This window comes from Hyperolius riggenbachi, chromosome 4, assembly GCF_040937935.1.
Source record: "Hyperolius riggenbachi isolate aHypRig1 chromosome 4, aHypRig1.pri, whole genome shotgun sequence".
NCBI lineage: Eukaryota > Metazoa > Chordata > Amphibia > Anura > Hyperoliidae > Hyperolius > Hyperolius riggenbachi.
Genome location: NC_090649.1, coordinates 399,221,487 through 399,356,017, shown reverse-complemented (window position 1 = coordinate 399,356,017; position 134,531 = coordinate 399,221,487). Strand labels below are relative to the sequence as shown.

The following is a 134,531-nucleotide window of genomic DNA, read 5'->3' as shown; positions in this document are numbered from 1 at the left end:
ACACTGAGCCACCTGGACCCCCTGTGCTAGCTAATAAACTCCCACCCGAGTGAGCAGAGTGTGGCAGAGGAAGGAGCATACATTACCTGTCAGCACAGTGAGTAACATGTCCTCTTCACTCCTCTCTTCAGTTGCACAGTACAAGTCTAGCTCATTGCGGATCCCGTCTCTACATGTCATGTGATATGCATCAGACGCCACAAGAAGTTACACTTACACTGCCATGCTCTGCAGCTGGGCCCCCTAGCTACTGTTCCTGCTGTGAAAGCTGGGATTGCAGGGGCTATTGTTATGCCCCAGGGTCAATGGACAAGAGAAAACACATTTTTTAAGAAATTTCTAATTTTTGCAAAAATGCGTGCCTTGTGGAAATTCATTATGCTTTCACAAAATAATGACTCAGTGTAACGTTTTGTGCGCAGCCTGTTGAGGGGGATTTAAGCTTCAGGAATCAAACCTTCACTGTTGTGAAATGTTCCTTCTTTCACCCAAGGAACATTACAAGGATTAAACACCTCATACCTCCAATGGATCTTCCAACCCTAGTTCATGCCTTCATCAAGGCTGGACTACTGCAATGTTCTCTATATAGGTCTTCCAAATAAAGACCTGCACTGCCTGCAATTAGTATAGAATGCTGCTGCAAGGATGTTAACAAGCCAACACTGCCACACAACACCAACCCTCCGCTTACTCCACTGGCTACTGTTAAAATTGAGAATTCTGTTTAAGACTGGCTTCTTGACATTCAAATATTTGTGCAATCTTGGCCCTGGATACCTGACGGACTTGTTGCAACTGCATCGCCCCCCCCCCCCCCCCCCCCACAATCCTAGATCAAAAGGATGTAAAAACTTGGTCAGCCCCAGAGTCAACCTCAAAACCATTGGAGACAGTGTCGGACTGGGAGGTGGGAAGGCTGAGGAAAACCACTTGCTGGCCATGCTGCAGTAATCAGGTGTTGCTGCTCATAGAGATGGCCCGAACCTCTGATTTTAGGTTCACGAACCGGGTTCGCGAACCTCCCGCGAAAGTTCGATTTGCGCAAGCTTTCGAGAACCGCAATAGACTTCAATGGGGAGGCGAACTTTGAAAACTAGAAACATTTATGCTGGCCACAAAAGTGATGGAAAAGATGTTTCAAGGGGTCTAACACCTGGAGGGGGCCATGGCGGAGTGGGATACACGCCAAACGTCCCAGGGAAAAATCTGGATTGGACGCAAAGCAGCGTTTTAAGGGCAGAAATCACACTGAATGCTAAATTGCAAGCCTAAAGTGCTTTCAAACATCTTGCATGTGTATACATCAATCAGGGATTGTAATTAGAGTACTGCTTCACACTGACACACCAAACTCACTGTGTAACGCACAGCAAACAGCTGTTTGCGTAGTGATGGCTGTGCTGGACTGGTGCACACCATGGCCAGAGTGCAGGCTGTGGCGGTTTTCAAGCCCATATGGTCGCCGGGCTGTGGTAGCTCAATGATAGAACAACTGTGGCTGTCCAGCTGATCAAATTTGGTCTATCCACAATGAAGCACCGACCTTATTATCTTTGGTGTGCCACCCCCCGAGACACTCATATAGCCGGCGATCATTGCTTCATTGTGATACGCAAGCCCCTTCACCGCGGCAAGGTAATGATCATGAAGGGGAATGGGCACATGTACTGTACATGCCTTTTGTTTTGTTGTTGCAGCCGCAGTGCAGGCAGAAAAATTAGGCAGGCATGTACACGCACAGCACCTGAAATCCTAAATGAACAACAGAGTACCCTCTATATGAGGGGACTGTTAATAAAACTTAACTGTTAATAATGATTTATAAAATTCACTAACTAACTGCTTTCATAACAAATACATACTCTATGTAAATAACTGAGCTAGGGGTACATTATAAGTACAACAATGTGATCGCAATCACACCCCTTCAGCTCAGTGATATCATAAAGTATATTACACAATACCCCCCACCAAAAATAAACTCTAGGTCCTGCACCCTGTTGGTGGCGGAGAAGGCAGTCAAGCAGCCTGCAGGCAGAGGTGCTGTGTGGGGAGCGACTTAGTCTTGGGGCAGGCAGTCACACGGCGTGCAGGCAGAGATGCTGTCTTCGGGTGGGCAGTAGCCCTCCGGTATCCATGCCTCATTCATTTTGATAAAGGTGAGGTACTTTTTTGACTTAGGCGACTTCTCTTCTCAGTGAAAATGCCTCCAGCTGCGCTGAAGGTCCTTTCTGACAGGAAGTTTGAGGCAGGGCAAGACAGAAGTTGGATGGCAAATTGGGACAGCTCTGACCACAGGTCAAGCCTGCGCACCCAGTAGTCCAAGGGTTCATCGCTGCTCACAGTGTCTACATACACACTTAAGGCCAGGTAGTCGGCTACCTGCCGGTCCAGGCGTTGGTGGAGGGTGGATCCAGAAGCGCTAAGTCGAGGTGTTGGACTAAAGAATGCCCGCATGTCTGACATCACCATGAGATCGCTGGAGCGTCCTGTCCTTGCCTGCGTGGACATGGGAGGAGGATTACTGGCAGTGGTACCTTTATTGCGTTGTGCTGTGACATCACCATTAAACGCATAGTAAAGCATAGTTGCCAGCTTGTTCTGCATGTGCTGCATCCTTTCTGCCTTCTGGTGAGTTGGTAACATGTCCGTCACTTTGTGCCTATACCGAGGGTCTAGTAACGTGGCCACCCAGTACAGCTCATTCCCCTTGAGTTTTTTTACACGGGGGTCCCTCAACAGGCTGGACAGCATGAAAGACGCCACCTGCACAAAGTTGGATCCAGACGTACTATCCATCTCCTCTTGCTCTTCCTCAGTGACGTCAGGTAAGTCCTCCTCTTCCCCCCAGCCATGAACAATACCACAGGAACGTCGAGCAGCACAACCCCCTGCGACGTCTGTTGCGGTTGTTCTTCTGCTGCCGCCTCCTCCTCCAAAGAAACACCTTCCTCATCATCCGAGTCTGAGTCCTCTTCCCCAAATGACTCTTTCTCATCCTCCCCGCTCTGTGCTGCCGCAGGTGTTGAGGAAACATCTGATTCTGATGAAAATTGCTCCCACAACTGTTCCTGCCGTAACTGTTCCTCTTCACCCTCCACCACAGCTTGATTCACTACTCTGCGTACGGCACGTTTGAGGAAGTAAGCGTACGGGATCAAGTCGCTGATGGTGCCTTCACTGCGACTCACCAGGTTGGTCACCTCCTCAAACGGCCGCATGAGGCTGCATGCATTTCACATCAGTGTCCAGTTCGGGGGCCAGAACATCCCTATCTCCCCAGATCGTGTCCTTCTACTGAAATTGTAGAGGTACTGGGTGACGGCTTTCTCCTGTTCTAGCAGGCGAGAGAACATGACCACATCAACACGACCTCGCACAGACCTGCCGGGTGGCCTTCCTCTGGGTCTGCCTCTACCTCTGCCTTTTGTAACAAACATGGAAAAGACAGCTGCGGTGAACAGCGATTCCACCGCAGCTGCCTCCATCTCCCTGCCTAGCGATCTATCCGTGCCTCGGGCGTCTAGTAGTGTTGGGCGAACAGTGTTCGCCACTGTTCGGGTTCTGCAGAACATCACCCTGTTCGGGTGATGTTCGAGTTCGGCCGAACACCTGATGGTGTTCGGCCTTTTAAGTTCGGGTTCGCCCCGAACTACTAATTGGCCGCCGAACAGGGCCCTGTTCGGCCGAATACTGCCCCCCTATGGGGTCGCAGGCATAAGGGGGGAGCATGCCCCGATCGCGGGGGGGGGTCGGAAATTCCCCCCACCCCCTCCGCTAGCGCTCCCCCCTCTGCCCGCTTCCCCATACAAAAGTTTCAGGAAGTACCGGTCCGGTGGTAGTGGGTGGCTGGCAGTGGGCGGCACTGTGAAGTGAGTGACTGAGGAGGAGGAGTCCGGAGAGTGACGCGTTGAGGGAGGCCGGGCAGCGGGCGGTTCAGCAGTAGTACCGTACTACTGTAGGCATGTGGGTGACACTGCGTGCGCTCAAGTAGGTATGTGGGTGCACTGTGAACAACAGGTAGATAGGTATATGCAGTAATGGGTATTACAATGTGCACCTGTCACACACACAGGTAGTCACTGAATGTGCTGGGCCTGGCGGTGGCACACACACAGTATGAATTATCAAGGGTGTCTATGCAACACAAGTGTCAGTGGGATCACAAGAACAAAATTAGCTCTCAAAAGAGCTGTTGTGGGGTGCTATTTTAGCAATAAGAATCAGCAAGGAGCAAGCTAAGAAGCCTACAAGAGCCTAACTAATCTTTCCCTATGAGAGTCTGCAGCAGCAGCTGTCCCTTCTCTATTTACTGCAGGCACACGAGTGAGTATAATGACCGGCGGTGCTTGCCTTTTATAAGGGGGGAGTGGCTCCAGGAGGAAGTGTAGCCTGATTGGCTACAATGTGCCTGCTGACTGTGATGTAGAGGGTCAAAGTTGACCCTAATGGTGCATTATGGGGGCGAACCGAACTTCCGGAAAAGTTTGCGGTTCTCCGCGATCGCGAACCACCGGAAGTTCGCTGGGAACCGCTCGGGCCATCTCTAGCTGCTCACAGTGAAGACTTGCTGCAGTCTTCTATTTAGAGTGATAACCCAGGGTTACTGCTGCTTGGCCAGCAGTTGGATTTCCTCAGTTTTTCCACCTCCCAGTCCAACACTGTTTGAAGACAGAGCCTTCTGTCATGCTGCCCCTACACTTTGGAACTCCCTGTCTCACCCAATCAGGATGTCTCCATCCCTGGAAGCATTTAAATCCAAACTGAAAATCCATCTGTTTAGCATAGCATTTACAAACACCTGACTATTTCCTCTGTAACACAGTCCAGCCTGTAACCCTGTATTGTTTTGAGACATATTTATTATTTATTTTTAGTATTTATATAGCACTGACAGTGCGGTACAGAGTATATTGTCTTATCACTAACTGTCCCTCAGAGGGGTTTACAATCTAGTCCCTACCATAGTTATATGTCTATGTATGTATTGTGTAGTACATGTATCGTAGTCTAGGGCCAATTTTTAGGGGGAAGCCTGGAGGAAACCCACCCAGACACAGGGTGAACATACAAACTCCTTGCAGATGGTGACCTGGCTGGGATTCAAACCAAGGACCCAGCACTGCAAGGTGAGAGCACTAACCACTACACCACCATGCTGTCCCATATCTATGCGCTTTGAGTCCTATGGGAGAAAAGCGCTTCACAAATGTTATTGTATTATATTATTGTAAAATTAGGCATCATAATTATGATCACACGAAAAATGAATTTCACGTTACAGTTTCACATTGTTTGAAGCTTTCACTAGTAATTAGGGTCCTCTCCTGACAGTGAATCTCCAAGATCAGTAAACAGAACTATTTGTATTATTCATCAGTCTCTGTGAAGAGTGCTTTGAAAGTTAACATACACTCCAAAGTTCTACAGAACGCTGATCATTCTAAAGAGTTCAGAAAACCGACGCCAGCCCTGTATCTTTCAGGATTTCTTTTCTTTTATGAATGTTTTAGAAATGGGCAGAGAAAGGAATATTTGTAGCTGAATATCAAGAGTTTGATTAATAGTTCTTTGTAGTGTTTTTCATTTTATTATATGACATCTCATACATATTAAAGACATCTTTCTCCATCTATTTAGCTCCATCAAATTTTCCCCGGCGCATAATAAACAACGTAGCGAAATATGCTGTGCATTCAGATTTTAAAGTTAGAATCAGCTTCATGGCTTTATAGGGTGTTTTCAGTGAAGCATAAAATGACTGCTATTGTTCATTAGGGATGGAAACATTTGCCCACAAAAAGGAAACAATCATATGTGAGTGTATGTGGTATGGAGCAATCCACCCATTCTGATGAAATTCATTCAGCTAATAGGCTTATTCATCAAGATTTATTGTGAAGGAGACATGTGCCGAAAAACTGGAAATAAGAATGTATATTACTCAGCTTTGCTTAAAAGAATGGCCTGGAGGAAAAGCTTCTGTTATTGCTACTTGTGTTGTAGGTGTTCTTTTTAAATCAAACACTGCAGAATCCTAAGTAATGCTTCTGAATTCTAAACAGACTCTCCTTTCATCATTCTTGTACTTCAAGGGGGGAAGAAAAGAATGCAGCTTGAACTAGACACCTAAAAGATATTTTATCATTCTTATTTAACATCTTCTTCAGTTCTAATGGGGAGAAAGAAATAGCCAAATGGTTATATGATGTAAAGGTAATGTGCTTACTCCAGCCAATAAATAGTTAAGCTAATTGACACTAATTATACCAGTGTGAATTGTTTAAAGGGGCACTATGGTGAAAATTATGCTCTTCCATTATCCCCATCATCAGTTATTTAATATGGACAGCACACATTTCTCCATAGAGCTTGTGTTAAAAAAATAGCTCCTAACTCCAATTCTATTCTGCTACACTGCTGATCTAAGTGAGTAAATCAGCTGTTCCTGTGCTGATGCAACAGATAGCAGGTTCCATGCTAACTGCTAGCAGCCTTCTTTTTCTCTCTGCCACAGCTGATTTATAATGTGGCTCACACATTCTTGAGCTGTGTTGTTGCTTCTCACATGTAACTATAATGTAACTAGCTAAGTAAGTAGCTAGTAGCAGCCTGTTTATTTAGTTACATTATAACTTACAGTAGGTGGTAAAATATGACAGATTTGACAGGCTTAGGACTAATCTTTGGAAACAAACTAACACACACACACAATAGTGTCCCTCTGTGTTCCATCCCTGTGTGCGTTGTGCCCCTGTGTCCCATCCCTATTGGTGGTGTCTCCCTTGTGTCCCAGTCCCTGTGTGCGGTGTCCCCATGTCCCTATCCCTGCGTCCGGCATCCCCCTGTGTCCTTCATACCTTTTTAAACAGAAGATGAACTACAAAAAACTTATGAGATAAAGTTAAAGAGAACCCGAGGTGTGTTTAAAGAATGTTATCTGCATACAGAGGCTGGATCTGCCTATACAGCCCAGCCTCTGTTGCTATCCCAAACCCCACTAATGTCCCCCTGCACTCTGCAATCCCTCATAAATCACAGCCGTGCTGTGAGGCTCTGTTTACATCTGTAGTGTCAGTCTCAGCTGCTCCCCCGCCCCCTGCATAGCTCCGGTCCCTGCCCCCGTCCTTTCCCTCCAATCAGCAGGGAGGGAAGGGATGCAGGCGGGGACTGGAGTTCTGCAGGAGGCAGGGAGAGCAGCAGACTGACACTATAGAGATAAACACAGCCAGCTCTGACAAGCTGTTTGTCAGCAGCATGGCTGTGATTTATGAGGGATTGCAGAGTGCAGGGGGACCTTAGGGGGGTTTGGGATAGCAACAGAGGCTGGGCTGTATAGGCAGATCCAGCCTCTGTATGCAGATAATATTCTTCAAACCCACCTCGGGTTCTCTTTAATTAAATAGGGGTCATATGCAATTCACTTTTTTCATACGTTTTCTAATGGAAAATGTTTAATCTTCTGTTTAAAACAACTTTTTAGCACTCTGCAATTGAAAAAGTACTAAAAAGTAGGTGAAAAAGTACCGTCAAAATTATTCTGAGTATGTTCTTGCTGGTGGCTTAAATGGCAAAGATGTGAAAATATCACCTAGGTGAAAACTTAGGAGAAAAAGTGAATTGCATATGGCCCCTGATGTCTCACAAGAGGAGTGAGTGATACTGAAAGGAGAAATGGAGGAACCTTTCTGTAGTGATCCAGGAAACGGTAGGTGGGTACACATATTTCTCTCCTATTGAGGCCTCTTTCCCAGTGCAATGTTAAAGTCACACGTTATAAAATGTTTCAATGCAGACTAACGCACAGCAATAGTAAGTCTGCACGACATTCACAGTGCATACGTTGCATTTGTGTGTAACGTGTAGCATTATTAGAAAGTACTGCATGCAGTGCGTTATACGCGTTATTAGCTGTGTTGGACTGTTTGCAGGGGCATAGCAATAGGGATTGCAGAGGTAGCGACCGCGTCGGGGCCCTTGGGCCAGAGGGGCCCCGAAGGGCCCTCCCTCAACTACAGTATTAGCTCTCTATTGGTCCTGTGCTCATAATAATCACTTCTATAGATTCTTTGAATAGTGGTAATCCTTAACAAACTGTTTCCCATCCTTTTCTTGCACCTCTGAAACTGTAGTTGCCCTTGGCAGGTTTTGGTTCGCTGTATCAATTGTTACGTATAGAGTGCTTGGGGGGGCCCCATTGTAAAACTTGCATCGGGGCCCACTGCTCCTTAGCTACGCCACTGACTGTTTGCACATGCTCAGTAATGACTTGGAAGCATACTTTTCATTGCCTGTATGCTCTACTGTATGCGATGATAATGGTGCATGAAGTTGCGTTGCGACTTTTTTGGGGCGTTGCGTTGTAATTTGCATTGCAACTTTAACGCCGCATCAAACCGCAACGTCCTACTGTGAAAGAGGCCTGAAGGTTCGTCCAGAGTTACATCTTACCACCACTTGCAGCACAAAGAAAGATGAAGTGCATTTAATGGCAACTGTGTTTCTTTTTGTGGGGGTGGGATGTAGTAATGCAAACATGTTGTCCAACGATTCATCCTACTCCTACATATCATTGTAAAAAATATGTACAAATCCATCCTCAGAGTAGAGAGTGGTGTTAAAATAAAACAATGTTCCATATGGCCTATTCAGCAGCAAGCAACGTATCCCCATAGTATGTCAGCGTAGTCTTAGCTAGACTGGCACTATGGCGGGATATTTCTGTGCCACGTGTTGTTCCGTAACACTGCATCCTCTACAACATGTGCCTCTGTACTTTTCCATCAACTCTTTATATTGGCTAAGGATCATTTTAATTTCCCAATTCTAAATTGTGTGTTGTCGGAGCACTAAAAACGTGTGAGTCAATCTGTCAGTGACTTTCTCTATGTTTAGGAATTAGCACGTCTTTGTGTATGAGTGGTTGTCTTTGTTATTGCAAATAACTGCTCTTCACCAATCACTATGGCAACTGTTTCTAAAATCCTGTGCTATATAACTAAGCTTTAAAGGTTACATGTTCTACAAAACTGAAACAGCCTGATTTCTCTTAGAACAGGGAATTAAAAGTAATGCTAACAAAGAGTCCTACAGAAAGTGCAGAATCCACAGCAACCAATCAGAATTCATCTTTCAGTGATCTGACCACTCACTGCATTGTCCATGTCAGGATTTTCAAATGAGGCTTTAAATGCTCTGTTTGCAACAGTCAGTGTGGATTGATAAACTGACATTTATTAATAATGGTGACGGTGGTCTAAACATTTTTGCTGACTAAATCTAGCATTACACAAAAGGGACCAGCATGGATTATCCAATTCTCTGGCCTAGAGATAGTTCTGCCCTGTAAAAGTAAAAGTGCACAACAATTACGCACGTAGCATACCCAGATAACAGATGTGTTACCTAGGTAAGTGGTTGCGCTAATTGCGCAATTTGTGCTATGTACCTGTCAGTAGTACCTGTAAAATTGCCATTTACTCCCTGTGCACAGACACTTTACAGCTACATAATGAATATACCCCATTTGTCACCAAATTTACAGAATATGTCAGGGCCACTTGTGGGACCATCCCACAAATTTGTTTGTGTCTCGTGTCTTTTTTTGTAAAAGTTGATATTAACATTTTTGCTGCAAAACATGTCTTTTAGCCGGGATTAAAAATATGTCATTGTAGAGGGAAGGGCAGTCCCAAAGAGTAATCACTACACTCACTTGATCTGAAAAAAATCTTGGAGGGGGATACCAGACAGAAGGAAGAAGAAGAAAGGTCCACAAATAAGTAAACCTTACTAACATACACCAAAATGAGTTACAAACTCCTTTTCAAAGCGTTCAAATATGCTCTATTATTCCAATATTTGCAGGCATGGCATCTTCCACATTCCTGAGATATATAGAAATGATTTCAAAAAAGAAATTCATACAGGATCTTCAAAATACAAAAATATCAAAAAACTTTATTGACACAAAATTCAAGAAAAAGTTCCATTAAAATTCTCCATGAGAAATTCCTTGCAGGTGCTTCCAATACAGGATATATAGCACGGACATATACTTCGTTCATAGACTTAATGCAATATAGATAGAGGCAACGACACACTCGTTTCGGGTCCAGAAAGACCCTTCATCAGGCCGAGTTGCAAAAAGTGCTGTCTGTCAATCCTGTATGCAGTGCACGGTTAGGACACCAAGAAGGCAAGGAGACATCTGAGCCAACCAGATGTATATTACACAACCCCAATGGCTGTCTTGACACAAACGAGGTCTGACATGCTGCAAACATGGACCCGAAACGAGCGTGTCGTTGCCTCTATCTATACTGCATTAAGTCTATGAACGAAGTATATGTCCGTGCTATATATTCTGTATTGGAAGCACCTGCAAGGAATTTCTCATGGAGAATTTTAATGGAACTTTTTCTTGAATTTTGTGTCAATAAAGTTTTTTTGATATTTTTGTATTTTGAAGATCCTGTATGAATTTCTTTTTTGAAATCCTTTCTATATATCTCAAGTTTGTGGAGGGGTGCAGTGAATGACCCCAAAAAGGATTTATAGGTTTTTTTTTCTTTTTCTTTTTCCCTTTGTAAAAAGCTCAGCACTCCCAATTATATTCAATCTTCCACACTCCTGGCACATTAAAGGTAGCTGCAAAAACTGCCTTTCTCTGCCGCTCCTGTGGGCCGCACTGGCCCGTTTCCTTTTCTCTGGGTCACAACGCTGGAAGGAGAGAGATCTCTCTCTTACAGCAGTGTGCAGGGAGGCGGGGGAGTGGCAGGTGATGCGGCCAGGGAAAGAGAGCTGCCCAATGGCAGCTCTAGAAAGCCTGCAGGAACGCCCCTAGTGGGCATTTTGAGCATGGAATCCCTCTCCTCTATTTACCCTCCGAGGCTGGGACAGATATTGTTGTTAACCTGGGGGGGGGGGGGGCTATAGAGCGGCGTTGGTGGGGGAGGGGCAGGAGAGGTGGTGTGGGGACACAGAGGCATGTTATGAGGCAGAGAGCATGCCTCTGTGTTCTGTCAGCCCTCCAAGGAACTGCCTTGGATTCTCTTTTTACATTTACCCTGTATTATGTACATTTGTAAGCATAACACATCGCAATGTCTAACAGCTGGTGTCATCACCATTGTACATCAATTTTTATTTATATTAGAAAAATGCAGCTTATGAGGCTTTTTTGAAAATGGGGGTTTAGGACTTTTTTTGGTGCATGTTAATAAAGTTTACTTTTTTTGAATGAACCTTTTTCTTTGCCCTTCTGTCTGAGTATCCCCCTTGAAGAATTTTTTTTTAGAGGCTGGATTGCAACAGTTTCGGGCTCAATAGAATACGTATGCTTTCCACATATTTAGCACTCGCCATTGTCCTTCCTTACTATGCCGATAAACTCCCTTAGCATGGAGTTTACAAGCAATAGCAAGTCCTCATTTAGGCATCTACATCACCACAAAACTAGGGCTAGTGTTAGTAAAAGCAAAGGGGTTTTGACACAAATGAAAGGTCCCACCCACAACCAGGGCAGTGAGTGGCATGCTCTGACAAGTGACCCTGAGATACATTGTTAATTTGGTTACAATATCATATTTGGGAGCTTTATAGCTAATTTGTAAAATCTGTGCCATAGACTTCAATGCAAAATACCCATAATTGACTAAACTCAGTATTAATCCTGAAAAAGCAGCAGCTTTTTTTACTCTGAAGGCCCAGCCCTAGGATTAGAAACAATCTAAAAAACATAACTGCCAATAGATTGGTAGCTGATAATCTACAGATATATATATATATATATATATATATATATATATATATATATATATATAGGCGATGGCATCATATTTCACACGCCACTTAGGTTACATTTTTCAATGCAATTTTAAAATGTTCATATGTATTCAAAAATATGTTGAATGATGTCGCCATCAGGATTTTAAACCATACACCTATTACCTAGGCCTAGGATGAGATCTGTTAAGCCAGGATGGGGCCAAGGGCCAAATGCGGTGAAAACAGCGCAGAAGATTTGGGCACAGCTGGTGCCACCATAGACTGTAATAGGAATTACGGCGATAGTAGCGCTCACTGCGTGATTTATTTTGGCACCATCAAAAGACGGAGCACAAATCAGTGTAATTCGGAAGCCAGCAATAGCTGGAAACTGAATTATATCTTAACCCGACTATCCATGGCGGCCTGCAGGGGGAATAGTAATTAACGCTGCTGGGACTTGTGCAGAAGCAGGGTAAGCCATTTACCCTGCTTACCTGTACCCAAATCTCCCGGCGGATGATTCATACGCACACCAAAGGACACCCTCCATGTGGCTTAGATAACACCACCTTTAATACTGTTATAAATGAGAAAAGATGACAGTCCTGATAGCCCTATTTAGCAAATTATTTTATTTACCAAATAGGATATAATGATTCCCTAATTTCCATCAATCTGAATTTAACTTGATTTTTTCCTATGTCTCCCATTGGAGCAAAGGGCCCCAATAAATGCTTTCCACCGTGTCTTCTTGAGGGATCTTGCCTGTCTCAGTCCATGAAGTCTTTGCAGTCTTTATTTCCTCCTCCACACTTCTTCTACCAGTTGCATTTGTTCTCCCTCTTTTTCTTCTACCTTGGCAATTTCACCTTTCTCACTGGTGTTGTTCTTGTAAAGAGTATGGCCAATCCATCTCCCTTTTGTTCGTTTGATCTGTAAATCCACAAGTTCATCTTTGGCTCTCTCCAACAACTCTTTGTTTGAAATTATATTTGGCCACCAGAAATTAAGTATCCTTCTAAGGCAGAAATGAATAAAAGTCTGCAAGGCTTCATGTCACCTTTCTCACAGCCATACAGGAGGATGGCCTTCATGCTGCTCTGGAACATTTTGAGTTTAGTTTTTAAGGCAATATCATAGGGTCTCAACATTGGATACAATTGTTCAAAGGCTGCATTTACCTTCCTGAAGCATCTTTTGACGTCAGAACTGACACCACCATCCACTGTGACCAGGCTGCCTAGATACTGAAACTCAGTCACCATTTCAGGGTGTTTCCCATATACTTGAAACTTAATTTTAGGATCTGTGTTGCTGTTTAATCACATGTTTGTTTTTTTGTTGTTTTTTTTTAACAATGTATTATCAGTTTCATCTTACTTCTTACTTCTTTCCTCTAGTAGGTGGGTTAATTATTCCATATTTGGGAAATATTTGGGAAAGTAAACAGATATCGTCCAAAAAAAAAATTAAAGTTCCCTTGTAGTCTGGTTCTATTTCCAAAGCTTCTGTTTCTCTATGGCAAAATCCTTCACTGTAAGGATGATTGTGGGAGAAAAGGTGCATCCCTGTTTGACTCCTGAGCGTCTGTTGTGTCACTTAGCATCCCATACCTGGAATAAGTGTCAGTTTATTAGTGGGTGAGAGACACAGTGAAAATTTATTGGCACACTCTTCAATCTGTGAAGACCCCAGAGAGATTCAAAGAACTAGGGCAGTTGTTTTGAGCTGTACTGAAAAAAAATATTAATATACATGATGACAAGAATCCAGAAACCCCTCAGAGATGTATAAAGGCGCCCCATAGAAGATTGCATCGATACAAAGGAATGCATGGCCTCTTTACAAGCCACTATATTAAATAAATTGTACTCCTTTTATCATCCCTAGGGAATGATTGTCCTCTAGAGCGGCTGTATAGTGTAATGGTTAAAAGATACCCGAAGTGACATGTGAAATGATGAGATAGACATGGGTATGTACAGTGGCTAGCATACAAATAACTATGCTGTGTTCCTTTTTTTCTTTCTCTGTCTGAAAGAGTTAAATATCAGGTATGTAAGTGGCTGACAGGAAGTAACTACAGTGTGACCCTTAGAGATGTCGCGAACCTCCGATTTTCGGTTCGTGAACCCTGTTCGCGAACCTCCGCGAAAGGTTCGGTTCGCGAAAAAGTTCGCGAACCGCAATAGACTTCAATGGGGAGGCGAACTTTGAAAATTTTAAAAAATTCTCCTGGCTAGAAAAATGATAGAAAACATGTTTCAAGAGCTCTAATACCTGGAGGCACACCTGATTGAGTGAAATACACATCACTGCTGGAGGACCCACCCTCCCTCCTCCAAGCAAGGTCCATATATCATTTGACTCCCTACACTAATTAGTTATGGGACAGCTGCTACACACTCTGCTAGGGAGATTTTAATTAGCCTCTTGTGGGTCTCCCTCCTCCCACCTCCCCTTCTACCTATTCCCTCCTACCGGAGGGAGAAGGGTATCTTCTGCCATGGAATTATACTATTTTAAAAACCAGTATACATCATACCATGGCTGGGAATCGAACCCAGCTCTCACTGTTCCCTGCTGAGCTATTTGCCTGCAGTAGTGTCTGAATCACATCAGAAACAAGCATGCAGCTAATCTGGTCAGATCTGACAATAATGTCAGAAACACCTGAGCTGCTGCATGCTTGTTCAGGGTCTATGGCTAAATGTATTAGAGGCAGAGAATCCGCAGGTTAGCCAAGCTGGTATTACTTAAAAGGAAATAAATAGGGCAGCCTCCATACACCTCTCACTACAGTTCTCCTTTAAGGTTCCCTGTAAGCAACCTGTTTCTATTGCATTGAGCATAAATGGTAATTTTTAGGCCAGCTTCACTTACTACTGTAGTGGTACAGTGGTTAGGGTGACTTGCCCACCACACCGTGAGAGCTGGGTTCGATTCCCAGCCATGATATGATGTATACTGGTTTTTAAAATAGTATAATTCCCTGGCAGAAGAGACCCTCCTCCCTCCAGTAGGAGGGAGGAGGGAGACCCACAAGAGGCTAATTAAAATCTCCCTAGCAGAGTGTGTAGCAGCTGTCCCATAACTAAATAGTGTAGGCAGAAAACTGATTAAAATGGACCTTGCTTGGAGGAGGGAGGGTGGGCGGGTCTCCAGCAGTGAGAGAAGTGTGTTTCGCAATAATATGTCTGCTGACAGTGATATGGAGGGTCAAAGTTTTGCTTAATAGAGCATTATGGGGCGAATCGAACATCCGCAAAAGTTTGCCTGATGCAGGTGAACGCGAACCCCCAAAGTTCGCCTGGAACCGTTCGCAGGCGAACTGTTCGCGACATCTCTAGTGACCCTCACTGATAAGAAATTCAAACTATAAAACACTTTCCTAGCAGAAAATGGCTTCTGAAAGCAGGAAAGAGACAAAAAGGGTAATTTCTTATCGGTGAGGGTCACACTGTAGTCACTTCCTGTCTGAGTCAGGACTGAGTCAGCCACTTACATACCTGATACTTAACGTTTTGAGGCAGAGAAATAAAAAAAGGAACACAGCATAGTTATTTGTGTGCTTGGCACTGTACATACACATGTCTATCTCATCATGTCACATGTCACTTTGGGTATCCTTTAAGGGCTCTGCCTCTGACACAGGCGACCTGGGTTTGAATCTCGACTCTGCCTGTTCAGTAAGCCAGCACCTATTCAGTAGGAGACCTTGGGCAAGACTCCATAACATGTCCTAGTGGCTGCAGCTCTGGCGCTTTAAGTCCGCCAGGAGAAAAGCACAATATAATTGTTCTGCGTCTGTCTGTGTCTAGAGGAAAACACAGTAACCAAGCAGCTCAGGATGACCCAAACTACTAGGAATGTGTACAAAGCCTTAAGGTGTCCATACATCAGACTATATATGGGCAGATCGTCCTAGAGACAGCTCTCTCTCTAATTGAATCTGATCTGAGAAAAATCTGGTACCTGCCAATACACACAATATACAGACTGATTCCTGAACAATTTTAGCATGAAATCTCTCAGAAATCGGCCTTGTGATGTAATGTAAAATGTGCCCCACATGTGACCATGCAGTACACTTTATCTGTCGATGTCTGCTGATAGCTCTGGGCTCCATCCTCATACAAGCACCCCACGTCATTGCCGGCATAACGTGGGCATATGTGTGACATCACAACAACCACGTGGGACGCATGTTTGTAGATGGAGGACGGAGCCCGGAGCCAGCAGCGGACACCAAAAGGTGAAGTATACTGCATGGGGCACATTCTACACTGGGGGTGGGAGGACAGCGCCAGGAGTTCCATAGCTCATCCCAATATCGCATGTTGTTACTACCACGTGTCTGATCGAGGATGTCGGCCCTACATCTTCCAGCATTTCCAACCGATACATGCGCCCAATGTTTGACCTGAAATGGGTCGCATCGTTGATTAGGCATGCTCTTGAAAGCACCAATTTTCCTCCAATTCAATTATAATAATCGAATTATATGGTCGATTGACCGCCAAGTCGCCTGATGTGTGACCTTTATTTACAGGTAAGCCACAGATTGTCCAGGATGCCATGACATTTAGGATCTTTGCAAACTCAGAAAGACACCGATAACATCAGCTATATATCAAGCAAACATGTCATTATGTTTGCTTGATATACAGCAAACAACTGTTATCATGGACATGTCTGAATTGATTGACCAATATTCATGTCAAATTTCACTTCAACCTGGATCCTAACAGCAAAACTACTAGTAGTTTGTGGTAAATCATTTTTAGCATTTATTAGTCAGGTATGTATTACAAGCCTCCCAACTTTTGAATGGGAATGATATACACTTTTTATAGACATTTAGGCAAAGGCTATGCCTAATAAAACCATGAAGAACTTACACACAAAGGTATAGTTCTTTACATGCCTATGCCACCAGCTAAAAAGTTTACCAGAAAAACATTTCCAACAAGTTACAGACAGTAAGATACTTCAGCACCAGTGTTGTTCATTGTCGTGTTGTTTATTGTGTCTAAACGTTACACTTTGGCCAGCAGTGTGAGGAGTCTCTAAGGGGTGTCCAAAAGCTCCCATGCCACCAGGGGCAGTATGTTGCAAAGAGGGGAAAGATTTGTAAGGCACGCCATCTTCATGAATGATATATTATTTGAGCATCCAAGGGGATTTTGTTTATATTTTGTGTTTCCTGTTAATCCTGTTTATTATTATTACGGTATTTAGTATTTATATCGTGCTGACATCTTCTCCAGTGCTGTACATATTATATATTGTCTTGCCACTTACCTGTCTATCTGAAGGGCTCACAATCAAATCCCTACCATAGGCATATGTCTATATTGCATAGTAATGTATTGTAGTCTAGTGCCAATTTACAGAGAAGCCAATTAACTTATCTGTATGTTTTTGGGAGGTGGGAGGAAACCAGAGTGCCCAGAGGAAACCCGTGTTTACGGGGAGAACATACAAACTCATCCCAGTGCTGCAAGGTAAGAGTTCTAACCATTATGCCATCCAAATATGCTGTAAATAGACTGCACAGTACAAATAAAGAAAAATAAAAATGTTCCCAAAAAAATATCTGCATCAGCTAAATTATGCTGCAACTGTAAAAACAAAAAATTCTATTTCAGAAGTTGGACTCAATGGTGCAGTAAAGATAAGAATGTCAATGGTTTTATCTGCATATTCTAGGCCTATTTTGTGGCACCAAAATGTATATAATAATTACTAAGATAAAAACACGTTACAGTAATGTTCTCCAGTAAGCAACAGGAAAGAAGCTGTACACAAGACAATCACTTAGGAACAAAATGTAATTTTACAAAGTATTCAGTTATTATCTCACGTATGATGATTTTTCGGAAAGTAGTTTAAGGCGCAGACTTCAAAGGAATATCACTTTCACAGCTTATTTTATTGTTATGGTGTCATTTACTGTATAATAAGGGAGAAAATAAAGCTGGGAGGACATTTACATAATTGCATTTTCAGCAAGGGTGCTGTTTATTTTATACAACCGGCTTTTACCAAGAATCAACTCATTAACCACTCCAAGTGGATTTTTTTTTAATTGGCCATGACACAGTAAAACACTGTAGTAGAATGAACACATAAAGCAAAAAGGAGCAATAAATCAGAGTGGTACATTAATTTAATTACTATAAAGTAAAACCCGTGGTATTGATGACAATGCACAAATCAAGCAGGGAAAGCTTTCCTGTAACCTATTGTCCAGACAGGTTACAGATGACTAAAACCATGAAACCAGTTCAAAGAACAGTTACCATGGGACAAAAAGGAAACAGTTAATCTGGCTGGCCAAGACTAGAGTGCTAGTTCTAAGGACTAAAGAGCATGACCCTTATGTAATTCCCATTTTCTCCTGGATGATATTTTTAATATTTTTAAACCCTATCAATAATGTGCCTTTTAAGCTATTAGCATGCAAGAAAATATTCAGAATTATTTTGGTAGTACTTTTTCAACTACTTTTTGGTACTTTTTTAATTGCAGAATACTGAAAAGTTATTTTAAACAGAAGATGAAAAATGATCTCCCAGGAGAAAAAGTGGATTGAATAAGGGTCTATATGAAATAACAAAACTTTACATATATCAGTAGAGTATGCATCATGGTGGCCCCACACAATGAAATATAAAGATTTTTTTTTCAATTTTTTTTTTGAGTGACTGATATGATTCAAGTTTCATTTTTTCCCCTATATAAGTCAATAGGAAGTGGTGGTAAATTCAGATTTCAGAAAATAGAAGGTTAGGTTGTAGGTTAGATTGTTATTTTTTTTTTAAAAAAATTGGGGTTGGGGAGGAAATTAAATATATCAGCCTCTGTATCTCTCTCAGTTAAGATGTGCTTGAAATATAAATGACATTTACAGTCCTCCAGCAAGTAGGTAGAGCTTTTCTGGATGAGATAAGATGTTTGGTAATGGAAATAAAATCAAGACTAAGCAACAAGGAAAAATTATGTAAAATTATATAATAATAATAATAATTGCAGTAATTGTATAGCGCCTTACTCCTGTCGGACTCAAAGCGCTTGCGAGGCAGCCACTAGAGCGCACTCAGTAGGCAGTAGCAGTGTTAAAGGGATACTGTAGGAGGGTCAGGGGAAAATGAGTTGAACTTACCCGGGGCTTCTAACGGTCCCCCGCAGACATCCTGTGTTGGCGCAGCCACTCACCGATGCTCCGGCCCTGCCTCCGGTTCACTTCTGGAATTTCAGACTTTAAAGTCTGAAAACCACTGCGCCTGAGTTGCAGTGTCCTCGATCCCGCTGATGTCATCAAGAGCGCACAGCGCAGGCCCAGTATGGTCTGTGTCTGCGCAGTACACTCCTGGTGACATTAGTGGGAGTGAGGACACGGGCGTGCAGGCGCAGTGGTTTTCTGACTTTAAAGTCAGAAATTCCAGAAGTGAACTGGATGCGGGGCCGGGGCATTGGTGCGTGGCTGCGCCAACACAGGATGTCTGCGGGGGACCATTAGAAGCCCCGGGTAAGTTCAGCTCATTTTCCCCCGACCCCCTACAGTATTCCTTTAAGGAGACTTCCCAAGAAACTCCTTACTAAATAGGTGCTGGCTTACTGAACAGGCAGAGCTCCCAATGAGCAGCAAAAAAGCTGCTGTATTACTACATAATAGAGATGGCCCGAAACCGCCGAGTGGGAGTGGGATACGTGCCAAAAGTCTTGGGGAAAAATCTGGATTTGAAGCAAAGCAGCGTTTTAAGGGCAGAAACCACATTGAATGCTAAATTGCAGACCTAAAGTGCTTTAAAACATCTTGCATGTGTATACATCAATCAGGGAGTGTAATTAGAGTACTGCTTCACACTGACACACCAAAACTCACTGTGTAACGCACCGCAAGAGGCTGTTTGTGTAGTGACGGCCATGCTGGACTGGTGCGCACCATGGCGAGAGTGCAGGTCGTGGCTGTTTTCAAGCCCATATGGGTGCACTCAACACAACAGGTAGGTATATGCAGTGATGAGGTGGGTGCACTCAACACAACAGGTAGGTATATGCAGTGATAAGGTGGGTTCACTGAACACAACAGGTAGGTATATGCAGTAATGAGGTGGATTCACTGAACACACCAGGTAAGTATATGCAGTGATGAGGTGGGTGCACTGAACACAACAGGTAGGTATATTCAGTACTGGGTATTACAATGTGCACCTGTCACACACACAGGTAGTCACTGAATGTGCTGGGCCTGGCTGGCAGTGGCACACACAGTATGGATTATCAAGGCTGTCAATGTAACACAAGTGTCAGTGGGACACACACACACACACAAAAAAATAGATCACAAGAACAAGATCAGCTCTCAAAAGAGCTGTTGTGGGGTGCTATTTTAGCAATAAGAATCAGCAAGGAGCAAGCTAAGAAGCCTACGAGAGCCTAACTAATATTTCCCTATGAGAGTCTGCCAGCAGCTGTCCCTTCTCTAATTAATGCAGGCACATGAGTGAGTGTAATGGCTGGCGGGGCCTGCCTTTTATAAGGAGGGAATGGCTCCAGGAGAGAGTGTAGCCTGATTGGCTACAATGTGCCTGCTGACTGTGATGTAGAGGGTCAAAGTTGACCCTAATGGTGCACTATGGGGACGAACCGAACTTCCGGAAAAGTTTGCCCTACATGGCGAACGCGAACCACCGGAAGTTCGCCGGGAACCGTTCGCCGGCTAACCGTTCGAGCCATCTCTACTACATAAAATTGAAAACAATATATAAAATATTGAGATGTTAATGCATACTGATAATATTATGCTCAGGAAACAGATCTTCCACATTTACAAGCATTAAAAATTCATGTTGTAAAGCAGATTTGTTCCCAAAGTTGTTCTAAACAAGAATTAACTGTGTATCACTCCACATATTTTTTATCCATAGCAGAAAAGGGGACTTTTTGTTAGTGATTTATTTACAATTAGACCGTCCCTATTGATTAATGTATGGTATATTGTTTTTGATATTGGTCTCGTTTAATACATGATTAATGTCCATCCCTAGACACAGACCTAAAATACCATCTAGTAGCTTTGTAATCAAAGTGCTCAGAGGTTACCCTTTTAAGATGAAATGACGCTTCTGCGGCTATAAATTAAATCTAAACTGTGGTTTTGAGGCAGTATAATTACACTCTGCGGGAGGACAGCTCCCATTCTAGGAGTATAAATATACGCTTCCCGCCACAATCGCTCCTGCGAGCTCCAGTGTGCGTTCCCGCACGTGATCTTGTTGCCGCTGGACAGATCAGTGAATGAGAGCTCAGTTCCCATTCACCGATCTAAGTGTCTGTGACTGTGATTCATAACCACCAGCATCAATGAGATGCCGTTGTCATTGATAAAATGTATGTAACACATACACGTGTTACTTCCTGTAACTTCCTGTAGCATACTAACAGTGCTCACAGGAAGATTCAGTGGACATCTAGTAGCCAAATAGTAAAATTACTCTTACATACATTACACATATACATTACAATAAAAAATATATATAAAGTACACTGTTAATTAACCCCTTACCTCCCCTCCCATAGTTAAAGAAAACCTGTAGTGAGAAAAATGGCCCCGTGGGGTACTCACCTCGGGAGGGGGAAGCCACCGGATCCTATCGAGGCTTCCACCGTCCTCCTGTGCCCCACGGGGGTCCCGCTGTACCCCTCTGAACATCGGCGATGTAAATATTTACCTTTCCGGCTCCAGAGCAGGCGCAGTAGCGGCGCTGCGCTCCGAAGTAGGCGGAAATACCCGATCTCAGTCAGGTCTGTTCTACTGCGCAGGTGCAAGTGGCGCCTGTGCAGTAGAACGGACCCGACTGAGATCGGGTATTTTCATCTACTTCGGAGCCGAAAGCCAAAACAGCGCCCCTGCTGGAGCCTGGAAAGGTAAATATTGAACAGGCTGACGGATTTGTCAGGCCGGCTTTGAAGGGTTGCAGCGAGACCCCCGAGGGACAGAGGAGGGCGGGGGAAGCCTCATTAGGATCCGGAGGCTTCCCCCTCCCGAGGTGAATACCCCCAGGGGCCGTTTTTCTAGTTACAGTGTCTCTTTAACAAAATAAAATCATTTTTATAAAAAAAAATTACATAAATAGTTACCTTAGGGACTCAACTTTTTTTTAATATGCATGTCAAGAGGATATATTACTGTTATATTTGCTTGATATTAGTGGCGGACGCAAAAGGGAAAAAATACACCTGTATTTCCAAATAAAATATTGTTACCATACATTGTACTAGGGACATACTTTAACCCCCTTGCCATTCCAATTCTGACGGCAAGGGGGCAGCGCAGCACTTTTTAATTTTTTTTTTTTTTAAATCATGTAGCGAGCTGTCAAGCGGCATCCCCCTACCCGCTCCGATCACCTTCGGCGATCAGAGTAAGCAGGAAATCCCGTTCAGAACGGGATTTCCTGCTGGGCTTCCCCGGTCACCATGGCGGGATGACGTCACGGACGTTATGGACGTTGGGACGTCAGAGACCATCCCGATCCACCCTTCAGCGCTGCCTGGCACTGATTGGCCAGGCTGTGCAAGGGGTCTGGAGGGGGGGTGCGGCGCGGCGGGTAGCAGCGAATCGGCGGCGATCGGAATATGCACGCAGCTAGCAAAGTGCTAGCTGCATGCAGTAAAAAAAATATTTTTTAAATCGGCCCAGCAGGGCCGGAGAATTCCTTCTGTGCAGGTTACCCCGAGTTGAGCTCGGAATAACCGGCAAGAAGGTTAAACTATGGACTGGACAAATGGGCAAATAAAATGTGTGGGTTTTATCCATAGTATCATGTTTCATTTTAAAACTATAATGGCCAAAATCTGCAAAATAATGATTTTTTTTTTTCAATTTTTTACGTATTATTCCCGTTAAAATGCATTTAAAATAAAATAATCCTTGGCAAAAAGTACCACCCAAAGAAAGCCTTATTAGTGGCGAAAAAAACAAGAAATACTGTAGATCGTTTCGTTGTGATAAGTATTGATAGAGTTATTGGCAAATGAATGTGAGGAGCGCTGAAAGGTGAAAACTGCTCTGGTCCATAAGGTTAACCACTTGAGGACCGCGGGCTTTACCCCCCTTAAAGAGACTCCGTAACAAAAATTGCATCCTGTTTTTTTATCATCCTACAAGTTCCAAAAGCTATTCTAATGTGTTCTGGCTTACTGCAGCACTTTGTACTATCACAGTCTCTGTAATAAATCAACTTATCTATCTCTTGTCAGACTTGTCAGCCTGTGTCTGGAAGGCTGCCAAGTTCTTCAGTGTTGTGGTTCTGCTATGAACTCCGCCTTCCAGGCCCCTCTATGCACACTGCCTGTGTGTTATTTAGATTAGAGCAGCTTCTCTTTTCTCTCTTATCTTTTACAAGCTGGATAAATCGTCCTCTGAGCTGGCTGGGCTTTCACATAGTGAGGAATTACAGACAAGGGCAAAGCTGTTTGCAGGAAGAAAAGAGCAGCCTGAAACTTCAGTGCATGAGAGATGCAGGGGGAAAGAAACACACAAATGATCTCTTGAGATTCAAAAGGAAGGCTGTATACAGCCTGCTTGTGTATGAATATATTTTCTATGTGTGGACATACTGTACATCAACCTACTTCCTGTTTTGGTAGCCATTTTGTTTGTTTATAAACAAACTTTTTAAAACTGTTTTTAACCACTTTTAATGCGGCGGGGAGCAGCGAAATTGTGACAGAGGGGAATAGGAGATGTCCCTTAACGCACTGGTATGTTTACTTTTGTGTGATTTTAACAATACAGATTCTCTTTAAGGACCGGCCACTTTTTTTCCATTCAGACCACTGCAGCTTTCACGGTTTATTGCTCGCTCATACAACCTACCACCTAAATTAATTTTGGCTCCTTTTCTTGTCACTAATAAAGCTTTCTTTTGGTGCTATTTGATTGCTCCTGCGATTTTTACTTTTTATTATATTCATCAAAAAAGACATGAATTTTGGCAAAAAAAAATGATTTTTTTTAACTTTCTGTGCTGACATTTTTCAAATAAAGTAAAATTTCTGTATACATGCAGCGCGAAAAATGTGGACAAACATGTTTTTGATTAAAAAAAATGTATTTCTTTTTAAACTACGTAAATTGCCTGGTTGTCCTTTACCACTTTCAGTCATATACCCTGAACAACCATGCAGATCAGATGTTTGACTGAAGTTTGACTGGATTTGCTGCATGCTCGTTTCAGGTACATGATTCAGGTGTTGATCCAGGGGTTTTAATTGATTGTCACCTGGAGTCAAGAAGGATTTTTTTTCCCTTTTGGGGCTAACTGGACCATGCATTGTGAAGGATTTTTACTTCCTCTGGATCAACAGGGATATGGGAGGGTGTAGGCTAAGACTAGTGTTGTACCTTATTACCTTATTTCTGGTTGAACTTAATGGATGTATGTCTTTTATAACCTAAATAACTACCTTATATACACGTATACTGTATAAGCCTAGTTTTTCAGCACAAAAAATCCCCCCTCGGCTTATATGCGAGTCAGTAGAGCAAAACGGATGGTGGAGCAGGTTTTGTTACTTGCAGAGGAGCGTAAGGATCATGCACTAGTGATCCTGCTCTTGTCAGCTGACTCCCTGCAGTGTCCGTGCCCCCTATCCCCAGCAACATGGTGTGCAGAGTGCGCTACTCAAGAGTCAAGACTACCTGTGTCCCCTGGCTTGTGGAGCACAGTGTGCAAGCAACGTGTCAGCTGTGCAATGATCAGGGATTCTTCTTGTGTGACAATTGCTGTATCTCAAATCTATTATGCCCTCTAGTGGTGTCTTGAGACACAGCTGTATCATCCTTGGGGCACATCTGGCTACTGTGGAGGGGGCTATACTGCGGAGGGAGCTTATATGTGAGTCAATCACTTTTTCCTGGTTTCTGATGGAAAAGTGGGTACCTCAGCTTATATGTGGGTCGGTTTATATGCAAGTGTATATGGTATACAACTATGTAACTATGATGTATGAAAGATCAGCAGGACTGCCAGGCAACCTGTATCGTTGAAAAGGAAATAAATATGGCAGCCTCCATATGTCTCTCACTTTAGGTGACCTTTAATATTTTAATCAGCTGTCATGAAGCAGCTTTGTTAGTGAGATTATTTTCAAGCTCTGTGGATGGGACTGCTCCTTCTTCGACTGCTTCATCATAATGTTCAGGGGAAGAAACTGAGTGAATCTCTGTGGGAAGACTGCAGCCTACAACAATGATAATCTGGTGTGCAGGAAGTGGCTAGTTTCTAAGCAACTGATCAGCAACTTTGAAAGTGACTTATTTCACATTTGCTAATCCAGTAGCTTCTACGCAATAAAGCATTGCACATATGAGTACCTACAGAGTGCTAGAAAAACATTTGTATCTTAAGTGGGTCTTTAAAGCATACCTGAAGCAAAAAATAACTTATGAAATAATTAATTGTATGTGTAGTACGGATCATGAATAGAGCATAAGAAGCACAGAAAAGAGTCTTATATTTTTAGTTTCAGTTATATAGCTTTTTTTATAACATTTATTTATTGATTGTATTGATTGTATTTATAAAGTGCCCACATATTACGCATCATACTGTCACAGTTGCAGTTTAAAAAACACCACAATAATGACCCTTTGAACTTTCCTGCAGTAATACCTTATCTCAAGCTGCCTCTCACTGTTTCTTTGCTGTTTAAGTGCATCAGAAAATAGGATTGTATTCAACCAGTGGGTTGAATAACTCAGAGACGTTCTTTTCTTTTGCATAGATAACAGCTACGTTTTTTTAACTCTTCCTGTACTGGAAAACAATATGAGACTTTTCTTTGCTACTAATGTTTTATTTCTTAGCAGTACTACATATACAATTCATGATCTCATACGTTTATGTTTGCTTCAGGTTTGATTTAATGGATACGTATACAGTTCATTTTTCCTTTGTAAATTACTACAGGTGTCTACTAAAAAACCCATTGGGTTCTTGTCAGCTTCCTTATCAAAATTTGTACAAATTTTGTATGTTTGGGGGATACCATAACGCAACTGTTATCCTAGTAAAACATTGTCCTGTATATAAATCTCTTGAGTGCAAAAAGGAGTACAGACAGAAAGTCTGTTATCTGCGACTAATGCCCAGAAGACCTGCAGCATTTTTTTTAATTAGCTTTGGCTCTAATAAACATCATAAGAAAGCCCTGGGCCCATATGCAATTCATTTTTTTTCTAAGTTTTCTCCTAGGAGTTAATTAAATAAATGTAATAGAATAATAAAATAAGTTAATAGAAAATAACTTTTCAGCATTCTGCAATTGAAATAATACCAAAAGTAGATGAAAAAGTCCTGTCCAAATTATTCTGAGTATTTTCTTGCTTACTGGGGGCTTAAAAAGGCAGAAAACTCAGGAGAAAAAAGTGAATTGCATATGGGCCCTGGGCCTTTTTCCACTGCACAGCTGAATCGCAAAATTGCAAATCGCTAGTGATTTTTTAAATCGCTAGGGTTGCTACTTTATCATAGAAATCATGAGTAGTATTTTCCTCTACAGTGATTCGATTTGTAAATTGCAAATCGCAATCGCTTTCTGGAGCGATTTTAAGAGAGATAGTGCAATGCAAATGAAAAATCCCAATCACATAACAAAATTAATGAAAAATCGCAATTGCAGGCGTTTGTGATTTGTGATTGCGATTGCTAGTGGAAAAGGGCCCGAAAGGAGACTCTGGCCCGTATTCAATTTCCTTTTTCTCCTTACTTTTCTCCTGAGTGATATTTTCACAAAAATGCTTTTTAAACCCCCCAGTAAGAAAGAAAATCAAAATATTAATGTGATAGAACTTTTCTACTGTTTTTCGTACTCTTTTAATTGCAAAGTGCTGAAAGGTAATTTTAAAGAAAAGATAAAAAATGATCACCAATGAGATGTCGTAGGAGAAAAAGTTAATTGCATATGGCCCTATGACTTCTTTAAACTGACCGCTGTATTTGTGATCAGAGTATTTCCCAAAATAATAGTATTTTTTATGCTTTGTGATTATAGATTTTATTTTTATTTACAAAGACTTATCATTATCAGATCTTCCATCACCCAAAATGATTTTCTGATCCTGCAAATAAAAAAGATGTTACCTTTTCTACCATCCATTGATCTGTCATGTTGCCACGCTGGGAAGCTCTACCCTGAAGATGTTTGTCAGGCTCTATGAGTAGTGAAAAGTGATCAATGACTGCATTAGGCAGAGCAGCAGCATATGCTTTTTGGAGTCCAGCCAGTGACAGCTGATGAGGAGCATGTGTTGCATATTGAGTACCAGATTTATCAGAAAAGGAGCAATGCCATTGATTATATTATCTCCCTTAGCTTTATAGAATGCATACATTACATTGCATAGCAAGATCAACACCAAGAGGTATTATTAGTATTTCATATTTATATAACGCCAACATCTTCCACAGTGTTGTACAGAGTATATTGTCTTGTCACTTAACTGCCCCTTAGAGGAGTATGTATAGGTACGACGCCAGTGAGATGGGCACAGGGTGAGTCGAATGATGGCTCACCGTGCTGCTGCTCAAATTCCCGGCAACGCTAAGGGGATCCTTAAAGAGAAACTGTAACCAAGAATTGAACTTCATCCCAATCAGTAGCTGATAGCCTGATACCCCCTTTCCCATGAGAAATCTATTCCTTTTCTCAAACAGATCATCATCAGGGGGCTCTGTATGGCTGATTTTGTGGTGTAACCCTCCCACAGTGTGATGTCAGCACCTCACAGCTCTGAGGCACTGACATCACACTGTGGGAGCCTTGTTGCATTGTGGGAAATAACAGCTGTTTCCAACTGCCAAAAAAGCAAACAGCATCTCCTTCCAGTGACATCAACTGTCAGTAGTAAAAATGTCTGAATGTAAATCAGGGAGAGGAAAGATTCTACAATGCGCAAACACTGACTAAATCAGTTATACATAATTACTGTAAAAATTAAGCACTTTTTTTTTACATTCTTTTCACTGGAGTTTGCTCACCTGGGGTTTCTACCAGCCCCTCGCAGCTGTTCTGTGCCCTCGCAGTCATGATTGGATCCTCTTGTCCTCCGACGCCAGCTACCTTCATTTTCAGCCGTCAGGCTTACTGTGCCTGCCCAGGCCTGGCCACGCGTCTCTTTCTACATGTTCTCGTCTGCAATAGCGCCTTGTGCAGGACGCTGTTGAAGGGAACACGTAGAAGGCTACGCATGGCCAGGTCTGTCAGGCCTGTTGGCGAAGTGAAAGTAGCTGGCGGTGGGGGACAGGTGGATCCAATCGTGACTGCGAGGGCACAGGACAGCTGCAGGGGGCTGGTAGAAGCCCCAGGTTAGTAAAACTCTCCAAGTTGTCAGTGTTGTATAGAGTGGCTGAAACTTCCATCTTGTGTATATGGTTTGTGCCCCAACCATGAAAGATTCTCCTTATATCCTATCTCATTGCAGACAGGAAGGAAGTTAGAAAAATCTCCTGAAAGGCTGCAGAAGGCCTCTTTCTCTCAGTGGTCACCAGTGCTCTACTGGAAGACTTATTTTCGGTTTCAATAATTTTTATTAAAGAATTTCAGAGTATACATAAACAGTCACATTATGACATTGAATGTTTGATAATGCAGTTGACAGTATAACATATAAAGTTTACAGTTAAAGTTTACAGTACAAATGAGTAAAGGTACATAAGGTACAATATACAGTGTAGCAGGATAAGTAAATTGTGTATTATACAATCAACAGAGTATTTACAGTAATATTGGTAAGGTTGTTGTATGTAATTCTTTGATTTATTCCTGATAGAGTGTTGTTCATATATAAATCACTTCTGTTATGCTGGAATGGGTTGTAGCTTATGTCCTCCAGATTCTAGATTAGGTAGTTGAGGTAGTTGAGTCTTCAAAGCTTGTACCCTGAACCTAATAATTATTAAATTAGATCTTGAGTTGAACTTGGCTGTCTGAAAAATGGGGGAGTGAACCGCCCTACAGAGATTTCAGACAGTCCACTGTTCTGATTGGTGGGAAAAGGTAGGTATGGCACAAGCTCTAAAATAATCTGATCCAAAGTCAGAGTCTGGAGAGATCACAGACAGGTTTCCAGTGTTGACCTCTGTATTTGGTCAAGAAAATTATAAAGTAGTATGATGTATTATGAATTACTTAATATCCTATTGTTTATTATGAGTAGTAATTACTTTGTTGCATTATATTTGTTTGTTTTGTTTGTATATTGTTAATACAAGATGCCCTTCTGTCTGGGATAGGGAGTAAATATCCCTATGTTCCCAAAAAGAGGGCACCCACGTATATCAATGTAATCTAATAAGATATCTTATTGTTGGGGGTTGTATGTATTTGTGACCTTCAATCCTAGTGGAACTACATCTTTATTAACATAGCAGCTATTAAGTAATAACCGAACTAGACTAAATTAGCTAAATTAGTAGCTAAATATGCCAGTCAATAACAACAAAAACACAAATTAAACGAATAACCATGTACAATGTACAGTAACATTCCCAGGAATCATATGTATGATCTATTGAATTCTCAGGTAAGTAAGATAAATATCCACAGGTTATCAGTCATATGTCTCAAGACGTGTATTTCAGTTTAATTATAGTATTCCCATTTATTTGATATCTCTGTTATACTTTGTATTCCTTAGTAAGAGGACTGCATAGATTCTCCAGGGTATAGATAGGGCATCTTAGAACTCGCTCAGGGTTGACTCAGGGTATATAATGGGCCATAAACCTGCTCTTCCCAAGAACGACTGAACATTGCCATTCCTAATGGCCCGTGACTTTTCAGCCAATAAGTTAGCTTCAACAATTTTAATAGTTTGTCAATCTGGGGTACATATGTAGATTTCCAATTACTGGCAATTAAGTGTCTAGTAGTGATAAAAATGTGATTCATTATTAGTCGTTGGAAGACTTATTTTCAACACCCTGTTCTGGAGATTGTGAATAAACAATATGCAGAGCAACATAATATTTTGAAATGTACTGCTTTGTCTAATAACTCTGGATATGACAATCATTAAAGGGACTCCGAGCAACTCTTATGGACATACCTTTAAGACTCCGACCAGTACTGCAAAGTACTTAAAGAAAACCTGAACTGAAAATTAAAAGTCAAAATAAACATACACAAGTCATAATTACCTCCCATGTAGTCTACTCCTCAATCTTTCTCCTTTCCCGCGTCCTGTTTGTCCACTGTGATCAAGGGAATACTCTGTCCTCCATTTTGAAAATGGCCATTACCCCATAACAGCTTTCTGGTCAGTACACTGTTAAACTGTAACATCGCCCACTTGAGCCATAGGGAAACATAGACATTACTTGGCATATCAGTTGTCCCCTCAGCTGTAACTGACAGCAACTGATATATTTCAGTTCTGACAAAATGTTGTCAGAACTGGAAGGGATCATTGTCAGAAGAAAATGGTGAACTTCTGAGAGGAGCTGATGGCAAGGTAACTATGTAATGTTCATTTGAAGTTACCTCATGTGTTTATTTCAAATAATTTTACTCAGTACAGGTTCCCTTTAAAGATGCATACCGTTCTGTAGCTTGTGATCTCCTCTTTCATTTGAAAGAATCGCCATTCTACACCAAATAGTTTTCGTTCGATTTCAATTTAAAAATCACAGCTGCCATCTTAGCTATGTTATAACTTCCGAGTCACCCCTGTCTTCTCTGTTAGAGAAGTGCATCACTGAATGAAGCAGGAAGAGGAAGTGACACGCATGGCCATTGCAAGAGGCTCCTCCAAAGGGGTCATAGCACGACTTTGTTGGAAGTCATCTGTCTTAATTAAAGGCATGTCCATAAGAGGTGCTCGGAGTCCCTTTAATGGCTGTTTTACAATACTGCTGGATAGATCGACTAAAACCAACACTATGGCTCTACTGACTCCTAAGTCCCCTTCACCTTTCTAACGTATGCAGTATTTTCCTACTTGCATTGCTGATGCTGCAACAGTTAATAGAATTTAACAAAAATAAATCAATCAATACAATAATAAAGCTATATGTCTTTAGTACTGATTTCCATACTGCAGATACTACCTTTGAAAATGACTATTTCTGCTTCACCATTAGCTGCTCTGCCTCCCCGCTGAATCCTAAGAGCAGCACATTTTTCACATTGGCTCATCTTTAGTCAGCGACTGTTCCTGATTTGCCAGGCCAGTCCATTAGTTCTGAAAGCTGTCACTGGAAAATTGCATCCTTGGAAATATCCCACCTTGATTTCCGTTACTGACAGTTCTTTCACGAGATCCATATTCTGCCAGATGGAGGATTCAGTTCTCATCTTTTGTTAAAGCAAACCTCAAGCGAAAAAAAAGTATGATATAATGAATTGTATGTGTAGTACAGACAATGAATAGAATATTAGTAGCAGAGTCTCATATTTTTTATTTTCAGTTATCTAGCTTTTTATATATATATATATATATGACATTGAAACATTTTGTCATATTTGCAGTTTACAAACCACACTCTGTATTTTAAGCTTTAAAACAGAGCAAAGCTAATGACTCTTAAAACTTTCCTGCAGTAAAACTTTATCTCAAGCTGTTTCTCTCACTAGTTCTTGGCTGTTTTAGTGCTTCAGAAAACAGGACTGTATTCGATCCTAAGTTGGGTTGAATAGCTCAGAGAAGCTTTTCTGCATAGATAACAACTAAAGTTTTTTAACCATTCCTGTACTGGAAAACAATACAAGACTCATTTTTTGCTACTAATGTTCTGTTTCTTAGCTGTACTACACATACAATTCATTAGCTCATAAGTTTATTTTTGCTTCAGGTGTGCTTTAAGCTATAAAATCGGTATAACTGAGAATTATTTAAAAATTCGGAATACTGGTGTTGAGAATTTTTTATGAGTTTTGATTCTATTATTTATTTCTCATTTTAGGATCCTCAATTACTAGGTATGTGTGTTTAAATTATTTTACAGTCAAAGTTTATTGAGTTTTTAAACAACATTAATACAACACTGGTGAGCCACCAGAACATAAAACAATCCCAGCAACCCTGACCCTCCCATCCCCCCCTTCCCCGGTGCATCGTGCAGTCAAAAGGAGAAGATCAGCATAGCAAGGGGTAAACCCTCATGTTGAGTACATTATGATAGAAAGTTTAAACAGCAATATCAGGTGTGTGAGAGGACATATATTCAGACCATTGAAGCCACATTTTGTCAAATATCAACGGGCACTTCCTATTCAGATATGTTAATTTATACCAAACCATGGCTCTATTGACTCTCTTGAACCAGGACTGCTTAGTGGGAGGTCGATCTGAGAGCCACTTAAAGGACAGTTCCCTTCGAGCATACAGGCACAGTATCTTAACCAGTATGATTTGGTAATTGGAGAGAGTGGCCTCGGTATACAGGTCAAGGAGGAGGGATTTGGGGTCCAGTACAACTCTTTTGCCCATGACCTCTGTTAACACTTTAGCTACTATGCACCAGTAATTTTGTAGTATATCACAGGACCACATCATATGAAAGAAGTCACCCACCTCCCTCTGACACTTGGGGCACAGATTGGACTTTTATGGGAAGATAGCGTGTAGCTGCAGAGGTGTGCGGTATGTTCTATAAACAAGCGTAAGATGCATAAATTTGTCAGTGGCCGAGGTCGTAACACCCTCCATACCAGTGGTGTAGCTAAGGAGCTGTGGGCCCCGATGCAAGTTTTACAATGGGGCCCCCCAAGTACTCTATACATAACAATTGATACGGCGCACCAAAACCTGCCAATGGCATTGGCAGTGTCAGAGGGGCAAGAAGGGGATGGGGAACAGTTTGTTAATGATTACTACTATTCAAAGCATCTATAGAAGTGATTATTATGAGCACAGGACCAATAGAGAGCTAATACTGTCGTTGAGGGAGGGCCCTTCGGGGCCCCTCTGGCCCAAGGGCCCCGATGCAGTGGCTGCTACCTCTGCACCCCCTATTGCTACACCCCTGCTCCATACTAGACAGGACATCACCCCATTCACTATCAGTTAAAGGTCCCACATCCGCTTCCCATTTGATTCTGGCTGGGGAATTAGTCTGGTATACACTTCAGAAAGGGGTCTCTCCAGTCATTGCCTCATAAGTGGTCCCTCTACGCCGTCTGACTTCCAGGTCCAGTGGCCTGGGAATTAGTTCTGCCAGGCATACCTGACCTGAAAGTAGCGGGAAAGCATATTATTTGGTAACCCACACCTGGTTTTCAGCTGGGCAAAGGAGAGTAGAGTACCTGAAGGAGCAAGTTGCATCAGTTGCTTAATTCCCCTACTAGCCCGTAACTGAGAATCAGGAATGGAGGTGAAGTGGGGAAGTTTGGGGTTGCCCCAGAGTGGAATGTAGGGGGAGAGAGTGCTCGGTCTCTGCAGGCAAGCCCTGCTCACCTCCCAGGCTTTGATGGTGGTTTTCATAGGGAACGTAATAAAGGAGTATTTGTTGACACCTGTAAAAGGGAGATTCACCAGCGCCTCAGGTGAGCCGACAACAGCTGCCTCTAATACGACCGCTGTGCTGCGTTTATCCTGAGAAAACCACCAGCTGATGCTAAGGAGCATAGAGGCTGTTAGGATTCCTCCTGTGATGTGTTCTGTCCATTGCAGGTGGAGCCGCAAGTGGACAGTTCTGGTTTGTCAGTCTGCATTCGGTTGTGCATTTGCAGTGAGTCACTTTGTCATTTGCAATTGCTCTGCAGTTCTGGACAGCTGAGCTGCAGCCAGATAGCCCTGGATTTCCTGCATGCATGTTTTTGCATAGCACTGCATGCATTTGTAATGATGGTTTTTCAGCTAGCAAATGGTATTCAAGCCAGCTCAGGATTGAATGATTACCATTCAGCTGTGTGGAGATTTGTTTCTCTGCTCTCATTGGATGACCTCAGTATAAAGGTTTGCTTCCTGCAAGCGTGCTCCGCCCGTCATAGTTTCAGCTCTGTCTAGGCTGTTACTGGGTCCCTTGATATTGTAAAATATATTCCTTGTCTTAGTTCAGTTAATCCTGTGGAGCTACGTTATATATTTCCCATGGGGACATATATACGTACTCCTTCTAGTATAGAGATTTTGTATTACTTAGCCTTGTTCGCTGTATTCCTCCTGATCCTAGCCAGTGTTCCTTGCTTATGTTATTTATTGGTTCATCGCCGATATATACATATGTTAGTCAGTCGTTGTAGTTTCATTGATAGCTGTAAATTGTAATATGCTAGGATATCATATCTATTGTATATTTGTCTATGTATTACATTTGCCTGCCTTTTGATTCTGCTATTTCCTGACTATTCTTTCCTGTCCTTGCAAGGCAGCCATTGCTGCGGTTGCTATTGGCTATCTCACTCTTGTCTTTGTGAATGCTTGCTGTCACTGAGATCGTGATTAGTTTAGCAAGCATTCATTCTGTCTTCCTAGCCCTGTCCTTGCAGGTAGCCATTGCTGTGGTTGCTATTGGCTACCTCACATTAGTCTGTCTTGTATCTGTCTTAATGTTTGCTATCGCAAGAACAGCGCAACATCGCACTGCGCTGCCATTGCGTCTTATCAGAAGCCCAGAGCTGCAGTTGCTCTGGGCAGCCAGGGTAGCATCTTCCATAATTCAGCTCTCAGCCTTGTTGTGCTGGCTGGTCAGAAAGTATGGCCCCCCAGCATTACAGAGGCCAAGAAATATTTGCGCAAATTCGGAAGGACGAGTCCTCCTCCATCAATAGGAAGCATATTCAATGGAGGAAGCTGTATTTGATTCATCAGACGTATAAGCAGTGATGATAGAAAGAAGTAGAGTATTTTTTCATTGGCTTCTTTTTTTCCATTCTCTTTTAACTCTCCCACAAGTCTGGCAGTAATTTTGTACTTCCGCGCACCTGTCTCTGTGATTCGTGTTCTAGGAAACCTGACAGAGAAAGGTGTTCAGCTGAATAGCTACTGAAAGGCAACTGGGTTTGACAGAACAAAGAGAGAAGTACACAGGCACAGTGTGCAGGAGACAGGCAGTACCATTCAGGAAATATAGCATAAAGCACTGAAGGCCTGGCACTTGACAGCTACATATGGCAATGTGCATCTGTCAGATATATGATAAACACAATGATATCTGAGAAGCATAAAATAAACTGTCAGCCAGCTGACATAGCTAATTAACTTATCCAAGGGGCCGATTCACTTAAAGTGGACTCATCACTCACTTTTCAAGCCATTTATATATTATTGTCAGTTTACAATACAAATTAATTATTTTACTAATGAAAAGTATGTTTCTGTAATACAGCAAAATGTAGGAAAGGAAGGTTAGCCGTGTAACATCCCAATAATAGAGACTAATAGCCAATAGATCAAATGTGAAGGTATTGCTTTATTATATCGAAAACCAGGTAAAATCAAATTAGTTAAAATCGCATGAGTTGGCCATCCCACCAAACATCCACAACCATACAGACACATATATACACACAAGCTGCTGAGGGTGAAAAGAGGCTATAGCAAGCTTCAGGTGACGGTACTTCATGCATAAGTCAATGACAAAAAGGCACGGCCCCATCTTGGATAAAAGCGATGCAGAAGATTAGTGTAAGCAGGAAAGCCAGCGTGTAATCTGCCATGAGTAGTTAAAGTTCAAAATAGCAATTATAGCCCAGCACACTCTATAGATAACACTGTAATCATGAATGCATGACCCACTGGTCATCAATGCACAGTCTCACCACTGGTCCACAGAAGAAGGTCCATGCCGGGCTAAAGGGGTGCAGGTAATCCCCTGAACAGCATCCAATCTGGCACGCATGAGTCTTAGAGTCCCACTCCCAACCAGACCCGGATTTACCTCACAGGAGCCTATAGGCACAGATGTCCTGGCACCTTAGACTCTGCCCTCCATGAACCCACTGAACTGCACTGCAAGTGTGCTGGCTGTCCCAGCTGTCACTTCTCCCTTACTTCCCTTGCTCATCATAAGTAGCTTCAGGTGCCCTTTAGTATTAGGTAGCCAGAAGTACCCTCTATAATAAGTATTTAGAGGCACCCTCAAATATTAGTTAGCTAGAAGAACCTCAGTATTAAGTAGCTGGAGGTACCCCTGACTGAAGGGAGATCTCGTCAGTGGAATGCAGAGAGCAGGGTGAGTAACCTCTCATTTACAGGGAAGCTGCCTTTCCATCATCAAGCGCCTGTAGGCATGTGCCTAGAGTGCCTTATGATAAATCGGACCCTGGTACCAACGGGTGACAATGAACATGACGGTGCACTATTGGCAAGTCATGTGCACCATGGAGGCCAGTGTGAGAATAGCCTGTGTAGCGCAACATATACTGGCGGCTCAGATGGAACTATTGGTGGCAGGAACCTAGAGTGGTGTGTTGGTTGGACAGTGACTAATGATAGTGCTGGCAGCAGACCCAAGGGGGCTCCGTGTAAAGTGTCAGTGTGGTGGTGCAGCGTCTCATGTGAGAGCAGCAGCCTCTACATGTTTTGCTGGACTTTCAGCTTTGCCGGGAGGCGTGTCCTCCATTCAAACATGCACTCATGCAAATGTGTGTAAGGAGCCAAAGACCGACAGGCGGGTGTTTATATAATATTGGCAGACCTATAGAATAACTAAGGTAGAGAGAGAGGCTTATGATCCCTGTCAAGGATTAGTATGTGAGACTTGCATGCAATATAAAACAAGTGTTTTATTTGTGTTAATAGTATTGGTTCATATACAATTTCAAAACTAATCTTCAGGCATAATTCAAATAAATATTGGTGTCCTAATTTATAAATATACAAAGGCACAAATCAGTGCATCGCATGATCCTCATAAGGTTGCAACAGTTGTTAACTATTACTTTGGCAGCCTGGAGCCTGTATAGCAACAACAGTGACGACACTCTTTACAATAACTCTTCATTCACGTTAGAATAAAATACACAAAGGGAATACAGAAGCAATGGTTAAAGAGTAGTGAGCCAAACATATAAAACAAGTCAGGATGATTCCCACTGAGATGGAGACTGTGCCTTATGCCACCATAATTGTATATGGGCCCTCATTCAATTCACTTTTTTTCTCCTAAGTTTTCTCCTAGGTGAAATTTTCAAAACTTGTAAATAAAATGCCGTTTACACCACCAGAAAACAAACAAATACTCAAAATAATTTGGTCAGTACTTTTTCACCTACTTTGTGGTACTTTTTCCATTGCAAAGTTCTAAAAAGTTAATCTAAATCGAAGATGAAAAATTATCTCCCAGGAAAAAACTCAGGAGAAAAAGTGAATTGCATTTGGCCCCTTATGAATAAGATGCCTTTTAAGCCACCGGCTGGGGGGCCCAGGCAGGCTCCTGAATGGGGGCATACCGTAAATAAAACTCTATGGTGTTTTACAAGTCATTTTATGTAAGTGCAATACCCTTTTATATCATTAAATAGTTTTACAGTATTACGCTATTAGAGGTTTTATTTGAGGTTATAACAAGAATGGGATATTGAAGGTGGAATAGGAAGTGGGTTGTATGTGATCGTGGAGGTCGGGGGTGACCTGGGGAGACCCCGGTGATCATCGCATCTGGTGAGTAGCTTCTGATTGGCTGTGGTGGAGGTGTACTGTGATATGCAAGAAGAGGGACCTTAAAACATTTTCAGAGGAGGAAAAATACTTCTAATAACTGTAATAACTTTATTGTTATTACATTTGAATTTTAATGGCTCCTGTATTGAGTATCAAACTGTAGTATTGTTAAGTGATTACAAGCATGTTAAAAAATACCAGTTACAAAAATTTACATATTTTACATTAGGTCCTAAAAATGCGTAGATCAAAAAAAGGATGCCCGGAAATTTGGGCGTCCAGAAAAGATGATAGTAAAACATCAGTAAAGTGAAAAGGATGATAGTAAAATATTAGTAAGAAATACCGATATTTTGCTAAAGCTAAACATAACCCTATTCTCACGCTGAATATTCCATTTACTGATGCCTAAACGACTTACCTTAACCATCCTCCAGAGCTAACCCACTTTAACTGTTCCTCCTGCTGCAAATTCGCCAAAATCTCCCTTCCCTCGCCTCCCCCTTCCCAACCAACACACACACAAATTTCCGGGTCGCCTAAACTTTCCCCTAGAAACCGCTTTCTAAGCCTATGCATACAAGTCAGGTTTGTAAGCTGCCTTCATTATATCTATCTCTGGTTACACGCTGGAACCTAATGAAGGCCATCATCAAGATTTAGAAACCCTCTTTTGTACATCTCTGGGAATTTTAAGCTGTACAGTAAATTCAAATCGGCCCACACAGTCAGATCAAGCAGAAATAATTACAGGTTGTTGATGTTTCAAAAAAAAAAGGTTGATTGACTTTTATTCAAAGATCATCTGATTAAATAGCTTTCTACTCCTACATGCAGCATGGTAGCAACCTGCAAAGCCTTCATTCTCCATTAAATGAAAAGGAACAAAAGCTTGTCTTAGCCTCAAGGTGAAAGCAAGAAGTCTATTGTTGGCCATAGAGGGTGAGTCACAGAGTACTACTGAAGGTTGATGCATTTAAATCTATTATCTGCTAGTACAATTTTATGACATATGATGGCTTGAAAACTAAATGTCAAGAATGGAAGGCAGATATGAAATAAAAACAAGTAAGCTTAACTTTGTGTAGCGCTTATCTCCTGTTGGACTAAGCTCTTAAAAGACTGATGCCACTTAAAGAGGAACTCCAGTGAAAATAATGTAATAAAAAAAGTGCTTCATTTTTACCATAATTATGTATAAATGATTTAGTCAGTGTTTGCCCATTGTAAAATCTTTCCTCTCCCAGATTCACATTCTGACATTTATTACATGGTGACATTGTTACTGTGGGCATGTTATGTATCTGTTTCTAGCTGTTCTGGCTGTTAGACAGTTGTAAACAGCCATTTCCTGTGTGTGAAGATTGTTACAGTTGCCAGGAGTACCGCGGTATTCAGAGCCTCTAGTGGGAGTGGTTTCAGCACAAAATCAGTCACACAGCGCCCCCTGATGGTCTGTTTGTGAAAATCATTCTATTTCTCATGTAAAAGGGGGTATCAGCTACTGATTGGGATAAAGTTCAATTCTTGGTTGGAGTTTCTCTTTAAGGCACACTCAGTAGGACACTTTTAGGATGTCTTGCTCAAAGACTCCATATTGCTTAGGTACTGGCTTCAGCTAGGATTCAAACCCTGGTCTCCTGCCTTAAAGGCGGTAGCCCTAACCACTACGCAAAGGAAACAAACGCTTAGATTCCACCATAGCACCACAGGTTACCCTCAAGAAATCCCCACACATACTTGTTCCTGGATGATGATGATGAATGTAAGCCCTCATCAATTGTCTATGACATGGACGGGGATTTGTGCTGTTAGAGTATTAAACACTGTATTCAAACTCTTTTAGCATGCGACAAGTGCGTTAACACGGGTATAATCATCAAAGCTTAAAAGTTTACCCTTTCTTGCCAAAACCCAGGTAGGGTTATAAATGATGTTTCAAGGAAATTAAAGTGCAAGGAGTTCCAAAGTAATGCACCCAATTCATTGTCTGTGTTCTAATTTAAGCTGGAAAGTTCGCCTATGTGGCCAAAGTCAGATTACATCACATCTGACAGAAGAACATGAGAAGCAGCAGAAACAGTTAAGGCATGGAGGGAGTTCAGCTCCACCTGTCCAGATGAGTACAGATGATGTCCATGGGATGATGATAGATGCCAGTATACCTGGGGCTTCCTCTAGCCCCCTTCAGACCTTTGGCACCCTCGCCGTCCTCCCGGACTGCCTTGATCCTCTGCCAGGGTCCTCTGAAATTTCTCCAGTCAGTGACAGTTGGTGCATGTGCATTCTGGAAGCACGCTCTCCCCATCGCGCTCCCGTCACTGCAAACATTCTTTGCTTGCTCCTGACAACAGCAGCGCAATGGGAGTACACAAGCGGATAAGCAGTGTGCGCAGTACGCTCCAACTGGAGTAATTTCAGAGGACCCTAGCAGAGGATAAAGGTGGCCCAGAAGGACCGCAAGGGAACTAAAGGTCTGAAGGGGGCTGGAAGAAGCCACAAGTATGTATGAATTTCTCAGCCCTACTCCCGTCTCAGGTTTCCTTTGTGTTCTATGTGTTTTATAAGGTCCACTTTGTCTACAAGTACATTTTGAAAATACCTGACTATTTGGAAATGTTAAATGGGAAACATATTTTTCACATCATTGTTCATCAATGTAATCAATTTACACATGTAATTAATTTCATCGTGTTATGTGATTTACAAACATTTGTTACATTGTATAAATGGGGGTAGGTTATCTTAGGAATCACTGTTTTTTTGTATCTTGTGTCATCTCCTTGTATCCAACCTGCTGATTAGGTCAGCATCACTGGCTGGTGGGTTCCACACATTCTCCTCTGCTCCACATCTGCAGCAGCTACCAGTGCATCCCAGTACATGGAATCATACTATAGCATGGGTGTAACTACAGGGGAGGGGAGAAGGCCCTGCAGCTGCAGGGGGCTGCGAGCTGTAAGGGGGCCCCAATTACTACTTTACTCCTTCTGATAAATGGGTCCATCCTTCAGATCACTAGATCAGGATTTTTTTGTGGCTACACTTGTTATGGGTGTAAAGATTAGAATGTCTACACTTGTTTTATGACCCTTTCAAGATGGGCCCTCGGGCTGTGAGGGTCACCAGGGGTAAGCAAAGAAAAGGGTTAAACATTGAGGGGCCACATCCAATTTTTACTGGGGGCCCCATAATTTGTATTTACTCCCCTGTATTATAGTGATGCACTCTGCAATGCAACACAGTCAAGTCAGTCTGTCATGTGTGCCATAAAAACGATAGTGTAAATTGTGTTTTCATGGGATTCTTCTTCTTTTCTTCTGTTTGATTTATTGTATACAGTTTTGAAGTGTGTATGCAGTAGAAGTGCAAAGCCTTTAACCGACTGACCTAAGACGTTATCGTTATTAAATCTATGACTCCAGGTCGACAAGCTTACCTCCCCATGTGGCCCTTTGCTCCTTCACTACCAATTTTCATGCTTTATTAGACCTTTGACAAATTGCCTGCTTAGTCTGGTTTATATTTAGTACTCATCAATTATATTGATGTACACTTTTTTATGACATCCCATGATGCAAAGTATTATGGATTGGATTATTATCCACAAAGATGCATACAGCGTTAAAACCATGCAAGATAATGCGCTAACCCTGGCAAGCTGACCGGTGTCCGTAGATGACTGTAGACTGTGCTCCTGAAAGCGAATCCTTTAAGAAACCACTATCAGTGCTAATAAAAAACAGTAATACATACATGACTCCAGTTGCATTTAACCATGGTAAGAGCCAATAATAGAACCGTGGAATGTGCATTGAGTGCTGTGTTATGTTGATCTAATATTTCTGGGCACTTCGGCCAAAAAGGTTAAAAGTTTTGGGATTCTGAACCCCACTGACATCGATTTTGTATTTGTTTTTATTGGTTTTAACTTGGACAACTACAGCAGCCAAATGAAAGGAAAAGCCACCGGAAGCTCAACATATTTCTAGGTAACATTGAGTCTTCTTCTACCTATTTCCCTATGTTTTTTAAATGGTGAGGGGGTAATCGAGAGCAGCAGAAAGAGGCCTTTTTATGTCACTTGGAGGGCAACACAAGGAAAACCGAATGTAAATCCTTTAAAAAACAGGGTTTTTTTGTGGCCCTAAGCTTGGTGCTAAGCATGATAATACTATTAAGGGTCATTTCTGGAATTCTCAGTAGTGAGACCATACCCAATAATTACATTTTTTAAAACTATCTTTATTTGTACACAACAGCAGCCCCCCAAAGACATTTGTTAAAGCAAACATGTGACATTACAAAAGGAAAAACTTAGATACTTACCTCAGCAGAGGGAAGCCGCTTAATCCTCAAGAGTCTTCTCCAGTTCTTCTGCAGCCCTCTGCTGGGACCCTCTCTTTCATTGCAGCCATGCTCCCATCTGTGAACGAACGCCACCGCACTGCACTGGCATACTGATGGCCCACACCTGCTAAGTAGCATTGAGCTGCTCATGTATGGAAAAAAAAGGCATATACAAAAGGCTCTGTGATACAATGTAGGTTGTGGGCCACCTTGCACCTGCGTAGTGTGCTCATTCACGGACATGAATGTGGCAGTACAAAATTATTCCACAAGTCCTCTGCATTATCTAAAGCACATGTGTCAAACTCTGGCCCACGGGCCAAATTTGGCCCGCAGCGCCATAAAACTTGGCCCTCTAGTGCTTTTCTGATTAACATTGATTTTGGCCCGCGGCCGCGCTCCCAGCTCCGCCCCCTCCTGCCCATCATTTTTTCTTGCCGCCCCTTGATGCTTGCGCTGCCCTCCCTCCTGTACTAGTGATAGTACAGTCCTGACATTAGACTATGACAGGATTATATACTATATAGTTGTCTTTAAAACAAGTCCAGTGGTGACAAGTGTTTGGGTGACAACTCTCAGAGGTATGACTTCTTCAAGGAGGACATTTCTGATTTAAGAGATGAATGGAATATTGCCGAAATGGATACAGACAGCAATAAAAACCTGACAGAGGCTTTGCCGAATCCCAACTCTATCATCACTCTATTTAAAAGTAAATAAAAAGCATTGGCTGGAGATCTGTTTTAACAAACATGCCTGGGGATCATGGAAAGGACAGTCCTGTGTTCAGTCCAAAAGACAGCTGGCACAGAAGGCAGCATAAACAGGGCCGGATTTGTACTCTTTACCGCCCTAGGCCACTGTCACCAGCCGCCCCCATTCAGTATAGGTAGTAGGGATGATCAGCGAGATGCACATTTTTCTGAAATTATACAAATTTGTATGCAAATGAATGCTGTTTGAAAATGGACCAATTAATTTAAACCCGAGTTTAAAATAATCGGTTCATTTTCAAGCTGCATATATTGGCTTAAAAATGTGCATGTTTGCATCTACTCTGAACTATTTGCATATCTGTGATCATCCCTAATAGGTAGCGAGATGACCCCTCCCCCCTTCCCTCCAGTGTAGGTAGCCAGATGATTCCCTTCATTGCTTCTTTTCCCACCCACCTGTCAGTATAGCTAGCCAGCTCACCTTCACACCACAGCAGCCACCAGTGTCACTCATTTTTCCACTCATCTCCAGTGAAGAAGCTTCCTCTTCCTTTCCATCTCCAATGCTGCCCAAGTCCATAGCCGCCAGCAACAATGTAACATGCACAGAGAGTAAGGCGGCTGCTGCACAGGCGGCTAGCAGCAAAGTACCGCGGTCAGGCGCTAGCCTGATCTCCCTTCATTGCAGCATTTGCAATCATGCAAATGCTGTGCCAGTTTAGCCTGCTGCCTTGGTGCCCTTGCTCCTGTGGTGCCCTAGGCCATGGCCTAGGCAGCCTTGGCCTAAATCTGGCCCTGAGCATAAAACCCTCCCAATTGTCTTGCAGCTAGGATAGCATAGTGGGATTAGCATGATGATGTCATAAGGACATTCAAAACTATTTTAGGGTATATTCATGATTTATTTTTAAAAATATTGTATGTGAATCTCTTAATATGAGAGACAGGAGTGTATATTTAGGGATCATCTAGAATCTCTAGTTGTTCTTCAAGCTTTCTTTAGCTCAGAGATAGAAAGATTATTGTGAAAAAAAAGTCGTTTTTCTAATGGAAACGTCTAAAACAAAAAAATTCTAAAAGGCACAGTAACTTCACCAGGGAAAAGGAATATAAAATCACCAAATAGCAATAGCCGAGTAGGTGCCCTATTCCCCTCCCACCACTGATGCCAATCTAATTGAAGTCTGAACTCTTATTTTTTTTCCTATGAGCTAAATACATTTTTCAAATTGGACAGACCTTAAGTTACACTTGTTGTCATATTTTAGATTGTAAGCTCACAAGGGCAGGGCTCTCACCCTTTTGTGTCTTGGAACTTGTTATATATTTTAGTCATCATGTTACTTTTGTTACTGTAATTACCAATTGTGTATTTTGTATATTAGTGTACACCATGGCGTACACCATGTGTTGTTTTGCACCTCATGTTTGTTTCTTACTTTGTACAGCGCCACATAATTTGTTGCCGGCTTGCCGCTTTGTAAATAAATAATAATAATAAGAAGAACATTTAAAGGACACCCAAGGTGAAAATAAACTAATGACATAAACAATGGTATATATCTTCCTTCTCCTAAAAAGGACTTTTTAAGATATTCCACAGTTTTATTTTATATTTAAATCTACTTTTTACATTTTTACTGTTTTATTGTTTTTGCTCAATGACACATTCATGGAAGCACACCAGATCGAAAATCTATGAACTATTGACTCTTTTTATCTCTTTCCTGCTCTCAGAAGCCATTTTCTGCTAGGAAAGTGTTTTATAGTTGTAATTTCTTATCAGTGAGGGTCACACTGTAGTCTGACCCAGTCCAGACTCAGCCAGGAACTGCCACTTACATACCTGATGTTTAACTCTTTCAGGCAGAGAAAGAAAAAAAGAAACACAACATAGTTATTTGTGTGCTGGGCACTGTACATACACATGCAGAGGCGCGCTTCGGCATACTCCTGCACGAAATCGAGGGTGCGCCCCCATGTCCCCGTGCTGTCCCCGGTAGCCCTGGGATCAGTGAACAGGAACATGGTTCCCGTTCACCGATCTAAGTTGCAGGCAGAAAAAACGACGGTTTCTTATGAGAGACCGCAGTTTTTCTAAAAAAAAAAATTCCCCCGTCCTCCTTGTGCTTACAGTAAGCGAGAAGCACAAGGAGAAAAAAAAACTCAAAGTGGCCATCTTGTGGCCAAATAGTAAAACTACATCTACATACATTTTTCATGCCAATTTACACATATTATAACATTAAAAATTAACTGTTTATTTGCCAACACCCAAAAAATTACCCAAATAAAATTTTAAATGAAAACAAAATTGCAATAAAAAACAAAAAAACAAACAAACATAAATAGTTACCTAAGGGCCTGAAATTTTTAAATATGCATGTGAAGGGGATATACTACGAACAATTTTTAAATTATAAGCTTGCAAATAGTGATGGTCCTGGCCGCAAAACTGAAAAAATGCACCTTTATTACCAAATAAAATATTGGCGCCATACATTGTTATAGGGACATAATTTAAATGGTGTAATAACCGAGATAAACGGGCAAATAAAATACATTTTAATTATGGTAGCATGTATTATTTTAAAGCTATAATAGCCGAAAACTGAGAAATAAATTTTTTTTTTCATTTTTTTCTTAATATTCCTGTTAAAATGTATTTATAAAAAAATTATTCTTAGCAAAATGTACCATCCAAAGAAAGCCTAATTAGTGACGGAAAAAACAAGATATAGATCAATAAATTGTGATAAGTAGTGATAAAGTTATTGGCGAATTAATGGAAGGTGAAAATTGCTCTGATGTATAAGGTGAAAAATCCCTGCGGGCTGAAATGTTTAAAGAAAACCTGTACTGAAAATAAAAGTCAAAATAAGCATACACAAGTCATACTTACCTTCCATGTAGGCTACTCCTCAGTGTCTTTCTCCTGTCCCGCGTCCTATTTGTTCACTATGATCAAGGGAATTTTCCGTCCTCCATTTTGAAAATAGCCATTACCCCATAACAGCTTTCTGGTCAGCACACAGTTAAACTGTAACATCGCCCACTTGAGCCATAGGGAAACATGAACATTACCTGGTACATCCGTTTTCCTCTCAGCTATAACTGACAGCAACTGATATTTTACTGACAGCAACTGATATATTTCAGATCTGACAAAATATTGTCAGAACTGTATGGGATTATTGTCAGAAGAAAATGGTGAGCTTCTGAGAGGAACTGATGGCAAGGTAACTCTGTAATGTTCATTTGAAGTTACCTCATGTGTTTATTTTAAATATTTTTACTCAGTACAGGTTCTCTTTAATCAAGTACTGCCAGCTGAGCCTCATCATTTTCTTGTTATATTTGAATTCATCTTATGTGTACTGTATTTGTATATCCATTTTCCGGAGTAATTTTAATTTGCGCTTTTTTTAATCAGTAGGGTTTTTGGTAGCAGGAATTGCAATCAATGTACCCGGCAGCCTTTGGTTAGTGGTTCTGAGAGTACTGTAAGAGAGGGAGATTTGTAATGTTTTTTTTAATGTTTTTAATATTCTGTCCCATTTTATATTTACTTATATTTATGATAACAATAGAGATGTATGAACAATACTTTTGGTGGTGCCAGTATTTATAAGAGGGAACTTGTTTCTTGGGCTGTATATTACTAAACAGGCAACTGTAGCTTGCTGACTGGGAAAATTGCAAAAATCTCTTATTTTCTACTCTCAATTCCTGCCCTCAGAGTGGAGCTACCGTAATTTACCATATTAGTTGTTGTTTTGGACCCAGGGGCGAAACTAGAGGGGGCAGCCCCTGTGATTGCAGGGGGCTTAGAGCTGTGTAGGGACCCAATTACTAACCTTCCCATCCTCCAATACGGGTGACTATACTTCAGATCACTTTTTGGATCATCACTGTTTAGAGTCTCCACAAGTTCTGAGCAGTAAAAATAAGGCATTTCATTTTCAATAGCTAAAATAATGTACAGTAATGTAAAGTCAGAAAGACCCCTCTCTTTCTAGGAGAAGATAAGTCCCCAAAGCTTCTGGTGGGGATAGGCCTAAAGAGTATTAGGAGTTTCCCCGTTCCAAGAGATACAGTAAAGTGACCTGATTTTTTTTTAAAGGGAGTGTGCAGCATAAGCGTTTTTAAAAAACAAACAAACAAATACTTACCTAAGGAGAGGGAAGGCTCCACGTCCTATAGAGCCTTCCTGTTCTCCATCTGGTCCCTGCGATCCCCAACAGGCTCCTCGGTTAGCAGTCTACGACCAACAGGTCGTAGACTGCTCTCTTCCACTTTGGTGGGGCTTTGGCCGTTTTTGAAAGCTGTTGGGCTAACTTTCAAGAGCTGTTTATTTTTTAAACCTCTTCCACTCCAACTCCCGCTCCATAACAGACTTATTTGCTCTCCACAGAAACCATCTTCATATTCACTTACCTCACTTATCCTCATCTTCCAATCAAGTGGACCTCCTGGTTCCCTTTTGCACCCTTTTGCACCCTTTCCCACAAGGCAATGCCTCCTTCCGTAGGGAACAACTGAGGTGTGGTTGTGTGGTAAGCCAGTAAGTTCACCCCTTCCCATAATCCCCCCCCCCCCCCCCACCAGCTCTGGGATGGTAACATAAAACCTTTCACCATGACCACACCACACTCATATAAACCAAAGGCAAGGAGTGTGTGTGTGTGTGTGTGTGTGTGTGTGTGTACGTGTGTGTGTCTGTAATTCCCTGGTTCTTCCAACAGAGAAAAGAGGAGGGGGCTAGTGGTGCATGTGCCACACCCCTGTCCTAGAACACAGCTAGACATAGATTCATCCATACAAAAGGCATCTAGAAACTCAATGGAATAGCCAGTGAGAACTTTGCTGGACTCTCATGGGAATTTAGTAAATTTGTTAGAGTTTTGGTGGAGGGAACAAACCGTAAAGTGAACCTAAAGTGATGGAAAAAAGTTCAGTTTAATGTACCTGCGGCTCCTTCCAGCCCCCTGTAGTCCTTCAGGTCTAGAGTTGTCCTGAACGGTTTGCAAGCAAACTTATTCGCGCGAACATCGCTGGTTCGCGTTCGCGTTTGAACGTGAACTTTATGACGAGTTTGACTTGCCCCCAAACTACAGCATTGGGCTAAACTTTGACCCTCTACATCACAGTAAGCAGACACATGGCAGCCAATGCGGCTGCACTCCCTCCTGGAGCCCCCCCATATAAGGCAGCAGCGTCGGCCATGATCTCACTCTGTCTGCTGCTGTAGTGAGAGAAGGGAGAGGAACCTGCTGCAGAGATAGAGAAAGCTTAGTTGGGCTCTTGTAGCTTGCTCCTATCTGATATATGTTGTTGAAAAGCACCACAAAAAGAGCTCTTTTCAGAGCTAATGATCTTGTGAAGTGTGTGTGTGTGTGTGTGTGTGTGTGTGTGTGTGTGTCTGTCTGTGTGTGTGTGTGTGTGTGTGTGTGTGTGCAACTGACACTGCCGTATACAGCCCTGTGTGTCGCAGCTGGCCCTTGCTAATTGCTATACTGTGCCAGGCCCAGCACATTCAGTGTATACTTTTCACTGGCACTGGACCTGTGTGTGTGACAGCCGCACATTGTATTGTGTAATACCACTCCGTGCATACCTTTCACTGCACCTATGTAACCGCACATTGTTGTACCAGCAGTCGCCTTTTCACTGCACCTGTGTGACCGCACATTGTTGTACCAGCAGTCACTGCAACCTTTTCACTGCACCTATGTAACCGCACATCGTATTAGTCAAGTCAGTGCATACCTTTCACTTCAAACCCCCTCCCCCCCCAATGTGGAAAAAACAAGAGGCAGAGGTAGGCTACCCAGCAGGTCTGTTCAAGGTGCTGTCGTGATTTTGTGTGGCCCTTGACCAAAGTACAGTGTTCAGAAGAAGGCACGTGCCATTAACCCCGAATATTGTCAGGACGTAGTTGACTATTTAACACAGAACACTTCATCTTCTGCACCAGCATGGAAGCATGACATATCTTCCTCCTCCTGCTCTGATTCTGGCACCCCACTTAACACTTTGTCGGCAGCCATCACCAAAGTGCCATCATCCCAGGGCTCAGCGGTGTGGAAATTTTTTTGTGTGTCTGCCTCAGATGAGAGCAATACCATCTGTACTCTCTGCCAAAGAAAATTGAGCCGTGGAAAGACCAAGACCCGTGTAGGGACAACTACCTTACGAAGGCACCTGATTACAAAGCACAAACTGCAATGGGATGACCACCTGAGGAAAAGCAGCACACAAAAGCAAAGCCACACACCTCAGTGTAAGATACTATCACGCAATTATTTCTCAAAAAAGGCGATACTAAAACTGTACCATGATGTTGAAAGGCAAGTGGTGTCATCTTGCCGCGGTGAAGGGGCTTGCGTATCACAATGAAGCAATGACCGGCTAAATGAGTGTGTTGGGGTTGGGGGGCACACCTGACCCAAGAAGATAATAAGGTTGTTGCTTCATTGTGGGTAGACCAAATTCGATCAGCTGGATACTCAGTCCCTGTTGTTCTGTCATTGAGCTATCTCAGCCCTACCATATGGGCTTGAAAACCACCATCGCCTGCACTCTCGCCATGGTGCGCACCCGTCCAGCACGGCCACTACACAATACACAAACAGCTGTTTGCGGTGCGTTACACAGTGAGTTTAGTCTGTCAGTGTGAAGCAGTACACTAATTACACTACCTGATTGATCTATACACATGCAAGATGTTTTAAAGCACTTTAGGCTTCCAATTTAGCCATGCAATGTGATTTCTGCCCTTAAATCCTGCTGTGCGTCAAATCCAGATTTTTCCCCGTGACTTTTGGCGTGTATCCCACTCCGCCATGCCCCCCTACAGGTGTTAGACCCCTTGAAACATCTTTTCCATCACTTTAGTGGCCAGAATTAGTGTTTGTAGTTTTGAAACTTCGCCTGCCCAGTGAAGTCTATTGCGGTTCGCTGTTTGTGAACCTAAAATCGGAGGTTCGAGACAACTCTATTCAGGTCTTCTGCTGTCCTTCCAATCCACTACATTGTGCTGCTGTGCCCTTCCAAAAGCTCACCGAATAAACCAGTCATGGCCCCAGCTGGGCACCACCCCAATCACGCTCTTGCGCCTGGGAGCATTTTTTGTATGCGCAGTTGCAAGGTTTACGAACCGTTTGCTTAACAGGATAATAGGAATGTATTAAAGTGGATCTGAGATGAAAAACTAACTATAACAAGTAACTTGTCTATATATTTTATCTAAAGTTTAGATAGTTTACACAGTAAATCTAGCTGCAAACAGCTTTAATAGAAAATGATTATTTCTCCCTGTGATACAATGACAGCAGCCATGTTGTTTGTAAATATTACACAGAGGCAGGCTTATCTGTATCTTGAGCACTCAGCCTGTGAAAAAAAACAAAACCCCCCTCCTCCCTCCTCCCCTCTGCCTCTGAAATCAATGGCTAGTAACACCTCCTCCTCCTGCCCAGACTGAGCTCCCATGAGCCCTTGCTACTGCCAAGGCTCTTTGAAAACCTGTGGGTGTGGTTTATTTAGTTTATGGGGAATTGGAGTATTAAAACAAAAACAAAAAAGTATTTGGCTTGAGGAATGCCCTATAAACAATAGGAAATGAACACAATTATGCAATAAGTAAAAGTTCACCTCGGATCCACTTTAAGGTGCGTGTATCCAAGACGGTGATGGGGTAATAGTGGCATATCAGAGGGGACCAGGAAGACAGCAAAGGACCTAAAGGACAACAGGTGACCAGGCTTGCTCTCAAGGACTCCCGAATGCGAATTTACCTGAATTATTCGGGTAAATTTCAGCGTTCCCAAAGTCGAAGCCGAATGCGCTGGACCCGAAGCCGAAGGCAGGCGAATGTACGCATTTGAATTCGGCCAGATGGCGCGTTGGGTTCGACTTCGGGATTCGGAAATGACGCGGGCCAATCAGAATTCCTCCAGCCGAGTACCTGGCAACGCTAGCAACCAATCAGAGGAGGGGAGCCTGGCCCTCCCCTCCTCTATATAAGGTGGCGGCCATTTTGCGGAGCTACGCACTTTTGTGACTGAGCTGGTACTGAGAGCATCTTCAGTGCTGTGCTGCGTGTCTGATCAAGTGTATTCTGTGCTAAACCTAGCGTTTTGCTTCGTAAACACCTCCTAAACACATTCATTGTACTGTTATATAGATAGATAGTAATTTGATTGTTTGTAGTCAGCTAGTGTGTACTGTATACTGTGCTAGGCTAGTGTTAGTCTGTGTGCAGGCTAGGCCTGCTAGCCTAGGGCAGCCTTAGCCTACTACTAGCTTAGGTATTTTAGGGATTCTAGTTAGTTGTGTATTATAGTAGTTAGATTAAATTGTACTGCTGCCGTTTGATGTAGTCTTAGTTTATAGCTTCAGTACTGTTAGTTAATACTAGTTAGTTACTGATTGACTGTGTCCAGGCCAGCATCCCTTGTTGTCACCTGCTGTGTGACTGACAATTGCCGGCCCACCCTGTTGATTGCGTCTGACCGTGTGTAACTGACCGACTGTAATTGGTCACCCACTGTCTGGCAGTTAGTTATATTGTTTACTGTTTAGTACAGCAGGCGTTTAGTAGTTACTACCTGCGCGTACAACCGTACTACTACTAGGTAGGTGGTAGTCTCTCTTCCACTACTACTACCATCCACCCCTTCATTTAATTGTTTTCATTAGTTACTCTGTGATTTATTACCTTTCTGTAGTAAATTGTTACATTCGCAGGCCAACATCCCTTGTTGTCACCTGCTGTGACTGTCATTTGCCAGCGCACCCTATTGATTGCGTCTGACCGTGTGTGACCAACCGACTGTAATTGGTCACCCACTGTCTGGCAGTTAGTTATATTGTGTACTGTTTAGTACAGCAGGCGTTTAATAGTTACTACCTGCGCGTACAACCGTACTACTACTAGGTAGGTGGTAGTCTCTCTTCCACTACTACCCCCGCCCACCCCTTCATTTAATTTTTTTCATTAGTTACTCTGTGATTTATTACCTTTCTGTAGTAAATTGTTACATTCGCAGGCCAACATCCCTTGTTGTCACCTGCTGTGTCACCTGCTGTGACTGCTGGCGCACCCTATTGATTGTGTCTGACCGTGTGTGACCGACCGTAATTGTCACCCACTGTCACACGACTTAGTACTGTAGAGACTCACTGTTAGTAGTAGTAGTACTACTACTACTACTACTACTACTACTACTACTACTACTACTACTACTACTACTACTACTACTACTACTACTACTACTACTACTACTACTACTACTACTTAAAAAAAAAATCCTTTTTTGTTGACACTTACCACCAGTCAGTCACTCACCACCACCACCACCAACCCAGACTTTATTAAAGTTTACACCCTTTCCCGCCGTTTTCTACACATTTGTTTATTCGTATATAAGTGCAAAATGACTGGCAGAGGTAGAGGACGAGGCACCACCAGGAGAGGCAGCACCATTGCAGCAGACACTGCCAGCAGCAGCAGCAGCAGGTCTGTGACTGGTCCGCCGTCAGCCACTGACCGCAGAGTTGTGGAGGAGGGAGCAGAGGCAACAGCAGCGCATTGCGCCCATCTTTTAGACGGGTCGTCGCCCCGGCCCATTAAGGAGAGTCAGGCGCAGGCTGTGGTAGAACTGATGGTGGAGCAGGAAGCCACCGTTTCCAGCCAGGCCTCCAGCAGGAGCTAGACCAGTGCCACCACCACCAGCACTCCGGTCTGCAGCAGGCCTCCACCACCGCTTGAGGTCACGGTGACCCCATTGACCAGCCTGTCCTCAATGAGCCCGGTCTTCACCCCAGTGACTGCAGCCATGTACAGGGATGTTGTGGAGAAGTTTGAGCAGGTGATAATGGGGACATCATCATGCAAGAAGGAGGAGGAGGAGTTGGAGGTGGAGCAGTTTGTTGTTGGTGCTGATGAGGAGGGGCGTGATGCAGGGGATTTTGGGCCACTGGATGTGGTTGAGGCGGGCTCAGAGGACATGTTTGGGGATGATGATGACGTGCTGGATCCTCCCTATGTGCCACCACCAGTACCTCCAGCACACTTGCTTGAAGGCAGCTCGTCATCGGAGGAGGTGTCTGTGGCGCAGAGGCAGGGTAGCAGCAAGGCGGCAAGCACAGGGCGTGGAAGGCAGGAGCCACAGCCTGCTGCTTCAGCCGCTACCACCACCCACAGCAAACCTCCAACCAAACCAAAAAAGGCACAAAAAAAAACCCTGCCCTCAAGCTCAAAGGGCAGGTTGAAGTCCCCAGTCTGGCGGTTCTTCACTAAATGCACAGAGGACCCGACCCATGCAATTTGCAACAGTTGCAAGGTCAGTATCAGCAGAGGTCGCGATCTCCTCAAGCTGAGTACCTCGTGCCTGTTGACCCACTTAGAGCCAGAGCCAGAGAGCCACTGCACAGATTTCAGCAGCAGCAGCAGCTGCAGCAGCATCCCACCCAGCAGCAGCAGCAGGAGCACAGCAGCAGCAACTCACTCCCCCTCCCCCCCCCCCGGGCAGCCAGTCCTCAGTTGCCTCATCAGCTCCCTCCACAGTGGCCTCCTCATCCTCCCGGGCAGGCAAACGCTGCCAGACCCTGCTCAGCTAGTCCTTTCCCGGTGTGACCAAGGTGTTGCCTCCCGCTCACAGGCGCATCCGGGTGCTGAACGGGTTGCTTGCCCGGGCCATGTGCTCCTAGCTCCTGCCATATTCCTTCGTGCAGGAGGGGAGTGACATGAGAGCGCTGCTGCATTTTGGGATCCAGGAGTGGCCAGTCCCCAGCCGCCACTACTTCTCCCGCACGGCGATCCCAGCACTGCACCGGTTTGCCATGGTGAACGTGGGCCGCGCACTCGATCCACATAACCATGGATTCATGGAGCAGCCTTTTTGGGACAGAACGCTATCTGTCCTTTACGGCACACTGGGTCAGCCTGGTGGAAAGCCCGAGCGAGGAAGCAGCAGGTCCACCCTCGGGCGCATCAGCAGCAGCAGCAGCAGCGGCACCAGTCGCCCACTATGTGGTGCCACCATGCGGGGTCAGGGGAGAAGCAGCAACTCCCGCCGCCAAGCGACAACACAACAGCAGCATGAAGGCCCGCCACTGCCAAGTGCTACTGGAGATGGTGAGCCTGGGGAAGAACAGTCTGACATCAGCCAATGTGCTCCGCTACCTCAGGGAGCAGGAGAAGATGTGGCTGACCCCCAGACAGGGGCGTAACAATAGGCCCTGCAGCGCCTGCGCCCGTGGGGGGGGCCCGGCGCCACTTCCGGAAGTGACGTCAGCCGCTAGAGCGAGAAGGCGGCGATGGAACGCAAGGAAGAAGGTATGTATCCCGCCGCCGCTGCTACCCGCTGCCCACACACATTCACTAGCTGGAGGGGGGCGCAGAGGGGAGAGCCCCGAGGTGAGGGAGAGGGGGGAACTTCCCCTCTCCCCGCCGACTGTGGGCAAGGCTTTCCCCTCATGCTGCCACCCCTCCAGCCCCCAAAAACTGGCCACGAGCGGGCCCCGGGGGGGGGGGCCCGCTCTGAAATTCTGCAGGGGGATTTTCAGGTGTCTGCTGCCCACATTACGATTTTCAGGTGTCTGCTGCCCATATTATGATTTTCTGGTGTCTGCTGCCCATATTATGATTTTCAGGTGTCTGCTGCCCACATTACGATTTTCAGGTGCCTGCTGCCCACATTATGATTTTCTGGTGTCTGCTGCCCACATTACGATTTTCTGGTCACTGCTGCCCACATTGCGATTTTCTGGTGTCTGCTGCCCACATTACGATTTTCAGGTGTCTGCTGCCCACATTACGATTTTCAGGTGTCTGCTGCCCACATTGCGATTTTCAGGTGCCTGCTGCCCACATTACGATTTTCAGGTGTCTGCTGCCCACATTACGATTTTCAGGTGTCTGCTGCCCATATTATGATTTTCTGGTGTCTGCTGCCCACATTACGATTTTCAGGTGTCTGCTGCCCACATTGCGATTTTCTGGTGTCTGCTGCCTACATTACGATTTTCTGGTGTATGCTGCCCACATTAGGATTTTCTGGTGACTGCTGCCCACATTGCGATTTTCTGGTGACTGTTGCCCACATTGCGATTTTCTGGTGACTGCTGCCCACATTGCGATTTTCTGGTGACTGCTGCCCACATAAGGATTTTCTGGTGACTGCTGCCCACATTAGGATTTTCTGGTGTGTGCTGCCCACATTATGATATTCTGGTGACTGACTGCTGCCCACATTAGGATTTTCTGGTGACTGCTGCCCACATTACGATATTCTGGTGACTGCTGCCCACATTAGGATTTTCTGGTGACTGATGCCCACATTGCGATTTTCTGGTGACTGCTGCCCACATGGCGATTTTCTGGTGACTGCTGCCCACATTAGGATTTTCTGGTGACTGCTGCCCACATTGCGATTTTCTGGTGACTGTTGCCCACATTGCGATTTTCTGGTGACTGCTGCCCACATTGCGATTTTCTGGTGACTGCTGCCCACATAAGGATTTTCTGGTGACTGCTGCCCACATTAGGATTTTCTGGTGTGTGCTGCCCACATTATGATATTCTGGTGACTGACTGCTGCCCACATTAGGATTTTCTGGTGACTGCTGCCCACATTACGATATTCTGGTGACTGCTGCCCACATTAGGATTTTCTGGTGACTGATGCCCACATTGCGATTTTCTGGTGACTGCTGCCCACATGGCGATTTTCTGGTGACTGCTGCCCACATTGCGATTTTCTGGTGAACTCTGCCCACATTACGATTTTCTGTCCCACATTACGATATTCTGGTGAACGCTGCCCACATTACGATTGTCTGGTGAATGCTGTCCACGTTACAATTTTCTGGTGACTGCTGCTCACGTTACGATTTTCTGGTGACTGGTGCCCACATTACGATTTTCTGGTGAACTCTGCCCACATTATGATTTTCTGGTGAACTCTGCCCACATTATGATTTTCTGGTGAACGCTGCCCACATTACGATTGTCTGGTGAATGCTGTCCACGTTACAATTTTCTGGTGACTGGTGCCCACATTACGATTTTCTGGTGAACTCTGCCCACATTATGATTTTCTAAAGGCCCACATTACGATTTTCTGGTGAACTCTGCCCACATTACGATTTTCTGGCCCACATTACGATTGTCTGGTAAAATGCTGCCCACTTTACAATTAATTTACAGTGAAACGCTGCCCCATTACGATTATTTGGCACCTATGGGGGGGGGGCATCCAAATATTCGCAGGGGGGCCCAGTGATTTCTAGTTACGCCCCTGCCCCCAGAGGCCTCCGAGTCGGATTTGTGGTGTCCGACAATGCCGCCAACCTGCTGGCTGCCATCAGCAGGGGACACTTATCCCACATCCCCTGCTTGGCCCACGTTCTGAACCTGGTAGTGCAGAAGTTCCTGCGCACCTACCAGGGGATGGAGGAGCTGTTGGAAGCGGGGCGGAAAATTGTGCGCACTTTCCGCCGCTCAGCTGCTGCTGCATCAAAGCTGGCAGAGATCCAGCAGCGCGAGGGCCTGCCACCACACTGCCTTGTCATCGATGTGCCAACTCGCTGGAACTCCACCCTGGCGATGTTGGAGCGGCTGGTTGAGCAGAGGAGGGCTGTCAACCGGTACATCGTGGAGGCCACTCTGGAAGGCAACACCAAACTCCAGCTCCTCACCAACGCACAGTGGGGGCAGATGCAGCAGGTCTGCTTGGTGTTGGCTCCCTTCCTGCAGGGAACCAACCTGGTGAGCCAGGAGCGGGCATCCCTCTGCCAGTGGGTGCCCTTTGTTTGTCTGCTGGACAGGGCACTTGGCGATTTGGTGGATTTGGGGGAGGAGGCCCGGAACCAGCTGGAACAGCAGCTGCCTGCGCAGTCCACTGCTGTGCAGGAATTTGAATCCCTGGAGGAGGATGAGGAGGAGTTGGAGGTTCTGGACGTCGTTACTGAGGGGGAACAGCAGAGCGCAGCAGCAGTGGTGCGAGGGTGGAGAGAGGAGGAAGAGGCTCAGGAGCCAGAGGAGGACGCTGACCCTTATGTCTCTGTGTCACGGACCACCCTGTTCCCCATGGCAGTGCACATGCTGCGTTGCCTGCACACAGACCCCAGGGTGAAGAAGATGCAAGCGAGGGAGGACGCCTGCATCAGCATGATCATGGATCCACGGCTGAGGGGGAAGTGGGCTCAGTTTCTGCCTGCTACAGGACGTGAGCAGCGCACAAGTGAGTTGCAGCAGCTCCTTGTTCGGCGACTGGAGGAAGCCTTCCCCCAGGCTTCCACCCCTCTGTCCCTGTCAAGCCAGCACAGAAGCCGGTGCCTGCGGCCAGCAGCAGCAGCATCAGGTGCCCAGGAGACCTGCTGTCATTGGCGCAGGCGCTCTACATGACAGTAGAGCAGCTGAGAGAGGAGGTGCGTGCAGCAGCCACCTGATCTGAAAGCCACAGCCAGCGCATGACCGAGATGGTGGCTGAGTACATGGGGTCCTTCAGTGGGCTTGACACCGGCAGCGTGGACCCCATGGAGTACTGGGTGGAGCGGTTGCACATCTGGAGTAAGCTTGCGCAGTACGCCCTGGAAGTCCTGTCTTGCCCCCCTTCCAGCGTGCTGTTCGAGAAGTGCTTCAGTGCGGCCGGTGACGTGGTCACCGAGAAGCGCTCTCGTCTGTCCACAGAGGGAGTGGAGAGACTGACATTTTTGAAGATCAACCAGGCCTGGATTGAAGGCACGTTCCTGGCACCTACTGTCGGCGAGAGGAGGACATGAGGTACCTGGGAATCATTGTTTGACAGCATAAACCTTCATTCCCGGGGTCCTGATAATCTGGCCTGGTGTTTCTTCACTTTCTGTGATAGTAACGCTAGCTACCATGGCCCGTGACATGCCTGCTGCTGCCACACGTCACTCCTCTTCCTGCTGTTGTTGCTGATGTATTTATATATTTATGAATTTACTGATTTATTTATGAATTTATTTATTTGTGTATTTATTTATTTATTGTATTTATACAGCGCCAATATATTACGAAGCGCTGACTTTCATCCACCTGCTGTTCACCACACAATGCATGCCTGCTGCTGCCACATGTCACTCCTCTTCCTGCTGCTGTTGCTGATGTATTTATATATTTATGAATTTACTGATTTATTTATGAATTTATTTATTTGTGTATTTATTTATTTATTGTATTTATACAGCACCAACATATTACGAAGCACTGATTTTCATCCTCCTGCTGTGCACCACACAATGCATGCCTGCTGCTGCCACACGTCACTTCTCTTCCTGCTGCTGTAGTTATCCTGCTGTCTGTGCTCCCACCGCCAGGGTCCACAGAATACATTGCCTACTGCCATTCGCCACTCCTCCTCCTCCTGCTGAGTTTATCCTCCTGCCTGTCTGTGTTCCCATTGCCAGGGTCCACAGAATTATGCGCTGCTGCCATGCGCCACTAGCTATTACGCCACTACAATAGCTATACTGTTGTATAAAAAAAAAAATTCTGAGGTGTCTGGGTTGAAAACTGTGCTGTCCCAGTTGTGCATTGGGCACAATGTGGGCTGCACGACTGCTGTCCGGAACCTCCTCCTGCTCTTTGGTGTTTATTTTCAGCCATGGTACCAACGCTAGGTACCATTGGCCTGTGACATTGCCTACTGCCATACGTCACTCCTCCTCCTCCTCCTGCTGCTGCTGCTGCTGCTATAGTTATCCTCCTGCCTGTCTGTGTTCCCACCGCCAGGGTCCCCAGAATTATGCGCTGCTGCCATGCGCCACTAGCTATTACGCCACTACAATATCTATACTGTTGTATAAACAAAAACAATTCTGAGGTGTCTGGGTTGAAACATTGCCTGCTGCCATTCGCCACTCCTCCTCCTCCTGCTGAGTTTATCCTCCTGCCTGTCTGTGTTCCCACCGCCAGGGTCCACAGAATTATGTGCTGCTGCCATGCACAACTAGCTATTACGCCACTACAATAGCTATGCTGGTGTTGAAGATAACATTTTACAACAGTACAGTTCTGTAAGGGAAAAAACAAAGAATGTTGGTGGTGGACGGTGAAGAAGAAGAAGAATAACCATGTGAAGAAGAAGAAGAAGAATCAGGTGAAGAAGAAGAACCAGATGATGAAGAAGAACTAGAACCAGGTGAAGAAGAAGAAAAAGAAGAACCAGGCGAAGAAGAAGAAGAACCAGGTACCAGGTGAAGAAGAAGAAGAACCAGGTGAAGAAGAAGAAGAAGAACCAGGTGAAGAAGAAAAGAACCAGGTGAAGAAGAAAAGAATTAGGTGAAGAAGAACCAGATGATGTTGACGAAAAGAATAAGAAGATGAAGAAGAACCAGGTGAACAAGAAGAAGAGAAGAACCAGGTGAACAAGAGGAAGAGAAGAACCAGGTGAAGAAGAAGAAGAGAAGAACCAGGTGAAGAAGAAGAGAAGAACCAGGTGAAGATGAAGAAGAGAAGAACCAGGTGAAGATGAAGAAGAGAAGAACCAGGTGTAGAAGAAGAGAAGAACCAGGTGAAGAAGAAGAGAAGAACCAGGTGAAGAAGAAGAAGAGAAGAACAAGGTGTAGAAGAACCAGATGATGATGATGAAGAAGGAGAATAAGAAGACGAAGAAGAACCAGGTGAAGAAGAAGATGAAACAACAATTGAAGATGAACCAGGTGAAGAAGAAGAAGAACTTAAAGAACCAGATGCCAGTGAAGAAGAAGATGATGAAGATGATAGTGATGAATGATTGATGACGAGAAACAAAAAGAGGGTAAAACAGAAAAAGAAGATGGTGAAGAAAAAGATGGAGAGAAAAAAAAGAAGACGGTGACGATGAATAAACAAGAAATGCTTAAAAAAAAGTTTTCCATCACATTTTTCTTTTTTTTTATATTAGGCCTATTTACATGTGATTTCCCTTTAAAAAAAAAAAAAACCCAATCCGAATTCGCGAACACAAATTTTTCCCGAATTTTTTTATGCAACCAGAACCGAATTCGAATCCGAACCGAATTCGGTGATTGCATCCAAATCCGAATTTTCCCTGGGCCCGAATTCGAATGTTCCCAAATCGAATTGTGGTACATTCGAGCAACCCTGCAGGTGACTGAAAGTAGCCCCAGGTAAATTAAACTGTCCTTCTTTTCATCACTTTAGGTTTCCTTAACCTTCCAGGCGGTTTGTCAAAATCCGCCAGGGGGCAGCAAATAATTTTTTTTTTTTCTTCATGTAGCGAGACGAGGTCTCGCTACATGATAGCCGCTACTCAGCGGCATCCCCCCAGCCCCTCTGATCGCCGCCGGCGATCGGAGATCAAGAGATCCCGCTTCCCCCATCGCCATGGCGTCGTGACGTCAAAGGGGACTCCGATCCACCCCACAGCGCTGCCTGGCACTGATTGGCCAGGCAGCGCACGGGGTCTGGGGGGGGGTGGCTGCGGCGGCGCGTATAGCAGCGGATCGGCGGGTAGCGGCGGCGATCGGGCACTGCACGTAGCTAGCAAAGTGCTAGCTGCGTGCAGCAAAAAAAAAAAATTATGCAAATCGGCCCAGCGGGGCCTGAGCGGTGCCTCCCGGCGGCATAGCCCGTGCTCAGCACGGGCTTACCACCAGGGAGGTTAAAGTGTTATTTTTGAGAAGAGGAGCCCAGAGGAGATGGCCAGCAAAGCAAAATAATAATGGCTAACACTTTTGAAACAAATATATTCTCCAGTGCAGACCTTAGTAAATTAGGCACAGAGAGTTGGTGAGTGGAACTTGTGGAACTGCATAACCATGTCTGTAAAAATACAAATAAACCAGAACTTTTGAAAACCCCTCAAGTTACTTTCTCAAGTGTTCTCTTTGTATGCACACATTACTTGAGCTGCTGGAAACACAGAAATATAATGTGACAGCTCAATATAAATTACTTTAGTTCTGACTTTTAAACTTTCCCCACTGAGCTTCAGAAATAGTGTGTGCTGCAGCAGCTAAATAGGTATTTTCAGCTGTGCTAAGTGTTTATTAAGGGCTTTTAAATATTCTTGCTGTACTTGTATTGGCTTCATAATGCAGTAATCCCTTTCTTGTCAATCTGCAGTATTTCTCCTGAGAATTTTTATCCTTTATGTAATGTCTGTTTACCAAGACTAAAAATATTTAATCCATGAAAGGACAAATCCCTATATTGTCATAGGTATAAACTTATATGGTTCTTAAAGCACTACCTCAGCATTAGTTTTAATTAAGCTCTGTGTAGGAGTTTCAATAGCATTTCATAAATGCCGTCTAGCATTTGAAAGACCACCAGTGATTTCATAAAAGCTATGAAAAAGAACTTATTATGTTTTCTTTGTTCCTGTACTTCCTGTGTGGGAAACCTGTGTCTAAACTAGCCAGCTTTATACAGTACTGTCCAGGGTGCCTCAGTGTGCAACAGAAATTTACTGGAAAAGGGATTGGGGTGAGGGCATGCTATAGAGACAGGAAGCATCAAGACTCGAGACAGGAAGTGAAGCAGAGTCAAAAATGAGGGGACACAGGGTGTGTTCAAACCTCCCAACTTTTTGAGACGAGACAGTGGGACATTTAAGCCATGCCCCGACACACCCCCAACCACACCCCCTGACACACCCCTAGTCAATCATTATATATATATATATATATATATATATATATATATATATATATATATACTGTATATATATATATATATATATATATATCCTTTATTAAAAAAAATAATTGTGGGTGGGAAGAGGGTGCCCATGGGTGAGGAGGTAAAAGAAATGTTCGAGGCCCCAGCCGGCGGATGCGGTGTGTGGGATGCGGGTCTGGGATAGTATTGTCCCTCCCTCCCTCCGAATGTGCCCCCCAGTGTCCCCCTGTATGCAGAGAGAAGCGCAGCGGAGCGGGCAGTCTTACCATTCCTTCTCGTGTACGGGCATCTGGTCTTCTCCGCTTCCTGCTTCCTGTGACGTCACAGGAAGTAGCTGGAAGCAAGAGATGCCCGTACGCGAGAAGGAATGGTAAGACTGCCCGCTCCGCTGTGCTCTTCTCTCTGCATACAGGGGGACACTGGGGGGCACATTCGGAGGGAGGAACAATACTATCCCAGACCCGCATCCCACACACCACATCCGCCGGCTGGGGCCTTGATCATTTCTTTTGCACATCTGACCCCCCCCCCCCCCCAGCCGCCCGGGAAACTGGGGGGTCATAAAGGGATAGCGGGACAGCCCCCCCAAATCGGGACTGTCCCGCTGAAAACGGGGCGGTTGGGGGCTATGGGTGCGTTATTGACTCCTAATCAAAGTCAAGACACTTTTACTTTGTGTTACCAGCATCTTTGGACACCTAGTTTGTTTCTGAAATTACTTTTGCTTTCAGCTTCTCTATAAAATAATTGCCCCAAACAGCTGTGCATTGGAATATGCAAAAATCCCCCTCAACTGCATTGTTGATAATCGCAATATGTACTGTAATCTATCTTCAAATGATTCAGTTGGAATCGAGGAAGAAACCTGTTTTCTAAAAAGAATGTAAATACTGTATATCATTCATACATTTCTTTTTCCAATTATTCCCTTTTTTATTGCAGGAGATCTGAGAGCTGCAACAAATAAATGTATTTATGTAAGGGCTTGTTGACACTACAAGAGCTTTTCTAAGCGCTTTGTGATTTTAAAAGCTCTCGCTAATGTTATCCTATGTGTGTGTTCTCACTGGAGCAATGTGATTTTGTAAACCTCCCCCACAGCATTGCATTTTTAAATCACTAGCGCTTAAAAAGCTATAGTAGTGTGAACAAGCCCTTAAGGTTATTATGGTGTTGCATATCTTTTAGAGCAGAGAAGAAGTTCTGAGTTCAAGTACGCTTTAACTTTAGCGCTACATTTACAGAAATCTCATTCTTGTCACCAAGCCTGTTTATAGGCACAGGCAGGGCGGGGCTTCGCCCGGGGCAGAAGGGCGGGGCGCATGCAGACTGAGTATTTACATTAACTCACCTGGTGGAAGCCACGCGCCACATGTACTGATTCCTTGAATCCTGTCTTGCTCACTATAATAGCAACAGTGTTCTCTAGGAAGTGATATTGCCAGTGAGAGAGACAAGATGCAAGGAAATAAGAAAGTAAATGTGGCATGTAGATAACGGCAGGTGAGTTAATGTAAATATTCACTGCAGTCCTGCTGCAAACACTCTGCATCCACTCCCCCTCTTTGGCAACTAAAACAGGGGGGCTTTCTGGCTACCTAAGTGGGTGCTCTCTATCTACAGGGTGGGCTCCTTAGCTACCTACATGATGCCATAGTGTGCCTTTATTGGCTTAGTGAAACAACAGCCGTTAATGGTACAACAAATTGTTCAGATACTCAGAACACAGAAAATGTTTCACTTGAAAATTTCACCTTTTCAGAAACCAAACATTTCATGAAAGCTGACGTTTAGTTGTACCCAAATACAGTTGTTTTGGCTTTGAATGAGACCATTTGTGTCCCTCCTTGGATATAAGTTCTTTTTAACTGTTTGTAGCACGTTATACTTGTTCGCGCCTCTGTTTATTAACTATTGCTGTGTGCAGTGCTTTCTGGCCACACTCACCCCTTCCTCTGTTCCATCTTGTGCAGCAAAGGTAGGAGGTGGGCAAAGTCTGCTCTGTGTTCACAGTTAATTACTGGCTGCTTTTGGAGAAAACAAAGATTGCTTTTCAGTTCAGCCAAGCAGTATTATTATTATTATTATTATTATTATGGTTTTATAAAGCTCCCTCATATTCAGTGGCACTGTACAAAGTAAGAAACAAGCATAAGGTATATAATAAAGACAATAGTATACACCAATATACAAAATACAGAATCGGTGTAAAGTACAGAATTGGTAATTACAAAAGTAACGTGATGAAGAAAATATATAACAAATTCAAAGATACAAAATGGTGAGAGAGTCCTGCCTTTGCAAGCTTAGAATCTAAAATAATGCCGGGGGGGGGGGGGGGGGGGGGAGGGGGGATAGTATATGACATTCATACCTAGAGGCACAGTGTTTTTTTTAGGTTATCTAGTAAGAAGTGCAACTTGGCCTTAGGCCAAAGGGGGAATGGCTTAAGGTAGAGCAGGGGTCTCAAACTCGCAGCCCGCGGGCCATTTGCGGCCCTCGATACATTATTTTGTGGCCCTCGCTGGCAAAAGCTTCCTTATAGTTTGCTTTAGTGCTCCCAAGTAATTCGCCGCATCCTCGCCGCTAAACGAGGGCTGCAGAGCCCCCAAATCGCCTTCAGCTTCAGCTCTGCCCCTCCTGACGTCAATCGCCGCCTCTCCCCGCCCCTCTCTGTGAAGGAAGAGTGAGAAGGGCGGGCAGAGGCGGCGATGCGCCGCGATTGTGAAATCCCTTATGCGGCCCAGCCTCATCCTGACTTTGCCTCCTGCGGCCCCCCAGGTAAATTGAGTTTGAGACCCCTGAGATAGAGCATATGCTTGTTTGAAAAAGTGAGTTTTGAGGGAGCGTTAAAAAATATCACAGGTTGGAGAGTTACAGTATCTGACAAGCAGTATCTGACAATAGGACAGGAAGCCAGCATTGCAAGCTCAGACAGCCACGTAATAAGAAAGGTGAATGCAACAAGGCTGTATGCACAAAACTGTTTGCTTTGCAAATTATAATTTACCCAACATGTGCAAAAAATACAATCCTGAACAAGGGCTTTGGGAAAGAAACAATACATTAGCACTAAAGAAGTAACACAGGCAAAGGCAAGCACCATGTTCACATTCAGTTTAAGGGACAGAGAAAAAAAAACACTTTCTTCACCAGAGAAATCACACAGGTAAACCTTCCACTTCATGCTGACATTGATTTTGCAGATTTGGCTGTATCTAGTATCCAGACGTTTGGGAGTGTCAGCACTGCTTATGCCCACGTGATGTTGCTTTGGGCCGCACTACTCACTACTGTCCAGAAACTCAGGCCAGGCAATGCTGAGATTCCCTGCTGTGCCAGTTACAGAATGATCTGGTAACAGGCCAGCAGCATTTATAACAGATGGGAAGCTGTCAGGAACACTGCACTCTTTCGTTCCCAGAGGCAGGGGGCAGCACTGAGGAACTCCCCAATACCCCTCTAGATATTTAATGTTTACCAATGCATTCAAGACTTCAATGCATTTCCACGAAAAGCCACTTTTTACTGTGAAAATAATTTGGTGTGAAAATCCAAGTCCTCTCTACTAATCACCTGTGAAATTAGCACATTCGGAAACATTGTTGTGATTGACATTTCAATAATATGCTACATTTACTGTATTATTGTTGAGAATGATCTCCTTTATATGAGCATACCATCTGTCTGTGGCTTTAAAATCACTTGATAATTGATAACGCTGAGTTTGCCTTTGTTTACTCAGAAGGGAATATCATCTGGCAGCCGATAACTATGATGCCTGCAAAGGGGAGACACAGAAGCCTGACTCTGATTACGCAGGGGAAAACATACAGTATATATACTGTATATTGTTAACAGTAGGAAATCCAGAATCAATAAACCATTTCAGAATATGAAGCTGCCACTTCTACATGTAACACAGAGTGACACACGACACATGTACATCTAATAATGCAATGTGTTATTCTGCTGACTGTAAGGGATAACCATCAGACTGTGTACAAATGTGATTTACTGCTGAATGTCAACATACCTGCTGACATTGCTATTATTGTTCTTTTCTTTTCTAGTCACTAACAGTAGCTCTATACCAGACGGGTTTCAAAGTTGAAAATAAAAGATAGCAGTCTTTAAAGTGGACCTGAACGCTTGCACAGGACAGAAGGAAAACATAGAGGAATGCACCCTGTATGTATTTAGAGAGTTTAGCCTGTCTAATTCTCCCTCATCTGTAACTAAGCAGTGGTTGTAATTTGATCTCTCAGCTGTGTCAGGTCAATCTCCTCTGCCGAGGTATAGCTACTAATTTATAAACATAATTTATAAACACAGGATGTTAACCCTATGTCTGCTTCCATGAAAGCAGGAAGTAGACACACTGGATTTATTGCAGAATTTTTATCAGTTGTAATAAAGACATGCTTTTCTTTAAAGGTGATTATGCTGCTGCTTATCTTTTAGAACAGAGAGGAAGTTCTGAGTTCAGGTCTGCTTTCATTTTCAAACAATGAGAGGTATTTTAAAGTAGGGTAATAGCATTAGCCATATAATCCATAGAGGAAGAAGCAGGCAAATAAAATTCCCGGCTGTACTGTACTGCAATGTTAATTGCGGTATTTGGCGCCACCCTGGTGGGTTGGGCTAGCCAATCAGCTGTCAGTAGTTCATCAGCTAGTAGTCCGGCTACAAGATTCGGCTCGCATTAACCAATCGGCTAGTACTTCAATTATCTAATTGCAATGGGATGGGTGTCAGAGATCGGGGGTAGTGGTAGGTAATAGTAAAGGGTTAGTATTAGGTATAAGGAGCGGAGTTAGTGTTAGGTAATACAAAGTTTAGCATTAGAATTAGGTACGGGGGTAATAAAATATCGGTAATATTATAATACCAATATTTTAACTACCAACATTGAGCTAGCACCCAAAGTAGCCATGGTGTCCCAAACACGTACGCCACAGTGTGAGCTGTAGGAATGGGTTCGACCCTCTTTGTTCATAATCTGCCCTTTATTTGTATTACCCTGACCCTGTGTCACTTTTTCTTACATTGAGCAGAGGAGCTCATAAATAGAGAGTTGAATGCACGTAGTGTGGGGCTGAGGCACTCACATCACTGGACACTTGCAGATGTGGAACATGCAGGGAAGGTGAAGGGTACATGAAATAGAGACACAGGGAAAAGTGGGCACCTGGGAATTACCGATAAAGAATATTTGTATTTTACAAATATTCTACGATTTTACAGTGGTATATTCATTGGTAAAATATCTGTAAAAGTTATAGATATTTTGCTACAGGAAAACCCAACCCTATTCTCACACAGAGCCCTCCCTCTACCAACGCCAAACCTCCCCCCCAGACACCTAACCTTAACCCCCCACTGCTAGCCTTAACAACCTCCTTGGACGCCTAACCTTTACCCCCACGCCTAACCTCAACCACCCCCTCGGCCACCGAATGCAAATCCACAAAAATTTTCAGGTGCTGCCATGTGTGCCTGTATGAATAGCAGCAGTAGTGTGAAATTTGGGTGCCCACAGCTGTGCCCACTATTTGTAGCCATATTTCGCTGTATTTTGCATTATGGACAGCCCCGGCACCCCAATTTCCTGCTTCCATATTGACTGTAGAAACATTTTTACTGTATCATGATTACCTAAAAATCCCCCATCGCTTATATGTATTCCTAACCCTGTTCTCTTAGGTTACCATTAAAACATAAAGGAAATAAAGCTTGCATATTCTTTATAGAAGTTTATATTATTCTGATGACATCATCACACTAGCCCCACTATGCTATTCCAGCAGTCAGGCTAATGGGAGGGGGTAATACAGCCTCATGCACCGGTTTCACTTGGACACAGGAATACACTTCTCATAACCCCTAACAGAATCAGTACATAAAAAAATCTCTACTCTCGCACAGATTTAACATTTTCAGTGTTACAATGAAAATAGCACTTCCAAATAACTACCCAAGTGCTGTCACAACAGTACAGGAAGTTTGATTGTATAAGTGGTAATGGAGATCTGCTATTAAAATTTAATAGGGCAGACCTGAAGTACCTCTAGGCACCAAAAATATGGAAATTGTGCGGCCCCACCACAATGAATCACTTCTCACCATGGCCCATATGCAATTAACTTTTTCTCCTGAGTTATCTCCCAGGAGAACATTTTCATCTTCACTTTAAAATAACTTTTCAGAATTTTACAGTTGAAAAAAGTACCCTAAAGTTGGGAACAAGAAAAATCTAAATTATTTTGAGTATGTTATTGTTTGCTGGTAGTTTAAAGGCATTTTGACAAGGTGTAAAAATATCAACTTGGAGAAAACTATGGAGAAAAAGTGAATTGCATATGGGCCCATGAGTTGCACAAATACATTAAATTCTCTTTCGAGAAGCAGAAACTGCTAAGTTTTAATACATTTATAAATTCTAACAACAACAGGCTACTCCTATCCTATCCCTTGTTTACCTTTTTTTTAAAAAAAATTGTTTTATTGACACAGCATGAGAGACATATTACAGAGGAGTCAATTATCTCAAAGGTTCTCACAGCTGGATCACAGCCATTTTACAATTTGTTATTAAGCTATTTCTGTTTCACAAGATATCCCATTATTGCAGGTGTAATACCTAGTAACTGTAAGAGTAGAAGCATATTCTAATCTTAAAGCGTTAAAAGACGACCACCTCCACTCAGGTTTCTTAATTCGTCCCCTCTCAATCTACTATTTTCCCATATCATGGTGCAGGCATAGCATTTCTCCACCTACGGTAGTTCTCATGGCCAATTTTTATAATATAAGGGGAGGAGGGTATCCTGTTCAACTGAAACAACATAAAACTTAAATTTCATGAATTTGCTAGTTTTATAACATAAAACATAAGTGAACATAACCAGCATAGGTCACCTATCTCCCTCCTCCACCCTTCCCCCCTTCCCACCGGTCCGCAGCACCTCAAACAGTTGCCTCCCAAACACAAAATTTCCACAAGCAACCCCCTATTTTGCATTTTAAATACCACTCTGTGTCTTCAAATGGTTTCACTACTTGAATTATCTGGTCTCTTGCTAAGACTTACCATGTTTTAAAAAATGTTGGTACTGTTTTTGGTTTTAGCCTTTCCAAGATAAGTCTCGCGATTTGAAGCATATGTTTGAGAAGTTCCTTCACTTCCCCTTAGGTGGGGGGTGAGGGGGTCTAACCATCGTTTCAGAACTGCCTTTTTGGCTGCTAAGAGAAGCAAATGTACCCACTTAGTAATTGGAGGTACATCTTCTTCCATTTGTCCAATGTTGTGGAACCAGCAAAATAGTGGGTTAACTCTACGTTGTAGAGAAACCATCACAAAGGCAATCTAATCTCACCAAAAGGCTTGAATAGAGTCACATTGCCACAGCATATGGTTTAGATTGGGGTTTGAGTTTCCACATTTACCTTTTCTTTTTTTTATTGGCCAATGTCCTCTTTAAATCACTGCACTGCACTGTCTGAGGAAGGGGACCCGTTGTTGGCCCCGAAACAATTGTCATATCTATGTGCTTATGAAGCAATAAATTGAAGAAACTTGAATCTTCCAATGGTGTGCTGACCTGGACTCTTTCTGCTTGTTATAATTCTGGATGTTTGGGCTCAGCATCCACAGGCCATAGCACCCACACCAGGGTAAGGTGTGCCACCTCTACAATACGATTGGATTCTTTAAATCAGGGGCAGTACGCCAGAGCAGCTGGTTTATGACACATGTTGTAGCTGACTAGCTGTACTGCAAATATAAATACATTGGGTGATGTGTCAAGTTCTGCAATGTTCCCTTACTTTGACAATGTCAAGTGCTTTCAAGGTATAGTAAATAAATGTTGATCCTTTTGAACTGAAGGCAGCTCAGGGTTGTATTGGCATTAATGTTAAAGAACAAGCTGCCAGCGGAGAGGGAACACAATGAAATGTGGATGGCTGATGTGGAGACTGGAGAGGTGATGAAACAATGGATAACCTGTTATGCTGGCCCTGCAGCTCTGCTCACACAAGTACAAGATTTATTTCATATCACGTGATCCATTAAGGGAAATATTTCACTTTTATTTAAAATGGCATTTGTGCTTTATTTATTATGCTTAGTTATGTTTCTTATTTTAAAGGGACTCAGAGCACCTCTCATGGGCATCTCTCATGGGCATGCCTTTAAGCCAGGCGACTTCCAACAAATTCGTGCTATGACCCCTCTGGAGGAGCCTCTTGCAATGGCCATGCGTGTCAATTCCTCTTCCTGCTTCATTCAGTGATGCACTTCTCTAACAGAGAAGACAAGGGTGACCCGGAAGTTATAACATAGCCAAGATGGCAGCCGAGATTTTTAAATTGAAATCGAACAAAAACGATTTGGTGTAGAATTCAGACATCAAAGGATAGAGGAGAGCACAAACTACAGAAAGGTATGCATCTTTAAGTACTTTTCAGTAGTCGGAGTCCCTTTAAGGTCAGGAATAAAAAAAAACTAACTAAAGGATATTTCTTCCACTATGTTCATAACCAACTTCTCAACTCCTGTGAACTGCCAGGGGTCATATGATCACATGACAAGTGTGGCAGGCCACCATGTCCCATAACCTCCCAACTTTTTGAGAGAAGAATGAGGGCCACCTTTAAGATGTTCTTGTCACTCCGCTGGTTATGCATACCACAAAGAATTCATAAGCAAAATATACCGTTTTGTCATCGAACCCATACGTATCATATTTATATCATCTTTGGTTTTCTTTCATATAAAAATAGAAAATATAGTCATTTAAAGAATGGGGAATGGGATGAATTGTAGATTCAATTAAACACATTTTCAGTAGAAAAATACATAGAATTACATAGAATTGTAAATTTGTTCTGACAGAGTTATAAATGAAAAAAGAAAAAGCGACAGCTGCATTGGGGGTCCCAAAGAGGGTCCGTCCCTCTGAAAAAGGGAGAGTGGGGAGGTATGATTTCCCTGTCTAACACTGTGGCCTCTGTGCTCTCCAATCCAAGCCATAACAAGTATTTCTACTTTAATACTGTTTCCTCCTAAAACAATGACCATGTCATCCCAAGATAGCCACACCCTCTTACTAAAATGTTACGCAAAATGAAAGTTTGCCTTCTTAAAACAGAAGGTATTTGTGATTATTCCGGTTAGAGCGAGCATATGATGTCTCCCAGGATGCATTACTGCTGACTATTCAAATCATCCTTTGTTGTAGGAGTCCTGGTTCACCATGAGCTTGCTGGGTAGTGTGTAACTTTAGAGCTTGAAAATGGTTAAAACTTGTCCTTAAATTAACATTCTTAATTTATCTATCCGGAACTTTGGTTAAAATGTACATGAATACTTTCTTATTTTTCCATTCTGATGATGCATTTTCCGGACCAGTAGTGCGGGTGGAAGGCTAAACCCTGCCTCTGGCAAATGCACTTTGCAGAGAGATGTACAGATTGTGCTTCTCGTCTGCAGTACCAAGAAACTGCAGACGGCTGTGGGAATCCACTTCAGCTGTTTAAAAGTGATTATCTTTGTGAAGCTCTTAATGGTAAATATGGCAGTGAATAGCAATTATACAATGTACTTCAGGTTCTCCATTAAAAACATTTTTGCTGGGAGGTTTGGCAGTGCTAATAAGTTAGCATCTTCTTAAGAAATGTGTTTCAATATGGAAGCAGCGTCATAATTAGAGTTGGGCCGAACGGTTCGCCGGCGAACGTGGTTCGCGCGAACTTAGGTGGTTCGCGTGCGGGTGTCGCACGCGAACGTTTTGCGGCAAAAGTTCGCAAAAAATCGGTTCGCCCCATAATGCACCTGAGGGTCAACTTTGACCCTCTACATCACAGTCAGCAGGCCCAGTGTAGCCAATTAGGCTACACTAGCCCCTGGAGCCCCACCCCCCCTTATATAAGGCAGGCAGCGGCGGCCGTTATGGCCACTCGTGTGCCTGCATTAGTGAGAGTAGGGCGAGCTGCTGCAGTCTCTCATAGGGAAAGATTAGTTAGGCTTAACTTCTTCCTGGCTGCATACCTGTTCTGTTCAGTGAGCCCTCAGCCCACTGCATACCTGTACTGTGATCCTGCCACTGCATACCTGTTCAGTGATCCTGCCACTGCATACCTGTACTGTGATCCTGCCACTGCATACCTGTTCAGTGATCCTGCCAGTGCATACCTGTTCATTGATCCTGCCACTGCATACCTGTTCAGTGATCCTGCCAGTGCATACCTGTTCATTGATCCTGCCACTGCATACCTGTTCAGTGATCCTGCCAGTGCATACCTGTTCATTGATCCTGCCACTGCATACCTGTACTGTGATCCTGCCACTGCATACCTGTTCAGTGATCCTGCCAGTGCATACCTGTTCATTGATCCTGCCACTGCATACCTGTTCAGTGATCCTGCCAGTGCATACCTGTTCATTGATCCTGCCACTGCATACCTGTTCAGTGATCCTGCCAGTGCATACCTGTTCATTGATCCTGCCACTGCATACCTGTTCAGTGATCCTGCCAGTGCATACCTGTTCATTGATCCTGCCACTGCATACCTGTTCAGTGATCCTGCCAGTGCATACCTGTTCATTGATCCTGCCACTGCATACCTGTTCATTGATCCTGCCACTGCATACCTGTTCATTGATCCTGCCACTGCATACCTGTTCAGTGATCCTGCCAGTGCATACCTGTTCATTGATCCTGCCACTGCATACCTGTTCAGTGATCCTGCCACTGCGTACCTGTTCAGTGATCCTGCCACTGCATACCTGTTCATTGATCCTGCCACTGCATACCTGTTCAGTGAACCCGCCACTGCATACCTGTTCTGTTCAGTGAACAGTTTGGTGTGTCAGTGTGAAGCAGTACCTTAATTACACTACCTGATTGATGTATACACATGCAAGATGTTTTAAAGCACTTTAGGCCTGTCATTTAGCATTCAATGTGATTTCTGCCCTTAAAACGCTGCTTTGCGTCAAATCCAGATTTTTCCCGGGGACTTTTGGCATCTATCCCACTCCGCCATGCCCCCCTCCAGGTGTTAGACCCCTTGAAACATCTTTTCCATCACTTTTGTGGGCAGCATAATTTTTTTTTTTTTTCAAAGTTCGCATCCCCATTGAAGTCTATTGCGGTTCGCGAACTTTAACGCGAACCGAACCTTCCGCGAAAGTTCGCGAACCCGGTTCGCGAACCTAAAATCGGAGGTTCGGCCCAACTCTAGTCATGATGCAGACCTGGGAATCAGCATTGATAATGTAGGGAAAAGTGGTTGTTGTGGAACATACCGGTGGTAGGCGTGATGTGGATGGTGGTGAGTGTTGGGCACTGTTAGCCTGATGGCCGTTTTTCACGTGGATATGCGCTTCTACGGAGGCTTTAATCATTACAGCCTCTGTAAACGCATATTCGTGCGAAATGGCGGTCAGGCTAACAGTGCACAACACCCACCACCATCCACATCGCTCCTAGCATCGATATGTTCCACAACAACCACTTTTATGTGTATTCTGTATGATGTATCTCACTATAGATTAAATGGAATGCTGCAGTGCCGATATTTCCTTTTCCTTCTTTTCTCTGTACAATCTTATTGTTATGGTCAGAGAACGCAGCATCACCATAGCGAGTGAAGCGAAGTGGTTTTCTGCCAGACTCCTACTCATATTGATTGGAACTTGCTGCAGTGCCAACCACCTTTCCTCCCTACCTCCTCCAGCATTGATAATGTACCAACAAGGTGACTGGGCTGGTTTTATTAGTAGAGCACTTTTCCAGCCACTGAAAGCTCCAGCATTGATAATGTACCAACAAGGTGACTGGGCTGGCTTTATTAGTAGAGCACTTTTCCAGCCCACGCAGCCACTGAAAGCTCCAACTACACAGCAGTCCCTTTCAACATTTGTGGCCCAAAAATGACCTTTTCACGGAGGCCCCTTTTACCGCAGGGAAACACAACGGCAATGCAAGGCAATGGAGCTTAGCGCACTTACAGTGTCACGTTGTGCCAGAGGTTCCGATCCACTGCCGAGCAGCCGCAAAGTCAACAGCGTGTTATTGTCGGACTTCTGTGGCAATGCAGTAATATAAGTAATGTAATGTAAGTCAATGGGCAACGCAGGAATTTTAAAAATGTTGGTGGCATTGCAGCCCATAACAACTGGGAAACCCAGGAATCCCAGTGATTTACTTCCTGTGCAGCATAGAGGATAGATACATTTGTTTATCTCATCAGTTTATTTTCACCTTGGGTTTCCTTTAAAGAAGACACATTTCTAGTTATGACAAGCACAGATACTTCCAGCACACAAGTCTTGGATTACAGTGTTGGACCTCTCTCAAGAAATTAGACGTCTCTCAAGAAAAGCCATACTAGGCTATTCAATGCCTGATGCCCACTAATCATGTCACCAATATCACACGACTAGAGATGGCAACAGTTGGCCAGTTTAGTACGGGGTAAAGGAGCAGACAGAATTTATTACTCAGACTGAAGTCTCAGTTTAAACATGACAATTAAAGTCCATTTCAAAAGCAGAGACAAATAACCATGAAGCCAGAAAAGCACCAGGCAATAATATAACATCACGTATAATGGTTGTTCTTGTTTAATGGTTGCTTTACAAGAGATATGGACACAGATTCCCTTCCAAGGATAACTGTATAGGAGTACAACTATCCATTTGTTACTCAGAAAAGTAAATGAGACCCAATGATGTAACTACAATTCGTGGGGCACCCCAGCAAAACTTTTATGCCTTGGACCCATCTCACAAGGATCATAAAACAAGTGTGGCCATCATGATCTTCACACCCATAACAAGTGTAGCCACAAAACACCTGATCTGCTGTATAGTCCCCTGTATCGGAGGAAGGGAAGGTGAGCAGTTGGGCCTCCCACAGCCCTGGGCCCCCCTGCAATTGCAGGGGCTGCACACCTCTAGTTACGCCCCGATGAGACCTCTTACCTATAAGGCTCCCATACACAGATTAAGCCGCTGTAGTCCATTTTTGCTTCAATTCTTCAGCAGAAAATACAGGTGATTTCTTACAAAACCTTATTCTTGGACTGTTGAGGTCATGTTCCACTGGTATATGGTCATGTGACCTTAGGCTGGTATTTCTTCTTTCTCACCTCCCATTCTAATTTAGGATACTGCCTTTGAAATAAATGATGCTGTGCATGATTGCTTACTGAAATGCCTTTGGAGAGTGGGTGTGGTTTAGACTGTCAAGCTCCAGGAGAGGGTGGAAGTTGGTCTTGCAGTCTGAGTGATCAAAAAAAAACAAAAACAAGTTTCACTGTTCGTTCGTTTCCCTTCATCTCAAAGCAGGGCTATTTTGGGGGAGTACATGGCAGCTGGGCACAGAGCTTTCTGGTCCTAGAAACTCGGTGTGAGAAGTAATTTGGGATCTGGCTATCGCCGGATCATAAATTACCTTGTGCAGGGTGCAGACTAGCATTACTGCTATACAGTGGCGTAGCTAAGGAGCTGTGGGCCCCGATGCAAGTTTTACAATGGGGCCCCCCATGCACTCTATACATAGCAATTAAAACGGCGCACTAAAAGCTGCCAATGGCAACTACAATGTCAGAGGTGCAAGAAGGTGATGGGGAATAGTTTGTTAATGATTACCACTATTCAAAGTATATATATAAATGATTATTATGAGCACAGGACCAATATAGAGCTAATACTGTAGTTGAAGGAGGGCCATTCGGGGCCCCTCTGGCCCAAGGGCCCCGATGCGGTCGCTACCGCTGCACCCCCTATTGCTACGCCCCTGCTGCTATAGCCGCACCAAGCTTCGGTGCTACTTGGCTATAGCAGGGCGCCAGAAAGCCCTGTTTCGATTTTGGTGATGCTGTGCTGGTGGGCTGAGGCAACATTCCTGTATTCTAGAAAGTTGTTTGTCTGTTGTTTTATCTTTTGATAAAGCACACTTTAAAAAGAATGGTGTAATGGTCAAATTCAGTTTATAGGTGAATTGCTTTTCCATTGCAGGTTTCTTCAAACGAATCTCTAGAGCTCTGTATTCATTATTTATCAGAGGACAAAATTAGTAACAAAATGCAATTAGGCAAGGGTATGGCTGATCCGCTGATAACTCAGATCCGAGACCCTTCCAAGACCATTATTGAATACTGATGCCAACAGCGGAGTATTTATGCCGGCAAATTGATTAGATAATGTAGCAAAATGTTTGGTATTATATGCCGTTATTTATGGCTCGGCGGAGCACTACATCCAGTGTATTTAATTTATGGTGAAATTATTCTCATACATATTGGAAGCCGATCTAATTAGTTTCCTTTAATCTTATTAATATTCTCTGTCAGAATAATGTGCACTGCGAACAGCACTCTCTGTCTATAAATGACGTTCTGTTGTGCCTGCATGTAATGAAATCATGCAGCGGTTATAAAACATGCGGACATTCATTTCAAGTTGATTTTTTATTACTTAATTTGTTCCACTTTGCAAACAATATTAAAGGGCCTGTAAATATAAACAACTTAAACAAAAAGTACGTTTTTCAGTTTTCCTGGATTCGAGATTAATTCCATGTCTTAAAGTGTACCTGAGATGGGAATGTAAAGAAAAAATATACATACCTGGGGCTTCCTCCAACCCCCTCCAGGCTTATTACTCCCTTTGCCGTTCTCCTCCGCCTCCTGGTTCGTCTGCAACTGGCCCCAAAAAATCTTGCAGTTGGAGCCATTCGGCGCAAGCGCAGTCCGGCCACGCTCACTCCCTCATCGTGCTACCATTGCCAGGAGAGTTCTGTGCCTGCGCAGCAGTACTGCGAAGGGAGCGTGGCGGGAGTGAGCGCACAGCCTGGACACACAGGCTCAGTTGTCCCCGTACCAGAGGGCTTTCCGGGGCCAATTGCAGAAGAACCAGGAAGCCGAGTAGGACGGCAAAGGAGCGATAAGCCTGGAGTAGGCTGGAGGAAGCCCCAGGTATGTATAGTTTTTCTTTCCATTCCCATCTCAGGTTCTCTTTAAAGGGGACCTTCAGCCTAAACAAACACACTGTCATTAAGTTACATTAGTTATGTTAATTAAAATAGATAGGTAATATAATCTCTTACCCACCCTGTTTTAAAAGAACAGGCAAATGTTTGTGATGTCATGGGGGCAGCCATCTTTTCCATGGGGGCAGCCATCTTTTTGGTTGAAAGGAGGTGACAGGGAGCATGAGACACAGTTCCAACTGTCCTGTGTCCTGATCACCCCTCCCAACTGCACGCGCTAGGCTTAAAATTTCAAATTCAAAATGAAAGAAGAAAATTGCACCAAAACAGCAGAATGAGAACATCAGAAATCCCATCATGCTTTGCACAGCATCAGGGGAAAAATGCCCAGGCAGTTTTCTTCTGTGCAGCTAAAAATGAGGCTTGGGTAAGAAAAACAAAGTTCTGATGCTGTGAAACTGTTAAGGAAACACCAAACCTTTTCAGTGCTCCTGAGTAGATTTTTAGTCTGGAGGTTCACTTTAAGAACAGGATCTCTACCCAGGCAGGGCATTTCATGAGATTATTGACATTTTCTTTTCAAATACAAAGCCTACTTAGACATTCACGTCTGCTGCAGTGATATTATTGATGCAGACTGGTTAGGGTCATAAATTACAGTGGTATGTTTATAATTTTTTCATACTAAAATAAAATGACCCTTGAAAAATGATTAGCCATGTTTCTATTTACATCCTCAAGAATATTTTTCCTATTTTACATCCTCCAGAATATTAAACCCTTTACACACATGAGGACTGGGATTGGGTCTACATCCCTCAAGTGACAGTGCGGGGTCGAGGCTATACAGATGTGTTCCTTTGCTATGGAGAGGGGGCAGTGGGCTGACAGGTGGCACAGAGCGGGCATGGTACGCAGGGGCAGCAATGCCCATGGCCAGCACTTGGTTAAGTCAACCTGCCAGGCAGATTGCTTGCCAACACATCAAGGGTGATCGGGGGCCAATGTACACATGGAAGATTCTTTCCTAAACACTTTTTATCGTCCACCGTGACCGAGTTATATAGTTTAAAGGTGCGTAGACACATCCAATCTTTATTTTCCAATGCGGTAAATTTGGACACTCAAGATTGGATGTGTGTACCTACCTTTAGGTTGAATGGATTTACAACTGAATGAAGTTATGCTTCAGCATTGCTTATCACTGATGACAAAACTGTAGGGTGAAGGTACAATCCACATAAAAATTGCAACAAAATTGACTGAAAATTCCAAATTTCTTTCAAGATTTTGCAATTCTATGACTATGTCTAGGACACTGTTGTACATTTTTTATTGCCTCCTGACACCATTTTCTGCAAGTGAGGTAAGCTTTAAAGCAAAACATTTCTTTGTTGCAGCACACAGAACTCCTATTTAGATTATGCAGATTATGTTTTCTTCCTGGTTTTATGGGAGCAGAGGAAAAGTTAATCTTCTGTGTTTACATATTAACACAGCACCTGCAGCACAGATTAGGCAAAGCTGATAGCTCAAATTACAGTGGCTCATTACTAGAGGATAAGGGAGAATCAGACCGGCTGTTATCTCTAAATATACATAGGTTTGATTTCTCTGTGTTTCCTTCTTTTCTATGGAAAAGATCCACTTTAACCACTTAATGACAAGCAGACTTATAAAAATGTCCTGCTAGAGCCTCTTAATGGCTCCAGGACGTTTTTATAAGTCAATCAGTGCTGCTGCCGTTGTGCTCATGCACGTGTTCGCGTGCATGCTCCCGTGTGCGTGTGCACTCTCCCACGCGTGCACGTGAGATTAGTGAAAAAAAAACACCATAGAAAAAATACACCTTTATTTCCAGATAATATATTGTCACCATACTTTGTACTAGGGACATAATTAAAATCTTGTGATAACCAGGACAAATAGGCAAAACAAATGTGTGGGTTTTATGTACAGTAGCAGTGTTTATATTAAAACTATAGGGGATGAAATTGGAGAAATAGTGTATTTTTTCATTTTTTCCTTGTTTTTCCCTTTAAAATGCATTGAAAATAAAGTAATTACTGAAAACAAATACCAACCCCAAAAAAGCCTAATTGGTGGTGAAAAAAACAAGATATAGGCTCATTTCATTGTGTTTAGTATTGGCAAATGAAAGGGATGAGCACTGAAAGGTGAAAATCGCTCTTGTCCGTTAGGGTAAAAACGGCTTTAGGGTGAAGTGGTTAAGCATGTCACCTGGCGAGGATCAGGACCCGATCCCTCAGGTGACATGGCAGGGCCAAAGGTTGTACAGATGCATTTGCAAGCCTGCAGGCTAGCCACATGTTCTGTTGCTATGCAGGGGAGGAGGGCCAGCAAAGTGCCCACGCGGAGCAAGTCACAGTGGAAGTGTGTCAAAGGCGTCCCTGGCTATCTGGCTTGTTTGAAGTGGCACTGTTACTGACCTGAGGAAGTGGGCAAGACCCACAAAACATGTTGCCTGTGCAAATAAAAATCTTTGTGTTATTTAATCCTCATTAGTGTCATTGTAGAGGTAAGCCACCTCTTATTTTCTTATTTTATTGTGCTTTTAACAAAGTTTTGTCCATCCTGGGCGCCTCTTCACCCTTGCTGTGCTAAGTGTAACCTCCCTCTCGTTTTCTCAAGGGGGTGGTTTGTATGTTTTAGTCTGCGGTAGCTCGGCCTCCTGCAGATCTAATCTACAATTTTTTTGTAAAGCGTGCTACCATATCCCAGTGGAGACAGGCTGATTCTCTCCACCTGCCTCAAGTGGTTGGTTGCCCCCTATTGCAACCTACCTTTGTGAGTATATTTCTTGTTGTTGACTCATTCTTTTCAGAAAATAATGACATATTGCGGTATTTGACTCCCGTTGTCTTTGTGCTTTTTCCTAAGGTGATCCTTCACCTACCCCCCCCCCCCCCCCCCCCCCCCACACACACACACACACACTTCGCTGATGTTCTAATTTAGAAAAGGCATTGAGCTACAGATAATTCAATGTAAAACAAGTTTTTTTCAAGATATAGCCTGCCAGGAGTCAGCTTAAAGGACACCTGAGAAGGATATGGAGGCTGCCATATTTATTTCATATTATCCAAAGCAAATTGCTGATCCTCTGCATCTAATACATATAGACTGGGTCACACATAGCAAAAACGCTAGCATAGTGGTCAACGCTGCGTTTCACGCAGCAATGTTAGTCTATGGGATGCAGAAGAAGCTGCGTTTCACTGCGTTTGTACAGTATGCGTTCCGTAAACGCTGGTAGTGTTGCATAATATGCAGGCTGGCTGCCACAACGCACACAATGAATGTCTATGGTAACACATATGCATTGTGTTTTTCATGCGTTTTTAATGCATTTTTCATTAAAAAGTAAAGATATGTGATGGGTTTCCGCTTCCTGTTGTCTTCCTAGTGATTTGCATAAATAACAAAAAAAGCATACAAAATGCATATGTTTTCCAGCAGCGAACCGCAAACGCATTAAAACGCATGCAAAACGCATCTACGTAAAAAAATGCAAATGCAAAACACACGAAAAACACTGTAAAAAAGCAATAGCAAATCACAAATGCACCATCCTAAAACGCTAGTTTTTAACGCTATGTCATATGTGAGCCCAGCCTTAGCCATAAATCCTGATCAAGCATGCAGATCAGGTGTTTCTAACAGAAATCTGACAAGATAAGCTTGTTTGCTTGTTTCAGGTGTGTGATTCAGACACTACTAATGCCAAAATGATCAACAGGACTGCCAGGCAACTGGTATTATTTAGAAGGAAATACATATGGCAGCCTTTTAACCAAAACATTCCTTGCACTGGGCCACCAAGCTGGCAAAGTCCACAGATTGAGAAACAGAGGACATAATATTGCCAGATAATTATTTGGTGTATTGAATAGTACAGAAGTGGACAGCTGAGACATAGCTTTATCAGAGGAAACTGGCTGTGTTGGTTTGGCAGCAGAGCTGACATTTTGTGCCAGCCTTTCAGCATCTTTAATTGTGCATGGCAAAAGAAGGTGGCATAATGACACATCTGAATCAGCACTACCACTGCCATCCATTGCTAATGAAGGGCTGGTTGGCTACACGTTTTGATAACAAAACTGATGCTTTTATCTGCTTGAGTGATTTTTATTGTACAGGGCTTGGAACGTGTATATTGCTACGCTGACTTATTTCTAAAACGAGTGCAAACTGTGAGTGCCTCGATGTAATCCACTGTCTTAGCAGCACAGCTGTCTTTTTTTCATTTTAATAAAATGTATTATATCACTGTGCATCAGGTGCCATCTAGTTTACAATACAACTTTTCTCTAGAAACCTTGTAATGCCTTTATTTATGGTAATTTAGCTGAAATCCAGTTTTGCAGTTTGGGCTAATAGTTGTAGTTGGTGGTAAAGGAGATGTGTGAGATCAGGGCTGGGATAACAGTATTATAGCTGTAAGTAGTGATGGTCATGTCTAGGAGAACACATGGAGAAGCATGTGATTTTTTTTGATCAGCTGATAGATTTGCAAAGCTCTGATTTGCTGTAATCCCATATAGTATTATAGTTTAGCACATGATCATTCATGGCTAGCAAATCAGAGACTTACATTTTTTATCACCTGACTAAACTGATCACAAGCTTATCCCTGAGTTCTCCTAGACATGACCACCAATAGCCTTAAGTAGCCATTTTGGGAGGCCAAAGGACGAGGTTGAGAAAAATGTAATTGCTCCACAGTTGGTGTCAGTGGGAATGTTTAAGTGACCTATGATGAATATAAACAAAGGGAGAAAGATTGGTTGGCACCAAATGCTTAGGATAGTTAGCAGAAGAGGGGATGCAGGTGTATGGCTGTGCTTGCTGGCCCAGTAGACTGACCATAAATCTGAACAATAGAACCATAGATCCGGGTGCTAGTATACCTTCAAATAAAACGTACCCTTTTATTTCATCATCAACAAAAATGACAGACACTGAGTGAGGTGAGAAGATGGCCTGAAGGTCATTCACAGGGAAGACCTGTGAAACGGTTGTCAGGTCGTCCGCACACTCCACTCCTTCTCTGTCATTTTTGTTGAGGAAGTTTTATTTGAAGTTGGACTAGTGCCCTGATCTATAATTCTATTGTTCTGACCTACAACAAATATTAGGATTTTAGCATGGAGGAAATGGGGCAGCCAGGCAGTAAAGTGAGACAAGATAAGACTGGCTAGAGCTAGAGCTCAATGCTTAATATAAATTTATATTAAGCACACTGTAGCATTTTTAACAAGAGGGCTATTTGGTCTCTTTAAGTCCCTTATACTTTCCTTGTGGTTGTGGGTCACCAGGAGCTATCAGGGTTCTCTGTGTGGCTCAAAGATCAATAAATTACAACAACAAGGAATTTGGGCTAAACCACAGATAAGACATTCAATTATTATTATCAGATCTATGAGAATATACAGCACAAGCATGCGGCAGCTGAGACCTTGCCAAACGTATTCAGCAACGTTTCCACAAGAATAAAGGTAGAGGTAGAAATGAACATATCATAGAGATATGCAAGGTGTGACTTGTGAAGCTAGTATGTCCAAGTGGACCACTTATAGGAACTTGATAAATGGTTATTGAGGGCGTGCTGGTAAATTTGGAACACAGTGGACAAACACGAGGAATAAAATAGGTTTTCATGAGAATTAAAACATAACTAAACCCAGAATTGAACTAGCTTTGTAGCCCCTTTCAGGGGACAAAGTGTTTTTTTGTATTTTGTTGACATGTGTATTAATGTCCTGGTCAGCAGCAAGAATTATGCATGCTGCTGACACAGGACTTGGCAGACAGGCAGAGCCGGGACAAGGTCCTCCAGCGCCCATGGCTGAGACACCAAAGTGCGCCCCCCCATCCCTCCCACTCCAGCCGTCACACACTGATTGCTTTTCGACTAAGAGACGTCCCAGGGCCCCCAACTCCTTAATCTTTACACCTTAAATTATGGGGGGAAGGAGATTCAGTTATCTTGCGGGATGTTTTGATTAATGGGAAGATTAAAACTTTGGAAAGATTAAGGGAGGAGTATGGGCAGTTTCCGTTTGATTTTTGGAGACATGGGCAATTGGTTCATTTCCTGGCGGAGAAGATGAGAGTTTTCCAGTTTAGTCGGGAGTTTAATGGGGGAGTATTTAGTATAAATGGGGGTGTATTAAGTATAAATGGGGGAATATTTAGTATACATGGGGGAGTATTTAGTAAAAATGGGGGAATATTTAGTATAAATGGGGGAGTATTTAGTATAAATGGGGGTGTATTTAGTATAAGAGGAGTATTTAGTATAAATGGGGGTGTATTTAGTATAAATGGGGGTGTATTTAGTATAAGAGGAGTATTTAGTATAAATGGGGGTGTATTTAGTATAAATGGGGGTGTATTTAGTATAAGAGGAGTATTTAGTATAAATGGGGGAGTATTTAGTATAAATGGGGGTGTATTTAGTATAAGAGGAGTATTTAGTATAAATGGGGGTGTATTTAGAAAAGAGATAAAAATGGAAATGCTACCCCAACTGGGCATGATGGCTCCACCAGAACAATAAGGGGCTGCAGTCCCCCAAAAAGCTTCCAATATATAAAATTCCAGGCAGTTCAAAAAATTAATGCTTTATGAGCACAACCATGCGACATACATAGAGTGATATATTAATGGCAAGATGACCCATGAAAAATGAACTTGAAATGGTCAAACAATCACTGCTGAATACTTGCAACGCTTGGATCATAGGAATTTCAGAATGCCTTCATCCCCATCACGGGGTTAATGTAGATACAGTTCATCAGCTCATGCTAAACAAGCACAGATGAATCTTATGGCAGACCCATGCGACCTCCAACCGCTACATGCTGTACCAGATGCAGGGGCGTATCTAGGTAATACAGCACCTATGGCAAACAATGAAATTGCGCCCCCCCCCCCTCAGTCAGAGCCCCCTTCCCCTCTAAAAACAGTATAATTTCTCGTGTACATGTGTTATGGCTGCTTGTGTGTTTTGGCTCAGGATATTGCTGAGGTTACTTTTTTGGAAATAGCTCTTGTTATTCACTCTCTTTCCTCTGTTGTAACACTACGCAAAGTGCGCCCTACATGCATAAGTTAAGTAGCCATGTTCCCCAGATAACAGCATTAATCTGATCTAAGGTCTGAATGACAGGGAAGCATGGAGGCAAGCAGGCTGGTGCAGGACAGGGGTAGGCATGGCGCCCATTGTTCTGTGGCGCCCGTGGCACAAGCCATGCCTGCACCCCTCTAGATACGCCTCTGACCAGATGTAACAAAGTGGCCAAGTTAATATTGAGCAGTGCAAGCTGTGATGTTAGGCAAAGTTAGCTAAAAGTCCCCCAATCGCAAGGAATATGCAGTCAGGTTGTGATGTTAGGCGAAGCAAGCTAAAGATCCCCCAATCGCAAGGAATATGCAGTAATGAACATGGCAACACATGATGATGATGTTAAATGAAGCATGACATAGCATGAGGAGGCAGAAGTTAAGCATGAAGAGGCAGATCCATGTATGATGGTTAGAAGTGACTGTCCATGCAGCTCAAAGCAAAGCAGATCCATGCACCAAAATTGTAATAGATGGCAGTAGGAAGTCGCATAGTTACCAGTCCTTATTAAGTATTCTTTGCCAGGTGGAAATATGGAAAGATCCGGTGGAAGCTCTTATGGTGTGCCCAGAGTGAGATGGCTGTCAGGCAAGCCTGACATGTTTTGCCGCACTAGCGGCCTTTTCAAAGGCTAGACAGCCATAAATTAATGCTTAGAGATGCCATCCATGCGTCTTTTGAATGCCTTGGCCCCCGCCCACCCCACCACCACCTACCCAGCACGTCACCGCGCGCGCCCATCCAAAGCCATAGGCGGGCGCGTGCGCAGCGCGTCACTGAAGCGCAGATGCGCCCCAATCCAGCAGCACCCAGAAGCATAAACAGCGCTAGCCGGGGACGTCGTATGTGACACAGTGCGCAATAGCGGGGGCATGAAAGGAGGACGCGAAAAGCGTAGGCGGGCCGGAGCACCCAACTACGTAATATAGAATCAACAAAGAAAAAAATGAAAAAATGATAAACCTAGCATTTATCTAAATACATGAAATTAAACACATGATCTAAAAATTTATAATTAATCAAAAGGGCATAAGTCGAGTGCCAGCCGTTACGGGTCACCAAGCCAGCAAATCAAGGCTGACTAAGGACTCCCAAGGAATCAGGCACACGATCATTCGTCCCTCAACCACCATGTTTAAGGAATGGAATGAGTACATAGCTCCCACTATACTAAATAATCCCATAAGGTGGGGTACAAATATATGTAACCCTAAATTTTCAAAAAAGGCAAAAAAAATGCCAAAAGGGAGAGAACCTAGGTGCAGCAGGGAGGGAAAGAGGGATCATTGAAAGAGTCACAAATGGGGGATCAAAAAGGAGCGGAACTCTATTTAGGTAGAAAGACTCGATAATTGATACTATCATTCAATCCCTTCTCCTCAGTGGCCTTTAAATTATAGATCCATCGAGATTCGAGTTGCAGCAGCGATCTATCCAGATCGCCGCCCCTCGGATGTGAAAGGACCCTGTCTAGGCCTATGAATTTGATAAAACTAACATCACCTCTATGTTTCAAATGGACATGTCTAGCAATCGGAGACCTGAAGTTGCAACCTGCGATGTCGCCCACGTGGATTTTAATTCTTTCCTTAAATGTCCGTATTGTCTTGCCTATATAAAAGCAACCACATCGGCAGTATAGTAAATATATTACACCGATGGTGTTGTAATTGACAAAATGTCGCAACAACCATCTTTTCCCATTAGGCAACATCACAGATTTGCATACCTCCAGGTATTGACAGTAGACACACCCTCCACATCTATAGGTACCTGTTGTTATACAATGTTTATGGGGACCCCCTTTACCCCAAAAGTGGCTGGAAGTGACTAAATGAGTAATGGGGGAGTATTTAGTATAAATGGGGGAGTATTTAGTATAAGAAGAGTATTTAGTATAAATGGGGGTGTATTTAGTATAAATGGGGGTGTATTAAGTATAAATGGGGGAATATTTAGTATAAATGGGGGAGTATTTAGTATAAATAGCAGGTAGAACCAAATAGGCGCATAGAAGGGAGTACACGTGCACATATAGTCGGGGGTGTATTTTAGTATAAATGGGGGTGTATTAAGTATAAATGGGGGAATATTTAGTATAAATGGGGAAGAATTTAGTATTAATGGGAGAGTATTTAGTATAAGAGGAGTATTTCGTATAAATGGGGGTGTATTTAGTATAAGAGGAGTACTTAGTATAAATGGGGGTGTATTTAGTATAAATGGGGGTGTATTTAGTATAAATGGGGGAGTATTTAGTATAAATGGGGGAGTATTTAGTATAAATGGGGGAATATTTAGTATAAATGGCAGGTAGAACCAAATAGGTGCATAGAAGAATGGGGGTGTATTTAGTATAAATGGGGGTGTATTAAGTATAAATGGGGGAGTATTTAGTATAAATGGGGGAGTATTTCGTATAAGAGGAGTATTTAGTATAAATGGGGGAGTATTAAGTATAAATGGGGGAGTATTTAGTATAAATGGGGGAGTATTTAGTATAAATGGGGGGGAGTATTAAGTATAAATGGGGGAGTATTTAGTATAAATGGGGGTGTATTTAGTATAAATGGGGATGTATTAAGTGTAAATGGGGGAATAATTAGTATAAATGGGGGAGTATTAAGTATAAATGGGGGTGTATTTAGTATAAATGGGGTAGTATTAAGTATAAACGGGGGAGTATTTAGTATAAGAGGAGTATTTAGTATAAATGGGGGAGTATTTAGTATAAATGGGGGAATATTTAGCATAAATGGCAGGTAGAACCAAATAGGCGCATAGAAGAGAGTACATGCGCACATATAGTCGGGGGGTGTATTTTAGTATAAATGGGGGAGTATTAAGTATAAATGGGGGAGTATTTAGTATAAATGGGGGAGTATTTAGTATAAGAGGAGTATTTAGTATAAATGGGGGTGTATTTAGTATAAACGGGGTGTATTGAGTATAAATGGGGGAGTATTTAGTATAAATGGGGGAGTATTTAGTATAAATGGGGGTGTATTTAGTATAAATGGGGTAGTATTTAGTATAAATGGGGGAGTATTTAGTATAAGAGGAGTATTTAGTATAAATGGGGGAGTATTAAGTATAAATGGGGGAGTATTTAGTAAAAGAGGAGTATTTAGTTTAAATGGGGGAGTATTTAGTATAAATGGGGGAGTATTTAGTATAAATGGGGGAGTATTTAGTATAAATGGGGGTGTATTTAGTATAAATGGGGTAGTATTTAGTATAAATGGGGGAGTATTTAGTATAAGAGGAGTATTTAGTATAAATGGGGGAGTATTAAGTATAAATGGGGGAGTATTTAGTAAAAGAGGAGTATTTAGTTTAAATGGGGGAGTATTTAGTATAAATGGGGGAGTATTTAGTATAAATGGGGGAGTATTAAGTATAAATGGGGGAGTATTTAGTATAAGTGGGGGAGTATTTAGTATAAGTGGGGGAGTATTAAGTATAAATGGGGGAGTATTTAGTATAAGTGGGGGAGTATTTAGTATAAATGGGGGAGTATTTAGTATAAATGGGGGAGTATTTAGTATAAATGGGGGTGTATTTAGTATAAATGGGGTAGTATTTAGTATAAATGGGGGAGTATTTAGTATAAGAGGAGTATTTAGTATAAATGGGGGAGTATTAAGTATAAATGGGGGAGTATTTAGTAAAAGAGGAGTATTTAGTTTAAATGGGGGAGTATTTAGTATAAATGGGGGAGTATTTAGTATAAATGGGGGAGTATTAAGTATAAATGGGGGAGTATTTAGTATAAGTGGGGGAGTATTTAGTATAAGTGGGGGAGTATTAAGTATAAATGGGGGAGTATTTAGTATAAGTGGGGGAGTATTTAGTATAAATGGGGGAGTATTTAGTATAAATGGGGGCGTATATAGTATAAATGGGGGAGTATTTAGTATAAATGGGAGGGAGTATTAAGAGTTAATGGGGGAGTATTTAGTATAAATGGGGGGTGTATTTAGTATTAATAGGGGTGTATTAAGTGTAAATGGGGGAATATTTAGTATAAATGGGGGAGTATTCAGTATAAATGGGGGTGTATTTAGCATAAGAGGAGTATTTAGTATAAATGGGGGAGTATTAAGTATAAATGGGGGTGTATATAGTATAAATGGGGGTGTATTAAGTATAAATGGGGGAGTATTAAGTATAAATGGGGGAGTATTTAGTATAAATGGGGGAGTATTAAGTATAAATGGGGGTGTATATAGTATAAATGGGGGTGTATTAAGTATAAATGGGGGAGTATTAAGTATAAATGGGGGAGTATTTAGTATAAATGGGGGAGTATTTAGTATAAGAGGAGTATTTAGTATACATGGGGGTGTATTAAGTATAAATGGGGGAATATTTAGTATAAATGGGCAGAGCCGGGATAAGGTCCTCCAGCGCCTAAGGCTGAGACACCAAAGTGTGCCCCCCCATCCCTCCCACTCCAGCCGTCACACACTGATTGCTATTAGACTAAGAGGCGCCCCAGGGCCCCCAACACTTAAGGCTTGCAGTCTCTGCCGTGTATCCCTTTTTTTTATTTCTCTGCTTCAAACACAATAGTGGAATGAAAGCTGAGTGAATTGTGCGCCCCCTCCTACACTGCGCCCTGAGGCTGGAGCCTCTCTCGCCTCTACCTCGGCCCGGCCCTAAAGACAGGTAGAACCAAATAGGCGCATAGAAGGGAGTACACGCGCACATATAGTCGCATGCACTCTCGGCATAGCAACCAGATACACAGAGCGGGAAAGCTTCTAGAGGGAGCGTGAACAGCAGTGCCAGAGCAATAGCGCACGACAGGAGCATAGGAGAACTGGTTATAACCAGTTATCCTCACAGAAACTGCACAGTTAGGCGGTGGAGAACGAGGGGAGAGGATGCACACCGCGCAGCACCAGTGATTAGCTCAGGGTGGCAGAGGGAATCCAGCGTGTGGCCAGGCACCCCAGCAGCTATCCAGGCACAGAGAGGACGCTATGAGAAAGGGGAATGACATAGGCGACAGCTGCAAAAACAAAACAGAGACAGAAAAGCCAGATCCAAATGTAAAGCAGAAAGTCAGAAAAGGATAGATGAGTTTGAGTGTTGCCACTTCAAAGCGCCACAGTCAGTATTCAGAGCAAAAGTAAGAAAGATAAAAAGAAAAATAATTCAGTGTTAATTGCCAGAAGAAAGTGACAGTTAACAACAGGATTAATGAGTTGTATCCCTCTGACTAGAATGGCTAACCAGGATCTGCCTGTCTAATATGCACTTAAAGGGAATCCGAGCAGTGCCTGTGGGTATGCCTTTAAGCATACCCACAACTAATTAATTATATCCTCACACCTACCAGCATGATGTTTGTAATTATATCCCCCTGGGTACCTTGTATTTCATTGCATTGCACTGAATGGGGCTGCCGACAATGGGGAAAGTGTCGTCATGTGTAATACAATGCTGAATAAGGAATCCAAGATGGTGGCCACGATTTCGATCGCAAAAATAGCAAAAACTAAAAGGCGTAGGGTGGTTTATATATCACTGTGTGCAGAGTTGTACATATAAGCAGCATAAATGTAGGAAACATGGTAGCGTTCAACAGAAAACCTATGATGATAATGATGACAGCATTCTTTAGCTCCGAGGTAATTTTAGTGTAATAATGAGCAGTGCACTCACCATCTTCACAAATGTCTGATTTCTTACAGAGAAGGCGACATTGGAAGATTACACTATAAACTCTGTTTGTATCGGCAAAATAGCAGATATGTGAACTACGCTGCCAGTAATCAGGATAGTAATGCAGTTGAAAGCAAATTAACTTTATTTTGCCTCAAACGCATGCAGCCAGAACACTCTGTTATTTCTGTATCCTCTCCCTTCACTGAACTGAAACAATACACAATTACTGAGCACTTTATTAGGAACACCTGTACTGTACACCTGCTTCCTCATGCACTTAACCAATCAGCCAATCATGTGGCAGTGCATAAAATCATGCAGATAAAGGTCAGGAGCTGCTGTTATATCCACTTCAAATGCCAGAATGAGGAAGTATGGGATTTTAGTAATTTTAATCAATGCATGACTGTTCTGGTTTCTTTAACTACTGATTTTCTAGCATTTCCCTACACAAGTGTCTAGCATTTACTGTGTGTGTGTGATTCTGCAATTTGCTGTGTATGTGTGATTCTTGCGACAGCTGGCATTTTTTTGAGCGATGAAAGATCGTTTCTGCGATCTTGGGACGTGGGTACAAATGCAGGCTCATACTGAGCCGCCAAAGCGCCGATGTTTCCATCAGGGGGGGGGGGGTGCCCCCCTGCCTCCTGGGGGGCCCAGTGCTGAAAAGGAGGGGGCACAGCGCAGGAAGGGGGGAAAGTGGGCACAGAGCGGCGGGGAGGGGGGGAAGCCTCCCACACTCCCTCACCTAGAGTCTCCCCTTCCGCGCTCTCCCCCTCCAGAATTGCAGCCAGCCAGCGGAACGGCTTACCGAGTGTGGCCAAGGGGCAGAAAACGAATGGAAACCGCAGCAACCATTTCTATTAATGCAATCCGATTGCGCTACATTTTTGTCCCAAGCGCAATATTCGTCCAGCTGCATTTTGGATGCGATTGAGCTCCTAATACTGAGGACAGTATTGCGATTGCATCACTGTGCGATTGTGATTGCAATTGCTTTCCACAATGGAAAAGAGCCCTTGCCTGGACAGAGTCATGCCTTGACAGTTGAAGTCTAAAAGAACTTAGGTCTGATGGATATTGATTTTTGCTAAGGCACACAGATGGTGGGGTTAGAACTGCGCATCAGTTGAATAAATTCATATATTAAAATGCTTGTTATCAAAGTCCAGGTTGATGGTGGTTTGGGAAGTGGTAGAACAGAAGATTCTTAAGATACATTTGCAGTTGATTTATCTTTAGCAATGCTGCTCATCCAGATTCCGGATATCAAGGTAACCCGGATATCCAACCTTTTTTCAGCTATCCGATTCGGATTCAGATTCCGGATTTCTGTGGAAATCCAGATAGCTATTTGCGGATAGTTGGCTGGCAATGCGGATATCCGCGGATATCCACAGAAATCTGACTATTGCGATACTGTAACTAAGTAGATGACATCCAGGACGTCATTGAGCCAATCAGAGGCCTCCCAGCAGAAGCCCTAGCAACCAATCACAGAGGGGAACCCTGGCCAGCCCCACCTGACCTCATTGAGCCAATCAGAGGGCCCCCAGCCTAGGCCCTAGCACTCAATCACAGAAAAGAACCCTGGCCAGCCTCCCCCCCCCACTGTATAATAAGGAGGGCTGCCATGATGAGAAATATCGTCCTTGCTTGCGATTGCTCACTGAGAGACATGCTCCAGTGCTGCTGGCCTAGCAAGTGCTGTATACAGTGATAAACCTAAAGCTGTTCAGTGATTAACCCCTTCACTATCACTACACTATTGTTGTATTGTTAATTAGCTTGATTTCATTGTGTGACAGTCAGAATGTGTGCTGCAGGGCTGCCATGGGATTAGGGAATAGGATTACTGTGTTACTGTGTAGTTAGTACTGTAGTACTGCAGTCAGTGCTAGTAGTTGTTAGAGTAGTAGTACTACTGTGTTTGCTTACTACAGAACTGCTGTGCTGCTGAGCAGTGCCAGTGTGACAGGTAGTGTCTTCTCCTCTGCTGTCTGACTGTCACTCGGCACGTGGCACTTGGCACCAGGCACTTTGCACATGGCACTTTGCATTTGGCACGAAGCACTTTGCACGTGGCACGAAGCTATTGCAAAGTGCCACATGCAAAGTGCAAAGTGCCACGTGCAAAGTGCAAAGTGCCACGTGCAAAGTGCCATGTGAAAAGTGCCACGTGCCAAGTTCCAAGTGCCACGTGCCACGTACTATGTGCCACGTGCCAAGTGCCATGTCCGGCATGCTCCTGGCAGATGTTACACCTGCTGCTGCTGCATTGCCCTGCTCCTGCTGCCTTTGCTGCTCCCACCACCAGAGTGGCACAGGCCACTGCTGCTGTGCTGATACCACCTATATTTAACCCAAAACACAATTGCTGTGTAATTTTTTGGAGGTGTCTGGGCTGAAGATTGCCATGTCCCAGTTGTGCGGTTGGACTTTGGACACAATGGCCTCGATTCATAAAAGTGAGTGCGGTAGTTCAGAGAAGGGCGGGAAATTACCACTAGCGGTAAATGAGGGTTTTTGCAGTGAATTCATGAAAAAAATTCCGAGTGCGGGGTGATTGCAATAGCAGTCGGTAAGTGTGCGGTAATCGTGATGCTGGGTAGAAGTGGGCAGTTTTAGACACACGTGACTTATTTATTATAAATTATAAATTATTATTATATTTTAATATATATATATATATATATATATATATATATATACTCATATATATATATAAACTCACCAGGTCTTTGTTGGCGATAACAACATGTTATTTATCACTTCCTTACTCCCCCTTTTTTTCATGAATACACTTCATTCAGTTTACCGACACAAACAACGTTTTCAATACCGCACTATTACCGCATGCGTAAAACATGCGTTAAATTTTATGAATCCACTATCAAAAACATACCATACCATGCGGTAATTTACTGCTTGGGTGATAACGCATGACGTAATACTTTATGAATCGCGGCCAATGTGGGCTGCACGACTGCTGTCTGGAACCTAGTCCTGATGTTAATTGACAGCCATTTTTTTTTTTGGGGGGGGGGGATTTTAAGTCCCCACATCATCAATTAGTGTTTCCTTTTAAAAAAAATAATGATGCTACATGCCTCGTTTACGCTAAAAAAAAAGTTTTTAAAGCAGTTTAAAGGCCACTTCTGTTTTTTCTATCCAAATATCCGAATTTGCCCGAGTATCCCGTATACTGGGGTCGGATATCCGATTCGGATTCGGATCAGAAAATTTTGAACTTGGATATCCGACCCTGATGAGATATCCGGGTATCCGGATCCGAATCCAATCCGGATTTTGAAAAGGGGTATCCGAGCAGCACTTTCTTCAGGCAATGCCTGCATGACCAGGATCTCAAGGAATTTTTCTCTGCAACTCATGCCAAGAGTTCAAATGGTTTTTAGGGCAAAGGAAATGGGTAGTCATGATTAGAGCAGTATAAAGAATAAATTCCTTGGTGGGTACTAGAAATATGAAAAACTAAAATGTACTGGTTATTTAATGAGAATTCTGAATGTATGTACCCATGCTTTTTTGGATTTTTTTTAGAGGGGGACAGTCATAAACTATCTCACACCCCAGAAAAAAATCTTGAACATGTATAATCTTGAAGAAAAGATAGCCGTTCCAAAAACACACAGTCCCTCGGAGGGCGAGAATGTTATACAGTGTCTGCCGCAATCAATAGTCGGCAATTTGTTAGATGAATCTAATTGTTGTAAATTAATTGCCCATCAGTACTAACATCACCGACAGACCATCTGCCAGCCTGAACTGCCCCAATACACAGCTCATCATCCACAGCACTGATGTTAAATAAATAAACAATATTCTCCAACAGCTAATACTTTTATTTACCTTAATTAGACAAGACAGGTAATTGCTGCATAATAGCACACCGCCATATGTTAATAAGGGAAATGTGGGCATTTGGACCATAATGCAGGAATATTTTAATTTATGACTTCTTAATTGGAAATATTGAAGGTTTAATGCTCTTAAGATGAGAAATTAAATGGTCATGTTTCATTTCATATTTATCAGTTATTTATAATTCATGAACTTTTGCAGCTTGTTATTACACTAGAAGCAGAGTCAAATAAAGAAAGCAACTGAGCATATAGTAGTTACAATGGCAGCATTAGTGCTTAGTGCTTAGTTTGTAACACTATGATATGTTTTATATGCTCGTGGATTGGGCGACCGAGCAGATCTCACCCCCGTACTTATCAATCAAAGAACCTTAAAAAAGTACTGAATATTATAGTGGCCCCTTATTACCAGTGCCACGGAATATGTTGGCGCTTTATAAATCAATAATAATAACAATTACAATGCAGCAAATTACGATGACCACATATTACAGTGCAGCATATTATTGTGGTCCCTTCCTATTACAATATTGCATATTATAGTGGCCCTGTAACGATCGGTGTAACACAGAGAGGGTCTGATTACCGGTGATCTGCAGTATCAAGGAGAATGCAGAATATACCCAAATTATTGATGATCTGCAGTATCACCGATAATCAGATATATCTTCTTACCTCTGGACACCTGAGAGATGAGAGTGTTTGGTGCAACAGTAATACTTTGAGGAAAGCACCCGTGGGATGGGTGCTAGACAGTAGGGGCTACTGTTATGGATCAGCTTCCTTCCACAGGCCTGATGCTCCCCAATGGGCGGAGCCAGGCTGAGACAGTGGGAAGGACAGAATGTGAGTGACACCAATGGCGAAGTGTCACTGACAGATCTGTGAACTATCTCCTAACAGGAGAGATAGTTCTCAAGGTCGGACAAGCCAGGTCGTTAACACACGAACAGATAAAGTACAGAGACAGTAGGCAGATTCAGAATCCAGAGACTAGCCGAGTTTTGGCAACAGAGAATCAGAATGACAAAGGTACAAAATCAGAGATCAGGAGAATGGTCAGGAATGCAGAAAGTCATAACAGATAATCAACAATGCCTAGACTTGAGTGTGAGCTCCAAGATTCTCACACTCCAGGAACTAGACTAGATAATACAAATAATACAGATGGTACAGAATTCCTAGACTAAGGTGTGAGTTCCTTGGCCGTCAACACCTTGGAAACTGGTCTAGATAACAATACAGATAATAACAGAATTCCTAGGCTAAGGTGTGAGCTCCGTGATCATCAACACCTATGAAACTGACTAAACACAGATACTGACAAGGTCTGAGTGCTACCACGAAGTGATCGCAACGTCAGACACCAGATGAATGACCAGCACCCAGTATATATACACCGGCGCTCTCCAGCGCCACCCCTAAGTGCTGGACCAATGAAAGTTGCCGCAATTGTCAGCTGACCGGCTTGGTCAGCTGACCCTCTTCTGACTGCCATAAAGGCCCTGCCTCTCTGCGCGTCCTCCTAAACCAGTGTGGACTATCAGTCCCAGCCACACCAGTCATGTGTTGTAATGTTTCTGCTGTGTTAGATGCGGAATCCGCCGCACCGCTGTCTGGGCGTGCGGCGTTTACTCCGCATTCCGCCTTACTGAGAGGAGCAGGCCTATGCGAGCAACTTGCCGCATTGGACGCGGAATCCGCCGCCCTGTTAGAGCATGCGGCGGTTTCTCCGCGCTCCGACTGCGCGCCAGCTGCCATGTTGAACGCAGAGTCAGCCACCTCACCTTGAGTATTGGCGGCGGCTTTTCCGCGTTTTCTCACAGGCCCCTTATGATGTTGCTGGATATTGTAGTGTCCTCCTGCTCCCATTATCATGCTGCATGTCATTGTATGGTGATGTCACTGGCGTCGGGATCACCATAGCATGGAGAGCGACTGCTATGGGGCCCTAGCCAAGGAAGGGGGGGGGGTCAATCCTGGACTGGTTTTTTTCTTTATTTTATTACTAGATGATGGCCTGGCATTGCCCCGGGTATGTATTTTGCTGGCGTTGGCTTCGCCTACTTTTTCTAACCCTAACACACAATTACTCAATTACTCAATGACCTAGTTTGTGAGCTTTGTGGTCTTTGGCTTTTATAGGTTCCACCCACTTTTTCTGAATATTAATCCTAGTCACCCAGAGACCAACTGTGCAAAGTTTGAGAACCCAACCATTAACAGCGTAAGAATGACTGCAGTTTACATTTTGCCAGTGAAATTTATATTTGTCTCCACTAGTGATGGGCGAACAGTGTTCGCCACTGTTCGGGTTCGCCCGGATTTTGGCCTGTTCTGGTTCGGTACGGCACCCCCCGAACACCTCATGGTGTTCGGGATGGTGCTCGGCCACGCTGCCCGAACCCAAACAGGCCTTCTTTGTTCGGCCGAACACAGCCGTGTCCGGCCGAACATAGCCCCCTTTAGGGTTCCAGCATAAAGGGAGAGCATGCCCCGACCGCGGGGGGGGGGGGGGGGGTCGAAAATGCCCCCCACCCCTCCCCGCTAAGCTCTCCCTTCTGCAGGACCCTATAAAATTAAATCTAAGTCCCCCGAAGGTACCTTGCAGGCTGGCAGGAGGACGGCAGGAAGCGGGCAGCCGGAGAGCATAGTCGCTAGTACCATCTGGTACTTCCGCCCTCTCTCTGATGCACTTCCTGTTTACTTTTGTAAGTCGCGTCAAGAGACAGCAGGAGTACTGCGATGACGCGTACGAGGGTACGTGTCATCATGTAGATGACGCGTACCCTTGTACGCGTCATCGCGGTACTTCTGCTCTCTCTTGACGTGACTTACAAATGTAAACAGGAAGTGCGTCAGAGAGAGGGCGGAAGTATCAGATGGTACTAGCGACTATGCTCTCCGGCTGCCCGCTTCCTGCCCTCCTCCTGCCAGCCTGCAAGGTACCTTCGGGGGACTTAGATTTAATTTTATAGGGTCCAGCAGAAGGGAGAGCTTAGCAGGGAGGGGTGGGGGGGCATTTCCGACCCCCCCCCCCCCGCACTCGGGGCATGCTCTCCCTTTATGCTGGGACCCTATAGGGGCCCCAAAGGGACATGTTCGGGCTGGGTTCGGGGTTCGGCCCGAACATGCCGAATATCGGGGGCATGTTCGGCCGAACCCCCCCGAACCCGAACATCTGGATGTTCGCCCATCACTAGTCTCCACCCACTTTTTGTTTATGGGGATAAAAAATATCCTATATGTTATTCCAGGTAATGTACTATGTGTGTGCCAAATTTCATTTAAATCCGGCGTTCAGCCATTGTTGCGTGATTGAGTAAAAAATATCCAAACTTTCGCATTTGTAATATTAGTGAAATTTAAGCCCCCCACCACTACCTGTGAAGATGGTAATTTATCCTGTGCAGAGAGGCAGGCAGGTGAAAGAGAACTATTTTCACTGGCCGCTTATTGCGGATTGCAATTTCCCTGTCCCAACCGACAATTTGTTGTTAGTTCCAGCAGGAAGTAGTGCAGAGCAGGGCATCGCACACTCTCCTTAATTACCAGTTTATTACCAGTTCCATGCTGCTAGCGGTGGAGCTATGCTCTGATCCATTGCTGGAAGGACATTATTATTGTTCCGTATTTATGCAGTGCTGACATCTTCAGCACTCGTGTCCATAGTCATGTCAGTGTCCCCAGAGGAGCTCACAATCTATTATTTGCTATAGTCTAATGTCCTGCCATATTTATATTATACAGCGGGAGACATGGCATCGCTTTCAAACAGAAGTTATACCCGAATGATCAATCTGCATGGATGTGCAGAACTCCAGTAACTGGACAATATTACACACCTAGCACTCAAAACAGGCAAAGGAGGCTTTTAACTTCAGAAAATAATGTGTGCACAGATTATTACCTAATAGACTTCCCCACGGCGATGATGAACCCTCTCGGGAAAGGCCTAACACTAGTCTAGCAATAAAAACATAATATTCCTTGTGCTGCTAATCATAAATGGTATACACATTTCATCAAGCAGACAGACAGACAAATGATAGCGCTCAAGGCTAGAGATGGCCCGGCGAACTTCCGGGGTTCGCCACAGCGGAGAACCGCAAACTTTTCCGGAAGTTCGATTCGCCCCCATAGTGCATCATGAGGGTCAACTTTGACCCTCTACATCACAGTCAGCAGGCACATTGTAGCCAATCAGGCTACACTCCCTCCTGGAGCCCCACCCCCTTATAAAAGGCAGGCAGCGTCAGGCATTTGACTCACACATGTGCCTGCAGTAATTAGAGAAGGGAGAGCTGCTGTGCAGAGACCTATAGAGAAAGCTTAGTTAGGCTCTTGTAGGCTTCTTAGTTTGCTCCTTGCTGATTCTCATTGCTAAGAAAGCACCCCTCAACAGCTCTTTTGAGAGCTAATCTTGTTCTTGTGATCTATTTTTTTTTTGTGCGTGTGTGTGTGTCCTACAGACACTTGTGTTGCATAGACAGCCTTGGAAATTCCTACTGTGTGTGCCACTGCCAGCCAGGCCCAGCACATTCGTGACAACCTGTGTGTGTGACAGGTGCACATTGTAATACCCATCACTGCATATACCTACCTGTTATTTACTTCTGTGCACCCACCTACCTACGTAATCGCATGCAGTGTCACTGTGCCTGTCCGGTACCTGTCTGTGTGTGATAGGTGCACATTGTAATACCCATCACTGCATATACCTACCTGTTGTTCAGTGCACCCACCCACGTGAGCGCACGCAGTGTCACTGTGCCTGCCCGGTACCTGTCTGTATGTGACAGGTGCACATTGTAATACCCATCACTGCATATACCTACCTGTTGTTCAGTGCACCCACGTACCTATGTGAGCGCATGCAGTGTCACTGTGCCTGTCCGGTACCTGTCTGTGTGTGACAGATGCACATTTGTAATACCAGTCACTGCATAATTGTTCACACTACCTGTGTGACCGCACGCTGTGTAATATACCACTCCGAACATACCTGTTAACTACACCTGTGTGACAGCTGCACATTGTATTGTAATACCAGTCACTGCATACCTTTCACTGCACCTGTGACTGCACATTGTATTAGTCAAGTCAGTGCATACCTTTCACTTCATCCCCCCCCCCCCCTGATATGGACAAAACAGGTAGAGGCAGGGGAAGACCCAGGGGCAGGCCACCCGGCAGGTCTGTTCGAGGTCGTGCTGACGTGATTTCGTGCGGCCCTGGCCCAAAGTACAGTGCTTAGAAGAAGGCACGTCCCATCAACTCCCAAGATTGTCAGGACGTGGTTGACTATTTAACACAGAACTAGAAGAAAAAGACTGGGTCTCTACCTGGATAAATGCAATTGTAGCACTATTTTATTGCACCATAGTGACAAAACAACCCAACGTTTCAGCCAACAGGCCTTTATCAAGTGTCAGGACGTGCTTGACTATTTAACACAGATCACCTCATCTTCCGCAGCCATCAGTGCCACTACTAGCACCACATCCGCTGCATTTGACACTTCCCAGGAGTTATTTGGTGGAGAAATCACTGATGCACAGCCATTCTTGTTACAACAAGATGAAGACGTTAAGCAAGTTACACCACCTCATATGTCTGAGTTAGGCGACACTATGGACGTAAGGTGTGAGGAGGAGGAGGATGAAGTACCTGCTGTTGGTGCAGTTTATGAGGTGTCTGAGGCAAGCAAAGCTGGGGAGGATAATTATGATGATTATGATGATAGGGATGCCACGTGGGATCCTAAGAGACATGATGACCAGGGGGACAGTTCAGAGGGGGAGTCAGAGAGGAGTAGGAGGAGATGAGTTCCTGGAAGAAGCAGCGGGAGCTCGTCATCAGAAACAGCTGGTGGCAGTGTCTGGTGCCATGTATCGCCACCTATGGACAGCCAGCCAACATGCCCTTCAACGTCAGCTGCTGAGGCCAGAATAATGCCCACACCCCAGGGTGGCTCAGCGGTGTGGAAATTTTTTAGTGTGTATGCCAAAGATAAGAGCAATGCCATCTGTACTCTCTGCCACCAAAAATTGAGCTGTAGAAAGGCCAACACCCACGTAGGGACAACTGCCTTACGAAGGCACCTGCAGAACAGGCACAAACTGCAATGGGAGGAGCACCTGAGGAAAAGCAGCACACAAAAGCAAACCCACCCTCCTTCTTCTCTTCCTCCTTCAGGTGCATCATCTTCAGCCGCTTTCTCCCTTGCACCTTCACAATCACAGCCTCCCTCCTCCACTCCGCCTCTCACCTTGAGCGGTTCCTGCTCCTCTGCCCACAGCAGCAGCCAGGTGTCAGTGAGGGAAATCTTTGAGCGGAAGAAGCCAATGTCTGCCAGTCACCCCCTTGCTGGGGTCTCACAGCTGGCTTGGCGGAACTGTTAGCTCGCCAGCTGGTGGACTCTGAGGCCTTCTGAAAATTTGTGGCCATTGGGACACCGCAGTGGAAGATACCAGGCTGCAATTATTCCTCCAAAAAGGCAAAACCCAAACTGCACCATGAAGTTGAGAGTAGAGATGGGCCGAACCTCGGATTTTAGGTTCGTGAACCGGGTTCGCGAACTTCCGCGAAACGTTCGGTTCGCGGAAAAGTTCGCGAACCGCAATAGACTTCAATGGGGAGGCGAACTTTGGAAAAAAAAAATTCTGCTGGCCACAAAAGTGATGGAAAAGATGTTTCAAGGGGTCTAACACCTGGAGGGGGGCATGACGGAGTGGGATACACGCCAAAAGTCCCCGGGAAAAATCTGGATTTGACGCAAAGCAGCGTTTTAAGGGCAGAAATCACATTGAATGCTAAATGACAGGCCTAAAGTGCTTTAAAACATCTTGCATGTGTATACATCAATCAGGTAGTGTAATTAAGGTACTGCTTCACACTGACACACCAAACTCACCGTGTAACGCACCGCAAACAGCTGTTTGTGTAGTGACGGCCGTGCTGGACTGGTGCGCACCATGGCGAGAGTGCAGGTTTTGGTGGCTTTACAGCCCATATGGTCGCCTGGCTGATGTAGCTGAATGACAGAACAGTGACTATCCAGCTGATCAAATTTGGTCTGACCACAATGAGGCAACGACCTTATTATCGTGGGTGTGCCCCCCGAGACACTCATCTAGGCGCCGGTCATTGCTTCATTGTGATACGCAAGCCCCTTCACCACGGCAAGGTAATGATCACGAAGGGGAATGGGCGCATGTACATGCCTTTTCTTTTGTTGTTGCAGCTGCCCGCAGTGCAGCCAGAAAAATTAGGCAGTCATGTACACGCACCAGAAAAATTATTACAGCGGCCGCTGCTAGCAGCGGCCTAAAAAATTCAGCAATCCGCCTGGAGTCCCGGACCCTGTTGGTGGTGGCGGAGAAGGTAGTCAAGCGGCCTGCAGGCAGACATGCTGTGTGGAGGGACTGGGAGCGAATTAGTCTTCTTGGGGCAGGCCAGGCAGCCAGTCACACGGCGTGCAGGCAGAGATGCTGTGTGTGCGGGGACTGACTTAGTCTTGGGGCGGGCAGCAGCCCTCCGGGATCCATGCCTCATTCATTTTGATAAAGGTGAGGTACTTAACACTTTTGTGACTTAGGCGACTTCTCTTCTCAGTGACAATGCCTCCAGCTGCGCTGAAGGTCCTTTCTGACAGGACGCTTGCGGCAGGACAGGAGAGAAGTTGGATGGCAAATTGGGACAGCTCTGGCCACAGGTCAAGCCTGCGCACCCAGTAGTTCAAGGGTTCCTCATCGCTGTTCACAGCAGTGTCTACATCCACACTTAAGGCCAGGTAGTCGGCTACCTGCCGTTCCAGGCGTTGGTGGAGGGTGGATCCGGAAGGGCTACGGCGAGGCGTTGGACTAAAGAACGTCCGCATGTCCGACATCACCATGAGATCGCTGGAGCGTCCTGTCTTTGACTGCGTGGACACGGGAGGAGGATTAGTGGCAGTGGTACCTTGCTGGCGTTGTGCTGTCACATCACCCTTAAAGGCATTGTAAAGCATAGTTGTCAGCTGATTCTGCATGTGCTGCATCCTTTCCACCTTCAGGTGAGTTGGTAACAGGTCCGCCACTTTGTGCCTGTACCGAGGGTCTAGTAGTGTGGCCACCCAGTACAGCTCATTCCCCTTGAGGTTTTTTATACGGGGGTCCCTCAACAGGCAGGACAGCATAAAAGACGACATCTGCACAAAGTCGGATCCAGTACCCTCCATCTCCTCTTGCTCTTCCTCAGTGACGTCATGTAAGTCAACCTCCTCCCCCCAGCCGCGAACAATACCACGGGAAGGTTGAGCAGCATAAGCCCCCTGCGACGCCTGCTGCGGTTGTTCTCCTGCCGCCATCCCCTCCTCCTCCTCCTCCCCCAAAGAAACACCTTGCTCATCATCCTCTGAGTCTGACTCGTCTTCTGCACACGACTTCTCTTCATCCTCCTCCTCCCCCCTCTGTGCTGCCGCAGGTGTTGAGGAAACAGCTGGGTCTGATGAAAATTGGTCCCATGCCTGTTCCTGCCGTAACGGTTCCTGGTCACGCTCATTCGCAGCTTCATCCGCCACTCTGCGCACAGCACGCTCCAAGAAGTAAGCGTAGGGAATTAAGTCGCTGATGGTGCCCTCACTGCGGCTCACCAGGTTGGTCACCTCCTCAAACGGCCGCATGAGCCTGCATGCATTTTTCATCAGTGTCCAGTTGTCGGGCCAGAACATCCCCATCTTCCCAGACTGTTTCATTCTACTGTAGTTGTAGAGGTAGTGGGTGACGGCTTTCTTCTGTTCTAGCAGGCGGGAGAACATGAGCAGGGTCGAATTCCAGCGAGTCGGGCTATCGCAAATCAGGCGTCTCACCGGCATGTTGTTTTTCCGCTGAATTTCCGCAAAGCGTGCCATGGCTGTGTAAGACCGCCTCAAATGCCCACAGAACTTCCTGGCCTGCTTCAGGACAGCCGCTAAGCCAGGGTACTTTGCCACAAATCTTTGAACAACTAGATTCATGACATGTGCCATGCAGGGTATGTGTGTCAGCTTCCCCATATGCAAAGCGGCAAGCAGATTGCTGCCGTTGTCGCACACCACGTTGCCTATCTCCAGGTGGTGCGGGGTCAGCCACTCATCCACCTGTTTCTTAAGAGCAGCCAGGAGAGCTGCTCCAGTGTGACTCTCCGCTTTGAGACAAGACATGTCTAAGATGGCGTGACACCGTCGTACCTGGCATGCAGCATAGGCCCTGCGGAGCTGGGGCTGTGTAGCTGGAGAGGAGAACTGCCACTCAGCCAAGGAGGAGGAGGACAGTGAAGAGCATGTAGCAGGAGGAGAGGAGGTGGCAGGAGGCCTGCCTGCAAGCCGTGGAGGTGTCACAATTTGGTCCGCTGCGCCCTGCTTGCCATCGTTCACTACCAGGTTGACCCAATGGGCTGTGTACGTAATGTAGCGGCCCTGCCCGTGCTTGGCAGACCAGGCATCCATGGTCAGGTGGACCCTTGACCCAACGCTCTTCGCAAGAGATGACACCACTTGCCTCTCAACTTCACGGTGCAGTTGGGGTATGGCCTTTCTCGAAAAATAAGTGCGGCCTGGCATCTTCCACTGCGGTGTTCCGATGGCCACAAATTTACGGAAGGCCTCAGAGTCCACCAGCCGGTATGGTAACAGCTGGCGAGCTAACAGTTCCGCCACGCCAGCTGTCAGACGCCGGGCAAGGGGGTGACTGGCCGAAATTGGCTTCTTCCGCTCAAACATTTCCTTCATGGACACCTGACTGCTGCTGTGGGCAGAGGAGCAGGAAGCGCTCAAGGGCAGAGGCGGAGTGGAGGAGGGTGCCTGTGAAGGTGGAAGGGAGAAAGCGGCAGAAGCAGATGATGCACCTGAAGGAGGAAGAGGAGAAGGAGGGTGACTTTTCTTTTGTGTGCTGCTGCTGCTTTTGCTCAGGTGGCCATCCCATTGCTGTTTGTCCCTTTTCTCCAGGTGCCTTCGTAAGGCACTTGTCCCTACGTGAGTGTTGGCCTTTCCACGGCTCAATTTTTGTTGGCAGAGCGAACAGATGGCTTTGCTCCGATCTGAGGCACACACATTAAAAAATTTCCACACCGCTGAGCCACCCTGGGATGTGGGCACTATGGGGACCTCAGCAGCTGATGCTGAAGGGCAAGTTGGCTGGCTGTACATAGGTGGCGATACATGGTGCCGGACACTGCCACCAGCTGTTTCTGACGAAGAGCTGCCCCAGCTTCTTTCAGCAACTTCTCTCCTCCCACTACTCTCTGACTCCCCCTCTGAACTGTCCCCCTCTTCATCTCCTCTATTGGGAACATACAGAGGATCCCTATCATCGTCATCATCGTAATCATCCTGCCCAGCTTCGCTTGCCTCAGACAAATCCAAACATGTACCATCAGTAGGTCCTTCATCCTCCTTACACGTTACATCCATAGTGTTGCCGCGTAACTCAGACATATGAGCTGGTGAAAATTCATCTGGCTGTAACAACAATGGCTGTGCATCAGTGATTTCAACACTAAATAATTCTTGCGAAGTGTCAAATGCAGCGGAAGTGGTGCTAGTAGTAGCGCTGGTGGCTGAGCAAGATGAGGTGTTCTGTGTCGCTAAATACTCAACCACGTCCTGACAATCTTGGGAGGTGATGGGACGTGCCTTCTTCCGAGCACTGTACTGTGGGCCAGGTCCACACGAAATTACATTTACATGACCCCGCGCAGACCTGCCTGGTGGCCTTCCTCTGGCTCTGGCACTACCTCTTCCTCTACCTGTTTTGTCCATATCGGGTATGCACGGAGTGGTATATCACACTGCGTGCACTCACGTAGGTAGGTGGGTTCACTTAACTGCACAGGTATGCGCACTGATGCGGTGGGTTCACTGAACAGAACAGGTATGCAGTGGCGGGTTCACTGAACAGTACAGGTATACAGTGGCGGGTTCACTGAACACAACAGGTATGCAGTGGCGGGTTCACTGAACAGGTATACAGTGGCGGGTTCACTGAACAGAACAGGTATACAGTGGCGGGTTCACTGAACACAACAGGTATGCAGTGGCGGGTTCACTGAACAGGTATACAGTGGCGGGTTCACTAAACAGAACAGGTATACAGTGGCAGGTTCACTGAACACAACAGGTATGCAGTGGCGGGTTCACTGAACAGGTATACAGTGGCGGGTTCACTGAACAGAACAGGTATACAGTGGCGGGTTCACTGAACACAACAGGTATGCAGTGGCGGGTTCACTGAACAGGTATGCAGTGGTGGGTTCACAGAACAGGTATGCAGTGGTGGGTTCACAGAACAGGTATGCAGTGGCAGGTTCACTGAACAGGTATGCAGTGGCGGGTTCACTGAACACAACAGGTATGCAGTGGCGGGTTCACTGAACAGAACAGGTATACAGTGGCAGGTTCACTGAACAGAACAGGTATGCAGTGGCGGGTTCACTGAACAGTACAGGTATACAGTGGCGGGTTCACTGAACACAACAGGTATGCAGTGGCGGGTTCACTGAACAGAACAGGTATACAGTGGCGGGTTCACTGAACACAACAGGTATGCAGTGGCGGGTTCACTGAACAGGTATACAGTGGCGGGTTCACTGAACAGAACAGGTATACAGTGGCAGGTTCACTGAACAGAACAGGTATACAGTGGCAGGTTCAATGAACAGAACAGGTATGCAGTGGCGGGTTCACTGAACAGTACAGGTATACAGTGGCGGGTTCACTGAACACAACAGGTATGCAGTGGCGGGTTCACTGAACACAACAGGTATACAGTGGCGGGTTCACTGAACACAACAGGTATGCAGTGGCGAGTTCACTGAACAGGTATACAGTGGCGGGTTCACTGAACAGAACAGGTATACAGTGGCGGGTTCACTGAACACAACAGGTATGCAGTGGCGGGTTCACTGAACAGAACAGGTATACAGTGGCGGGTTCACTGAACACAACAGGTATGCAGTGGCGGGTTCACTGAACACAACAGGTATGCAGTGGCGGGTTCACTGAACAGGTATACAGTGGCGGGTCCACTGAACAGAACAGGTATGCAGTGGCGGGTTCACTGAACACAACAGGTATGCAGTGGTGGGTTCACTGAACAGGTATGCAGTGGTGGGTTCACAGAACAGGTATGCAGTGGTGGGTTCACAGAACAGGTATGCAGTGGCAGGTTCACTGAACAGGTATGCAGTGGTGGGTTCACTGAACAGGTATGCAGTGGTGGGTTCACTGAACAGGTATGCAGTGGTGGGTTCACAGTACAGGTATGCAGTGGTGGGTTCACAGAACAGGTATGCAGTGACAGGTTCACTGAACAGGTATGCAGTGGGCTCACTGAACAGAACAGGTATGCAGCCAGGAACAAGCCAAGCCTAACTAATCTTTCCCTATGAGAGACAGTCTGCAGCAGCTCGCCCTACTCTGACTAATGCAGGCACACGAGTGACCGTAATGGCCGCCGCTGCCTGCCTTATATAAGGGGGGTGGGGCTCCAGGGGCTAGTGTAGCCTAGTTGAGATAGAAGTTGACCCTCCATGGTGCATTATGGGGCGAACCGAACTTCCGCAAACGTTCGCCTGCGGGACGCGAACGCGAACCACGGAAGTTCGCATGGAACCGTTCGCAGGCGAACCGTTCGGCCCAACTCTAGTTGAGAGGCAAGTGGTGTCATCTCTGGCACACAGCGTTGGGTCAAGGGTCCATCTGACCCTGGATGCCTGGTCTGCCAAGCACAGTCAGGGCAGGTACATTATTTACACAGCCAATTGGGTCAACCTGGTGACCGCTGGCAAGCAGGGAGTACGTGGCTGTGCAGTGGACCTAGTGACACCCCCACAGCTTGCAGGCAGGCCTGCTGCCTCCTCCTCTCCTCCTGCTACATCCTCTTCGCTGTCCTCCTCTTCCTCCTCCTTGGCTGAGTGGCAATTCAACTCTACTGGTGCTGCAATCTCCTCTCCAGCTACAGAGACCCAGCTCCCCAGGGCCTATGCTGCATGCCAGGTACGATGGTGTCATGCCATATTAGACATGTCTTGCCTCAAAGCGGAGAGTCACACTGGAGCAGCTCTCCTGGCTGCTCTGAACAAACAGGTGGATTAGTGGCTGACCCCGCACCAACTGGAGATTAGCAACGTAGTGTGTGACAATAGCAGCAATCTAATTTCTGCTTTGAATTTGGGAAAGTAGACACATGTACCCTGCATGGCACATGTGCTGAATCTCATAATTCAGAGATTTGTGTCTAAGTACCCAGGCTTACAGGACATCCTAAAGCAGTGCAGGAAGGTGTGTGGGCATTTCAGGTGGTCTTACACGGCCATGGCACGCTTTGCCAATATACAGCGGAGAAACAACTTGCCGGTGAGACGCCTGATTTGTTATAGCTCAACTTGCTGGAATTCAACCCTCCTGATGCTGGACTGCCTACTACAACAGGAGAAAGCCGTCAAACAGTATCTATACAACTATAGTCAAAGGACACAGTCTGGGGAGATGTTGATGTTCTGGCCAAAGTACTGGACACTGATGCGAAATGCCTGCAGGCTCATGCGGCCATTTGAGGAGGTGACAAACCTGGTGAGTAGCAGTGAAGGTGCCATCAGCGACTTGATCCCGTATGCCTTCTTCCTGGAGCGTGCCGTGCGTAGAGTGGTGGATCAAGTTGCGGAGGAGCGTGACCAGGAACAGGAACAGGAGGAAGAGTTGTGGGATCAATTCTCAGCAGAAGCAGATGATTGCTCAACACCTGCGGCAGCAAAGAGGGGGGAGGAGGAGGAGGAAGAGTTGTGTGGGGAAGAGGAGTCAGATGATGAGGAAGGTGTTGTTTTGGAGGAGGAGGATGAGGCAGAAGAACAACCGTAGCAGGCATTGCAGGGGGTTCGTGCTGCTCAACTTTCCCGTGGTATTGTTTGTGGCTGGGGGGAGGAGGAGAACTTAGCTGACATCACTGAGGAAGAGCAAGAGCAGATGGATAGTATGTCTGCATCCAACTTTGTGCAGATGGCGTCTTTCATGCTGTCCAGCCTGTTGTGGGACCCTGTATAAAAAAACTCAAGGGGAATGAGCTGTACTGGGTGGCCACGCTACTAGACCCTCGGTATAGGCACAAAGTGGCGGACATGTTACCAACTCACCTGAAGGCACAAAGGATGCAGCACTTGCAGAACAAGCTGGCAACTATGCTTTACAATGCGTTTAAGGGTGATGTCACAGCACAATGCAATAAAGGTACCACTGCCAGTAATCCTTCTTCCATTCACAAAACCTAATAATTTGTACACGAGGTGACTACAAGCGCTCCTCTCGCTAAATACACCAGTGACAATACCAAAACAGTGTAATCGCCTTAGATTGTTATATCTCTATGGGTCGCCACACACTGGAAGGGGGAACACCTTCCTGATGCAAGTAGAATAAAGTAACGTGTGCAGGCGCTCAACATATGACATATACACAATGCAATCAAATTGAAATCAATCCAACTGAATAAAGTCAATCAGAATCAATCCACACTAAACAGTCTCTTGATGTCATAAATCCAACTCCATGCAATGATATCACCATATCCCTCACCGAATTGGGTGGCTGATTGAATGACAGATCAGCATAGCAAGCAATTCATGATCCTCCAGCAATCTTCTACCGTGCTCACTATCTAGGACTCAAACAGATGGTACAACATAGCGTAATCTGGTTTCAATGATATAGCGTGCTATGTAGATCCCTCCACCTCACACTGGTACTGGGTGCCAACCACAAGCAGAGTGCCCCACCACCAAATGTAACAGAGGAATCACTTAACCGCTCACCAGATTGAGATGCTGGTCCCTATTAGATGGCCAGCGATGAGCCTCTGATGAGTCACTAGTAAGGCGTGGCCTCTGGCGGAAGTCGCACTGGGAGACGCGATAGGAAGACCCACGTTTGTGGAGGTTCGCAAACCCGGTTCTCAAACCTAAAATCAGAGGTTTAGGACATCTCTTCTCAAGGCTGCACCTGAAATGAAAACCAACAGAGGCAATGCAGGGGCTCTGCATTGCCTCTGTTGGTTTTTATTTCAGGTGCAGCCTTGAGCACTATCATTTGTCTGTCTGTCTGCTTGATGAAATGTGTATACCATTTATAATTAGCAGCACAAGGAATATTATGTTTTTATTGCTAGACTAGTGTTAGGCCTTCCCCGAGAGTGTCTGTCATCGCCGTGGGGAAGTCTATTAAGTAATAATCTGTGCACACATTATTTACTGAAGCTAACACCCTCCTTTGCCTGTTTTGAGTGCTAGGTGTGTAATATTGTCCAGTTACTGGAGCTCTGCACATCCGTGCAGATTGATCATTCAGGTATAACTTCTGTTTGAAAGCGCTGCCATGTCTCCCGCTGTACAAATTGAATGTGGGTGTGCTTGTGTCTGGCTGCATTCGTTGCTTCAAATCTACATTCACAATGTTTGGATTGGAATTGGTACGTGGTTTGCATCAGTTTTGAGTTCAAGGCATGCATTTAGCCCCAGTGGGGCTCTGCATTGCCTCTGTTGGTTTTCATTTCAGGTGCAGCCTTGAGCGCTATCATTTGTCTGTCTGTCTGCTTGATGAAATATTAATATTATGTATTTTTATAGCACTGACATCTTCTGCAGCACTTTACAGAGTATATAGGTATGTTACTGACTTACTGACTGTCCTCAGAGGAGCTTACAGTATAATCCTACCATAGTTATCATCTAGTACTATACCATATTATTATTATTATTATTATGTATTTCTATACCACTGACATCTTCTGAAACACTATACAGAGTACATAGTCATGACTGTCCTCAGAGGAGCTCACAGTCTAATCCTACCATACACATAGTGTAATTCCCTACCATATTACTAGTATGTATTTATATAGCACTGACATCTTCTGCAGCACTTTACAGAGTACATAGTCGGGTCACTGACTTCCCCAGAGGGGTGCACAATCTAATCCCTACCCCTCCCCTGTGTGCCACTCTGCCTTAGTATTTTTATACATATGTACAGTAAACTACTGGGTAGAGGCACCGAAAATATATAAAATAATAAACACAGTTTGATAGGAGAGGTATAATTGGCTTACCTATCTGGGCAATAAAGTGTTTAATTGGGGGAGGGGTGGTTCCAAAAAAGAGTTGGCCCAAACCCAATAAACCAGGAAAACCTACCAAACCCATTAAACCCTATGAGAAACCCAAGAAGGGTCCCAGTGAGGGAGGGGGTGGTTGGACCACAGAATAAGGATCTGAGGTTAGTGGAATGGAGGAAGAGGTGACCCCGAGCACTAGTGAGGCCAGTGGAAGTAAGGCCGGGTCTAAAAAGAAAGAGAGCATATGCTCTTTAGACGTAGGCAAAGAAGGGGCAGGGGAGGTGTAGGCGGTCTGCCCAAAAAACGGAAGCAGATACAGTGGAAGGGTCAGGAATATTGGCCATAAGACACCCCAAAAATACCCCTAGCAAAGGGGAGCAAGAACTGAGAGTCATCAATTTGTCGAATGTCATTTTGCCAAAGGACTGCCTTACATTGTTGGATAAAGGGTTGAATTATTGTATCACAAGTGATTTTGACATGTGTCGATTTGAAGCATATTTAATAGAAGCTGTTAGAAAAATAAATGTTCACATGTTTTTTAAGAGCAAAAATGAAATGAATATGGTGAATCAAACTATAGGTCCTCTGGGTTTCAGCACCAGTGCTGCTTTTGACACCAAAGATGAGGAAACACTGGTAATCTTGAGGGATCTCCTGGAGGAGGGAGGGGGCCAAAATTAAGATGGGGAGGGGGAAGAGAGGAGAGATCTTGGAAGTGTGAAATCCTTCCGCAAATCTAATTTCAACACACCCATTACCCCAGGAAATCCAAGAAGTTTTGAATCAGGATGATACCAGGAAATCCATTGGACATTTTTCATAAAGGGATCATAAATGAAATAAAGGCCTGTATCTACACCAAGGATGTAATGAATATCACAGAAGGCAAAAGGAGAGGACTTGAGGGGCTGAAATCTAGGACCGACATTGTATGCAAGCCTGCAGACAAAGGTGGGAACCTTGTCATTCTCTCTAAAGATATGTATCTTGGAGAGGTGTATCGCTAATTGCAGGATGCGACCTCATACATGGATTTTAAATCTAATCCAATAGAAAAAGACAAGGGCAAGTTGAGGATGTTACTAAGAAAGGGGATGGAGTTGGGGTATTTAAGTCGTAAACTTAGTGCAGAACTATTTGTGGAAAAACCCAGATTCCCTCTGTGGTACTATTTGCCAAAAGTGCACAAAACTTTAGAGAACCCACCGAGGAGACCCATCATCTCTGGGGTGGGTTCTCTAATGGAGGTGTTATCAAGATACCTGGACTTTAGCTTGAGACCAGGTCTAAAGCCCAATCTACACGATACGATTCTTTGTACAATTCGATTACGATTCTATTTACAATCCGATTAAATCCGACATGTCCGATCGGGATTTGATTAGATTCAATTCGATTTGTCATTGTTTTGCAATAGCAAATCGAATTGAATAGATTTGAATCAGGATCGGACATGTCGGATTTAATCAAATCGTACAAAGAATCGTATCGTGTAGATTGGGCTTTAGAATGGTAAAATCTTTGGTGCAAGATACAGTGGATATTTTGAATATCCTGGATAATTTTGAATGGAGGGAGAACTATCATCTCGCCACAATCAATGTGGTCAGTTTGTATAGTAGAATCCCACATGCAGCCGGCTTACGGGCATTGTGCTGGGTTTTGGAGAAGTACGGCAAAACTGATAAATTCTCAGATTTTCTGTGCGAGTGTATGCAATTAAATTTGGAAAAGAATGCTTTTATGTTTAACAACCAGTGGTACAGACAAGTTTCAGGGATGGCCATGGAGACCCCAGTGGCCCCCGTCAGTTGGGGAGGACGAGACCATCTGGTCCCCCCTTAACCCATTTTGAGACAAGCTGAAAATGTGGCGTCATTACGTGGATGACGTCCTTGTCGTCTGGGATGGTGACAGCAAGGAGTTTACTCAATTCATGGAGTGGATTAATTCCAACCAAATTAATATAAAGTTCACATCTCACTTTGGGGACAGGGAAGTTGAATACCTGGACCTTAAGGCGATGATTGAGAACCATGCAATAATTTCTAAAGGTTTCAGGAAGGATACTGCAACCAATAGTTTGCTCCATTCGGCCAGCTAAAATTCCAGACATTTCAAGGATGCCATCCTGTACAGCCAATTCCTGCGCCTCAAAAGGAATAATAAGAATAGTTCTTATTTTGAGATTCAGGCTAGAGAGCTATGTGAACAACTGAGCAATAAAGGTTATGAGTCAGAAGCGGTCCTTAGAGCACTGGACAGAGCCCGGGAGGTTCCAAGGGAACAATTGCTAATTAGGAAAAATTGTTCATGTCTGAAAGACTGTAGATGTAATTTTGTTTTTGACCATTCACCCCTTTCTGAGAGGATCCAATAGGCCATTCGCAACCAATGGCAAGTACCTCAGATGGATGTAAATTTAAAGGATATGACCACCTTACCCCCAGAGTGAGCTTTAGAAGGGGAAAAACAGTTAGAAAGGTATTGGTACATAGTGACATTAGAAAAAATGAGGATGAGCCTGGTAATTGGTTGACAAAGAAAAAATGGGAAGGGAATTTTTGTTGCGGACATTGTTATGCATGTTGTTCAATCAGAAGGGGGAAAATTGCCAAAATAGCTCAAGTTATTTGGCAAATCAGACAATTTATCAATTGCCGTACAAGCATATTAATGAGGCCCATTTGGGCAATGCTGGATGCCTCTCCTTTGCTGGACTGAAGAGAGGCCTGGATGATATCTTGTACTGATGCCCTGGGGAGTCTGGGTTTTAATAAAAGAGATGAACCTAATGTTTTTTTTTAAATAAGAGTCTAGGTAGGAATTGTGCTTTTACTACACTGTTACATTCACTCCTTGCTCTGTGCCCCCCCCCTCCCCTTGGGAGTGAGGAGATGTGATGGGAAGGGCTACCTGTTTATAGGTGGGGTAGGGGATAAGAGTGGCAGGCTCCACGTGTCCTGAAGAGGCATGACACATGTGAAAAGCTGTAGACAGTAGGAGCTTTTTTTTTTGTACCGGTGTTTTGTAGCTTTAAAAAATGAAGATGTGCTTGGAGAGTGCCGGAGCCTGTGTTTCTCTATTCTCAAATTATTGGCTTACCTCTCTTGAAGATAGACACCAGATGTATATGGTGGAAATTATTCAGTTTTCTTGCAAAAAAAAAAAAAATAGACAACACGTTTTGCGGGTTTATCCCGCTTCCTCAGGTCAATAATGATAATGTGCCAGTGGGTTGGGTCTGTCAGACTAGAGCCCCATCTCTAAATGTAATGGAGGCTGGATCTGTTTGCCTAAATCTTTGTTACTATAGCTACTGAAGAGGGTATCAAAGCATACGCATGCTTGCTATACATATAAGGGTAAGTAGGACAGACCACCAAAGATAAAAATTCTGCATGGGTTCATTCAACCAAAGTTTACAAACTTCTTCCTCTAGTCACAGGTGCATGAATCCAATTTAAGCAGAACAGGTCCACTTGTCTCTAGCCCACATCAATTACCAAAGTAGAATAATATTCTAATGAATAAAATATAGTTTCTTAATACAACTCATGAATAATAATGCTGGTCCTTTGCATTTTCTCCACACGTTTCCAGGAGGACAAATATTGTTAATAAAGGGCATGCCAAAATTGATTTTGTTTGAGGATTTATGTTGTTAATGCAATACACAGTCAGTTAATTAAAACTCACAGTGTAAGGGAGAAATCTACTTTAAAACATGCATTATAATCAGGTTTTATAGATTTAGTACAGTTGACTCATCCATTTGAAAGGTTTCTAAATTGTTTGCCATTTCCTCAGAATTGTAACATCTATAATTCACCATCAGCTTTCTCAGAACTTAAAAGTGAATGATGTCTTGCTCTCGATATTACACTCAGGACAAAGGTGTAAATCTACAAGAATGCCAAGGCTAGAATGTATTAGTTAGATGAGGGTGGCTATATACAAGGAGGTGGGCTTTTAAAGAGAGTCTGAAGCCATAATTAAAATGGCTTTTTTCCTTATATATAGCAGGGGCATGTGTGCCCCTGCTAAAACGCCGCCATCCCGCGGCTGAACGAGGGTCCTTTCCCCTCCAAATCCCCCCGGTGCTGCCCGGGGAGCGCTTCCGTATGAGGCAGGGCTATGAGCTGCAGCCCTGCCTCACACGCGTCTATCAGCAGCGGATCTCCGCCTCTCCCTCACCCCTCTCAGTCTGCCTTCGCTGAGAGGGGCTGGGGAGAGGCGGAGATCAGCCGCTGATAGACGCGTGTGAGGCAGGGCTGCAGCTCATAGCCCTGCCTCACACGGAAGCGCACAGGGGTAGCAAAATCTACGACCAAGTTGGTCGTGGATTTTGCAGGGGGGATTTGGAGGGGAAAGGACCCTCGTTCAGCCGCGGGATAGCGGCATTTTAGCAGGGGCAAACATGCCCCTGCTATATATAAGGAAAAAAGCCATTTTTATTAAGGCTTCAGAATCTCTTTAAAGAATAGAGGCAATTTGCTGTATCTTCCACTGTGTAAGACACACTTTTTCAGTGCAGTTTCTTTTTGGCGTGCGAAAGCAAATGCATATTTGCATGAGCATTGCCTCATGAATAGTGAATTGTGCCAGATTTGCAGAGCCAGACTTGCTAGGGTTAAAACTTGGTGTTAGAGCACGCATACATTTTCCTCAGGTAAGCATTTTTATGCAGTTGTATCCTTTGGAGGCAGGTGTAAGATGGCTTGCTCTGGTGGTGTGAGCCCTGGAATGAGTTGTTTGCACCTGTCCTCCCCCCCCCCCCCCTCTGGAGTGTTGTGTGTGAGCCAGCCCTGAGCTGTAAAGCTTGGGGTGACCCATGCTTCACTCCTTTCTCATGTGGTGCCCCCAAGTTAATGCGCATGTAGCAGAATGCAATGGACGTTAAGGTAAGTGCCTGTTTTTAATATTGGGAGGTTGGAGAGGACGGCTCCCCCCGGCGCTGGCCACGCTTGGGGGGGAGGGGGGGTCGCCTGCGCCACCCAGCCTCCCCCTCCGGGGTGCTGCTGTGGTTCCCAGGCAGGGAGAGTGCCTGGGACCCTGCGTCCCCCGGTTGTATGGGGGCATTGGGAAGCCTCCTCGTGGCACTCCTGGATGGTGCTAATGTGGCATGAACTAATTCCTGCAGGGCGACCGCTTTGCGGTATTCGTTTTTTGACCCTGCAGAGTTTGGCGTGCGAAAGCAAATGCATATTTGCATGAGCATTGCCTCATGAATAGCCAATTGAGCCAGATTTGCAGAGCCAAACTTGCTAGGGTTAAAACTTGGTGTTAGAGCACGCATACATTTTCCTCAGGTAAGCATAGGTTAGATTAGGTAGCTGCCCCCCAGGAAAGGCTATATTAGACAGGTGCCCCCCAGTATAGGCTAGATTAGAAAGGTGCCCCCCCAGTATAGGTTAGATAGGTAGCTGCCCCCCAGTATAGGTTAGATTAGGTAGGTGCCCCCCAGTATAGGTTAGATTAGGTAGCTGCCCCCCAGTATAGGTTAGATTATGTAGGTGCCCCCCAGTAAAGGTTAGATTAGGTAGCTGCCCCCCAGTATAGGTTAGATTAGGTAGCTGCCCCCCAGTATAGGTTAGATAAGGTAGCTGCCCCCCACTATAGGTTAGATTAGGTAGCTGCCCCCCAGTATAGGTTAGATAGGTAGCTGCCCCCAGTATAGGTTAGATTAGGTAGCTGCCCCCCAGTATAGGTTAGATAGGTAGCTGCCCCCCAGTATAGGTTAATTAGGTAGGTGCCCCCCCCCCCAGTATAGGTTAGATAGGTAGCTGCCCCCAGTATAGGTTAGATTAGGTAGCTGTCCCCCAGTATAGGTTAGATAGGTAGCTGCCCCCCAGTATAGGTTAGTTAGGTAGCTGCCCCCCCAGTATAGGTTAGATAGGTAGCTGCCCCCCAGTATAGGTTAATTAGGTAGGTGCCCCCCAGTATAGGTTAGATAGGTAGCTGCCCCCCAGTATAGGTTAGATAGGTAGCTGCCCTCCAGTATAGGTAGCTGCCCCCCAGTATAGGTTAGATTAGGTAGGTGCCCCCAGTATAGGTTAGATAGGTAGCTGCCCCCCATAATGGAGGGGGGAGCCGCAGCCACGGGGAGGGCAGCCGCCAGTCGACCTCTCCCTCCCTTCCTCTCCTCCCCCGGGCCGCCCTCCGTGCTCCCCCCTCAGATGCACAGTGATCAGGAAGCTCACAGGGGGCAGCTACCTATCTAACCTATACTGGGGGGCAGCTACCTAATCTAGTGAGCAGGAAGCGCTGTATACAACTCGCCGCTGGTCTTCTCCTATCTGCATACACGCTGATACACACGCTGCTTCCGGCTAAACAGGAAGCAGCGTGTGTATCAGCGTCTATGCAGTGAGGAGACTGGCGACGATTGGAACGCAGGGAGGTGAGTTGTATACAGCGCTTCCTGCTCACTGTGCATCTGACGGGGGAGCACGGAGGATGGCCCGGGAGAGGAGAGGAAGGGAGGGAGAGGTCGGGCTGCCCTCCCCGTGGCTGCGGCTCCCCCTTTCATTACAGCGCCCCCCTCCCAACAGCGCTCAGGGCGGCAGCACGCCCCGCACGGCCCTAGAAACGGTCATGCACTTTTTCTCCCCCAAAAATGAGGAGAAAAAGTCTTTGCATCTTATACGGCAAAGGCGGGGAATTCCCGACTCGCCAATGCCCGCGAATACGAACCCGTCGAACCGCTGTCACATCAGGCATTCTTTGCTTGTGTGTCCACTCCTCCTGCATGCCTCCGCTTCCTCCCCTTGTGTCTCCTGACAGGGGGACACAAACGGGAAATATGGGCCACACAGGATGATCATGAAACATGGGGAGACATGGGCACATAGGACACATGGGGGAGACATGAGGCACACATGAGGACACATGGAAGACACAGGAGGACACCATTTGGGGGAGAACATATGCAAGACGCTCCTGGAAGTGGTGACGTCACCTGAACTTCCGGTAGAGTACACTGGAGTTTGCCTGCCTACGGGGTCAAGTCTGTGGAGAACAGCGTTAACCACCCAACATCCGGGAAAGTCTGTGGCCGGGACTCATATCGCTGTGGATTACACAGAACTCTGACATCTTCTCCCCTCTCCTGCATGCCGCGGAGTAGTGAGTTGTGCTAATAAAATCTGTGCTGCCGTGGTTGATATATATATATATTGGCGAACGGTGCATATGTGGCAAATAAGATCACTGCTGTTTTAATACAAGTTATGCCTAGAGGAAAGACTATGATATCTTTATCACTGCAATTGTGATTATAAACTTCAGACAACGAAGAAAATCTACACACTGACAAGTGAGGTCCCAATTAAAGATTATGAGGATGGAGTTCTATTGCCTGGCAGTGCACTATAGGCAGATGAAGCATGTCAGATTGTGAAATCTCCTGCGTGTGGCTACAGAGATTAGCAGTGGTACTGTTGTTTTGATTTTTAACATTGAGGTGACATTCTGTCTGGTAGTGGTTATTGGGATTATGTCATTGATGTTAGATTGATGATTTTATTGTTGTCTTTATTGTTGTTTTTATTAAAGATTTATACAGTATTGGCTGTTTAGGTATACACTATATATATATATATATATATATATATATATATATATATATATATATATACAGTATATATATATATATATATATATATATATATATATACAGAGGGGCTGCAGCACACAACATAAAAACAGTGACAGGGGCTCTTGGTTACGCTTTAACGCGTTTAAGCTCACCAACTGCGCCAAAGTGTCCCCATTCTGGTGAGTCCTACTCTAACCAGGCAAAAATGCTAGTTTTAATCAGCGTTCTAGTGGGAACCCTACCAAAAGCCCAAGGGTCAACTAAATGGGAGAAATGAAATTAAAAACACCTCACCTTCTACTAGATACTAACTGAACTATGAGCTCCGCTCATTTATATGCTTAACTGTGCTAGAGGTGGGTGTGGTTATGCACGCTCATAGGGGAAAATAATATATGTCAGGGGATGAGCAGCACAAACCAAATTTTATGCAATACTATGCAAAGCATGCTTTGCATAGTATTGCATAAAATTTGGTACGAGCTGCTCATCCCCTGACATATATATATATATATATATATATATATATATATATATAAAACACAAATGTTTTTGTTTACAGTGTCATGTAATTTGCATGAGGTATGACCATTTTATTCCAATACCAGTGGTGGTAATCTTGTTATTGTATATTGGTGGCCATGGCCCATGGTATGAATATCATGCAGATTGCTGTTACCCTGTCCCTCCTCCCTTGATTTGAATTTGTTTTATGTGTCCCCAATTTAACTAACAAAAAACTACAATTTATTATACCCTAATTTGACCTTTGGTCTTTCTTTTTACTTTTGTTACTTAGTGTCTTGTCTTGCATTGGTCTGTTGCACAGAACATTGCATATTGCCTATCTAGTGTTTTCCATATATACCTTGTTGGTGGTGCTGACCTAAACATATACCGCAATGTAAGCTGACCCGTGTATAAGCTGAGGTACCCACTTTTTCCATTAGAAACCAGAAAAAATGATTCACTTGTGTATAAGCCCCCCCCCCAAAATAGCCCCCTCCACAGTAGCTAGATGTGCCCCCAGTACTACTAGTCAGCCCCCTCCCCATAGCCAAATGTGCCCCAAGGGTGATACAGCTGTGTCTCAAGACACTACTAGATGGTGTCATAGATATGAGACACAGCGATTGGCACACAGGAAGAATCCATGATCATTGCATCGCTGACACGTTGCCTGCACGCTCCGCTCCACAAACCAGGGGTCACTGGTAGTCTTGACTCTTGAGCAGCGCACTCTGCACACCATGTTACAGGGGATGGAGGGCACGGACACAGCAGGGCGCCAGATGGCAAGAGCAGGATCACTAGTGCATGATCATTACAGTCCTCTGCCAGTAACAAAACCTGCTCAACCAGCCGTTCTGCTCCATTGACTCGCATATATGCTGAGGGGATAACTTTTTGTGCTGAAAAATTAGGCTTATATGCGAGTATATAAGGTAGTTTGCCTATATACAGTACTTTGTCTTGTCACTTAACTGTTCCTGAGAGGGGCTCACAATTTAATTCCTACCATAATCAGTCCATCATAGTCTAGAGCCAATTTAAGGGGGAACCCAAATCTGTATGTTTTTGGAATGTGGGAGTAAACCTGAGTGCCCATAGGAAACCGTTACAGACACGGTTGTGCTGCAAGTAATAATCTTTTCTGCCTCTTTGTCTGTTTATAATCACTGTGATATAATTTGAGACAAATCATTCCATGAAGCCAGCAGACAGAAAGTTTGTATGTAAACTGTAAGACCTAACTAGCTATCCAACACATGACAACACTGCCAAACAAGACATACACTTCATTAATAAGACTAGAGTAATTAACCTACTGATTATTTGTTCTTTATTCATTGTCACTTTAAGGGGAAAGAACTAAGATGTAATAATCAACAGAATAAAATGAAGGTCATGCTGAAATTATGATTTAATCAGGATGATTGTGGACTGGAGCTGAGAAGTACCGGAGTTCATTTCCATAAACATAATATGATGGAAATTATAGATAACGGATTGATATGCAATAACTGAAGTCTGGGGGAAAAGCGGGGAGCATAATCAAATTTATAGCTGACTTTTTATGTTGACAAAGATTTTCTTTGGATTTAATTAACTGATGTGGAATTAGAAAGAGGCTCATCAACCAGAGGTTATCAGATATGTTCATATTAAAAGGATACTTTTCACCCTTGTTAGCTAGAGTCTATTTTGCTATACAAAAGATTTTAGCTTTGTGTGAATGCGTTCCTCTTTTACAGTCAGTGTATTATTCTGGAGTTATTGGCCACTTTCTGATAGTATCTAATAGCCATAGCTGTTAGATGTTTATTCTATTTGGCAGGCAATTATTATATCCCTAAAAAGTAAAAAAAAAAATCCAGTAGCTCAATTATTCCATATATTCAAATTTTCATTTAATGCTCTAGGCACAATATACAAAAACAATACATAGAGGCTAAATTAACAGAAGTCAGTTGCGTAACTCACGCGCTATAATGACCATGAACTGCAATGGAGACTGGACATAGGCTTTAAAGAGAAACCATGACCAAGGATTGAAGTTCATCCCAATCAGTGGCTAAAACCCCCTTTCCCATGTGAAATCTTTTCCTTTTCTCAAACGAATCATCAGGGGGCTCTGTATGGAGCTGTCTGTCTGTCTTGAAACCCCTCCCACAGTGTGATGTCAGGACCATGGTGCTGACATCACATTGTGGGAGTTTTGTTGTATTGTGGGAAATAACAGCTGTTTCCAACTGCCAAAAAAGCAAGCAGCAGCTACTTCCACTGACATCATAGATTATACAACGGGCAATCACTGACTAAATTATTTATACATAATTATTGTAAAAATTAAGCACTTCTGTTCATTATGTTATTTTCACTGGAGCTCCTCTTTAACCTCCCTGGCGGTGCATTTCTGTCTGGAATTAGGAGTCAAAAGCGGTACATTTTTTTTTCAAGAATTTTAGACCTCCAATTCTTAAGTCTAAACTCACCAAAATATATCAGAATAAAGGCCTGGTAGACATTCTGCATATAAATAAAAGACTGGAACAGAAATTTGCTGAAATAATTACATTTATCAATAAACTTAAAAAATAGGAAAACTGTACAAATAAGGCAGCAAGAAGATAATTGTATGCATTATGTACACGTATACTTAGTACACCTCCCGTGTATGATAGTTTTAAAGCAGGGAGCAGCACAGAGTCCAACATTGCAGTCAGGGCAGTAGATGCGCGACTCCTTCCTGACTTTTTTGCCCCTCTCATCGGTCTTGGAGCAGCACACCACACATGTCCTGGTTGGTGTGGTTTTTTTGGCAGCGGGAGGTATGTGCTCCGGGAAGTGCCGGCCAGTGAGTCGCTCCGGGTTAACGACATAGGAGGCACATCGCCCGGTCCTGGCATCTGCGGCAGTCTGGTACCTCAAACAGATACACTCGCACATCCTCCATATGTAGTCCGCGTGAGTAATTGGCCTTTCACTGCGCTGCTTGTAAAGTACATAAGAATTCCACAGAGACTGCTCCAGAAGATGTCGTAATATCTTTTTGAAGTACTTCTGCTGCTTGCGGACTGCGGGATAAAATGTCACTGCTTGGTCTGCTCTGTCCACTCCACCCATTGTTTGGTTGTAGTCCACCACAACCTGCGGCTTCTGTATTTCCTTTCCTCCACTTGTTCTGTTGGGAACAGTGGAGATGTTGTGGACCGTGGAAAGGAGACAAACGTCTTTTTTATCCCGCCAGCGGAGAGCCAGCACCTTTCCTTTCTGCCAAGCAGCTATGTCCCCGGGTTTCAATTTCTGCTTCCCAAAAGATGTAGGCATCTCTCGCCTGTTCGGCCTAACTGTGCCATAGGCATCAGTGCGATGCTTTATGAGGATCTCAAAGAGTTCCGGGGAGGAATAAAAATTGTCCGTGGTGACACAATATCCCTTGTCCAGTAACAGCTCAACAAGTGATAAAACTGAACTTGTCGCCACTTCATAGTCGCTGAACCGGGGATTGAACTTTGTTCCCTTTCCGGTGTACAAAACTGTATTCCAGATGTACCCGGTTGAAGACTCACACAACATATAAGATTTTATTCCAAAGTGGGCCCACTTAGAAGCTATAAATTGCAGCCAGCTCAGCCTCCCCTTGTAAGCCATCAGGCTCTCATCCACGGATATATCCCGCTCTGGAACATACGTGGTCCTGAAGTTCTCCACCACCATCTCGTACACTTCCCAGATTTTTTTTCAGTTTGGGAGCAGGGTGAGTGGACTCCTCAAAGGTGTCATTGGTGAAATGGAGAAATTTCATGATGAGCGAAAACCGGTACTCGCTCATCACCGTACCAAAGAACGGGGTCGCTATCATTTTGTTGGTGGTCCAATACCACTTCTGCAGGGGCTTCCCGACCACCCCCTGCAGAATGATAAGTCCCAAAAATAGCCAAATATCTTCTTTGGTGACCGGCTCCTAGGTCCTGCTTCTTGAGAAGTGGCGTCATGGAGCAGCCAGTTGTTGGGTGGCATAACGATTAGTCTCCTCCACAATCTTCTCAATAACGGCCTCATCAAAGAAGAGCTGCAGGTAGGCCAGGGGGTTGTGCTCACACACTTTCTTCAGGCTAGGCTCCCCAGTAAAAGAAAAACGGGGGGGGCGGTTGCGGTGCCTGAGAAAGATCAATGGGGCACCAGACCCGGACATCGCTAACATCCGTGGTGATGGAATTACTCTCGCTGTCGCTACCTCGGTCAGATGAGAGGTCCCCAGGTGCGTCACTGTCGCTTGAGTCCGCCAGTGACTGCAAATCGCTGTCCTCCAACTCCACCAGCGATTCCGCAGCGAGCTGCCTTCTTGAAGCTGAGGCCATAGCAAACTACAGGCAGACAGAGGTCGGTGAAAACGGCAGGCAGAGAGTTGTCAAAATCCAGGCAAAAATCGGTACACAGTAAATCAATCAAAGTCCAGACAAAATCAGTGCAGGGAGAAGGCAGAGAGAATAGTCAAAAATCCAGGCAAAAAAATCGGTACACAGTAAGGCTAGTTACACACCAGGACGTTGCGTTTAGGGGACGTTATAGGGCACATAACGTGCCCCTAACGCAACGCCTGGTGCTCTCTGGTGTGGACGTCAGAGTGAGCCGCGTTGTACAGCCGCGTTGTGCAGCTCACTCTGGCGTCCGTGATGCGTACTCTTGGACACATGCGGCATCACGTGGTCCCGCCCGGCCAATCGCCGCACAGAGCGGCCGCTCCAGGAAGTGAACACTGCACGGCACTGAGTGCAGTGAATATTAATTAGCCATGTGCCCGGCCGCTCTACCCTCCTTCCTCCCCAACATGACTGAGCATGTGCAAACAGTCTAACGCGGCTTAGCCGCGTAGACACACAGCATGCAGCACTTTGCTGCGTTACAATGTAACGCAACGTGGGCAGTGTGAACAGCCCACTTGTGTTACATTGCTGTGCATTGGGGGAGCATTACGGGCTGCACTAACGTGAGCCTGTAACGCCCCTGTGTGCAAGAAGCCTAAATCAATCAAAGTCCAGGCAAAATCAGTGCAGGGAGAAGGCAAAGAGAATAGTCAAAAATCCAGGCAAAAATCAGTAACGGGTATCCAATAATCAGTGGTCAACAATAAGCAACTCACAGATCAAACAGCCAGCAGCCACGGTCTCCAGAGAGCAAATGGCACCATTGAATACAAACTAACTTGTATTCAATGCAATGCTACTTGTGGCCAATCAGATCACTTCTCATTTTTTTTTTTCATAATCTGCCTCCCTACCCCTGTGGCCAATCAGATAATTTGTGTCATTTTTATTTTTTTTCCTCTTCCTCCCCCTGTGGCCAATCAGATTGTTTATTATATTTAATACTTAGTTTCTTCTCCCTCCCTACCCCTGTGGCCAATCGGAATGCTTTATTGTTTTTTTTTTCCCTGACTCTCTTTCCCCTCCTTCCCCCATGACCCCATGCCGCCGCCCGACGTCACGCCGCACCGCCGCTCCATGCCACCGATTGGCCGCCGGGTCCCCAGAAGATCAGCCAGGTAATGGGGACTCCGGCGGCCGGGAGGGAGAAGCCTGGGTCCCGCTGTGCAGCGCAATCAGCGCGCGGGACCCAGAGAGACAGTGCGCAGCGTGTTTTCAGCCAGCCCGACCTGTGTTCGGGCTCACCGCTTTCAGCACACAAAGCGGAGCCCGAACACAGGTCAGGCTTACCGCCAGGGAGGTTAATGCAAAGCCTGCATGGTGTGAGTTAGAATTACACGATCAGTTACAATGCAGTACTGTGAACAGCCCCATAGAATTGTATTGGCAGTGAGTTGACATGCAGGAAATTTAAGCACCCAGCGGCTAATGGACGATTTGGGCACCCCATAGGCGCTCATGCAAATATTGGCTATTAGGCGCCCAAAGCAGAAATTTCTGCGCACAATAATTATAGTTTTGAAAATTACATTATAGTTTTTTCAATTTTTGTATAGATTTAAAAAAATATTGCATTCACATGCGGGATTATTGACTTTCAGTACATACAATTCGTATGTGGAACAAAGAGTGCTGCAAAAATCTGCAGGAAATAGTCCGTTTTTGTTTTTTGCCTCAGAATGGATTACAAAAATTGCATCTAATGGAAACTACTCCATTTAAAGTGCATTGTTGTCAGTAATAATTAGAATTTTCGCAATGCAAATTCGCACTACATCTTTCATTGCAAACCGATCAGAGAGTAAAAATCATTTTACTATCACTCATCACTCATTTTGATCAGATTACTGCAGAAGTGTGTTGGAAATTTGTTTTAACTGCTGTCACTGCTAGATTTGAAATTTGTTATTGTTTTTTAAATTTAAAACATTATGGTTTGTGATATATTTAATGTTTTGCATTTACAAATTATTCATTTTTCTATGAGAAGAAGATCTGTATACTCATTAATTAACATCACTGTTCCTGCTAACTGAAGCCATGTTCAATTTTTTTCAGATTGGCACATATTAATTTCAAGAGACGCCGATAAAGAATTTGATTGAACTTGATCTAAAGAAGGAAAGAGATCACTCCAATTCTATTGTCATCCTATTATAACCATCCTCACTATGTCTGAGTCCACATGAAAGAGCAGAATTCAATCATTTCCTTATTCATGAACAGATAAATGAATTAATTTGATGGGAAGTTGGAACAGCAATTATTCCACATTACATTTCCAACCCCACAGCCTGATAGTGATGTTTAGCTTTCAAAAGAGTCAATTAAAGATCAAAATGGTTTATACTGCTTGTTCCAATGCTGGGAAGTGATTGTGTCAAATTATAAGGTTAATGTGGGTTTAGTGAAAAAGATGATATTTATTATATGTTAAATAGTTTTAAGTGCATCAGTATTTTATGTATGATAGAGGTTGGACAGTAGAATATGCAGTGGAAGCACAATGGTAATTAGATCATCTTTTGTGGAAAAAGTGGGGAAATTTGATTTGCATTCTATTTTGTATTTTGTATTTCTAAACTCATTGGAACAGGTGAGGCCTAAAACTTCAGACATCCACTCTAACTTGGTACCGTACCCTAGAATGACAAAGCTACACCTGAGAGAGAACATTACTTTCTTTCTTCTGACATCACTTGGTCTCATGCTGACTGATAAATGTGGCAGAGTTTATCAGATCAGCTGAGTGTCCCAAGAGTGTAAGCACTTGAGAAACCTCAGAGAGAGGTGAAATAAAATACAGGGTAAGCAGGAGCCTTATAATGGTGGCCATACACTGGTTGATATTTTTTAATCAATATCCAGCCGATTCGATTATTTGATCGAACCTGCTAGACAGCAATGCCGCAAATGATGGCCGAATGATGTGCCAGGTGGAAGATTTCACTCGATCAGACGCAGGTTGGGAGCACGTTGCTAGCAGCATTTTATTTCGGGCTTTTAAAAACAGCAGCAGAGCTCCACTCACATGTTCACTGGCGTTTTCTCCTGTGTCTTCTCTCCACCACCGGGGCTTCTCCCTGCCCCTTCACTTTTAGGGAGAAGTGGGTCACATAACACAACACTAAACATAACATAACATCAGTCCGGATGTTGGGGATGTTAGCTAACTGGACATACGTTTCCACATGAGCAATAAACTGAACTGAACTGAGCAATGAAAGAGTTTATTGCTCATGTGAAAATGTATGTCCAGTTAGCTAACATCCCCAACATCCAAAAGAGACTGCATACACCTAGTAGGTGGATCACAATGGCCTAGAAAGTTGTCAATTGATGCATTGTATTGCAGTGTATTGACTCCCGGGAGTATGTGGACATTTAGGTAGTGTCACGGTTGCCACCTTTTGGGCAGAAAAATACTGGCTTGGGGGTGTGGCCTAAAAGTGGGAGGTGTTTGTTACGACCTTTTTTTTCCAAAATAGCACTAGAATCTGCAGAAAAAAAGCCCTTTTGAGAAAAAAATGCTCAGTGTCCTCTTAAAAGCCCAATTAGGTGGTCATATAGACAACGGCATAGCCTCCCTTTCCTACCCCTTATATTTCGTCTGCTGCTGGTCTGCTCCTTAGCCCCTCTTTATGACTGTAATAGCCAAAGCTCCAGTACAAAATACAGCAAAGGAAGCCTCATTTGGATCCAGAGGCTTCCTACTCCTAATGCTTGGGTACACACGATGCGTTTCCACGTTGAATGTGCCGCTCGATTCAATTATTTCCGATCACATTTCGATGATTTTTAGGTCGAATGCCATGTAAAGTATGGCAAATCGATCTAACAATCCATCGAAATGCGAGTCGGACATGTCAGAAATAAACGAATCGACGGAAATCGAGCGGCGCATTGAACGCGGAAACGCGTTGTGTGTACCCAGCATTAGGTAAGTATTTGTTCTTGAACCTGTGCTTCAGCTCAGGTCTTCTTTAATGTATAGTCTATATTGTATATCTAGATGCAGAGGGGCGAATGGAGCAGGCATTCACCTTCATTACTCACTAAGCGACTGGCAACATGAGCAGTGTACCCTAAGCTACATACTCACTCTAAGATGGATCAGGGGATATGGGACGTGCAAGCGGTTCCTGAGCCATGTTCGCAATCATGTACAGCGTCAACAAGCGACGGGAGCGAAAGAGACTTTAAACCATCACAGTAATTATGTGCAATTGTAAAGGGATCCTGAGCTGTAATTTAAAAAAAAAAGGAATCTGGACTTACCAGGGGCTTCCTCCAGCCCCCTGTATCCAGTGAGGTCCTCTGGGATCCTCTTCTTCCTTCCCCTGGTCCCACTAGCGGCTCGGTAATCGGCAACTTCAGGTGAAGTCGCATCTGCGCGCCCCCACAACACGCCTGTCGCCATAAGCCTCCTGCGCACGTGCGGCTCTCTAAAGAGTGAACCTCTCATGCGCAGGAGGCATACGGCAACTGGCGTAATGATGCAAAGGTTGCAGTAAAGTCGCTGATTAATGGAACCACCAGCCAGAGCAGAAGAAGAAAGAAGAGGATGCCGGAGGACCTCACGGGCTACGGGAGCTAGAGGAAGCCCCAGGTAAGTTCAAATTCAGTTTTTAAGTACAGCTCAGGGTCCCTTTAAACTAGCTCTTGTGCAGTTTAGAATCGCTCAGAGGGATTTCTGGAAAGGCTAAGGAGGTAAGTGGACCGGGGGGAGGGACCCTGAGGAGGACAACAACTTGCATCTGGACATGTAGAAAAAGGTAATCTAGCCCACCATGTTTCCATTATGTTTTTCATGGGTCAGGTGTACTTTAACGCTGTGCAGTGTAGAAAAGTGTAGAAAAACAGCAGTAAATAGAGCTGACAAAGAGCCCCATAAGAAGCGCAGGCGTATGAAACAGTTGTAGGGCCATCGTTCTGCTTAGTCAACCACAGCCCAGATACTCAGCTCTATTTAAAGTAAATGTGAAGTGAGTTGGTAAAAAAAAAAAGTCAGATACGTATGGACAGGGAAGGTTCTGGATACTATAGACCCTTCCCTGTCTTCTCTTACACCCCTCGTTCCAGTGCTGTCACCCCTGTTGTGCGTACTCGACTAACTGGTCGAATACACGACTGGGAGGCTCAAGTGCTTCCAAAAACTGGCGGACCCGTATTCGTGCATGAGTATACTGCACATGCGTTCTCGCACAGTACAGAGCCGCACGACTTCATAAGAACTCGGGGAGGGGACGCAAGTGCTTCCCAAAGCCTCCCTATGTGGCAAATGTAAATGGGGGTGATAGCGTTGAAAAGAGGCGAACAAGAAGTCAGGGAAAACTCTATAGGATCCAGAGAGCCTTCCCTGTCCATAGCTATCTGTCTTTTAGATTTTACCTCACGTCACATTTACTGTAAATTAATGTACATTAAACAACCTTTTCTTCACAGTGTTCTTTGTCTGCAATTCAAAGGCAGTGACAATGCAAAAAAACACAAGGAAGTACCGTAAATCGAGCTGATCTGGAAGCAGTATAGTCACTGATGAGAGCTACTCAAAGTGCTGCTTTCTTTACTGTGATGTTTCATTATCACACTACAGGTCTGCTGCCTGTCAGCTTCAGCATGTGTCTCCTGTGAGCTGGGAGCTGACCTTACTGATAACGATCTTCTCCGCTCTCCTCTGCCCCTCTCAGCTGCAGCTGCTCTGACTGTCACTGAGGAAGACATGCAGTGCACAACATTCAGGCGCACGGAAGGATCTTCCCTGTTCTGCAGCGCGGGGCTTCCTTTCTAAATTGTGTCCCTCCCTCCTCCACTCCTCATTGGATAGACTCAAGCAGCAGCTCCAGCATTGGCTAGTGGAAAGCTGGTGCTGCTGCCGCTATTGGCTAGATCTTTCCTTTTTATATTAATGACACTTCTGTGTGTCATGACTTAGATTGCGCAGCAGGGATTTTCCGGCAGATGACGTGCCGGTATAAATTAGATACCGGCTTCCGGCTTTTCAGTGGAAAAAGCGGCCATACCGGCCATATACCGGCTGGGTGGCAACCCTAGGTAGTGTGCGGAGTGAATGCGTAGCATGAGTGACACAGCCGGCTGTGATTTGATGTCACCACAGTTATAACCATTTTGATTGGGGTTATGGAGAATTTGGCTTTAGAGATTTAAATAAAGAATTATGTGTTTTAAAGGGACACTTAAGTCAAACAAAAAAAATGAGTTTTACTCACCTAGGGCTTCCAATAGCCCGCTACAGCTGTCCGGTGCCCTCGCCGTCTCCCTCCGATCCTCCTGGCCACGCCGGCAGCCACTTCCTGTTTCGGTGACAGGAGCTGACAGGCTAGGGACGCGAGTGATTCTTCGCGTTCCTGGCCACAATAGTGCCATCTATGCTGCTATAGGATATATCATATACCATATAGCAGCATAGAGGGTGGTAATGTGTCTGGGAACGCGAAGAATCACTCGCGTCCCCAGCCTGTCAGCTCCTGTCACCGAAACAGGAAGTGGCTGCTGGCGGGGCCAGGAGGATCGGAGGGAGACGGCGAGGGCACCGTACAGCTGCAGGGGGCTATTGGAAGCAATAGGTGAGTAAAACTCATTTTTTTTGTTTGACTTAAGTGTCCCTTTAAGTAGACACCTGTGAACATATTTGAACACACGAGCACTGTGATTACAGTGCAGGAGATTTGGGCGCAGCCAGCGCCATCATAGGCCGAAATAGGAATTACGGCTATAGTGACGCACAGTCAGTAACTTCGGCGCCGTCAGAAGACGGAGCTGAAGTTGCTTCTAAAACACTGTAATTCGCCTTCCAGCAACAGCTAGAAGCAGAATTACATTATTCCCCACCATCCACGTGGACCTAGAGGGGGAATAGTATTTAACGCCGCCGGGAACTTGTGCAGCAGCAGGATAAGCCATACCGGCTGTATCCTGCACCCAAGTCTCCCAGCAGCCAATTCATATGTATGCTGAACACAGGACAAAACCACACACACAAAAAAAGAACTAAACTTGTGCAAGTATAAACAGCATGTCTTCCTACAAATTTACAAAGCATTGTAATCTGCCGTCAGATCGCCCTTATTTTTTTGTTCTCTAATTCCAAAAATATAATCACCTCTTTTATAATGCCATCTTTTATAAAACAGTGATCACATTTGGTCACTGGTTTAGAGTGCCTGATCACCAGCACCCTAATTCCCTAATCTGGTGATCTGCAGTCAGGGCAGCCATCGCGGGGGGTCGGCGGGGGGGAATGACACTGCAGTGAGGGGCCCTGGGCCCCCCTCAAAGCGCTGGAAGGGCCGCATGTACTGGCTTCAGGCCTGTGGTTCACTAACCAGCACAACGCGTTCCAGCTCTGAGCGCTTGACCGTGGGGAGCAGATGAATGAGCCCACTACAGTGAACTTTCTATACTGGGGCATCACCTATATCTGGCTACAGGCTACCTATCCTGGGCCACCACCTATGCCTGGCTATACTGGGGCTGGAACCACCTATACCTAGCTACCTATACTAGGGCGCCACCTATACCTGACTACCTATACTGGGGCACCACCTATACTTGGCTACCTATACTGGGGCAACTATACCAGGCTACCTATACCGGGGCACCACCTATAGTTGAATACCTATACTGGGGGGACCTGTATCTTGCTGGCCTATACTGGGGCACCAGCTATACCAGGCTACTTATACTGGGGGCATCTACACCAAGCTACTTATACTGGGGCACCACCTATAGCTTGCTACTTATACTGGGGGAACCAATACCTGGCTACCTATACTGGGGACACCTATGCCTGGATACCTATACTGGGGGCACTTATACCTGGCTAGGGCATGGGGAACGAGCTGAGACAGAAGAGGACAAGAGGTAACACAGGGGGATAAAAGAGGCACAGGGGGAACAGAGGCGGACAAAACCTACCTGTATTTTGCTAGTATTTGGCTCCACCCACAACATGTCATGGTCACACACTTTTTGCTGCATCAAGCTGTGCATGCCGCTTTCTTTGGTGTCAGAACCACACACATTTTTCGCCACAGTGCACTTCGCGCATGGACAAGGGGGTGGAGTGGCTAGTGGGCGGGCACAGAAACCAGTGGGTGGGCCCAGGGAGGGGGCCAAGGCCAGATGTTGTTTGAGGGGCCCCAAAATTTCTGATGGCGGCCCTGTCTGCAGTTCTGTTGTACAGAATAACAGATCCCCTGACTGTTACTTCTCACTTAAAAAAGCAGAAGTACACGCCCCATAGAGTTTAATTTCAGGGCCCCCCAATATGTCACGCTGAGACCTGAAGTGATACCTCCATGCCAAGAAAACTCTACTGGGCAAAGTTTCATTTGCACGCCTGCTGATGGGAGGCAGCCATCACACAGTTCTACCATAGAAGGCTGACAAATATTTACTTTATACATTTATTCAAATTTTCTTGTATTTATTAATATTTTATTTTTTTCTTTAAGGTCTGCAAATTATTTTCTGTAAAAAATCAGCTTTTGACTTCCTACATAATTTCAGGACCAAATAAAGCAAATAAGCTAACATTTTGTATCCTAGGGATGGAAGAGCTACGTCTGCCAAGAAATGTAATTAGGTTAATGGGGAATAGTGGCATTACTGCATTAGAACCTCTAAGCATTCTTAACCCAGATGAAGTCAAAATTCTACTGTATATTCAGAAGCAATATCTGTTGCTTGAGAAACAACTATTAAACTGAATTTTATTTAGGTTTTGTAAAGGAAATCCTTAAAGCTGGCTGATACGTCTATAAGGAAATTTAAAGTACTCCTGAACCAAGTTTATTTTTTCTGATTTTTAATAATGTTTTATCTTTGATACCATTGTCCCCCTCCAGCGACCACTGTGGCCCCCACACTGCTCAGCCATAATACTCGAGTGAGTATGACGTTGATTATGGGCAGGCAGGAAGTGGCAAATCTCCTCCTCTGCGTCTGTGACTAGGATCGCTCCCTTACACTCCTCGCTTATGGTTCCCGATACTGCACACAGTGCGCAAGAGAGCTGCGACGTGTGTGCATTTCAGAATAGTTATAAATACTTGTGCAGCTTTGTTCCTTCATTGCTAAATTTGTACAATTGCTCAAATTGCAATTGTGTTTGTGATTGTGTTGCAACTGTGTTCTGCAATTTTTAGTGTGAAAAAGCACTTAGGCTATGTTTACAGAGGGCGTTGCATTGCGTTCTCTGTAATAGCAGGAACAGAACGGAATGAGAAAGTTGCACTGCACCATTTTGTGGTAACACACTGCATGTAGTGCATTGGGATGCTACACGTCACACTGCACCAGCTGTACAGTGAACATTGCATAGGTGTTGCATTGCAGTGCAATGTTCAGATGCAACCGTTTCCTTGCCACGCAGCACTGTAAACATAGTCTAAGTGTAATTTAAAGTGATGTGAAACTCAGCATTTCTTCTTTGCTCCAAAAGATTCCTTACAGCTTTAATGCTACTATCACAAAAAAAAATGTAGCAGAACAGCATTCAAACACAGCACTTTGTCCTGCCGTGGAAAGGACCTTCAGCTTAGGATGTGATCCGAAGTGGAGATAACAGTACAGCGACAATACAGCGACGTTAAGGTTGCACCCCATGCGACCTTATAAGCGCATCGGGTGCGCTGTTTTCATCACGGCGCCCCGCTGCAGACCTTATAGATGCATCAGGTGCGCCGTTTTCATCGCAGCGCGCGCACTGCTTCCTGGTTTATTGCGCGCGGCATACAGAGGACACACCGTAGCTGGGGAGGCAGCTGAACCTCTAGCTTCTGATTACCCCGCCGGAGCCTGCTGAATATGCCGCACCTCCCGCCACTCGTAAAAGGAGGGGGGACCCCGGACCCCAGGTGAGGCAGGGGGGGATAGGAGTTCGGGCCCCTACCCCACTAAACTACCCGGCTACCTAACTGCCCGCCCACCCATCCGGCTACTTTACTGCCCGCCCACCCATCCATCCATCCATCCATCCACCCATCCACCCACCCGCCTAACTGCCCACCCACCCACCCACCAGGCTGCCTAACTGCCCACCCGCCCACCCGCCCGGCTGTCTAACTGCCCGCCCATCCACCTGCCCACCCACCCGGCTGCCTAACTGCCCACCTGCCCATCCACCCACCCGGCTGCCTAACTGAACCCGGCTGCCTAACTGTCCGCCCACCCACCAAGCTGCCTAACTGCCCGGCCGCCCGCCCACCCATCCGGCTACTTTACTGCCCGCCCACCCATCCATCCACCCACCCATCCACCCACCCGCCTAACTGCCCACCCACCAGGCTGCCTAACTGACCACCCACCCACCCGGCTGCCTAACTGCCCGCCCATCCACCCACCCGGCTGCCTAACTGAACCCGGCTGCCTAACTGCCCGCCCGCCCACCCAGCTGCCTAACTGCCCGGCCGCCCACCCACCCGGCTGCCTAACTGCCCGCCTGCCCACCCAGCCACCCTGGTACTTAACTATCCGCCCACCCACCCAGCTGCCTAAATGTTAGCCCACTATAGACCTGGCTACATATACTGCATTTTGTGGGGAAATCTGGCGACAATCTGATTGCATTTTTTGGGGGAAATTTGGTGACAATCTGATTGCATTGCATTTTGTCTGGAAATCTGGCGATAATCTGATTGCATTTTATGGGGAAATCTGCAGACGATCTGGTTGCATTTTATGGGAAAATCTGCCACCAATCTGGTTGCATTTTTTGGGGAAATCTGCTGCCAATCTGGTTGCATTTTTTTGGGAAATCTGCCGCCAATCTGGTTGCAATTTGTGGGGAAATCTGCCAACAATCTGGTTGCAATTTGTGGGAAAATCTGCCGACAATCTGGTTGCATTATTTTGGGAAATCTGCTGCCAATTTGGTTGCATTTTTTGGGGGGAAATCTGCCGCCAATCTGGTTGCAATTTGTGGGGAAATCTGCCCACAATCTGGTTGCATTTTGCTGGGAAATCTGCCCACAATCTGGTTGCAATTTGTGGAGAAATCTGCCAACAATCTTGTTGCAATTTGTGGGGAAATCTGCCGACAATCTGGTTGCATTTTGTGGGGAAATCTGCCGACAATCTGGTTGCATATTGAGTGGAAATCTGCCGACAATCTGGTTGCATTTTGTGGGGAAATCTGCCGACAATCTGGTTGCATATTGTGTGAAAATCTGCCCACAATCTGGTTGCATTTTGTGGGGAAATCTGCCGACAGTCTGGTTGCATTTTGTGGGGAAATCTGCCGACAATCTGGCTGCATTTTGTGGGGAAATCTGCCGACAATCTGGTTGCATATTGTGGGGAAATCTGCCGACAATCCGGTTGCGTTTTGTGGGGAAATCAGATTTCCCCACAAAATGTTTGGGTGGGAGGTCCGAGGTCCGTGGGGTTGGAAGGTCGGGAGGGGGGTGGGGCATAATTTTTTTTTTGCTATGGGGCCCAGTCATTTCTAGCTACGTCCCTGGCAGTTAGTCTAGTCTCTCCCGCTCAGCTGCCGGCCGGAGCGAGAGGGGATTGAGCGGCTCCATTTTTCATCTTAATAAAACCAGTAGATTTTAAAGATCCTCTAGCGCTGTCTGGATTATTACTATAGAGTACTAATTGGTTTTACTATTATTTGGTTTAAATGAAATCATGCAGTCTATTGTGATGTGTCTAATGCTGTTGCTGCTAGGATAAACCATTAAGCTTCCCAGAGTAGCACCCTTTAACAAATTATTTGACTGTTCACTTGGGTCCTGTGCCTTTAAACCATACAGCAAATGCCCTGTAAATACACTGTATAGTTGAATGTTTTTATAATTACACAAAGAATGCTGACTTTGTGATACCTGAGTGGGCTGCAAGCCCACACAGCCACCAGCAATGCATACACTCCTCTTCATTTAATTTTATGTTTAAATGAATATTAATGAAGCAGTTGTTGATGCTTATCAATATTCATTAGCCTGTTAAAACTACATATTATTAAGAAGCAAAACATAATTGAAGTTGTGCAGCTGTTTAATGGAAGGGTCACTGAATATTAAGATATGTCATGGAATACATTCAATACAGCTTGTTTTCAGTTATATAATGATAATGGGTATAAGTAAGAAAAGAGAATAATTTATAATAATACTATGAAAACTTGATCCAGGGGATAAAAATATTGAATAGTGTGGTAAGGTAATTTTATTAACCACTTCAGCCTACAGTGTTGTTTCACCTTATGCATCCAAACAACTTTCACCTCCCATTCATTCGCCAATAACTTTATCACTACTTATCACACTGAAATGATCTATATCTTGTTTTTTTCTGCCACCATTTAGGCTTTCTTTGGGTAGTACACTTTGCTAAGAATTTTATTTATTCTAAATCCAGATTAGAAGAGAAATGGAAAAAAATCATTATTTCTCAGTTTTTGGCCATTATAGTTTGAAATGATTACATGCTACCATAATTAAAACCCATGTATTTTATTTGCTCATTTGTTCCGGTTATTACACCAGGGGCAGCCCTGATGAAGGAAGGCGCATCCTTTTGAAACGCGTTGGCCTGATTGATGGAGACTGCGTAGTGATGTCAAGTAGCAGCACTTCCAGTACTGTGGACTGGTATCCATAGCGGGATTACGCAAACAAGCACGGACCTTCCTGTGTAGGTAGCAGCGGCTGCAGCCACACAGGACTGAATGGACACACAGACTGGATCAACTTAATCTTCCTCCTCCTCCTCTCCCTCCACCAGTGGTGCTCACCGCCAGGTCGTGATCACGCTTACGCGTGGATTCACGACCATTTTGACGCATTCCGCCTCGGACACGAAAATCCGTGAATAGATTTTCAACCACGAAAATCTACTTCGGCTTCGCGTGAATGCGGACAGAAATCCGGTGCTGAAGTCGTGGTTTGCGGAAATGCGTCAAACTATGCGGAAGTGACACATTGCAGGCCAATCAGAGTGCCCCAGCCAGGCCCTAGCAACCAATCACAGGAGGGGAGCTATGCCCTCCCCTCCTGAATATAAAGC

At 44.5% G+C, this 134,531-nt stretch overlaps 1 long non-coding RNA gene across 1 annotated transcript; it reads left to right on the top strand.

The window, feature by feature from the left end:
- The first annotated feature begins 17,214 nt into the window (after nucleotides 1-17,214).
- LOC137570882 (uncharacterized) lies at nucleotides 17,215-123,845 on the top strand. Its single transcript, XR_011031216.1, has 3 exons — nucleotides 17,215-17,282; nucleotides 65,200-65,317; nucleotides 123,555-123,845. It is a non-coding gene; the product is annotated as an uncharacterized lncRNA (long non-coding RNA).
- Nucleotides 123,846-134,531: the final 10,686 nt, after the last annotated feature.